General features: G+C 46.6%; 1 long non-coding RNA gene across 3 annotated transcripts; it reads left to right on the top strand.

Moving 5' to 3' along the window:
* The first annotated feature begins 29782 nt into the window (after nt 1–29782).
* Nucleotides 29783–133698, top strand: LOC147104285 (uncharacterized). 3 transcript variants are annotated; one of them, XR_015072306.1, is made up of 3 exons: nt 29783–29885; nt 34699–34862; nt 133491–133698. It is a non-coding gene; the product is annotated as an uncharacterized LOC147104285 (long non-coding RNA). The 3 variants fall into 3 exon arrangements; XR_015072304.1 differs by lacking the exon at nt 29783–29885 and adding an exon at nt 30191–30336; XR_015072305.1 differs by lacking the exons at nt 29783–29885; nt 133491–133698 and adding exons at nt 30191–30336; nt 72185–73119.
* The last annotated feature ends 10481 nt before the right edge of the window (nt 133699–144179 follow it).

Genomic DNA, 144179 nt, shown 5'->3' with positions numbered 1-144179 from the left:
TCCAAAACGTAGAGTTCCGTGCAGAAACAGGTTCAAAGGTCCTGGTCTTGAGGAGACCAGCATGCTGCAAGGATTTCAGTTGGCCCTCACAGGAGTGAGCTCTTCAAATCTTTTGACTTGCTTTTCATGCTTTCTCTGAAAAGTTGATATCAGTGGCCACAACCTCTATTTGCCAGGCTGGGAAATGCCATAATGTTCAAAAGTCCGTAACTACTATCAGCACAATTGCATGGGAGATGTGTTGAGAGGGGGAATAAACCAGTTATTGCCATTTTTCCATCACCTCCCAAACGACATGAAAGATGTGACCATCAGACCAGGGGTCATGTTTCCTATGGCCCTTGGCACCCACCTGTTAGTCCTGTAGTTGTGTCATCTTCAGGAATATGTAGCCAGTATTGATACTTATTTAAGCACGTAGCAAAGCACAGATAAGGAAAAGACCATTCAGCCCACAAAGCTTACTTCTTTCACAGACCATTGCAGACTCCATCCCACCCATTTAGTCTCCTGAAGGAAGGTTTTCCAAAGTTTCAAACTTAGCTTTTCCCATTATAGTACAGCTCTCGATAGTCTTAACCACCATAGGGCTTTTGAGGAATTGCATTAGCTTCTGTGACCTTAACAATAAGCAGGCAGCTCTGACATGACCAATCAGATTGGAGAAATAGCAGTCAGCACAGAATAGTTGGACTTGGGTTTGTGTCTGCTATCCAATCTCAGGGTGCTTGCCTTCAGCTGCCAAGTCCCTAAGCTCTGGAATTCCCTCCCTAAACCTCTCCGCCCTCTACCTCTCTCCTCCTTTAAGACACTCCTTGAAACCTACCTCTTTGACCAAGCTTTTGGTCATCTGCTCTAATATCTCCTTAAGTTGCTCGGTGTCAAATTTTGTTTTATAATGCTTCCGGTAAGCACCGTGGGACGTTTTACTACATTAAAGGCGCTATATAAATGCAGGTTGTTGCTATTGTTGTTGCTTAAGGTGGGATTGTCTTGGGCGGAAGACAAGAGGCAGGAGAAATTGGAGGAACGATCATCACAAGCTCTCAAGTATCTCCTTTCTGGCAGTTCACAAATAGTTTCTTGAATACCTACTGACAGACTCACATGATTCCTCGTGTGCCTCCTTATGGGCTCCTTCTTGCATTCTTATGGAGGCTCAAGTGCCCTCTCCTAGTGGGATCAGAGTGGCATTGTTAGAAGCCTGAGACTGCATTAACCGAGTACATTCTTGGCTTTGCACTGTGCACAACGCAGAGCAAATGCAACAGAAAAAAAGAGAACAGGGATTACAGAGAAGTAAAATTAGCCCTCCCTCCAAAAAAAATAAATAAAACAAACCTAGTTGACAGCTGGGAGTCATGCGCCTGAACTTCAAACAGATAGTTTCACCACCCCGGAGCCTCGTGTCAGCTGAACCTCTCCGCCCCATTGAGAATGTCCTTCAAGCCGTGTTTGTTTGTTTATTTTCACAGGCTGCACAGAGAGCTTAGCTCAAGACCGTATGGGATTCATAAGGCTGCACGACAGTGTGTGGGACACAAACACAAAATGAAATGCTGTTCAGTTACTCGCCTGGGTTGCATGTATTCAATTTAATTAGCAGCAGTGGAGTCACCAAGAGACATTCCTCATCTTCACTAACTAGCCACACTGGGGCCATTTCAGGCAAAGCTGCGGTTAATTCTGACACAGGCCATCTGTAAAAATCACTTTCCCAAGCAATAAGGCTGCTTAATTTGTGTTTTAAGTGGTACAGTATTACAGAATTTAAATAGAGTGCTCAGGGTTAAACACTGACCATTCTTACATGAACTTACTGAACATTTGACAAGTCAGATCTCTCCACCCCTGATTGCACAACAACTCAATATTACTGCACTGTATGTTAATGGAATCAAATTGTAACCAGGAGAACCATACCACTTCCAACCTCGTTAAGCAGAGCATCAATATTCTGATACTTCAGCACTGGCTCTTTTTGTGAAGCATCCTGGCGCATATTAGGTTCATACAATCTGCATGTGTCACCTCACAGCGAAAATCCACTCCATATTCTAGACTAACTACATCAACGTGTCAGTTTGGTTCAGTTGGTAGCATACTTGCCTCTGGGTTAGAAGGTTGCAGTTTCCACTTGCTCCAGAACTGTCGCTTTAGTGCAATATCTGAGGGGGTCCTGTAACATCAGAGCTTCCTTTCTTTGGTAGAGACATTAACTGAGGTCCTGCTGCCTGTTCTAGTGGTTCAGGTGAATTTTAGAGACCATGTCAAAGGCTGCAGAGAGATCAAGGAGGACAAAGAGAGAAATGCACTATGGTCACAGTCACAGATGAAGATGGAGATAGGGTGGTAGTTTGCAACAGCAGAGGGATTGAGGGTGGGTTGTTTGAGGAAGGGGTGATGGTGGAAATTTTGAAAGAGAGGTATACCATTAACAATGTAAGCTAGCATGGCAGCCAATAAGGGAAGTTGAGTGTTTGGCAGTTTTGTGACAATGAGGTCAAAAGAGCAGGAGGTGGGTCTCATGGGCAAAATGAGCTCAGGGAAGGCCTAAGAGGAGGTAGGAGAGAAACTAGAAAGAGACTTGGTTTAGGGCTGGGCCAGCGGAGAAAGGGAGCTGGGGGTTGGGGTGGGGAGTTGGCTTGGTGGCGAGGGGAAGAACAGAAAGCCGCAGATGCAGCTGAACAGATGGTCTCAATCTTAGTGACAAAGAAGACCATCAGCTCCTCAAATGTGTTATTGGAGGTGAGGATGGAGATAGAAGGGGAGAAAGGTTTAAGGAGGTTGCTGGTCGTAGAGAAAGGAAAACAGTGGTTATCTTTGCTCTCTAGGGTGATCTTGGAGTAGTGGGTGGCTTTAGCATAGGAGAGTGAGGCTTGATGTGGTCCAGCCAGATCTGGTGATAAATGGCTAAACTAGTTGAGTGCCAGATACATTCAAGTCTGTGCCCCTTGGACTTGAAGGAGTGAAGATATACCAAGGAGATCGACTGGGAATGGGAGAAATAAAGGTTGTACTGAGGACAATGGCATCAAGGTAAAAGTGAGGGAGTGGGTTAGCAGATTGACAGCTGGAAAAGTGTTATGATGAATGGAAGGGTAAAGGCTAGACAACTGGCAGCTTGAAAGTGCAATTATAATTGAGAGTTCAGTAGCATACGCAGAAAGGAGGGTTGAAAGATGTTAGGGGATGTGGCTGATGGGGCTGCATAGAAGTGGTCAGCAATGGATCAAGACCAAGGGAGTAGGGAGATGGCAAGGTCAAAGGAATAGCCATGATTATGATTAGAAGACTTTATATTAGGAGAGAAGTTCAGGGAAGGCAGTGAAATCAAAAGAGAAAGGGCAAGGTGAGTGGAAATGAAGATTGGAATCATTGAGCAGTTGCTCCGTGCAGAGGCTGAAGAAGGAAAGGAGGGAAGATATCTCAGGGAGAAACTCAGGATGGGGCTTGGGGTGGGGGGTAGAGATTGAGGATTTTAAAAGAGAGGCGAGAGGGCTGGAACACGCTGAGGTGTTATAAAGGAGAAGGTACCAGAGGAACAGAGGGAATGGGCAAGATGAAATTATCTGTACTGTACCTGATCTGCCACTCATTTTCCCTTGGCTGCTTCATCCAGTTCAACAGACCCCTCCTAGTTTTGTATCATCTGCCGATTAGCAGTCTGGGTAAAGCCTCCATCAGGCTGCATGTGACAAGAAGAGTGATGTTCCAAAGCAAATGACACAAACATATGTGACAGGAAGTGAGGCTTATGCTGGCTAATAATGCACATTGTGTGACTATTTTTTTCCTCACGCTTAATTACATACAAGTCTAAAGTCTCCACTTTTCTCCAGTTATTTCTCATGTAAATAGAGCTCACTTACTCACTCATGGACAATTATTTGCATAAACCTTTGCCCTTCAGATGAATTCCTCCCATACCTCTCAACTTGCGGTGTTGTTGAAAGAGTGGGAGTCAGGTCAACCCCTGGGGCAGCAGTGCCATTTTCTGAAAGACCCAGCGAACCAGCTGATTTTTCTGGCTTGATAGTTTTGCGCAGCACTGCTCTTCTTCTCAGTCACTTGAGAAATATGATTCAATATTGTGCTAAAATGAGTCATTGTCCCAGTGATTATGCCGTTTCCTAATTTGTTTTTAGAAACAGGAATGGTAATGTGTGTACTGAGGGAGTGGGGTGGGCACCTCAGCCTGCACACTGGGGCAAAGGGAAAGCAAATCCTATTTTCTAAAAGGCAGATGTATTTGGCCCTGAGGCAAGTTAAATATAAGCACTAGCTACAGTGGCTGTTATGAATTGCTATGCACTGAGCAGGGTTAGGGTTACTCGCTTTACAACTATACAGAGTTGCTAATTATTCAGCAGGGTAAGGATTGCTGACTGCATAACTGTATAGAATTGTTTATTTAGCAGGGTATACGTTACTGACTACAAATGTACAAACTTTTGCTTATTTAACAGGGTAAGGGTTAGCGGCTGTGTAACCATACTCACTGTGTAGCTGTACAGAGTTGTTGTTTATTCAGCAGGGTAAGGGTCACTCACTGTGTAACTGTACAGAGTTGTTGTTTATTCAGCAGGGTAAGGGTTACTCACTGTGTAACTGTACAGAGTTGCTGTTTCTTGTATCTGGTAATTCTTGGGCATCTCCAGGAGGCGATTAGTTGCATTCTGCACCATTAACCAATATTTGAGCCGCAGGCCAGGACTTGGGTGCTGGCGAGGTGTTTTCACCATCATGGAATCATCCCATCATTTCCTCAGGCTGTGGCACAAGCTAATTGGAGCTCTCCAGCAATCACGGAGCAAGAATTTCTATCCTTCCTGTATGTAGACTAATCTATCTGCTCATACTAACACACCCAGACTGCAATAGCTGGGCAGGCACAGATAATCAAAGCTTTTTACAGGCTGGACACAAATAATTTATAAATGATTAAAAAACCAGAATGAATGCTCTTTGTTGGTCGATACTGCTGAGCCATGCAGACTAGTCTGTCACGTGTGAGCTCATTTTCAACCGGGGTAGGGGTACAGATGTTGCAGCTGGCCTCCACTTCCCTGGTCTAGGGATTTGTGTTCCTGATCACTATCCAGCGACACCTGCAGGAAGATGCATGTGCTTGGATGTCGGGTGAGGACAGGATCAGGCTACCGAGGATGTCCCACTGCAGTTGAAGGAGCTGGTTAGACAAATGGACCCTTTCAATGCATGGCCTATCTTATTCCCAAGGTGGTGATAGTTGTATTGATTTCTTTGTGGGTTCAATGACGAGACATTTATGAAAGAGAATGTCTTTTAATCTAAAGTCTGTTCAACTCTTTATACAGCATTACAGGAGACACCATGCTTGTGATCCATCTAGAATGAAACTGAAACTAAACTCAACTGCTTGTCTCTGTCACATGCCCTCTGCTGGTCAGGCATAAGTAATCAATACATGCAAACATGCTGGTAAGGCATCATAATCAAACAGGCAAATGCCATCACTATTTGCTGATATCATTACATCTCCTTTTCTTAAAACAAAAGTATTTTACTTTTAACTAACAACATGTTTTCTTTGTATTAATCTGCATTTTAACTGTAACACTTAATGAACTTACATTATCATTATCATGATCAAGGTTTTTTATCCTTGCTTTGTATGTTCACATGAAATATGTAAATACACTAGAACTTGAAGAAAGAATAAGATAACATTACTTCCTTCTATAACAATAGTCCTTAAATTTGCTCAATGAGTCTCTCAGGAGGCTTCACGTGTCTTGAGGATTTTCTGATTGATTGTCCTTGAATCTGAGTTGTTGCCTCAGATGATGATTTCTCAGCTGTGTGATCAGGTTGTTCAACAGTATCAGTCTTTCGACCTGCTGTGTCTGGTCCCATGAGAAGATCTCGACGATTTCTTCTCAGAACAGCACCCTCATCCGTCTGAATGGTGTATGATCTTGGTTGAACTTCACTCAGGACAGTTCCCTTTTGAGTCCATATGTTTGTTTTGTCTTTGAACCTTACTTGGTCACCAGTGTGGAGTTCAGGTAGGTTTTCTGTTCCTCTGTCATAGTAGTACTTTTGCTTTTCTTTCTGTTGTTCTTTGAACTTCCTCACTTTCTCCCCCTCTTTTGTTTTCAAGAGGTTCTCCGGGATGGGTAGGTTTGACCTTAGCCGACGTCCCATAAGGAGTTGGGCTGGTGACTTACCACACTCGAGCGGCGTTGTGCGGTATACAAGCATGCTCTGGTAGAAGTCAGTTCCATTGTTTTTTGCCTTGTACATCAGTCTTTTCACTGTCTGGACCGATTTTTCCACTAGTCCATTGGACTGTGGATAGTGAGGACTTGACGTTGTGTGGACAAAGTCCCACTCTTTGGCAAAGTGTCGGAAACTTGCATTGTAAAACTGGGGTCCGTTGTCTGTGAAGACCTCGCTTGCCACGCCATGTCTGGAGAATATGGCTTTCATACATCTTATCACAGCATCTGCAGTGGTGGTGTACAGTCTACAAACCTCTGGATACAGGGAGTAATAGTCTGTGACTACAAGATAGTCCTTCCCTTGACATACGAATAGGTCAGCGCCTACCTTCTGGTAAGGTCTGTCTGGCGCTGGGTGTGGCTTTAGTGGTTCTACCGGATTGCTTGCTCGATATTTCAGTCATATTGTGCAGTTTGACACCTCATTTGTCACATCTTGGTTGATTCGTGGCCAGTACATCACCTCTCGTGCTCTTTTCTTACACTTTTCGATTCCCAGATGTCCTCCATGGATCCTTTTTAGCATCTCTTTTCTCAGACTCTTTGGGATAACTATTTTACTTCCTTTGTAGATGATGTCTTCGACCAGTGATAGTTCCGCCCTGCAGTTCCAGTACTCTGCCATGTCAGGTGAGCAGTCTTGCTTCATGTTGGGCCATCCATCCAAGATGCTTTTCCTCAGTCGCCTCATTGTTTCATCTTTGTTTGTCTCAGTCTTTATGAGCTCCATTTTTGCATCTGCTATGGGCAATGCACTTGTGATCATGTCCACGTAGGCGTTCACTTTTTCATCTATTTTGGTGTTTGCGGGCTCACTTGGGTCAACAGCTCTGGACAACGTGTCTGCTGTATACATCAGCTTACCCGGTGTGTACGCAACATTCAGTGTATAGCGTTGCAGCCTGATCATCATTCTTTGTATTCTAAGCGGACAGCTATTTAGTGGCTTTTGGAACAATGCAATCGAGGGCTTATGGTCAGTCTCTACACTGATTGCTTGTCCTGCCACAAACTGGTGAAATCTTTCACAGGCGTATGTGATGCTGAGCAGCTCCTTTTCTATTTGAGCATATCGCGTCTCCGCGTCTGTCATTGAGTGTGATGCATATGCAATAGGTTGCCAGTAGTCATATTTTTGCAGAAGAACGGCACCGAGCCCACTCTGTGATGCATCTGATGATATCTTGATGGGTCTCGCTGGGTCATAAAACCTCAGAACTGGTTCCTCTGTGAGCAGTTTCTTTAGATCGCTCCATGACTTCTCATGCTCATGATTCCATTCCCATTCTATGTTCATTTCAGTTAGTCGTCTCAGTGGCGCCATCTTTTCTGAGAGGTTGGATATGAATTTACCCATGTAGTTGATCATTCCATTAAACCTCTGCACGTCCTTTATGCATTGTGGCTTTGGCATATTCTCAATGGCGGACACCTTTCTGGGATCTGGTCTGATGCCCTCACTGCTAAGGATATCTCCCACGAATGTCAGTTCTGTTACCCCGAGCTGGCATTTCTCTCTATTCAGCTTCAGGTTTGTTTTCCTTGTTGCTTCCAGCACTTTTTTCAGTCTCTCGTCATGCTCAGTTCTCGTGGTTCCCCATACTATGATGTCATCCATTGATGTATCAACTCCCTCCAGGTGCTCATAGATCATATGGATAGTTTTGTGATACACTTCAGGAGCTGAGGCAATGCCAAATGGTAACCTTAGGAATCTGTATCTGCCAAATGGACTGTTGAACGTGCACAGTCTTGAACTTGCCTCGTCCAATTTCATCTGCCAAAATCCTGATGATGCATCTAACTTGCTGAAATACTTTGCATTTGCAAACTGTGCCATGATTTCCTCACGTGTAGGAAGCTTGAAGTGCTCTCTCTTTATTGCTCTGTTTAGATCTCTTGGATCCAGGCAAATTCTGAGCTTTCCATTCTTTTTGTCCACTACGACGAGGGAACTCACCCACTCAGTTGGCTCATCTATCTTCTGAATCACGTTCAGGCTTTCCATCCTGTCCAACTCTGCCTTCAGTTGCTTTTGAAGAGCAAACGGAACTTTTCTGCATGGATGTATGACCGTTGGCATACTTTTATCTACTCTGATCGTGTGTTCTCCTGGAATGCAGCCTAGACCCTTAAATAGGTTGTTGTACTCTTTCATGAGTTCATCATAGACTGTCTCTCCTTCGCTTTCCACAACGAGGACTCTCTTTAGCAGGTTCAGTCTCTCACAGGCTTTTAAACCTAGTATGGCCTGCACATCCTTTGGCACCACGATTAATGCTAGCGTGTGCTCTCTGTCCTTGTGTGTCACTTTGACAATGCATCTTCCTTTCACTGGTATATCAGTACCTGAGTATCCTGTCACTTTCACTTTTATTCCATGTATCTTTGGTCTGGGTCTAATTTTCTTAAAATCAGTCTCTGATATCACATTAACTTGTGCTCCAGTATCCAATTTAAATGGAATGTGTGTGTCATTCACTTTTAGTGTCAACATCCAGTCTCTTTTTTCTTTTTTGTTTTCAGACACAACATCTACATAGAACTCCTCTATCTTGCTTTCATCTACTGCATGGACCTTGCTTTGTTGCGCTTGGTTCTTACAGCAACGGGCATAATGGTTGTTTTTGTTGCAACTATTGCATGTTTTACCATATGCTGGACACTTTTTTGGTGGATGCTGTGTACCGCATCGACTACATGACTTTCGATTGTCCCTTTCATTTTTGTTCGCTGGCCACGCCACTTTTTTCACATTGGCGCTCTTTTTGTTAAACGGTTTGTGTCCGTTCATTCTCACTGCATCCACGTTGCAGCTACTGTCACTGAACAGCTCCTTTGCCTGCAACTTCACAGTCTCTGTAGCCCTACACAGTGCTATAGCTTTTCCCAGGTCTAGATCTTGCTCTCTTAGCAGTCTTTCCCTTAGACCATTATCTGGAATACCACACACCAGTCTGTCTTTTATCAGCGAGTCTGTCAGTCCCCCAAATTCACAGGTTTTGCTTCTGTTTCTCAGTTCAGTCACATACTGATCAATAGTCTCACCCGTTTTCTGTACACATGTGAAAAATCTGTGCCTCTCAAACATCACGTTACGTTTAGGTATGCAGTAGGCCTCAAACTGTTCCATTATTTTATCTAGCTTCATTTTGTCTCCATCAGCAGCGAATGTGAAGTTATTATACACCTCCAGCGCTTCATCACCCACGACATGTAAGAACACTGACGATTTCTTTTTATTACTTTTCTCGTCAGCTCCAATTGCCGCTAAATACAACCCCACACGTTGTTTGAATCTCCTCCAATTTTCAGCCACATTACCTGTCAACTGAAGCTTCGCCGGTGGGTGTAATCCTTCCATTTTTTCACTTCGTTAGCTATTCTCCAAGGTAAGTAACGATTTTCTCTTTTGGCTTGCTAATATGTGGAGAGCTGATTTAACTTCAGATTTTTCCTCTTCATCTCTTTCAATCACTTCTGACACCATGTATTGATTTCTTTGTGGGTTCAATGACGAGACATTTATGAAAGAGAATGTCTTTTAATCTAAAGTCTGTTCAACTCTTTATACAGCATTACAGGAGACACCATGCTTGTGATCCATCTGGAACGAAACTGAAACTAAACTCAACTGCTTATCTCTGTCACATGCCCTCTGCTGGTCAGGCATAAGTAATCAATACATGCAAACATGCTGGTAAGGCATCATAATCAAACAGGCAAATGCCATCACTATTTGCTGATATCATTACAATAGTAAGGGAGCAATCTGCTTTCCCTATCCTTAGGCTGTAATAGGCCTGTAGAACTAGCCGGACTAGTGTCTGTAGGACTAGTGTCAGTTTGGCTCAGTGGTAGCAGTTTTGCTTCTGCATCATAAGGTTGTGGGCTTAGGTCCCATTCCAGGACTTGAGCCCATAATCTAGGCTGGCACATCAGTGCAATACTGAGAGAGTGCTACACTGTCAGAGGTGCTCTCTTTTAAATGAGGTTAAACTATGGCCCTGTCAGCCTGGTTCAGGTGGATGCAAACGATCACATGACACAATTCAAAAATGAGCAGGAGGGTTCTCCCAGTGACCTGACCAACATCCATCCCGGAACTAACACCACCAACATAGATTAACTGGCCATTTATCTCATTACTGTTTGTGGAGCTTTGCTGAGTGTAAATTGACTGCCATGTTCACCTACAGAACAACAGTGACTGCACTTCAAAAGCATTTCATGGGCTGTGAAGCACTTTGAGACATCTTGAGGACATGAAAGGTACGATATAAAATGCAAATTCTTTCTTCTGAGCCAGTTCTGTTAATTGTGAGCTGATCAATAGCCAGAAGAGAACACTAACGGAACTTCCAAGTAACTACCAAAACTTTACCTGCAATGTGTCCCTTTGCTGTCCCTCTGCTCCACCTTCGCTTCGTGCCCTACTTCACTTGTTGCATTTTGGACCAGGATTATCGTAAATGTCATCAGAAAAGTCAACAATCTCACTAGTTTAATCACTATTCATTCAGCTTCTGGTTTATATCGACAAAATTGATAATTTGGGAACAGAGATATCTATTAAGTAACTGTAAATCAGTGTGAGGCGTATGACTGAGCCCCAGCAAGCAAATCTTGATCTCACTCTATTATAGTGACGTTACAATGTTCAGTGCTCTTCTGAACATTCCTCTCTTCCTCCTAAGCTCTAAATATGTGTAACTTGCATTTATATAGTGTCTTTAGCATAGAAAAATGCCCCAAGGAGCTTCACAGGAGTGAAATCTGTTGCAAATGGATGCCAAACCAAAGAAGGTGGTATTAGGAGGGGCCCCTATCCCAACATGCTCTTCCTCCTTGCTGCATCCTCACCGTGTTGAAATCAAGACTCAGTCTCCTACCCCAACTCATTGTTTCCAAGATCCTCAAAGCAGACTGAAAACCTGATATCAGTACTACGTCAGGGTATTTTCCAGAAGATTCCCCAGCACGGTGAATCCAGACAAGACATACTCATGGACATTGGAGCGCAAGGTCTCTACAGCATCAGTTAGTACATTCCCGAGAGTACTCACAATTGCGCTTAAGATCTTTGTAAAGGGAGCCTCTGTTGCAGATGGCCTTGCAGATGATATGTGTTCCAGGGTGGACTGCGCTTCTGTAAAGCGGTCAAATGACACTGCACAGGTACAGCTAATGGTCTCTGTCATACTAGCTGAAACACCTTACAGGATGCTTTGCAAACTCTCAAATGGTTCCCTGAATTTACAGTGCTCGGAAAGCAGCAGCCTTATGTATTCAGATCCTGGATGGCACCAGTCCCAGAATTTAGCAGCTTGAGGGTGGTTCTTCAACTGACTGCTTGACCAGCTACTTCTTGGTTCTCTGCTGCCACCTGCACTTGCTCCTCCTCACTTGTGCTGCATGTTTCAACTGATGATACCCACTCTAGATTTAAATTGCAATCCCCAGGAGTGGATACTCCTGCACTGTTGCTTACTACAGGTGGAGTAAGTGCCGCTACATGCTGTGAGGTGGTAGGTTCAGCGTCCTCCTGGCCTGTAGCTTGCAGTCTTCAGGGACAACTATAGAAACACAAGAGGAACAAATATTACAATGATTTCAGCGACACATTCCTTGTAACAAATGTTCCTTGCCAAATGTGCCATGCTGTGATTTGTAGTGAATGTAAGTTTGTGATTGACTGAGTGCCTGAGTGTGCGTAAGATTAGGGGAGGAAGAAAAAGTGTCAGCCATGATTAATAGCCTGGAAGATGCAGGATGCCCTCTCCATGACCCTCCCCAATTGGCCCCACCAATTCCAAGCCAATGATTTGTGGGATTATTTCCTCACGATGGGTTAGGGTTCCGATTGGAGGATCTTTACTGGATTCTCACCTCTCCCTTATACTATGGGCTTCTTTTTCCTTTGAGAATAAACTGGTTGGTGAAGTGCTGCAAGCTTGACAAGTCCTGACTCTGACAGCAAATGGCCACCATCCCCCGAAAGCATAAGTCAAGGAACGTACAGAATGAAAGTAGTTTCCGACAGACTTCATTTTTTTGAAAAGTGAGCACGCTATTGGAAGGTAAACTTGGAAACTTTGAAGGTGTGCAATGCATGAACGTGGGTGACCTGGCGACTGTGTGAAAAAGCCTATAAAGGTTTGCCAAATGATCATCGCACATCCACAACCAAGATGCAGTTATTGAGACAAAAGTGTGTGCACCTAATTGCGATCCATATGACTTAGGAGAGTGCTTCATACTGACTTTGTATTCCTGAAATTGTATTCCAGCACTAATGTCCCTCACCTCGATCAGCACTAAATTCACAAAGGAGTTTTTAGAAATAGTTTACACGTTGCTACTTATGGCGCGTTTCCAAATGCCATTCTTTGACAGGATTGAAAAGAAGGCATTGCCTTATATGATGCTGAGTGCTGCTGTGATTAATGAGCTGAAAAAATGAAGTTAGGCCTGACCCAGAGCAAGGATCTTCCAATAATTTTAGATAATTTAAGGATGTTCTGCCTTGCTTGATTAGAATTATTGAGGCAGTGTTCTGCACAAAAGATACAATCCCGGCAAGTCTGTTCATAGTGCGCCATTTCACCAGTTCTGTTTTTTGTTGGCAAAGCGTTGCTCTGGACCTTGAAGGGTTAAAGGCACACTGCAGTCCTATGATGATAGATGACAGTATTTATGATAGCTAAGGACGGGGCAAGGACCCTTTAAACAAGCTGGTGATGTAATTCTCACACCAGATTGAGTTGGGCAATTTCAAACAGCTCAGCCTTATTAGCTCAAACCACTTTTATTTACTTAACTATTACCCACCTAGAACAAGGAAAACAGAGCTTGGCGTACTGGAATGTGAGCCCACCTCTGTTGCCAAAGTAAACTATGATAACAAAATAGTTGCAATCATTTTCCGGCATGATAACTACGAGCAAGAACTTCTGGATCATAGCGTTCACTTTGGAGCCAACACTTGCCTAACTGTACAGTGACACCCAATGCAAATAGGGAACTCCATGTAAATAAGACGAATTAATCCCCTAAAGGACAGCAGCCTTATATCACGAGGCCCTGTGCGGTTCTATTAGGCTATCTCTGGGAACCCTACAAAAGCAGTATTACAACAGGGGCATGTTGCAAAGAGGGTGCTTTATAGTAGGGGGGGAGATTTTAAGTTGGCAGCACAGTGATGGGGCCTCCTGGAGTAGTGTGAGCATATCTCACGTCACACATGCGTGGAGTGGACCTGCCGTTATTTTCATGGCACACCTTCCAAATTCCAAGCAAACCTGATGGTAAGTAGAGTCACTCCAGGCTGCATGTTCTTGCAATCTTGTTTCGTGGGGCACAGTGGCCAGTTGCACTGCAATAGCAGGGTTCTTGAAATGGTCAGCACTCCACCAAACTCTATTTTTGCAGAAAAAGAAAGCCCATAACCAAAGGGAAAAGTTATCAAATGACAGTGGCACCCACAACCTGAAGCTCCTAACCCATCTGGGGGAACTAACTTTGGAGACTCCATAGGATCAAATGGAGAGAGTTATGCAGGTGGCTAGCTCACATCTCCAGGCTATTAACCATCATTGCCACTTCTTCTTCCCACTAGAGATTCTGTAAAACTCAGGAGACATCAGAACACATTAGCAGAATGTGTTGGCTAGTGAAATGTGTTACTAGTAGTGTGTTTGAAAGGTGTTACAAGGAGCGTGTTTGAAAGGTGTTATTAGGAATACATTGCTGATATCAATAAATGCTTGCACCTATTGTCTTTCCATAGGTTACGCTGAGGAGCACCAAGTTGCAGTGCCTGAGTATTTGGGACATACACCTCACAACACGCAGCAGCACTCATTCCAACTATAGCAAGCATCAGCCAGGAATATCTACTCCGAGAATTCAGATGTAAAACTAGAGTTAGAGCAGTGAGCACACACAGCATGGTTGAGGAGGAGCTAACAGCCGAGGAACAGGAAGTTGTTGGCCAGAATGGACAGAAAAGCATTCTTAAGGCTCGCTTACAGGTGTGTGATGTTCCCCACCCAACATTCGTCTATTTGCTGCTTACGGCAATCCAGTGCTCACTGGGCAAGGTACAGGAAAATCGGAAGAAACAGAAAGAACAGCAGAGATGAGATAGAGGGAGAGATTTTAGGCAGTTCAGAGAGAGGCAATAATAATGCATGATTTTAACAATCCCAAGATAGACTAGTATAAAGGTAATATTTGTGGTCAAGGTGGGGACATTTTTTAGAATGCCTACAAGCCTGCTTCCCAGATCAGTATATTTCTTGTCCAACAAGGAAAGACGCATTGCTTGATTTAGTTCTTGGAAATGAAGTGGAGCAAGTAACTGATGTGAGGATAGGAGAACAATAGCAACCACAACACGGTTAACTATAGAAAATAGAAAATAGCTCCATAAGAATATAGAAACAATTACTGTAGAGTCAAATATAATGGTGCTGAATTGGAAGAAAGGCGAAGTTCAGTGAGATAAGAAGGAATGTGGCACAAATTAACTGGACAGAAAAGTTAGCAAACAGGATGACAGAGCAGCAGTTTGAAATCTTCAAATATGAGATGGATTGAGTACAAAAAGGCAACAAGGCGATGCGCAAAGGATAGAATTCAGGGATAAATAGAGAGATTAAAATTACTTTGAAACTTAAATGGGAGGCGTATGGTGAAACTACGCATAATAATACTAAAGAAAAACATGAGCGCTAGTAGCAGAACAGAGTGTGGATAAGTCACCTGGTCATGATGAGATGCACCCTAGGCTGTTGAAGAAAATCAAAGGGGAAATAGCAGAAACTCTGACCACAATTATATAATCCTCCTTAGATATACAAATTGTGCCATTGGGCTGGGAGGTAACTGATGTAATACTTCTGTTCAAGAAGGGCTAGAAGGGTAAACCAGATATGTTTGGAGAGTTAGTTTAGCATCAGTTGAGAGGAAACACTTAGAATATGTAATCTGAGATCAAATTAGTGGTATTTAGAGATTCACGGGATAATCAAAGATAGCCAACATGGATTTGTTAAAGAAAAATCATATTTGAAGATGTAACAGAGTGTATCCCAAGAGTTAGTGCAGGGTCCAATTTTGTTCTCGACACACCACACATATATTGGACTTGTTCAGAGGGAGGATGATATTGGCATTTACTGATGATACAAAAGTATGAAGCTTGACAAACAATAGGGGGAACGATAGAAGATTTCAGGAGGACATAGATAGGTTGGCAGAATGGGCAGACAGGTAACAGTTGTAATTTAATGTGGAGAAGTGTGAAATGATGAATTTTGGGTGGAAAACAAGGAATGGCTTGCCACAGGGAATAGCTGAGGCAGATACACCATTACATCTTTTAAGGGAAGAACAAATAAACCTATGAAGCATTTGTATTGCTATCAGTTCACATTAGTAGGATCATAGCCATTAGGCCCCTCGAGCCTGTTCCACCATTCAATTAGATCATGGCTGATTTGTACCTCAACTCTATTTACCTGCTTTTATTCAATATCCCTTGATATCCTTAACTAATAAAAATCTATTGATCTCAGTCTTGAAAATTTCAATTGGCCCACCATCCACAGCCTTTTAGGGAAGTGACTTCCAGATTTGAACTAACCTTTGTATGAAAACATGCTTCCTGATTTCACTTCTAAATGGTCTGGGAGTGATATCAGGAAGCACTTTTTCACACAAAGGTTTATACAGCATTGTGGACACTCTGTAGGTTTCAGACCTCGGGACCCCATAATGTAGGGAGCCAATGCCCAATGGGCAGTAGTAACACTCAATATTACATAATCATTAACATAGTTTATAATAAAACATGTCTCTTATGCCTTTGTTGCTCTTACCCCTCTGTGTCTCATATCCTTCTGTGCCTCTTACACTTCCATTCCTCTGACCCTCCTCTTCTCATGCCTTCTACTTGACTCATCCTCCGACCCTTCTCTTCCTTTTAACCTTCTGTTCCTCATCTTCTCACTCTGCTAGTCTCCTTATCCTCCCTTCCTCTTGCCTTTCTCTACTCCTTTGCTTTATCTTAATTTTCTGTGTCTCTTACCCTTCTGTTCCCCTTACCTTGCTTATCATCTTACTCTTTAGTACCTCTTACCCTTCTGTGTTTCATATGCTTCTCTTCTTCTCACCCTCCTGTGCCTATGTATTTCTGTGTCTGTTAACTGTGTTTCTTTTACCCTCTTGTGCTTCATACTCTTCTTCCATTTGCCCCTTTGTGTCTCTAATCATTCTATGCCACTTCCCCTTCTCTTCCTCTTCCCTTCTCTTGCTCTTATCCTTCTCTTTCTCTTATCCTTCTTTTTCTTATCCATCTGTATATCAGCTTTCTCTGTCTCTTACCCTTTTCTTGTTCTTCTGTCGCTCAAATTTCTGCATCTCTTGCCCTTCTCTTCCTCTTATTCTGTTCCTCTTTCCTGCCTGTACCTCGTAGCCTTGCATATTGATACCCTCCTGTGCTTCTCACCCTTCCATTCCTCTTACTTTGGTGTTCCACTTACACCTCTGCTTCTCTTACACCCGTGCCTCTCTTATCCTTCTATTCCTCTACCCTTCTGTGTCCCTTATTATCTGTCCCTCTTACCCTTCTATTCATCTTGCCTCTCTGTGCCTTACACACAGTTTCCCTTTTACTGATGCATGCCTCTTAACCTCTTTCAATGTTTATTAATCTTCGGTGTCTCTTGCCCCTGTTTTCCTGTTGCACCTCTCTTTCTCTTACCTTTCTGTGTTTGTTACCATTCTGCGGCACACCCTTCCTTTTACACCTCTGTGCCTGTACTTTGCCTTTCTCTTTGCCTTCTGTTCCTCTTACCCTTCTGTGTGTCTGAATCTTCTTTTTCTCTTACTTTCTGTTCATGTACACGTAAACTGCAAACAATCTTGCGTTCCTTTACACACATGAAGTAAAACTCTAAGCCATCAATATAAGGTTTTACCTCACACACATGGATTTCTCTGCAAAAACTGTTGACCTTTTGAGAACTCGCTGCTTCCTGCCCCATCTCTTTGAGTAACTTTCACCTTTCGATTCATTTATCCTTGTCTTTTCACCCTGGAGCCATGCCTCCCTTTTTCTCATTTTGATTCACATTCTCCCCTTCCTGTTCATTTGTCTCGTTGTGTCTACATTTTCTGCAGTCATACATCTACCACAAAGCCAGGAGAAAGATTAACTCTTTCCTCAGATCCTGAAATGATTCATCTGGCACTCTGAGAGACAAGAATAGAGGCAGATTTAGCAAGATGAGAGTGAGACTGATTACAGTTGCAGAGCGCAGCAGCTAATAGCAATAGGTCATAAGAAAAAAAAATACAGATGCAGAAAATCTAAAATAGAAACAGAACATTTGTCACTGGATTAGCAGATGGAAACACTTTGCACAGAACCACAGTATGATTTCTGTTTGCATATCGTTGTCCAAGTACCAGGGCGTCTGTGTTGAGGTTGATAACAATCCTCACAAGAAGAAGGAACACAGCATTGATGAGCAGATTCTGCAGAAACTCCTACTGTTGCCATAAATTAACAAAGCCGTACTTTGAGATTGCGACTTATGTTCAATCTCCATATGTTGGATAGAGAGAGCATTGCAATGCATCTATGACAGTCCAGAATAAGTCTCCATTGGAGGGACTCATGCTCCTACATAAGTGAACTCTGTCACTCGGCTGGATCGTCATCTATTATGAAGGTAGCTGGAATTATATTGCGTCCTAACTATTGCATTTTCCTCTTGTTCCAGCTGACCTGGAGACCAAGGCTAAATGCCTCTTGGTCAAAACTCATAGGCCTAGAAATTCAGTTGTTAGCGCCAGCCGCTAGCGCCTTAGGAGGAGGAGAAGTGGGGCGCTAAGCGGCTAGCGCCCGGGCGTGGCGTGATCTGCGCCTCTCGGGAACTTCACTCAAGATTTAGCGGCGGCGCAACACCGCAGCGCCTGCTCAGCTGCGCGCGCAGATCCTGACGTCATTTCATGGTGCAACGCCCTTGGTGCGCCCCGAACCGGAACTTCAGTGGCGCCGCCCTTCTGTGCGCCTGGCGCCCCCAGCGACTGGTAGAGGGGAATGGTTCCCAGTCGCTGCGGGGCCAGGGGGCGCTATTTAAAGGGGACTCCTCCTGCATTATAAGTGGCAGCCATTTTGTGCCAATCCTTCTGTGTGAGAGACGGATATTTGGAGGGAGACAAAGGGAGAGAGCTTTCTGCTTTGACTCAGCGCTCGCACAGGTACTTCTGGCTTCAGGCCAGAGCTTTGCACTTGGATTTAACTTTCAGTGCCATAGCCTTGAGTCGCCACATATAATGGGGGCTGTAATGGGTGGAAACGTTGGGCTTCTCCATTGCATTCAAAGGGCTCAGAGACGCCGTGAGAGAGTGCCAGTCATGGCCAGACGGAGAAGGGCCAACAGGCATCGGCACAGGAGGCCTTACCCACCCAGGGTATACTGCCAGCAGTTCTCATATCTGAACATGTCTGAGGAGCAGTGTGTTCGGAGGCTGCGATTCAGAAGGGAGGTGGTCACTGAGATCTGCCACCTGCTTCGCAGAGATCTGCAGCCACAGCTGAGGAGCAGGACGTCTCTGTCGGTGGCAGTGAAGGTGACGGTGGCTCTCAACTTCTATGCCACCGGCTCCTTCCAATCCGCTACTGGGGACATTGCCAACATCTCCCAGTTCGCGGTACATTGCTGCATCCGCCAGGTGACCAATGCCCTTTTCAGAAGAAGACATCAGTACATCTCCTTCCCCACGACCCTGGACAAGCAGCAAGAGCGTGCAATGAGATTTGGAAGAATAGCGGCCTTCTCCATGGTCCTGGGCATAGAACTGATGAACCAGCAATGGTCAGGCCTTGCTTCAGGGCTGCAGTCTGCAGGGCGTGCCAGCCAAACAAATCGACCCTCCCCCTTTAAGAGCTGACCGGCGCCAGCGTGTCTGCCTTCAATCAGCTACTCGCCGCACCTGCGCTGCGCCCGCCCTCGGTGTTAGCGCCTCGGCTCGCCAGCTTAGCACCTTATGATAGTCGTGCATCACCTGCTTTAGCGCAGCAGCAACCTCTTGGGGATATGCAACTCAATTTCGGCGAAGGTGGCGCTAAGTTGCGCCGGGCGCTAAATTTAGTGAACACCCGGCTGTAGCCCCCCTACGTGGCGATACTGAATTTCTAGGCCATAGGGTTTTCGTGAGGGTGTCTGACATGAATCAGTCATTCATGAAAGAAAGACTTATGAAATAATACTGAGCAACCTACGGGTGGCGCTGTCCAGGGAGAGTCTAAATACTCAGGCACGGGCCCAGCTTGCGCAGCACATTCTTAACAGGAACTAGTGAAGGACACAACTAGACCTCCATGCTGATTAAAGCTTTGTTTAACGCTTAGACCAAGTGCCTAGTAGTTTCCTTACGTCAGTGTCCATAGTTTGAACCAAGGTCACTGCGTCGTCGGCCAAATTCAGATCTGTACAAATATAGTTATTGCCCAGGCTGGTCCTGCATCCACATCGTTCTGTTGTTGATATCATGATGTAATCAACACCTGGCAAGATTAAGGCTGGAGGTGAGAACACAGCCCTGCTGTACTCCGGTATTAAACTCGAAAGGCTCAGAAAGCTTTCCGTCAATACAGACCCAGCTACTTGCCTGGGCATAAAGCTCCCTGATTAATGATGTAATTTTGGTAGGGATACGTAGAGATTGTAGCAGGAGCCATAGGCACTCTCTATTCGGTGAGTCAAAAGCTTTTTTTCAACGTATAGTAGTTCATTGTATTCACGTCATCTGGAGCCCCCAAAGTGAGCAAATTCTTTAATTAATAAAAAAAAATCTGAGAACAAATCGCCCTCCTTACCAACAAACCAGTTACTCTATTTCCCTCTGAACCTCAGTGTCATGGTATAAGGCGTATTCCTGTGTATCAAGCCTCGTGCTTTTAATAGATCGAACATGTTAGCTAACACCCTGCTGCACCTGCCTTCAGCGGAGAGTCACATAACCAACATACAACCAGGGTCAAAGCCAAAGGTTGTCCCTCAACAAGGCTATTGCCTCCACTCGATTCCAAGCCATCACATACACTTTCTGTTTTCAGTCATTGCTTTGCCTCCTGTTTAAAAATTCTGCTTTCACGCTATTGTGGTCTCCACAATGTTGTGTTTGAGAATTTATGTTTTGTTACATCTATGGAAGCCAAGCGGGTACATTTGGAAATAGGATCCAGATGGAGATGTTATCTGTTGTTGAAAAGTCCTACCTACTTGGCACAATCAGGCTTTTGCTTTCCCAAGCCTTCTAAAACATTTTTTTATGAAGGTATATGACGTAAGAAAACTACTAGGCACTTGGTCTAAGCGTTAAACAAAGCTTTAACCAACTGTTTTACAACATGGAGGTCTAGTTGTGTCCTTCACTAGTTCCTGTTAAGAATGTCCTGCGCAAGCTGGGCCCGTGCCCGAATATTTATACTCTCCCTGGACAGCGCCACCCGTAGGCTGCTCAGTATTATTTCATAAGTCTTTCTTTCATGAATGACTGATTCATGTCAGTATACAACAAGCAACAACAACTTGCATTTATATAGCGCCTTTAATGTAGTAAAACGTCCCAAGGCGCTTCACAGGACCGTTATCAAACAAAATTCGATACCGAGCCACCTAAAGAGCTATTAGGGCAGATGATCAAAAGCTTGGCCAAAGAGATAGGTTTTAAGGAGCGTCTTAAAGAAGAAAAAAGAGGCGGAGATGTTTAGGGAGGGAATTGCAGAGCTTAGGGCCTAGGCAGCTGAAAACACGGCCGCCAATGGTGGAATGACTAAAATCGGGGATATCTCGGAGGGTTGTAGGGCTGGAGGAGATTACAGAGATAGGATGTTCCCAGGATTTGGAAGACACTGCAAGGTACATAATTACCTTGAAACAGAAAACCTTCAAATTTCTTTAGGGTCGTCTCAAACTATGAGCTATGTTTCTCCATTTTCTTTAAAGTATTCTCCCCTTCTCCTTTCCTGCAGATGCTGGCATCTCCCTGTGTGACAGTTTTACTGGTGGTGATCACCCACCAATACCATGCCTAAGTGTCTTTGTGTGAGCCTAGACAGTGAATATTAATGGGCTGTTCCACCATAGAGAGCATCACAGAATATACTGACCGTGCCTTCACTGACAGCCACACACATGCATTTTCCAGCAGGGGCACTGGAGCGAGATCAGGATTGGGAGCCCTAGTCAGAGATGCTCGAGGTAGAGTTTTTGCTTCGGGCGCAATCGGGAAATTGGCCACAAATTGCGCTGGTTAGGTTACAGTTCATGTTTCCGCTAAAATTAATTTGCATAATCACAAACATAAAATCTTCCATGAAGCAGCACAATAGGTCAGTGTAATACAACGTAATTGTTTTTTTTTTTTGCATTAAAAAATATTCATTGATGTATTTAAATGTAGTAACCTGGTGCAGTTTTATTGATACAGCTGATAATGGGTTTATCACAAAAAAATAAGCATTTTTCATAAGATTGTCCAGTCCACCACCTGTGAGTAACTTGATTTTAAATCACTGAAAATTACTTTAAAAACCTATACTGAACCATTTAACAGTTTCTTTGAAGTTTTCTCCCCTTCTCCTTTCCTGAAGATGCTGGCATCTTCCTGTGTGACAGTTTTACTGGTGGTGATCACCTGCCAATATCATGCCTAAGTGTCTTTGTGTGAGCCTAGACAGTGAATATTAATGGGCTGTTCCACCATAGAGAGCATCACAGAATATACTGTAGGCCGCCGTGTCAGTTGTAATGCTCACGTTGTAGTGCCCAACTAAGATTAGCTAACATAACACAGATCAGGGATCAAGTATAGGCTCTTCCTACTCTGTATTGCTAAGTGCTGCATTAGACAATGCATTAGACCTTCTGAAGCATGGGGAGAGTTAGGAGCAGTGAGATTTTAACCTTGTACAATGTTAACAAAACATTTCTATTTTTTGACTATGATTCAGTAGCTGCTGCAATTGTGCATATGGATCTGCCTGGGTGGAGGGGGAGGGCAGAATATGCACAGAAATGTGTTATTGAAGTGTTTATGGAGCAAGACAGGAGGGCCTGTGTTTTAATACCACATTATTGTATAATATGAAACATATTTATGTCACAACTTCTGGCCTAGTCTGGTCTGGATTCACTTTCAATGAGGGAATTACCACAAGACTTCAACCAGGTGAAATAAATACACCAGCACTGCCTGGATGGCATTACAGACTGTTTTCTTTGCTGCTCAAAGTCAGCATGAAACCCAAGTAAAAGCGGAAACAGTAAGCTCCTGAAGAATGTGGCCTACATTGAGCAGCCAGTGCCTGCTAGGCACAGCAGTCTGGCCACCGATTAGTGCGCTAGGTGTAGGGCACTCAGTCCACTCCCCACAGAGGGACTGCCAGGAAAAAAACAGAAGCCGCTGCAGTATTTTGCAATACTATCAATATTTGGAAAACATCTTATTCAATCTCGGCTGATTAGACCTTAAGTATAAGAGAAACACGTGCTTATATAGCATCCCAGAGACACCTCCCAGAGCTACTCTGAAATGCAAACATGGCAACCATTTTACTTCCAGTAAGATCCCATAAACAGAATAATCAGTTGGTTTGTTTCTGGTGGCGTTGGTTTAGGGAGGAACATTGATCACGACATCAGGATATTTTCAGTGAGCTCCTTCAAATAAAGCCATGGTATCTTTAATATTCACCAGAACCAGGACAAGTAGACAGGGCCTCAGTTTAACATCTCACCCAAAGAAATGCACTCTGACAATGCAGCATTCTTTGGTGCTGCACGGAAGTGTCAGCCTTGATTGTGCACTTAAGTGCTGGAGTGAAGCTTGAATGCTGAGCCAAACTGACACTGACTTGTGTTTTACACAAGAGATTTCTTTTTAGACAAATCTTGATTCCGTTCAGGGTGCTATTCCAGCAAGTGTAGGTTTCCCATGAGGAGACACCAGTACTGAGGTTTGTAAGAAGAGCAGTGTTCTGGACCTATCTCTGCTTTGAAAGCTTAGCAGCATTTTTAAAAAGCAACAGGTGACCCCAAATTAGGCTGCACTTCGATTTTTCTCAATCCCTGACTTTTGACCCAATTCTATGCATGAATTTACTTTTCCAAGTATTCCCACTTAGAACCTATAATGGTTTACTACTGGAAGTATGATTGGGTAAGTAGTAGATGTAAAAAGTGAAATTTAGTTTAACTTTTTGATTTTAACCTAGAACTTTAAAAACTGTAGTTAACAGACGCTGCCTGCCAGTGGCAGTTGACTGTCAGTCAGCTGTAAGTGTTTGACTTGAATAGGCGCTAATCACAGGGAGCAGGGGAGCCGAGTCATCACTTGTAAATTGGGTGAGGCTCCTAGAATATAAGAGTGTAAGAGTAAACAGGTCTGCGGAGCACAGAGCGTGATTAAAAGGGAGCGTACTTAAACATGAGTGTTTTATTTGGGAATTTGGAAAGAGGGGGAATTCGGAGAAGAGGGGGACGGAGTTGTTGCTTTCTGACTACACTACTTGTAGTGCTTTGTGTTACAGGTAGATATTTAATTTCAGTAACCATAACTTAATCTAGATCAAGTAAGTAGTCAAGAAATTACACTGTAAACTATGTTACCTAATTACAAATGTAATTATATTTAATTAAATAAAACAAGGTCATAAAGGGGTGGCAGTGCAGGTGGTGTGCGGCAGCTGTAGTATGTGAGAGTTTGTGGAGAGCATTGTGATCCCAGACAACCATGTTTGCAGTAAGTGCCTGCATCTTGAGGAACTTCAGCTCTGAGTTTTTGAGCTGGAGTCTGAGGTGCAGACATTGCGGGGCATCAGGGATGGGGAGAGTTACCTGGACACTTTGATCCAGGAGGCAGTCACACCCCTTAGGTTAGGTAGTGGTACAGGTCTGGTTAGTGGTCAGGGACAGGAGGGTGTGACTGCAACTCAGGCAGGTCTGCAGGAGCCTCAGCCTTTGCCCTTGTCCAACAGGGATGAAGTTCTTGCTGCCTGTGTGGATGAGGGTAAAGCCTGCAGGATGGATCAGCAAGCTTACCATGGCACCATGGTACAGGAGGCCAATCAAGTTGGGGGGAGTGAAAGGGGATATACTTGTGGTAGGGGATAGTATAGTCAGGGGAATAGCAGCCGCAACCGAGAGTTCTGAAGGTTGTGTTGCCTGTCTGGTGCCAGGGTTAAAGACATCTCCTTGCGGCTGGAGGAGAACATGGAGTGGGAGGGGGAGGATCCAGTTGTCGTGGTCCACGTAGGAACCAATGACATAGGTAGAACTAGGAATGAGGTTCTGCTGAGTGAGTTTGAGGAGCTAGGATCCAATTTAAAAAGCAGAACCTCAAAGGTAATAATCTCTGAGCCATGTGTAAATTGGCATAGAGACAAACAGATTAGAGGTTTAAATGTGTGGCTTAAAGAATGGTGCGGGAGGAAGGGGTTTCAGTTCATGGGGCACTGGCACCAGTACTGGGGAAAGAGAGAGCTGTTCCATTGGGACGGGCTCCACTTAAACCGAGCTGGGACCAGTGTCGTGGCAAACCGAATAACTAGGGCAGTAGTCAGGGCTTTAAACTAATGAAGGGAGGGTGGGAGGAGTCAGGAAATTTAAAAGCAACAAGAGAAATGTCAAGGTTCTAGAGCAGAGTTTTGGGTAAAAATAAGCATAGTGGGTCAGGAAGGGACAGAGAGAGTAACAAAGGTAATAAGGCAGCAGTGACTAAGGTGATATCAGGGGAAAATAGAAATAAGTCAAAGCTAAAAGCCCTATACCTGAATGCGCAAAGCATTCGCAACAAAATAGATGAATTAATAGCGCATTTAGAAATTAATAGGTTTGATCTAATAGCCATTATGGAGACGTGGTTGCAAAGTGACCAAGGTTGGAAACTAAATATTCCAGGATACTTAGCTTTTAGAAGAGATAGGTAAAATGGAAAAGGAGGAGGGGTAGCCCTGATCATAAAGGATGGGATAAAGACAGTAGAGAGAAAGGATCTTAGCTCCGAAAATCATGAAGTAGAATCAGTTTGGGTGGGGCTAAGAAACAGCAAGGGGCAGAAAACATTGGTGGGATTTGTTTACAGGCCTCCCAAATAGTAGTTGTAATGTAGGGCAGAGTATAAATCAGGAAATTAGAGGCGCATGTAACAAGGGTAATACAGTAATCATGGGGGACTTTAATCTACATATAGACTGGGCAAACCAAACTTGCAGTAATAGTGTGGAGGACGAGTTCATGGAATGTATACAAGATAGTTTTCTAGATCAGTATGTTGAGGAACCAACTAGGGAACAGGCTATTTTAGATCTAGTATTGTGCAACGAGAAAGGGTTAATTAATAACTTTGTAGTAAAGGGGCCTTTAGGGAAAAGTGACCATAATATGATAGAACTTTATATTGAGTTTGAAAGTGATTTAGTTAAATCTGAAACTAGGGTCTTAAATCTAAACAAAACAAACTACGTAGGTATGAGGGGTGAGCTGGCTAAGGTAGATTGGGAAACAACATTGATGGTAGAGAAGCAATGGCTAGCATTTAAAGAATTAATACATAATTTACAACAAATATACATTCCTTTACGGCACAAAAACCTCACAGGAAAAATGGTCCAACCGTAGCTAACAAGAGAAGTTAAAGATAGTATTAGATCAAAGGAAGAGGCTTATAATGTTGCCAAAAAGAGTAGTAAGCCTGAGGATTGGGAGGATTTTAGAATTCAGCAAAGGAGGACCAAGAAATTGATAAAGAAAGGGAAAATAGAATGAGAGTAAACTAGCGAGAGACATAAAAAAAGACTGTAAAAGCTTCTATAGCTATGTAAAAAAGAAAAGATTAGCAAAAGTAAATGTGGGTCCCTTACAGGCTGAGACAGGAAAAATTATAATGGGGAATAATGAAATGGTAGAGAAATTAAATAAATACTTTGTGTCTGTCTTCACGGAAGAAGACGCAAAAAACTTCCCGGAAATAGTGGAGAACCAAGGGTCCAGCAAGAATGAGGAACTGAAAAAATTGGTATTAGTAAAAAAAGTACTGGAGAAATTAATGGGACTGAAAGCCAATAAATCCCCTGGACCTGATGGCCTACATCCTAGGGGTTTGAAAGAGGTGGCTATAGAGATAATGGATGCATTGTTTGTCATTTTCCAATATTCCATAGATTCTAGAATGGTTCCGGCAGATTGGAAGGTAGCAAATGTAACCCCACTATTTAGAAAAGGAGGGAGAGACTGCGGATGCTGGAAATCTGAAATAAAAGCAGAAAATGCTGGAAATACTCAGCAGGTCAGGCAGCATCTGTGGAGAGAGAAACAGAGTCGATGACATTCTAGTTCTGATGAAAGGTCATTGACCTGACACGTTAACTCTGTTTCTCTCTCCACAGATGCCACTGACCTGCTGAGTAGTTCCAGCATTTTCTGTTTTTATATCCGATATTTAATGATCACCAGAACAATCAGACAGCATCTTAGATTAATATCTTACCTGATGGATAACCTCTAACAATGCAGGATTCCTTGAAAACTACACTGAAGTGCTAACCTAGCATATGTACATAAGTTTTGGAGCAAGACTTGAACCATCAACCTTCTGCCATCAGAGGCAGGAGCACTACCACTGAGCCCAGGCACCAACACACGAGCCAGTAATTAAAAAAAACTGAACTGCTCCAGATCAACACACCTTCAAACCATCGAATACAAGAGTGGGGCCACAGTACACCTACATGCCCTCCACATGACTTACATAGAACTTCATAAAATAAAAACTAGATGGCTTTAAACAGTCTTTTCCTGGAGAGACCACCTTGGATGAATTCAGTTAGTCTAGTGACTGATAATGGTGGGCTGGGGTAGCTGTGTCAATCCCCACAGAGTTCCTGTGTATTCAGCCGGCTACAGATTACGCACTATGTAATTCTGCAACTTAAATATTGGCTAGACATTCTCTTCAGCTCCCACCAAAATTCTACGTCCATTATCCTCCCCAGCTGCTCACTCAGGCTGCTTTTAACCATCTGGAACTTCAGTCTCCCATTCGACTCTGAGCTAAGCTTCAAATCTCATAGTCTATCCATCATCAAGGCTGCTTACTTGTACCTCTATAAGATCACCCACATCAACCTCTGCCCATACCCCACCTTCACCGCTGCTGAAACCCTTATCCATGCCATTTCTATTTACAATCCTGACTTATCAAATGCCTTCTTCATTGGTCCCCTGAACTCCATCTTATGTAACCTGCAAATCACCACCCATATCCTGCCCCACACTAAGTCCTGTTGCCCATCACCTTGTCCTTTTCAAATTCACATGAATTATCGTCCTCCAATGCATTCCGTTCAAAATCCTCATCCTTGTTCACAAATCCCTCCAGGACCTTGGCACAGGCTATCTCTGCAATCTTCCTCAGCCCTATATCCTGGCCCATGGCCTTCGCTATCCTAACTCTGCCCTCCTATTTATCTCATCCCTAACTGCATTCCACTATCAGTGGCAGAGCTTTCAGCTGATGTGGCCCTCATAAGAACATAAGAAATAGGAGCAGGAGTAGGCCATTCGGCCCCTCGAGCCTGCTCCACCATTCAATAAGATCATGGCTGATCTTCTACCTCATCTCCACTTTCCTGCACTATCCCCATATCCCTTGATTCCCTTAATATCCAAAAATCTATCGATCACTGTCTTGAATATATTCAACGACTGAGCCTCCATAGTCCTTTGGGGCAGAGAATTCCAAAGATTCACCACCCTCTGAGTGAAGAAATTTCTCCTCATCTCAGTCCTAAATGGCCGACCCCTTATTCTGAGACTGTTTCTAGACTCCCCAGCCAGGGGAAACATCCTCCCTGCATCTACCCTGTCAAGCCCTGTAAGAATGTTGTATGTTTCAATGAGATCACCTCTCATTCTTCTAAACTCTAGAGAATATAGGCCTAGCCTACTTAGTCTCTCCTCATAGGACAATCCCCCCATCCCAGGAAGCAGTCTGGTGAACCTTCGTTGCACTCCCTCTATGGCAAGTATATCTTACCTTAGGTAAGGAGACCAAAACTGTACACAATACTCCAGGTGTGGTCTCACCAGGACCCTATATAATTGCAGTAAGATGTCTTTACTCTTATACTCAAATCCTCTTGTAATAAAGGCCAACATACCATTTGCTTTCCTAATTGCTTGCTGTACCTGCATGTTAACATTCAGTGATTCGTGTACAAGGACACCCAGGTCCCTCTGAACACCAACATTTCCCAATCTCTCACCATTTAAAATATACTCTGCTTTTCTATTTTCCTACCAAAGTGGATAACTTCACATTTCTCCACATTATATTCCATTTACCATGTTCTTGCCCACTCACTTAGCTTGTCTATATCCCCTTGAAGCCTCTTTGCATCCTCCTCACAACTTACATTCCCACCCAGCTTTGTTTCATCAGCAAACTTGGATATATTGCATAAAAACAGAAAATGCTGGAGACACTCAGCAGGTCAGGCAGCATCTGTGAAGAGAGAAACAGAGTTAACGTGTCAGGTCGATGACCTTTCATCAGAACTAGAATGTCATCGACCTGAAACGTTAACTCTGTTTCTCTCTCCACAGATGCTGCCTGACCTGCTGAGTATTTCCAGCATTTTCTGCTTTTATTTCAGATTTCCAGCATCCGCAGTATTTTGCTTTTATATTAAATACCCGATGTTGAAGACGAGCAGGGATTTCTCTGGGTATCCTGGCCAATATTCATCCCATAACCAACAATGAACAGAATTAAAACAGATTAGCTGGCCATTCATCTCACTGCTGTTTCTGGGAACTGGGTTTACATACTGGCTCTCGTGTTTGTGTACAAAATAACAGTGACTTTAAAAGTACTTCACGGTTGTAAAGCGTTTTGAGACGTGAAAAGTGCTGTGTAAATACAAATTATTTCCTTTTTCTTCTTTTAATTGACAACATGCTATCTGACAGCAGCACAGGAACAACAGTAAGTGGTAGAAAGAGAGGGTTGTGGGATTAGTTAGCATTACAGTAAGTGGCATCACACGATACTGAAATGAAGTCAAAGTTACCACTTACACCAGTCGATGTGAAGCTGTTTGCAACAAAGCTAATCAAATAGTAGGGTACATCTCAAGCATATTTGACTGTAAGTTAAAGGAATTATTCTAACCTCGAGGAAGACTTGCTGTGCGTGTTAAGTATAGCAAAATCGTAAACACGCTTATAGAGATCCTAGCAGACAGAGGAAATCTTCCTCGCTCATACAAATCATTGTTCATTGGCACAACCACTATTCAGGCTGGTCGGGAAATATCTGAGAAACATTCATCACAGGGATTAAAGTGAGGCAGTACGCCATTCCAGTTCTTATATTCTAATGCTACTTATACACAGCTGCCACCGTGCGTGTCTTTCAATACAGGAAAAAAGCCAGCAAGAGAAAGAAACAGGATCTGTGAATACTGGAGGAAAGCTGAGCGCAGTGAAATCAGCTGACTGTGTGTTGGAGCTCAGGAAATTAAGAGCGGGATAGTCGGTACAGGAAAATAAATACAATACAAGGGGCAACAGTTGAAAGGGGAAAAAAATAATGGCAAAGAGAGTGCAGGAGAGTGCGGGGAGAAACACCAGAATGAGTGCAGAGGAGAGGCGTAGAAAGCGAGTGTAACAAAAGCAGAACTGGGACAGGAACACAGCAGGAAATAATGCTTGGGAGAGCCCCGCGTGAAGGAAGTAAAGCAGAGATTCCCGAGTGCCAGAGACCTTCAGCTCTGAGTACAGTGAAGGTGCAGGAAGCCACAGAGGCGGGGGGGGGGGGGGGGAGAAAAAATCCCTGGCAGAGAGCCCTGAATGCCCGGTTACAGAATGTAGAAAGAATGAAGTGAGGCCAAGGAAGCCAGACTGAACAGCCCTTCAGCCCCAGAAAACTGTCGCAGAGGCAAAACAAAGAATCGGTTCAGAAAGAGGAGAAAAGAGAAAAGCAAAAAGTAGGAGAAGAGAAACAAAGGTGGAGGAGAAGGAAACAGTTGAGAAGAAGAAAGAAACAGGAGTGATGGGAAGAGAAAGAAAGAGAGGGAAGTGGGTGAGGCGGTTGTGTGGGTAAGGCGGGTGTGTGGGTAAGGCGGGTGTGTGGGTAAGGCGGGTGTGTGGGTGAGGGAGGTGTGGGTGAGGCGGGTGTGTGGGTGAGGGAGGTGTGGGTGAGGGAGGTGTGGGTGAGGGAGGTGTGGGTGAGGTGGGTGTGTGGGTGAGGCAGGTGTGTGGGTGAGGCGGGTGTGTGAGTGAGGGAGGTGTGGGTGAGGCGGGTGTGTGGGTGAGGGAGGTGTGGGTGAGGCGGGTGTGTGGGTGAGGGAGGTGTGGGTGAGGTGGGTGTGTGGGTGAGGCGGGTGTGTGGGTGAGGCGGGTGTGTGGGTAAGGCGGGTGTGTGGGTGAGGGAGGTGTGGGTGAGGCGGGTGTGTGGGTGAGGCGGGTGTGTGGGTGAGGCGGGTGTGTGGGTGTGTGGGTGAGGGAGGTGTGGGTGAGGTGGGTGTGTGGGTGAGGCGGGTGTGTGGGTGAGGGAGGTGTGGGTGAGGGAGGTGTGGGTGAGGCGGGTGTGTGGGTGAGGCGGGTGTGTGGGTGAGGCGGGTGTGTGGGTGTGTGGGTGAGGGAGGTGTGTGGGTGAGGCGGGTGTGTGGGTGAGGGAGGTGTGGGTGAGGCGGGTGTGTGGGGGAGGCGGGTGTGTGGGTGAGGCGGGTGTGTGGGTGAGGCGGGTGTGTGGGTGAGGGAGGTGTGGGTGAGGCGGGTGTGTGGGTGAGGGAGGTGAGGGAGGTGTGTGGGTGAGGCGGGTGTGTGGGTGAGGGAGGTGTGGGTGAGGCGGGTGTGTGGGGGAGGCGGGTGTGTGGGTGAGGCGGGTGTGTGGGTGAGGCGGGTGTGTGGGTGAGGGAGGTGTGGGTGAGGCGGGTGTGTGGGTGAGGGAGGTGTGGATGAGGCGGGTGTGTGGGTGAGGCGGGTGTGTGGGTGAGGGAGGTGTGTGGGTGAGGGAGGTGTGTGTGGGTGAGGCGGGTGTGTGGATGAGGCAGGTGTGTGGGTGAGGCGGGTGTGTGGGTGAGGCAGGTGTGTGGGTGAGGCGGGTGTGTGGGTGAGGCGGGTGTGTGGGTGAGGCGGGTGTGTGGGGGAGGCGGGTGTGTGGGTGAGGCGGGTGTGTGGGTGAGGGAGGTGTGTGGGTGAGGCGGGTGTGTGGGTGAGGGGGGGGTGTGGGTGAGGGAGGTGTGTGGGTGAGGCGGGTGTATGGGTGAGGGAGGTGTGTGGGTGAGGCGGGTGTGTGGGTGAGGGAGGTGTGTGGGTGAGGCGGGTGTGTGGGTGAGGTGGGTGTGTGGGTGAGGCGGGTGTGTGGGTGAGGTGGGTGTGTGGGTGAGGGAGCTGTGGGTGAGGCGGGTGTGTGGGTGAGGTGGGTGTGTGGGTGAGGGAGGTGTGGGTGAGGTGGGTGTGTGGGTGAGGGAGGTGTGTGGATGAGGTGGGTGTGTGGGTGAGGCAGGTGTGTGGGTGAGGCGGGTGAGTGGGTGAGGGAGGTGTGGGTGAGGCGGGTGTGTGGGTGAGGTGGGTGTGTGGGTGAGGGAGGTGTGTGGGTGAGGGAGGTGTGGGTGAGGTGGGTGTGTGGGTGAGGGAGGTGTGTGGGTGAGGCGGGTGTGTGGGTGAGGTGGGTGTGTGGGTGAGGGAGGTGTGTGGGTGAGGGAGGTGTGGGTGAGGTGGGTGTGTGGGTGAGGGAGGTGTGGGTGAGGTGGGTGTGTGGGTGAGGGAGGTGTGTGGGTGAGGCGGGTGTGTGGGTGAGGTGGGTGTGTGGATGAGGGAGGTGTGTGGGTGAGGCGGGTGTGTGGGTGAGGCGGGTGTGTGGGTGAGGGAGGTGTGTGGGTGAGGCGGGTGTGTGGGTGAGGTGGGTGTGTGGGTGAGGGAGGTGTGTGGGTGAGGCGGGTGCGTGGGTGAGGTGGGTGTGTGGATGAGGTGGGTGTGTGGGTGAGGGAGGTGTGTGGGTGAGGCGGGTGTGTGGGTGAGGGAGGTGTGTGGGTGAGGCAGGTGTGTGGGGGAGGCGGGTGTGTGGGGGAGGCGGGTGTGTGGGTGAGGGAGGTGTGGGTGAGGTGGGTGTGTGGGTGAGGCGGGTGTGTGGGTGAGGCGGGTGTGTGGGTGAGGCGGGTGTGTGGGTGAGGCGGGTGTGTGGGGGAGGCGGGTGTGTGGGTGAGGGAGGTGTGTGGATGAGGTGGGTGTGTGGGTGAGGGAGGTGTGGGTGAGGCGGGTGTGTGGGTGAGGGAGGTGTGTGGGTGAGGCAGGTGTGTGGGGGAGGCGGGTGTGTGGGGGAGGCGGGTGTGTGGGGGAGGTGGGTGTGTGGGTGAGGTGGGTGTGTGGGTGAGGGAGGTGTGTGGATGAGGTGGGTGTGTGGGTGAGGGAGGTGTGGGTGAGGCGGGTGTGTGGGTGAGGGAGGTGTGTGGGTGAGGCAGGTGTGTGGGGGAGGCGGGTGTGTGGGGGAGGTGGGTGTGTGGGGGAGGCGGGTGTGTGGCTGAGGGAGGTGTGGGTGAGGTGGGTGTGTGGGTGAGGTGGGTGTGTGGGTGAGGCAGGTTTGTGGGTGAGGGAGGTGTGGGTGAGGCGGGTGTGTGGGTGAGGGAGGTGTGTGGGTGAGGCAGGTGTGTGGGGGAGGCGGGTGTGTGGGGGAGGCGGGTGTGTGGGGGAGGCGGGTGTGTGGGGAGGCGGGTGTGTGGGTGAGGGAGGTGTGGGTGAGGTGGGTGTGTGGGTGAGGCAGGTTTGTGGGTGAGGGAGGTGTGGGTGAGGCAGGTGTGTGGGGGAGGCGGGTGTGTGGGTGAGGGCGGTGAGTGGGTGAGGCAGGTGTGTGGGGGAGGCGGGTGTGTGGGGGAGGCGGGTGTGTGGGGGAGGCGGGTGTGTGGGGGAGGCAGGTGTGTGGGTGAGGGAGGTGTGGGTGAGGCGGGTGTTTGGGTGAGGGAGGTGTGGGTGAGGTGGGTGTGTGGGTGAGGTGGGTGTGTGGGTGAGGGAGGTGTGGGTGAGGTGGGTGTGTGGGTGAGGTGGGTGTGTGGGTGAGGCAGGTTTGTGGGTGAGGGAGGTGTGGGTGAGGCGGGTGTGTGGGTGAGGGAGGTGTGTGGGTGAGGCAGGTGTGTGGGGGAGGCGGGTGTGTGGGGGAGGCGGGTGTGTGGGGGAGGCGGGTGTGTGGGGGAGGCGGGTGTGTGGGGGAGGCGGGTGTGTGGGTGAGGGAGGTGTGGGTGAGGTGGGTGTGTGGGTGAGGCAGGTTTGTGGGTGAGGGAGGTGTGGGTGAGGCAGGTGTGTGGGGGAGGCGGGTGTGTGGGTGAGGGCGGTGTGTGGGTGAGGCAGGTGTGTGGGGGAGGCGGGTGTGTGGGGGAGGCGGGTGTGTGGGGGAGGCGGGTGTGTGGGGGAGGCGGGTGTGTGGGTGAGGGAGGTGTGAGTGAGGCGGGTGTGTGGGTGAGGGAGGTGTGGGTGAGGTGGGTGTGTGGGTGAGGTGGGTGTGTGGGTGAGGGAGGTGTGGGTGAGGTGGGTGTGTGGGTGAGGTGGGTGTGTGGGTGAGGCAGGTTTGTGGGTGAGGCAGGTGTGTGGGGGAGGCGGGTGTGTGGGTGAGGGAGGTGTGGGTGAGGCGGGTGTGTGGGTGAGGGAGGTGTGGGTGAGGTGGGTGTGTGGGTGAGGGAGGTGTGGGTGAGGTGGGTGTGTGGGTGAGGCAGGTTTGTGGGTGAGGCAGGTGTGTGGGGGAGGCGGGTGTGTGGGTGAGGGAGGTGTGGGTGAGGCAGGTGTGTGGGGGAGGCGGGTGTGTGGGGGAGGCGGGTGTGTGGGGGAGGCGGGTGTGTGGGGGAGGCGGGTGTGTGGGGGAGGCGGGTGTGTGGGGGAGGCGGGTGTGTGGGTGAGGCGGGTGTGTGGGTGAGGTGGGTGTGTGGGTGAGGTGGGTGTGTGGGTGAGGCAGGTGTGTGGGGGGGGCGGGTGTGTGGGGGAGGCGGGTGTGTGGGTGAGGCCGGTTTGTGGGTGAGGTGGGTGTGTGGGTGAGGTGGGTGTGTGGGTGAGGCAGGTTTGTGGGTGAGGCAGATGTGTTGGCAAGACTGGAGATTTGAGCCTGGACATTACTGTTTGTTACATTCAGTTACAACAGCAGAGGAATATCCTATAAACCCGTTAAGTGTTTGTACATTAATGTAATTTCTAGACCTAGAAGAAGATTTCTCTGAGTATAGGATAATGTGTGAAATAAGCTCCTAGCATATATAAAGATGAGTCAATCAGCATTTCAAAAAGTGCTAGACAAATACCTGGTTGGTAATTGGATTGAAGTTTATAATGATCAGTCTAAACTAAGGCGATGAAATAACCCATAGGGCACAGGGCTCCATGTGCTGCTGGAGCCAGGATGCGATGTGCCTGCGGAGGACTAAAGGCCAGGTTGAATAGAGGAGATGTGAGGATGGAGGAATATTCTAGAGTCTTGGTTGATTTCCTTTGGGAAGCAGATACAACTTCCCTTGCGAACAGTCTCATGGAGGTATGTAAAATATTAATTGGAATAGAAATGTCTAATCCTGAGCATGTTAAACCATGACTGCAGCATGAGGGGATATAGGTACCGACTGGTAAATGGTAGGTTTAGGACTTATGCTGGGAAGCACTTCTTCACACAAAGGGATAGATCGTGACTTTGTGTAGTAGTGTAAAGTGGGTGATAGCGAGTCAGCAGCCCGTTTTATATCTCTCCCTATTTTTATTTACGTAAATCGGGCAGCCGATTCACTATCACCCATTTTACACCAACGCACAAAGTCAAGATCTACCCCAAAGAGTTATTAATACCTGTAGAGACAAAACTCTGAAGGCAGTTGAATGTTACGATGAGGGGTCTGTATGTAACTGTGGAAAGGATGAGCTGGATGAGCTGTATGGCCTTCCTTATCGCTGCTACCCTTTGTGATCTTGGTGATTAGATGCGTAGGTAGATTGTACACAACTGTGATAGGACTGAATTTAATGGGGTGAATGGCCTTTTATCAGTTCATGCTTTCTTATGCTTTTACAGCAATGAACAGCCAATGGCAGTGCTCAATTTGTAGAAATATAGATATAGAAACATAGAAAAATAGGCGCAGGAGTCGGCCATTCGGCCCTTCGAGCCTGCTCCGCCATTCAATATGATCATGGCTGATCCTCTATCTCAATACCATATTCCCGCTCTCTCCCCATACCCCTTGATGCCTTTTGTGTCTAGAAATCTATCTATCTTCTTCTTAAATATATTTAGTGACTTGGCCTCCACAGCCTTCTGTGGTAGAGAATTCCACAGGTTCACCACCCTCTGAGTGAAGAAATTTCTCCTCATCTCAGTCATAAATGTCCTATCCCGTATCCTGAGACTGTGACCCCTCGTTCTAGACCCCCCCAGCCAGGGGAAACATCCTCCCTGCATCCAGTCTGTCTAGCCCTGTCAGAAGTTTATATGTTTCAATGAGATCCCCTCTCATTCTTCTAAACTCTAGTGAATACAGGCCTAGTCGACCCAATCTCTCCTCATACGACAATCCTGCCATCCCAGGAATCAGTCTGGTGAACCTTTGCTGCACTCCCCCTATGGCAAATATATCCTTTCTTAGGGAAGGAGACCAAAACTGCACACAGTACTCCAGGTGTGGTCTCACCTAGGCCCTGTATAACTGTAGTAAGACATCCTTGCTCCTGTACTCAAATCCTCTTGCAATGAAGGCCAACATACCATTTGCCTTCCTAACTGCTTGCTGCACCTGCATGTTTGCTTTCAGTGACTGGTGTACAAGAACACCCAGGTCCCTTCGTACATCAACATTTCCCAATCTATCACCATTCAAATAATACTCTGCCTTGCTGTTTTTCCTACCGAAGTGGATAATTTCACATTTAACCACGTTATACTGCATCCACCATGTATTTACCTACTCACTCAACTTGTCTAAATCGCCTTGAAGCCTCTTTGCATCCTCCTCACAACTCACAATTTCACCTAGTTTCGTGTCATCAGCAAACTTGGAAATATTACACTTGATTCCCTCATCCAAATCATTGATTTATATTGTGAATAGCTGGGGCCCAAGCACTGATCCCTGTGGTACCCCACTAGTCACCGCCTGCCACCCCGAAAAATTCCATTTATTCCTACTCTCTGTTTCCTGTCTGTTAAACAATTTTCAATTCATGCCAATATATTACCCCCAATCCCATGTGCTTTAATTTTGCACACTAGCCTCATATGTGGGACTTTATCAAAGGCCTTCTGAAAATCCAAATACACCACATCCACTGGTTCTCCCTTATCTATTCTACCAGTTACATCCTCAAAAAACTCCAGTAAGTTTGTCAAACATGTTTTCCCTTTCATAAATCCATGTTGACTTTGTCTAATCCCATTGATATTTTCTAAGTGTCCTGTTATCGCATCCTTTATAATAGACTCTAGCATTTTCCTTACTACTGATGTTAGGCTAACCGATCTGGAGTTCCCTGTTTTCTCTCTCCCTCCTTTTTTAAATAGTGGGGTTACATTTGCCACCCTCGAATCTGCAGGAACTGTTCCATAATCTATAGAATTTTGGAAGATGACAACCAATGCATCCACTATTTCCATGGCTACCTCTTTTAGTACTCTGGGATGCAGATTATTAGGCCCTGTGGATTTATTGGCTTTCAGTCCCATTAATTTCTCCAGCACTATTTTTTTACTAATACTAATTTCCTTTATTTCTTCCTTCTCACTAGACCCTTGGTTCCCTAGCATTTCTGGGAAGTTATTTGTGTTCTTTTCCGTGAAGACAGAACCAAAGTATTTGTTTAATTGCTCTACCATTTCCTTGTTCCCCATTATAAATTCTCACGTTTCTGACTGTAAGGGACATGCATTTGTCTTCACTAATCTTTTTCTTTTTACATACTTGTAGAAGCTTTTACAATCCGCTTTTATGTTCCTTGCAAGTTTACTCTCATATTCTATTTTTCCCCTCTTAATCAATCCCTTGGTCCTTTTTTGCTGAACACTAAACTGCTCCCAATCCTCAGGCTTGCTACTTTTTCTGGCAACTTTATATGACTCCTCTTTGGATCTAATACTGTCCTTAATTTCTTTTGTTAGCCATGGTTGGGCCACTGTTCCTTTTGTGTTTTGCACCAGAAAGGAATGTATAACTGTTGTAATTCATGCATTCGTTGTAAACCACAGAAGAATTATTTCAAAGAGAAACAGTTACAGGATTGTTCCAGTTTATTCCCTGGCATCGCAATATGGTTATCTATTTGTATTTAGTGTTTCCAAAACATATGAAGCTGTTACAACACAAGAACACCAGAATCGTGACTAGGAGAGTCAAGTTCCAATTGACACTTACCCGAGTTTCACAGATTAGGGTACCTGGGGAAGGGAGTAAAACAGTGCACTCAAACTGGAATTAATATTGTCACCGTGGAACACTGGGTGGTGTAATGAGTCAGACACTTGTCTTTCACATCTGGGACCTGGGTCTGGCTCAGACTGATGGAATGAGCGCCCCCTCTGCCTGCTGGCTGTAACAGTCCTACATGAAATAGATTTGGGCAGGTGAAGCCAGTTCAAAAAACTACTCCAATGCAGTGCTAATTGGCAATCTCACTCAGAGAGATGACAGGATGGCTGGTTTGGGAAATGGAATAAAATGTCACACTGGTGCAATAGGGGGCATTCTTCTGGGGTTTGGACTGATGCTTATTAATAAGGCAGAGTAGAGGGAGATTTGCATTTAATTTGTGCTGCATAAATCTAGGCTGACACTCCAGTGCAGTGCTAAGGGAGTGCTGCACTGTCGGAGGTGCCGTCTTTTGGATGAGACGTTAAACCAAGGCCTCAAGTGGATGTAAAAGATCCCATGGCACTATTTCGAAGAGTAGGGTAGTTATCCCCGGTGTCCTGGCCAATATTTATCCCTCAAACAATATAACAAAAACAGATTATCTGGTCATTATCACATTGCTGTTTGTGGGAGCTTGCTGTGTGCAAATTGGCTGCTGCATTTCCTACATTAAAAAAATGTGGTTACACTTCAAAAGTACTTCACTGGCTGTAAAGTGCTTTGGAACGTCCAGTGGTCATGGAATGGGGCTATATAAATGCAAGCCTTTCTTCCTTTCTTTGATCTAGGGGTGCCTAATGGGACAGTGTTTAGCGGGAGCTTTACTCTCTATCTAACCTGTACTGAACTGATATTAATAATTCAATGCCATGCACACAGGCCTATCAAGTCTTGTAGTGCAGTAGTTGTGAGATCATCTCAGAGTCTCATCCTGGTCTATTGGTCACTGAGAAATATTCCTCAGTTCTGTTAACATTACTGTCAAATCATACCTAATTCATTCACAGGTGATCCAGAGTATTACGTGTTTAAACTATTATTAGTTATTTACATTTTATAATGGGCAAAAATCTGCATGTGTTTTCCAGGGTATAGTTGTCCAAGACAAGTGTGATTTATCCGAGTGCTAAAAGAATTAAGGGAACTAAACTTTCATACAAACGAATGGGGTAAGGGAACATTGGCTTATGACAAAATGACTGCTCTAAGCTGCATGGGTAATCAAGAGTTGAGGGAGTCACTCTATCAGGGGATGGGAGACTCTCTCCAGCAAGAAGAAAAACATTCACTCCAGCAGAGGCCAGGAGCTGGGGAGCTACTGGAGTTGCTGAGCTCATTCTTTAAGAGGTGCCAGGAGACTCACTCAAACAGGAGGAAGGGTAACACACCCTCCACCAAGAACCAGGACGTGGGATTCATCTTCCACCAGGAGCCAGAGAGGGTTTGACCTGCAGCAGGAGGTGGGGGGCGGGGGGGGGGTCACTGGAGCAGCAAATGGGAAACTCAACCTCCACCAGATGTGAAACCAATTTCAGCAGAAGGTGGAGAAGTGTCCATCCACTGGGAGGCAGGGAATTCCCTTGGTAGGAGGAGGTGCAGAGCTCACCCTCCAACAGAAGGCAGGGATATCACCTGATAGCTGTAGGTTAACAAGTTACCCTCCAGGATTTCACCCTGTAGCAGGAGGTTCACAACACACCTTCCAGTAGGAGGCAGGAGAGCCTCACTCCACCAGGAACTGGGGTGGGACCACCGCCAGGTCTCTTCGATAATCTTGACATTCCACTGTCCCGAAACGAATCACAGACCCTTTTTCACTCTCTCACCTTTCCCCATCCATTCCCTCCCGACTTCTCAATTTACCTTGATGCCTCTGCTGCTCCTTTCAATCCTGACGGTATTGACAAACCTACCTTTCTCAGTTAAACAAAAGAGAAGGAGGCTTTACTCCTCATCAGGAAGGGCGGACTCGCTCTGGCAAAAGGCAAGGTATACTTGCAGCGGAGTCAACTGTACTCCTGTGTGCAATAACACCCAGTAGAGTTTAATGCAGCATTTCAAAATGCTGTAGGACAGACACAGTCTGCAGTATGAACACAGAGTATGTTTTGAATCAGTCTAGAATTCCATGGTTAATAGGTTATAGATTTAAGAGGAATCAACTGCATTACAGACCACATGTGTAAAAGTTGGATATAATGATCCAGTTACAGCCTTTCATAAAATAGACATTATCGGAACTGTAGGGGATGATTAACCCTTTAAACGCACATCTGGGAGTTTTCAGAGGAAAGTCAACATTAAACCAGGATTAAGGTTAATCTTTGGTTTCCCACTGGGATGCTTTAGTAAAAGAAGAATGGGAGGCAAAGAATATTATCACACTATGTTTGTTCACCTTCAAGGGTCTCAGTTTCAAATCCAGCCAAGAGAGAGAGAGAGAGAGAAAAATGTAGAGAGAAATGTGTTTACAGAGGCTCGTTCAGGAAGAGACAGGCGGAGTAATGCATAGGGGGATAGAGAGAGAGAGATGTGCCAAGAGACAGTTATGTGCAGAGAGAGAGAGAAATATGTGCAGAGAGAGAGAAACAGGTGCAGAGAGATGTGCACAGAGCGGGTATAGAGAGATCAGCATATACAGGGATAGAGTGAGATACTTGGACAGAGAGGGAGAGACAGGTGGCGAAAGAGGTAAAGATTTACACACCCAAAAGGATGAACAGAAACAAAGTGAAATGGAATAAAACCTCTGATTCCTCTTAAAACTTTCATGAAACATTAGTTCTGACAGTTTCTGTCCATTCCCCATAGAACATCAAATGCACAGCTACTGTCTATCCTATGATTTATCAGGATTGTGAAACTCCACAAATTCCCAGTCGAGTCTCTCACTGGAAAAGGATAGTATGCAGCAAAAGCATTTGAGTTACCTGCAGGTGGCTACGGCAGGTCAGAGGAACTCAGCTTATCTGAAAGATCCATTCGTTAATATGGTTTATTCAAATGCCAAGGTCAAAAGTTAAAGCTCACAAGGTTATGAGTAAGAAGGGAAGTCAGGCAAAACTTTTTCACCCAATAATAGAACTGTGGAATAAGTTACCAGGAAGGCTGTTGGGTGCAAGAATCAAATCGGTGTGTTTTTGAAGAGGGAAGAGATTGGGGGAGAGGGGGGGAGATTGCTGCTGTGTTATTAAATACCTTTACAATTTGACCACACCTAATGCACAGAGGAAGTCTTCTCCCTTGGTAAAAACATGGGTAGGACGGGGCTCATGGCCTTGTCCTGTTCTGTGTCCCTGTCGCCTATTCTGCTATAGAGTCTCTCGTATTACACAAATTCAAACCATACTACCACTCTGTATGAGAGCAGTCTGACCTTCGTGTTCCGCTGCGGGTCAGGCCTAACTTTGAGAGACTTGGTTTGGGAAAGCTAGAGAATGAGACACTCCATTTTTACATTTAGGAGGCGTTGCACTCCTCTGAGGTCAGAAGATGTATGATTGGGGCAAGATGGAGGCAGCCATAGACAATTGAAGAAAGTTGTGCTAGCATAACCTACACACTAACGATCTGTCCAATCGTTCTGGCCAGCAAATACACTGGCAAGAAATCCACTTCGAAACGGAATTTCTGGAGCAGAATAAAAAGATTATAGAGTGACACTTCAAGATTGCAAACTCATGGGCATAACAAAGCAGTAAAACATCTTCTATTGATTCTAACAGACTGTCAGTCAGAACCAGGGCAACATCTGCTAAAAGGATACTCGTGTGTTGATTAGTGTTACAGTTTGGGGGGGTTTTAGTACCATCTTCTCTCTCAATGTTCCGGCAGTGGTTCCTGTAAGCGGGACTTTGTCCCTGCAATCCAGAAGCTATACATTTTCTAAAATCTTCCCTTACCCAATGACCTCACTTGCAGAAATCCAAAGGTAATGTAGCTTAGTGGCAAACTATAAAATTCTCTTTGAAATGGTGGATATTGCCACACAGACCAGTGGTTAAACCAATTAACCATTTTAATTACCAATGAAGTAGTAAAATGAAACACAATAATAAGAAAATGCTACAAATACAATATACGTATAACATAGGTGTAAAGAGAATGGGGTAGAGTCTCTGCTTTGGACGCAATCATTGATCCGGGCGCAAATTGGACTCAAAGTTGCACTACTTTTAAGAAGTGTTTTTTTTCCCCCTCAAGCTTCTGCTCAAACTCATTTACATATCAGCATATGTAAAATCCACCATGCACCAGTGCAATTAGGCAGTGTTTTAAAACATCATTTTAAAAAAAAATTTGCATTAAAAAATATTCCTTGATATATTTAAAAGCGGTAACCTGGTGTAGTTTTATTAATACAGCTGAAAATGGGTTTATCACAAAAAATAGCCCTTTTTAACCGGAGCGTCTAGTTCTCCCCGTGAGTAACCCAATTTTAAATGACTGAAAATGACTTTAAAAAACTATATAGAACCATTTGCTAGTTACATTGGGGTACAGTAGTCAGTTGCTTAGCGAATCAAAAAAAAAAATTCATAGCTTTTAAAATGTGCCAAAAATGTCTTTGCACCTAAAAGAAAGCTTAATTTTAAGAGCCTCCGCAATTAGCGGAAACTCGCATTGGTGTTTAATTCAATCTGGGGGCGTGGCCAGTTTTGTGGGCGCGACCGGCTTTTAGCACGATGTTTGTTAAACCAGCGCAAAAGATCGTGGAAACTCGATTTCCACTGAATGTAATTTGCACTTGGAATTCCTCAATCTATTGTGCTGGGTTGGCTGATTTCAGGAGAATTGCACTGAAAAAAACCAGCGCAATCGAGTGGAAACTCCAGGCCAATGTATTTTGTGGGCTAATTACCTATGATAAGAACAACTTCTTATTTAGTTCATGTCTCTGTGCTTCTGCCATAAAAAACTCCCTGGCCGGGATGTTGCTGGCCGGGATGTTGCTGACCTCGGCGGGTCCGTGGCGGGTGACGTCGGTGGCAGGTCCCGACCCCGCTGCTGGCTCCATCCCGCTCTGTGAAATGAATTTCCCTAGATTGGGCTTGTTAAGCCCTGCCAAGTGTTTCCCGGCCAATTAGAGGAAGCGGGTCTGGTGATGTCATTTGATGACGCGTCATCAGCCGGTTTTCTTAAAGAGACCATGCCCAAATTTATTTTGACATTTGTGCTGTCAGTGTTCTACAGCATTGAGGTGCTGCAAACACTGACAAGCACTGCACAGAGGCATAGGGCTGCGTCCAGGCTCTCCCATGACTTCCACCATATGCAGGGAAGAAGTGGACGGCAGCAGTTCTGGTGGGTTGGTGGGGGGGAAGGAAATCTCAGTAGGCAGTGAGGTGGCAATAGGCCTCACTGCATGAACTTCCCATCATTTTCCATCATGATCTTGCCCAATTTTAGATGGGATCACAGAGGAGAATCTTGGTCATTGTGTTACAAGTTCTACCTGCTTTCAATCCACCTCAAGTCCCTGTACCGAGTATTCATGAGCTGTTCAGACCAGCGAAATTCAGAAGTGTTCCCCTGCTGTCTCAAGGCTCCTGTTTATAACTCCATAGGCATCAAACCCAATGCTTATCAGTATTCTCTGGTGCTCTCTTTCCCAGATAAAGTCATACAGGTTTTTGATTACTATAAGAGATTGCTACAATAAATCAAGTAATAATTTATGCATAAAATTAAATGGAGGAAATATATTTTACCATATACAAAAGGAATGTATGATTCTGTTTGCTGACATGCCTGCCTGTAATGCTGAAGTCCTGTGCTAGCCGCACCCTTCGCTAAGCTGTTCCTGTACAGCCAAAACACTGGCATCTACCTGACAATGCGGAAATATGCTTAGGTACGCACTGTCCACAAATCTAACCCATACAATTGCCGTCCTATCAGCTACTCCCAATCATCAGCAAAGTGATGGACGAAGTCATCAACAGTGCTATCAAGCAGCACTTGCTCACCAATAAATTGCTCAGTTTGGGTTCTGCCAAAACCACTCAGCCCCAGACCTCATTGTAGCCTTGGTCCAAACATGGACACAGAGCTGAATTCCAGAGGTGAGGTGAGAGTGACTGCCCTCGACAGCAAAGCAGCATTTGACTGAGTGTGGCACCAAGGAGCCCCAGTAAAATTCAAGTCAAAGGGGATCAGGGGGGAAACTCTCCACTGGCTGGAGTCATACCTGGTACAAAGGAGTAGTTGTTGGAGGCCAATCATCTCAGCCCCAGGACATTGATGCAGGAGTTGCTAGACCTAGGCTCAGCTATCTTCAGCTGCTTCATCAATGTCCTTCCCTCCATTATAAGGTCAGAAATGGGCTGTTTGCTGATGTTTGTTCAGCTACGTTCACAACTCCTCAGTGAAGCAGTCCGTGACCGCATGCAGCAAGACCTGGATGACATTCAGGCTTGGGGTGATAAGTGGCAATTAACATTCAGGCCACATAAGTGTCAGGCAATGACCATCTCTAACAAGAGAGAGCATAACCACCTCCCTATAACATTTTATGACGTTACCATCACTGAGACCCCCACCATCAACATCTTGGGGGTCACCATTGACCAGAATTGAAACCGGACCATCCACATAAATACCGTGGCTACTAGAGCAGGTCAGAGACTAGGGGCTCAATTTTCATTGTGCCATGGAGTCGGGATTGGAGGCGTGCGGGGGTTTAAAATCCTGAAACCGGGGGTCCCGACCCCATTCCGCACCCAACCCGCCTTCATGCCAGTTTCAAAGGAGGCGGGTACCCGCCCCGCACTGGGATCCGCCTACCCGAGGCGGGAAGGGATTAGTGCCAATTAACTGTCTGTTAACAGGTAGTTAACAGGCAGTTTTTAGCCTAATCCCTATTTTTAAGCTTGAAGTGTGGGATTCCCGACGGCTCCAAACCACGCCAAGTTAGAGGAGACGGGCCGTCGGGTTGAAAGGCTTGGAGGGGTCGAGATGTCAGTGTTCAGGTGAGTGATGTGTGCATGAGTGCATAGGTAAGTGTGTTTGGTGTGTCTAAAGTGATTAAAGAAGTGTAAATTACCTTTACTTATTTTTCAGCCTTCCTTCCTTTAGGTTCGGGGAGTCCCTCATCTCACCGGCACAGAAAGCAGAATGGCTGCGAACTGTCAAAAGTGACAGCCTGCAGCTTTCTGTGCAGGAGAGATTTCTAACTGAGTCTGTGGAGAAGGACTCAGGTTAGAAGTAAGACTGTCAGTGTTTGACAGCTTCAAACAGCTGTGAAACGCTGATATTTCATCTGTCAAAATCTCTTGCCAGATGAAATTTCAGTCTGTGACGTCACCTGTTGCCGGGTGGCCCTTAATTGGCCTGCTGAGCCCGCTGGGCGGGCTCAACAAGGTCAATCAAGTTAAAATCGCGTGGATTGGCTGCATCTTGATGGAGGCGGGACTACAACCCTGAAAGTTGTAGTCCCGCCTCCAACTCGACTCCTGAATGAAAATCCTGCCCTAGGTATTCTGTGGCAAGTAGCTCACCTCCTCATTCCCAAAAACCTCTCTACCACCTACAAGGTACAAGTCAGGAGTGTGATGGAATACTCTCCACTTGCCTCGATGGGTGAAGCTCCAACAACACTCAAAAAAGATGTCACGATCCAGGACAAAGCAGTCCATTTGATCGGTACCCCATCCATTGGCTTAAACAACACTTAGGGCTGGATCTTACCTGAGGAGGCGGGAATGCTGGTTTCTGGGTTCTAGGCCCACCCCCAGCGACGTCTGACGACCTGACGCTATTTTCCCTTGATTGGCCTTGTTAAGACCGCCCTGCGGGCTTGCCGGCCAATTAAGGGAAAGCCGGTGTCAGATGACATCAGTGCATGACGCTTCATCTGCCGGTTTTGTTAAAGTGACAGGCCCCATAATTTTTTGACAGATGATTTGACAGTGTTTGACAACATTGAGGTGCTGTCAAACACTGACAATCACTGTCCAAAGGTGAGCCCTTGAATCCAGGCTCACCAATGACTCCCTCCTTAGTAGATAACAGATGGCAGATGCATGTGAGATTGCAGAAGCCATCTGTCAATTCTGCCGATCAGATGAGACTTCACAGAAACATCAAATTTTGTCACCTGCAGATACATATAAACAGAATAAAAATATTTCTCACTACATTCTCTCACCTGTCATACTTACCTGTGTCCCATTGCACCCATCACACTACCTCTGCAGCTGTCATTTGCACACTTACACTGCAGCAGACCCACAGCTGGCCTCGCTGACCCTAGCGGGGTTTCCTGCCGTCGGGAAGCCCGCATCAGCAGGCTGAAAATGGGGAAAAGCCTCTTAACTGCCTGTTAACAGGCAGTTAATTGACTCTAATCCCCTCCCCGCCGCTATGAGGTGGGTCACTGCGCGACTTGGGGACCCGCCTCCCGGGAAGATGGTTTGGAGGTGGGTTGGGAACGGGGTTGGGACCCGCTCCCAATTTTTCCCATTTTCCCAGCAGTCTTGTCTCCAAACCCGCCTCCTCAGGGCTGGTAAAATCCAGCCCAATGCGTTGGGTCTTGCAAATTAACCTAAATATTGGAACTAACTTTTAGTGCAGAATGGCCTTTTCCTACATCTTCTTGTGTGTATATGATGATATACCACCGGTAGCCTCCAGTGATCTTCAGCTGTAACAATCAGATCACAGTTAGGCACCTTATAGACAACAAGAATAAGGATCCTTGTCTCTGTCTCATGAGGTCCATTAAAACAGCACTGGACTCCTGATCGGAGAGCTTGAAATTGCATTGTGCCCACAGTTGATGTCCCATAACTCTGTGAGGTTTGCAGGGAGGGGGGCTTTCTGAGCTATGCAAGATACCAACCAGAGGAAGAAAGTAAGCCAAAGCAAAACTTTTGGATGTGTCAGAGTGACAGGACAAGTGGACACCAGTTCAGGATTGTGAAGGAAGATTTAGTACAAACGTCAAGAAATATTTCTTTATAGAGGGTGTTCAACAACAACAACAATGACAACTTGTATTTATATAGCGCCTTTAACATAGCAAAACGTCCCAAGGCGCTTCACAGGAGCGTTATAAAACAACATTTGACACCGAGCCACATAAGGCGATATTAGGGCAGATGACCAAAAGCTTGGGCAAAGAGGAAGCTTTTAAGGAATGTCTTAAAGGAGGGAAGAGAGGTAGAGAGGCGGAGCGGTTTAGAGAGGCAATTCCAGAGCTTAGGGCCCTGGTAGCTGATGGCACGGCCACCAATGGTGAAGTGATTGAAATCGGGGATGCTCAAAAGGCCAGAATTAGAGGAACGCAGTTTTATCTTGGAGGGTTGTGGGGCTGGAGGAGATTACAAAGATAGGGAGGGGCGAGGCCATGGAGGGATTTGAAAACAATCGAGGCTTTGCTTAACCGGGAGCCAATGTAGGTCAGTGAGCTGGTCTTGTCTCCAAACCCGCCATAGAAACATAGAAGATAGGAGCAGGAGTAGGCCATTAGGCCCTTCAAGCCTGCTCCGCCATTCAACGAGATCATGGCTGATCATCCAAACCCTAGCACCCGGTCCCTACACCGACAGCCATCCCACCCAAGCCCTATCCCCGTAACCCCGTAACCCCACATATTTAATCCCCCCTAACACTAAGGGCTAATTTTTTTTAATTTTTATCATGGCCAATCAACCTAACCCGCACATCTTTGGACTGTGGGAGGAAACCGGAGCACCCAGAGGAAACCCATGCAAACACGGGGAGAATGTGCAAACTCCACACAGACAGTCACCCGAGGCTGGATTTGAACCCGGGTCCCTGGCGCTGTGAGGCAACAGTGCTAACCACTAACCATGAGTGCAGAGGTAAGTGTGTTTGGTTTGTGTAAAGTGTTTAAAGAAGTTTTACTTACATGTACTTACCTTTACAGCCTTCCTTCCTTCAGGTCTCGGGAGTCCCTCATCTCACCGGCACAGTAAGCAGAATGGCCGCGATCTGTCAAAATCTGCAGCATTCAGATTTCTGTTCCGGAGAGATCTCTAAATCATCCTGAGAGGAAGGAATTAACTTAGAGTACAGATTGTCAGTGTTTGACAGCTTCAAACAGCTGTCAAACGCTGATATTTCATCTGTCAAAATCTCTTGACAGATGAAATGTCAATCTGTGATGTCACCTGTTGCCGGGTGGCCCTTAATTGGCCTGCTGAGCCCGCTGGGCGGGCTCAACAAGGTCAATCAAGTGAAAATCGCATGGGTTGGCCACAACTCGATGGAGGCGGGACTACAGCCCCGAAAGTTGTAGTCCCGCCTCCTACATGCCTCCTCAAAGAAAATCCAGCACTGAGTGTCTCCGCTTCCACCACTTCCATCAGCAGCGAATTCCAGGCCATCACCACTCGCTGTGTAAAAAAGTTTTTCCTCACATCCTCCCTGTATCTCTTGCCAAAAACCTTAAATCTGTGTCCCCTAGTCCTTGTACCATCAACTAGTGGGAACAGCCTTTCCCCATCTAGCCTATCCAAACCCGTCATAATCTTGTACACCTCTATCAAATCACCCCTCAACCTCCTTTGCTCTAATGAAAACAAATCCAGCTTCTACAACCTGCCCTTGTAGCTAAGATCCCCCATCCCCAGAACCGTTCTGATACATCTCCTCTGCACTCTCTCAAGGGCCTTCACATCCTTCCTAAAGTGTGGTGACCAGAACAAGATGCAATACTCCAGTTGTGGCCTAACCAACACTTTATAAAGGTTCAGCATAACTTCTCTACTTTTGTACTTAATGGGCTGGATTTTCATTGAGGAGTCGGGTAGGAGGCGGTACTACAACTTTTGGGGTTGTAGTCCCACCTCCATCGAGTTCTAGCCAACCCACGCGATTTTGGCTTGATTGACCTTGTTGAGCCCACCCAGCGGACTCAGCAGGTCAAATAAGGGCCATCCAGCAACATGTGACATCACAGATGGATATTTCATCTGTCAAGACCTTTTGACAGATGAAATATCAGTGTTTGACAACTGTTTGAAGCTGTCAAACACTGACAATCTGTACTCCAAGTTAGTTCCTTCCTCTCGGGATGATTTAGAGATCTCCCCAGAACAGAAAGCTGAATGCTGGAACTTTTGACAGATCGCGGCCATTCTGCTTTCTGTGCCGGTGAGATGAGGGACTCCCGAGACCTGAGGGAAGGAAGGCAGTAAAGGTAAGTAAATGTAAGTACAACTTCTTCAAACACTTTAAACACACCAAACACATTTACCTCTGCACCCATCACTCACCTGAACACCGGGCATCTCGACCCCTCCAAGCCCTTCATCCCGACGGCCCGCCTCGCTAACTTGGCGTGGTTTGGAGCCGTCGGGAATCCTACATTTCAACAATGAAAATAGGGATTAGGCTAAAAACTGCCCGTTAACTACTGGTTAACAGGCAATTAATTGGCACTAATCCCCTTCCCGCCTCGGGGAGGAGGGTCCCAGTGCGGGTCGGGTACCCGCCTCCTTTGAAACTGGCATGGAGGCGGGTTGGGGGCGGGATGGGTTCGTGCCCCCCGATTTTGGGATTTTAACCCCCCACATGCCTCCAATCCCGCCTCCACGGCCCAATGAAAATCCTGCCCAATACCTCTATTTATGAAGCCCAAGATCCCATATGTCTTGTTAACCACTCTGTCAATATGTCCTGCCACCTTCAGGGACCTATGCACATTAACTCCCAGGTCCCTCTGTCCCTGCACACTCTTTAAAGCTGTGCCATTAAGTGTATATTGCCTCTCCCTGTCCTTCTGCCAAAATGCATCACCTTACACAGTTCTTGTGCTAAATCTCAGGGTGTGGGAATGTGTTAGAAAGACTGCGAGGAAATCGTAGAGTAGCAAATACAGCAGCTGCAGAGCTCACACTTTTGAGCCAGGTACAAAAACAACACCACATTATGTGGAAGTTTTTTTCTGAAATGCGCAAATACATAATTCTGATCTTCATCAGAGCGGTGCGCACAGCACGGCCAGCCAGTGTCTTGAAGGGAGCTCTGCCAATCACCTGTTGATTCCAACTGCAAGAATGTAAAAGTGCCACTCACCCCGGGATGGTAATAAACACCTTCCCCATGTCTGCTGATCAATCCCCAGCATCATTCACAGTACTTAAACCTGCTCAAGGGACTTCTGTAAATCAACTGAAAAAGCTCAAAGGATTCGCTAAACATCAAAATGCATCTAAAGTACTTCCATGTGTTATTTTAATACATATAACATATCACTGGCTTTCATACTGGAAGCCCTGGGTCTGTCCCCTTCTCTTGCTGTTTCTTTCAAGTCGGTGTTCCCACCTCGAAGTCCTGACTGAAAATTAGGAATAATCACCAACAGACCTCTTCCTCGCTCTCCCTCTCTCATGAAACATCTGGTTTACACATCGTATCAGCAGCTTCTGGCCCTTGTCACAACAAGGTTTGCGAGAATGCCAACAATTATTCTGGCAGGCTCACATGGAACCAGCCCAGCAGCCCCGTCATAACAGAAAGCAAACTGGCCGGGAGCAGCTAGACCCTAACCCCCCGCTCCCACCTCCCCCACCGCCCCCCCCGCCAACCTGGTTGTTAGAGCTCGGTGTGCTACAGGCCTGCTTGAAAAGGTTAGGCATAATTCTTTTAATTTTGTGATAAAACGAACAGATGGGCAGGATAAATATTCAGCCCCTTCCGTTATGCCGAGTGTTGGGTCATTCAATCTGCTTTCGCCAGGCATCCCATCTGAGAGGAGCAAATTAGATTCAGGTGAGCGCGGCAGAGGCTGCAACTGAGGTAATGGCTGAGGCACAAGGCAGTTACTGCTTTAACCAGTCGGCTGCCGGAGTCTGGCCACTTCAAAACTTTTGTTCGCTGCACATTTGTGCTCAAACCAGACCAGCCAGGATGGCCACAGGGTCGAGGACCACTCTGTGTCAGCTAGCTCATTTGAGCCAGTGCAGCAGCAGGGCAAATACAGTTAGCATGGTGCTGTGAGAAGGGAAAATCTAGGCAGCTTTCCTGCCACTGATCTGCACCTCTGCTGGAAAGTCGATGTCAGCGTGGAATTGGGTGAGGAGCAAGGTGGAACTGGGCCATGATGCCCGTCCGATCGAATAGTCTGTCAGCACTCACTATCTAGACCCACATATGAAGAATGGACACATCAGCAAGTGATCTGAGGGTAATCGGGGTCTATGGAACTGTACCCCAGCAAGGAGAGGAAGGGGGAAATCTGAGAAAATTAGCATTTGAATTCCTGTACGTACCACGATAATTTGTTTTGAAATGGAAGAACAAGAGATTCCTGCAGATTTAATTAAGAGATACCATGGTATGTTGCATATGGTAATCCTACTGTGTGTGATTCATATCAACTCTGATTTGGACACGGGGGAGAAATTAGGCACTTTAGTGCCTCCCGTTAACGCCTCTGGGGGGCGCTAACGGGGCGCTAAGCACTTACCGATCGGGCGCGGCGAGAAGATCGACTCCCGTTATATTCAGCGGGATGCTTGCGGTGGCGGTATGGTGTTGCACCCCGATCGTGACATCATCACCGTGTGCAGCGCCCCGGTAGCGCCCCGGACCCGAACTTCGGTTCCGCCCCCTGCAGCATCGCCGGGCGAAAACACCGGCAGCAGCAGGAGGCGTTCATCGGGAGGCCGGGCGCTTCAGGGGCGATACTTAAAGGCGAGGTGGCCGAGGTAAGTGAAAGAAAATTCTGAAATGCTCATTATTTTTTTTTTCCATTTCTCTCCATCAGCAATTGATCAGCCTGGCAGTCTGCTGATCGGGCCGAATCGCGGCTGCCGTCGGGCACCAGATAACTTTTCCTCTTGCAGAGCCTGCAGCGATGGCCCTTCCCTTTAAGGGAGGGAAGGAGCCTTCCAACACGGCAGCGCTGCATGGCCCAGTGTGCAGCGCTACTCGCCTACCGCCCCGCCTGCTGCCTGTTGCGATCCAGGAAGGAGCCTGGCGCTAATTTTTTCAACGTTTAAAAGTTAGCGCCCCAAATGTGGCGATACCAAATTTCTCCCCCAGGATCTGCTGAAACACGCAGGGGGGAAATCCAGAGATGTGGACTGTACAATCTGGGGCTGGTGGGAGAGTGGGGAGATCTGCCCTTAATTCAACAAATGTAGGGCAAACCTTGGACATACACCCACCAGAGCACCAGACACTCAGACACACACCTGTTTTTCATTCTTTCCCATAACGTGGACATCGCTGGCAAGGCCGGTATTTATTGCCGATCCTCAGTTGCCCTGAGAATGTGGTGAAATAAACAGCATGATACGTTGGCGTGGGGCTGGAGTCGCATATGGGCCAGACCGAGTAAGGACGGCCGGTTTAGCACCCAAGTAAAGACCAAAATCCCGCCCCGCCGACCCCCAGGGTCTCATACCTCACATGAATGGGCCAGAGAGCAAGGCAAAAGCAGCCATGCAATCAAAACAAATTCTGTCAGGAGAGGAGAAGAGAAAAGGAAAGAGAACTGGGGGAAAGAAGATCTCCTGATGATGCAGAGAACGCACACAAATTAGAAACGCCAGAGAAATAAATTCTTAGCCATTAACAGGTAACTTCATATAATTGCAGCTTCGAGGGTCTTGGGAGTGCCTGTGTCAGCAAGGTTAAATTGTAGAACAGCCATGGTGACTATTCTCCATTCTCAGTGATCACGCAATATCTTTCTCCTTTACGGCAAGCAAAGTGGTAGGTGTGCGCGATTTTGCAATGGGCATATATGAATTCCATTAGCAGTAGCAGACAATAAACACCCTCTCGTAAACCTGTATTAACGACTCGACCACATTCCAAGCAGCTAAATGGCCACAGCGCCGCTGAACATTCCAGGATGTTTGCGTATCCAGCTGTGGAGTGTGTAACTGCTGGCACAACTCAGATGAAGAAGTCCCAAATTTAGCCACAAGCTCCTGCATGTAGTATGAATTCTACTAGGAGTACTAAAAAGATGATTGGGGAGTATATCTGGATCGATGGACTTTGATCTGATGTTGAGTAGATTATTAAGGAAGAGAATATGAGACAAATTGCAAATAAAGGGATTTTTTTTATTTTTAAAGAGACCTTTTTTTATTTTTCATGCTGTGACAACTATGCCAACGCTACATATTCTACTATGCACAGCCTTCAGAGAGTGGAGTCGGAAAAGTCCAATCACTAAGGTTGTGCAGCGTAACGATTTTACAAAAATTGACACTTGTGAAAACACCAATTATTCATTCACATTACTCCGCTAGGATTGTGTAATGATGCCACTTTGGATCAGTCAGTGACCAAAATGGCTCTTTACCCAATCCTGGAGGATTGCGTACTGCCACTGTTGTTGGTCCAGAGGGAGTGGGGCCCATCTTTACTCTAGGATTTGAACACATGACGTATGTAGACACCTACCAGATTTGCACTTTCTACTGGACTTGCATCGTAGTTACCAGCACCTACGTTTTCGCACAGAGGAAAATGTGGCCTTATATGTAATTTTGAGCAATCGACAATCTGTCCTGTAATTAGGGGAAATGTTGGAGTCCCGCCTAAGCTATAGAGTGACCAAGCTCTACCCCTGGGTTTAGTCAGACTAACAGTCCGCCAGTTTTCATTAAATGAAACCATCTGTGTTACATCTTTTCTGGTTGCTGCCATGCAGCCTGCCTGGACCACTCGCTGGAGCAGTGTTGGAGTGCTGCCCCGTGACTCCTCCTAGGCCTGCTTCTATTTTTCTTTCTTCTTCGTTCTGTCAGCTGGGTCCCTGGGGGGTTTGCCATCAAGCCCTTTCACTGCATTTCCCACAACTCCTGCCTCTTCTTCCAGTCATCCTCCTGCCCTCCTTTAACTAGGCGAGTGCTACATTCCTGGAACAGTTTGCCTCCTAGCAACACTTCTCCATATACATCAGAGATCAGCATCTGCTGAGGGACTTCCGACTCGCGTCAGTTTTCTTTTAGAACTTATAGATTTTGCCAACAGTGGGCTATTTGGTTCTTTGTTTTAAACAGGGTGTTTTAAGTGAGATATTTTAAAAATAAGATAAAAACTTTTATCTTAAGATTTACAGAAGTTTAAATTTGGATCATAAGGCGATAGGTAGTCAACGGTAAGAACATAGAATAGAATAGTATGGTTACAGCACAGAAGGAGGCCATTCAGCCCGTCGAGCCCGTGCCGGCTCTCTGCAGGAGCACTTCAGCTAGTCCCACTCCCCCGCCCTTTCTCCATAGCCCTGCAATTTTTTTTCCTTCAGTTACTTATCCAACTCCCTTTTGAAAGCCATGATTGAGTCTGCCTCCACCACCCTTTCAGGCAGTGAATTCCAGATCCTAACCACTCGCTGCATAAAAAAGTTTTCCCTCGTGTCGTCTTTGGTTCTTTTACCAATCACTTTAAATCTGTGTCCTCTGGTTCTCGACCCTTCCACCAATGGAAACAGTTTCTCTCTATCTATTCTGTCTAGACCCCTCATGAGAACACAAGAAAGCCCAAGCCAGAAAATCTCACCCAGCCCATCAGAACAAATTCCATCCAGACTCCATGTGTTTTTGTTCAGTTGAGGACTTCTCTCCTCCTCCTTTTGAACCTGTGGCCTTTTGTGCTACAGTTATGGCTTAGTTGGAAGTAGAGTTTCAGATTTACCGTTTCTGTATTATCTTATAAGCCTCCACAGCTCACCTCTCAGGCACCTCCTTCCAAGACTTAAAATCCCAAGTTTTTCCAGTCTTTCTTCACACCTCAGTCTTTTGGCTCTTCTCTGAAATGCCTTTGGGGCTTTGCTGTCTCCCTTGAGTCTCAATGATCAGAACTGGACACAGGGCTCAAGGTGCCATGACTACATAGAAACATAGAAGATAGGAGCAAGAGTAGGCCATTCGGCCCCTCGAGCCTGCTCCGCCATTCAATGAGATCATGGCTGATCATGGCTGACTATGAACACGACTTCGTCTGGCTCCTCTACTGGTTTAGCTATATAGTTTAGTATACTAATTGCTCAATGATTGCTATTCCATGATGCTGGACATGTTCAACATTGAGTCTACTGAGACGCCTAGATCTCTTTCAATATCAGTAACTTTCTTGAGACCATTTGCGGAATACATGTCACCCATTTTTTTCTTTTAATGTGCTGTACTTTACACTTGCCCGTACTAAATTTAATCTTCCATTGGTCCACCCACTCATATCTTGGCCAAGAAAATCTGCAGGCTTTCTGGTACACTCCTGACAAATTAGGCCAGGATCTAGAAACTCAGGTCCCAGCTTGCAACACTCATTCCTAAGGAGTCTATATGGGGCAGAGCATTCATCCACCTCATCCCCATATCACAGGAAGTATGGCCAGAGGGAGGAACCTTGAAGCTGAGAGTTTTCTTGGCCCCAGCCTGGGTTCCCTTGAGTGACTGTACACTGGGAGAAAGAAGGCCTTCAGACAAGCAGATGTAAGGTTCACACGGGGGCCGAAAGGCTCTTTGAAAATTTGCCATGAGACCAGGGCTACTGGGGGAAGCTGAGCGGCTTCACAGCGTTGCATTACCTGCTTCCTGTTCTGGTGGACACTCTTGGTGGCATGATGCTCACCTGGATTATTTAAAGTAGACAACCTCCCCGATCCCAGATACTCAGACAAGGTCAGCTGGGAGGCTCCTGGAGGGCAGATCCTGGCACTTACACCAGATCAAAATCCTGAACATTTTCAGAGTCAATTGTGTAATTCCTTTTCGAGTTCCTTCTTAGGCAGTCCCTCGGAACCGAGGATGACTTGCTTCCACATTAAAAATGAGTTTGCAGGTGACTGATTAGTCCAATGCTAGTCTCTGTCACTGGTGGGGCAGACGGTGGTTGAAGGGGCGGGTGGGTGGGGTGCTTGGGCTGACGTGCGCTCCTTGCGCTGCCTGCGCTTGGCTTCCGCTTGCTCCCGGCGAAGAGACTCGAGGTGTTTGGCACCTTCCCGGATGCTTCTCCTCCACTTTGTGCGGTCTTGGGCCAGGGATTCCCAGGTGTCGGTGGGGATGTTACACTTTTTCAAGGAGGCTTTGAGGGTGTCCTTGAAGCGTTTCCTCTGCCCACCTGGGGCTCTCTTGCCGTGCCGGAGCACCGAATAGAGCGTTTGTTTTGGGAGTCTCGTATCGGGCATGCGGACAATGTGACACGTCCATCGGAGCTGATCGAGCGTGGTCAAAGCTTCGATGCTGGGGATGTTGGCTTGAGCAAGAACACCGACGTTGGTGCGCCTATCCTGCCAATGGATTTGCAGGATCTTGCGGAGGCAGCATTGGTGGTACTTCTCCAGTGCTTTGAGGTGCCTGCTGTACATGGAGTTCCTTACTTGCCTCCTCACAATTGTTTGCTATCGTCTGCAAATTTGAACTGTTTGCATCATAGTTCTGAATCCAAGTCATTAATGAAAATTAGAAACCATTGGGATCCTTACTACGATCCCTGGGGCACCCCATTCAGCACTTCCCCCACCCCACCTCATCGCAACTTCTCGAACAAATATCCACTGCTTCCTACCTATCAGAAAATTTCTTAGCCATTTCCAGGTTTTACCATGAATCACCACCACTTAACAAGGAGCCCTTTCCATAGAGCTTCATCAAATGATGTTTGGCAGTGTAGGTACAACTCATTGTGGGCCTTCTACAGTCAACATGGGATGTGAGGTCCTCAAAAGTCAAGGATGTTGGTCAGGCAGGATCCTCCCCTCCTGAATCCGTATGGCTGTATTTACTAGATTATTGTTATTTTTTTACCATTATTTTGCCCGATGGGTCTGTAGTTCCAATCTGTTTTGTCACCTTGAACACTGACAAAAGGTTAGCGTATTTTAATCTACTGATACCAGGTGTTCATCGAGTCCCTCACAATGATGTTCAACACCTCACAAATCTTATCCTTTGTCGCTCTTAGTAGTCAGGTATAGATACCATCCATCTGGAAGATTTACTCATTTTGAGCCTTTTTAGCTTGCATAGGGCTTCCATTTTATTTATGTTTATTATATTATTGATCTCCTCCGTCATCCAGCTGGGTGGGATGGCCCTCACCTGGTTCCATTCTTAACTATCCAGTCGTAGCCAGAGAATCACTTGTAATGTCTTCTTTTCCCGCTCCCTCACTGTTACCTCTGGAGTCCCCCAAGGATCGATCCTTGGCTCCCTTTTATTTCTTATCTACATGCTTCCCCTCGCGATACTATCTGAAAACACATCACCAGGTTCCACATGTATGCTGACGGCACTCAGCTCTACCTTACTACCACCTCTCTCAATCCCTCTACTGTCTCTGATTTGTCACACTGCTTGCCTGACGTCCAGTACTGGATGAGCAGAAATTTTGTCCAACTAAATATGGGGAAGATCAAAGCCATTGCCTTTGGTCCCTGCCACAAACTCCATTCCCTAGCCATCAACTCCATCCCTCTCCTGGGCAACTGCCTGAGGCTGAAACAGACCGTTCGCAATCTTGGTGGCAAATTTGACACTGAGATGAGCTTCCGACCACATAACCGCTTCATCAAGACTGATTACATCCACCTCCGTAACATCGCCCAACTCCGCCCTGCCTCAGCTCATCTGTTGCTGAAACCCTCATCCATGCCTTTATTACCTCTAGACTTGACTCTTCCAACGCACTCCTGGCTGGCCTCCCATCTTCCGCCCTATGTAAACTGGAACTCATCCAAAACTCTGCTGCCCGCATCCTAACTCGCACCAAGTCCCATTCACACATCACCCCTGTGCTCGCTGACCTACATTGACTCCCAGTCCAACAACGCCTCCATTTTAAAATTCTCATCCTTGTTTTCAAATCCCTCCATGGCCTAGCCCAATGGTCTCTGTAACCTCCTCCAGCCCTACAAGCCTTAGAGATCTCTGCGCTGCTCCAATTCTGGCCTCTTGCACATCCCCGATTTTAATCGCCTCACAAATGGTGGCCGTGCCTGCAGCTGCCTAGGCCCTTAGCACTGAAATTCCCTCCCTAAACCTCTCCACCTCTCTATCCTCCTTTCAGACATTCCTTAAAACCTACCTCTTTGACCAAGCTTTTGGTCACCTGTCCTGATATCTCCTTATGTGGCTCGGGGTCAAATTTTGTTCTATTAACGCTCTTGTGCAGCGCCTTGGGATGTTTTGCTACATTAAAGGCGCTATATAAATGCACGTTGTTGTTGCTGTTGTTATGTTGAAGTCTTTAATTCTACTTGGAGTGTTGCTATTCAGGAAGGCTATAATGACTATCCAGTGTCTCCTGCTGGAGCGTGCTTCTGTGTGGAGGTCCAATAAAAAAAATGATTATGCTCAGCTGTGATGCCCCTGTGTTTGAAAAGTGCATGAAGGCCCTCTGTCTGGGCTTACACATGAAGTCAGCTGCACACAAGTGCATAGCGCTAACAGTATGAGATCATTTTTTCCAAGTAATCTTGCTGCTGGCACAAACATCAGGAATTGCGAGGCACTGCTGTCAGTGTGGAGACTCACTAGACATGAGCACGGGCCAGAGACTGGGCTACAACATTACAGACCTGAATCTGTGCCCCACACGCATCTCGAAAGGCTCCACCGGGGAGTGGGGCCTTGCAATCTCTTCCTTATCGTGCCGCATCGATGACAGGTCTGCTGTCCACCAGGGACTGTAAAACGTTGCATCGCCAGGGTGCTCTGCAGAGTACTGACAGCACTAGGAACAATAGCTCATGCGTGCAACAAGGTGAGAATAGAAATGAACACTTCTTTCCCTGTTTTACAGTCCCATTGCATTTCTCGCACTCTCCTGTTAAAAGCCATTTTCACCTCATTACAGGTAACTGGGCTGGGTTCCCTGAGCTGTCACTGTCCCATATACACACCTCCCCACAGGTGTGAACAGTTAGTCTCACAGCCACCAAAATGTACAACTCAATCCCTGGGAATTGTCACATCAATCGATAGCAGAGATTGGTAAATCAGACATTATTCCAGCATAGTTGGTGCCACAGGGTAAAGCTGATCAGATCCCAGGTGGTTTCAGGTCCCAATTTTATCTTCTCTAAACGACGCGATTGTGTTCGGTTTTCAACTCAGTTCGAAGGTGGGACCAGGGGACGCAGAGGATTTAGCAAGGCTCATTCTCCAGTGCTCAGGGTTGTCACCTTATACCAATCCTAAACAGGTTAGGGATCGTGCAGGTTGAGGTTTGCTTTGTTGATAGTAAAAATTCATTGCAAAACTGTAAAAATTTCAGTAACTAACACTTCCTAAATTGCGAGGCACAGTAGTAAGCGTAGAAAATGGTCTTTTATTTAAAAAGTGCAAATTTTTGAGGGGAATTTTAGCTCTCCCGCCTAGCGGAAACTGGTCGGTGGGCAGTTAAAATGCCATTCTGTTCCTGCTCCATTCCAATTTTAAAATGCCTGATTTTTCAGGCGTATGAGGTGTCTGCCTGAGTCGAGGGGAACCTCATACATGTAAGCAAACGGGGGTTCTATTATATTACACCAACTTAACCCAGAAGGAAAGTTTAGATCTCCCTTGCCGTGGAGCCCCTCTCCACCAGCACCCCCGGCCCCGGCGAACCTCTGACCACCCCAAAACCCCTGTCTCCCCCGTCCCTAGATTTACCTTGGACCTGACGGGCAGCCTCTGAGCCGCCCGACTTTCCACCCCATCCCACTGACATGCCTCCCATTTTAGGCAGGGCGTTGGCCAGCAGCATGTTAATGAGGGCTAACTGTTGCTCCCAGTCAGGTCGGCCACTTTCTCGGCCACTTTCCCACCTGGGAGATTAAAATTCCCACCTCGGTGTCTGGTTTACAGCTTGGAAATTACTAGATTCCAAAACCCGGATAGCATGGATCCATTCTAGCTGGATGGCATTCTTCCCAATGCTACGTTTATATATTAAGCCACTTTCTGAAGTTGGCCACCAGTACTGGCTGTTGGTCCCATTCCCGTAGCAACTGCCCGATTTATATTGGATTTATATTGTGTGGAGTCTACAACAGACCAATTCACTTTAAAACCAATGTACCTGAGTAAAAAGTGAGTAATTCACTGGTTTAGCATGTCTCCTTTGGTTCAGGAGAGTCTGCACAGACCAAGGACAGCAAAATTCTTTGCTTGTATATTGTCTCTACTCTCACTTAGCCAGTCAATGGTCAAAGCACATGGACACCTCCAACGGGCAAGCGCCATGTTGCATTGGAGGCTAAAACCAGCTCCTCTTGGTGCTCAGTTAACTGATTCAAGCACCCAGTTCCCGCTCAACTCACTTGAGAATTCAACAGGCTTTTTGTTGCAAGCAGTAGAGACTGGGGTATGGCTCTACCAAGTATTGAAGTGTTATGTCAGTATATTATTTAGATATTATATTGAATTGTTAAATACTCTGCATCTTTCTCAACCCATAGCACTATTATGAGATACATGGAGTGAACTGGGTGATGCAGTGCTTTGTCCATTGCTCTTTCACCTCTGGGATATGAGTTCCATTCCAGCTCAGACTGTTGTAAGGGTCTTTTGTGTAATGTGTTTGAAAAGCATCAAACAGTCCCTATTGAGCATAGGGCCACAGCACAAAACTGACTGCAATTCTCCCTAAACTTGCACTAAATTGGCAATCTTACTCAGAGGCCATAGGGATAGTAGATGTAAAAAAAAAACTATCATGCTGGTGCAGTGGGTGGTTCTATTCTAGTATTTAGACTGGTCCATGTTGTTGGGGTGAGGTATAAAGAGCTTTAGTCTGCATCTGACCCATCCGGTAAATGACCTTGGAGTGCTTGATAGTACAACTACATTTTAATCTGAATCTAATCCGTTCTGTACCTGACCTGGAAGTGTTTGATGGGGCAGTGCAGAGGGAGCTTTACTGCTCAGCTGGCTGTGCTATACCTGATCTACTGCTGTTGACGCATGGAGCTTGAAATGGGAAAATGTCCTGTTCTTCAGTACTAGCATCCCTTGCCTTGATGACCATGAAACAAGGTAAAATGCATTCTACAAGATGTCCTGTGTAGGGTGGTGGGCGGGGAATTGAAACGTCCGCACCCCTTAGTATGAAAATCTTCAAACCTTGGACAGTCATTGGCGCCTGCAAATGACAGAACTCCGTGGTGTTGTTCTGAGGCAGTTCAAACAAACAAAAAGCCAACACTATTAGTCACCTAGCCCCAAATGACGTGATTTATGTCAGCAGTCCGTCAGAACACCGAGTCGAGTTGTGTGTGTGCGCTGCATAAGCCAGACAGCTCTGATGTGGTTACTCAGAATAACAACTTCCATGGAGGCAGCACATTGCCATGTTTGCCTTCTGCGTAATCCACTGACAAACCTGTCTGTCAAAATGTGTTGTATGCGTGTCAGGAAACTGGGTGACAACCCACCCCCTCACTCTGTGCAAATTGAACACAGCTTTTCACACAGCACAGCTTTCACGTCATAGAGGACTCTTGCTAACAGAAATCCTGTCTTCTCTAATTTCCTGACTCCTGATGGAGTACAGTTTCTTGGACAGCAGGAACTCACCAATACCTCAGCTTAGACAGTTGGCGCTGGTGGATTATTTAGCCATGCAGTGCATCGTGACCCAGCAGACACACACAGATTCACTTTCTAGCAGTGATTACTGGATGGTTATCGGGAGTGGGGTTCCTGGTTGATTGTTCCTATCGCTAACTCAGGGGTGCTGTGGCCATTTGTAGTCCGACAAGTTTTGCCCCAGCTGAAATGAGCCAACTCAGCAGTTCTGATGATCTCTACACAAAACATAAACTTGTCTTTCTCTTTCAAATGCTGACTGGCCTGCTGTAATATTTCCAGCACTTTCGTTTTTTTATTTGATAAGTCAATCTCTAACCCCTGTGACAGGGTTCTCATTTCTTTGCCCTTTCCCCCTGTAACTTTACAGACGGATAATTGATTCTTATTTGCTGTATTAGTGATAAATACAATAATTATTTTTAGCACATTTACATAATTCTTCAATAATAATAGTTGAGGATAGACCAAATACTTAAAATAAATTTATTGCATCAGACCCAGAAAATACTCAAGACACATTGGCAACATTCTCAAGATTGAATCATTAGCAGAGAAAAAAATACAAGCCCAATTAGAGGAAAATCAGGTCATAGGTTTGGTGGAAAGAATTCAAAATGCCACAGACAATGCAGTTTTCCATGGCCATAGGATGTGGGAGCAGAAGAGAAAGAAATCTCCTGGTCTCGGGAAGATTGCCAAGGTAAGAGTGTCCACACTTTGCCTACTTTTAGTATCTGGCCTTACAATGAATGTCAACAAGAGTTCCCTCTCACTTTGACACTGCTTCACCGAGGCAACAGGCAAAGGCAGCCTTTCCTGCACATAAATATGCCTGCCCATGTTGCTGCAGAGTCCACCTCGTTGCTGGCACAGAAATATTCTTCTAATGTCCCACATAAATCTAGCAAGTTAGGACCAGTAAGCACTGCACTGCAGTAGCATAACTTATAATATCTTGCCATGTAAGTTCCTTTTGAAGAGATGTCTTATTGCCAGCGTTCTAATGTATATTCTTCTGATCTTATAGATGCTTGTGAGGAGGAAGCTGTAGGGGCAATATCTTTCCTGTCCCCAGCATCTCACAGCACCCTATGTCATTCACTCCAACAGTGACAAGCACCAGAACAGGCACATTGACACCTTTTCATCTACAGTCACCAGGATTCTGGCACTGAAATAGTGACACAATAAAAACCAAATCATTATGCGAAGGAAAACAGGTAGACATGGATAGTACAAAAGCAAAATACTGCGGATGCTGGAAATCTGAAATAAAAACAGAAAATGCTGGAAATACTCAGCAGGTCAGGCAGCATCTGTGGAGAGAGAAACAGAGTTAATGTTTCAGATCGATGACCCTTCGTCAGAACTGGAAAAAGCTGGAGATGGAACAGGTTTTTAAGCAAGTGCAGGGGCAGGGAAAGGGGGGAGGGGTGGAAAGAACAAAAGGGAAGGTCTGTGATAGGGTGGAAGGCAGGAGAGAGTAAGAGACATTAAGAGACCTTAAGAGATGGTTCAAGGCAAAAGGAGATGGTAATGGGACAAGACATGGATAGTAGTTGGGGAGTGGGGGGTGATGGGACGGGGTGGAAGACATGCATGGATGACCTGAATCCTCTCTGGCCATGCTTTATCCACACGCTAGCTCCTGGACACAGCTTTTCAATTTGTTTTCAGCCAATGATTCTATATGCAGGTGTTAATGGATATAAGACATATTGCTGAACCATCCAAGAGGAAGCCACAATATCACAAGGGTCTACTGCTTGCTGTATCTGAGAAAAAAGCATTTAACATTGAGACTCAATATGTGATGACCAAGATAATGATCTCTCTAATGGCTATCAGCAGAAATGTAATGAAAATAGAATTAATCCACAAAATATACAAAGTAGGGGTTAAGTACCTACTAGCCTTCTACTGTCTTTCTATTTTGTGATGGACATCACAACCCAAGCCGCCCACTCCTTTCCTCACAAGTACTATGCTCAACACATTGCACATAGGCATTTCCACACCGTCTTCTTTGAGTATTATACATCAACTTGGTGGAGATCAAGCAAAAAGTGAAGCACCTCAAAAATACTGCTGATAAAGGAAGGAACAGTGATGCCACTGCGTTATATGTATGGGTGAGCATGGTGTAGCACTTCAGATTTGCAGGACTGAACATATCCTGCTTTATCATATCATACAGAGAGCACATCCATTCATTCACAACATTTCAAACATAGAAAATCAATGATGGCAGCTGCATGTTTGGCCTAATCAATGTCAGCTTAATATGGACAAATGCAGGGTACTGCACACTGCAAGTAAAAATGGGAGGCACATGGGATAGAACGTGCCAAGCGGTATGTTGAAAGAGTGATCAAGGGCTGTTGGTTGACTCATCACTCGCCATGGCCAACAGTGTGAGATGCCAATTGTTGTGTCTCCTTGTGTTCTTATACTATAAATAATACAGACACTTTTAGCTCATTTTAGTTACTGCTTTTACTTAACTGTATTGCTGCTTTGTTTCTGTGCTGCCGCATGGTGCGGAGTGATAAAAGATGTCCGACGCTGCACTGTGCACTGCCCGTGCACAGTGTGCCACATAGCAATATAGCTACACCATACCAAAGTAGTTCCATACCAAAGTAGTTCCATTTAACAATGTGATACTATAACAATGTAACATCCCTCTTTCTCAAAAAACTAAAACATGAAATTTAACAATTTAAATTAACAAATATTATATCTAAACTATTATTATCAACTACAAAGAATCGTGAGTTTTTTTTTTATTCGCGATATCGCTCAGGTGGTTGGATGTTGTCCCTCCATCTTGTGGATTTGGTGGTGACCATTCCTCTCTGCAGTGTTTTGGTGTGTTCCGCTCTCGTTGTTGTTGTTGCTGTCGCCTTTGGAGTTGGAGTGTGCATGCTGTAAGGTTTTTTTGCTAGGTCTCTCTCTCTCTGGTGAGACCTCTCTCTCTTTTGCACAGTAATTTACCGAGTGGTTCGACCCACTCACCCCTTAGGTTCTGTACACTGGACTTTGAGGCAGGAACTACAATGCAGAGAATACTCTGTAGACCAAGTTTAATGAAACGAAGTGAAATTTTATTGCATAAAGAAAAAATTGAATGTAAGCCAATAAGGTACATGGGAGGGAAAAACAAATCATAATACAGTACTAACCAATATATCCACAGGCATATTATACATTACAAGGTTCACCATGAAATAGGGAAACACACGGAACATCGAGGGACAACAACTCATTGTTAATTATCCCCAAAAATGCCCACCCCCTAAACCTAGCTAGATTAGATTATGAGGGGCCAGAAACATGCTCACCAGTCCCAGTTAGAAAATAGAGGTTTTGAAGTCTGCGTTTTGGTCCTCTTAGGCGTCCTGTCTCCACGTGGTCAGCGGAACGCAGCGGGCTGCGACACACTCTTTTCTCCCTCGAGGTAATGGACACGGGCAGGCTGGATGTTAGCAGGCCTGGACGTCGGCGTGGAGAGAGCCCATCTGTTTGACCATGTTCATGAGTTTTCCTCTTGGAGGGTCGTCATCTTCTCGTCTCGTCAATGGCCCAGGGTTTGTCAATGATCTCCTGATAGCTACCCCGGGTCTGGACGCTGACTCAACCTGAACCACCAAGGGCTACTCTGAGTCTTCAACACGTCTCCGATCCCAATCATCTACCGAATCGTATTCTTCTTCCGAGTCTGAATGGCCTCTCTACCGAACCCGAACTCCTAACCGAACTGCACCTTCTTCGGACCCCCGAACGATCTCTCGAAAATGATCTCTACAATGCTCTTTCTCGATCAACTCTCTCGATCATCTCCTGACAGCTACCCCGGGTCTCCAGTTATACTTCTCATGGAGACCCTTATCTCCCGCCATATCAAGGTTAGTCTTTGTTTAAATTTTGGCGGGCTTGTAGCACAGAGGGGTAGTCATTGTGTTTAAAGTACTTTCGGAATGGCTGGTAACTGCCACCTCTGGTCTGGAATGACCTTGTATTGTCTTTAATGGGTCTTGATGTCCCCCTTTGAACTTGAAGCTGTTCCCCTTTGTCTGGGTAAACATTTTGATGGCCTTTATCTACAGGCCGATCTGATTGGATCTGCATCCAATCTATATGTATGGGGTTCTGTCTGGTTTCGCATTCTCCGAAATTGCATTCCAGAACTTACTGTGGGCTGAATCCACAAAAGCTGTCTGTGGACTGCAGGAACCATTTTAAAATGTCCCAAAAAGCTGGTCACGGGGTCTGGTGGCCATTTTGTGTGCCCCTTTTTCTGGGCTTCTTTTAAAACAGTCTTTAAAATTAAGGCCTTTTCTGCCAATAGACCCTTATAGGACAATGTTCAATTTTGCGAATCCTACAGATCGTGGTTGTTCGATTTGTAGCGCTTGTTTCTGGTGTTGTACTGCTTGTGGTAGCTGGTGTTGTCAATGTTGTTGATGTTGTCTGCTGCTTATCCAGTTCAGGTGAAGGTCTGATGTGGAGTCTGTTCCATCTGTATTGGTTACCAGGTTCAGTCTCTATGAAGTAGGATCTTGGAGTATCAGCTTTTCCAATGACCTTGGCTGGATTCCAGGTTTTCAACACCGGGTCTTGCACATGCACTGATTGTCCATTCAGCAATTCTGGTAGCGTCTTTGCATGTTTATCGTAATGTTTGTTTCCTACGATTTGTGCTTCTGCCAGCTTTTGTCTGAAGTCCTCCTGGTCCTGGGGAGGATGTATTTTTGCTGGTAGTGTAGTCTTAAACTTCCTCCCATTCAGCAATTCCACAGGTGATTTCATGTCTGCTTTCAGTGGTGTTGATCTGAGTGATAGGAGGGCAAGGTCTTGGTCTTCCCCCATCTCACTACTTTTGATGAGAGTTCTCTTGACAGTCTGGATCTGTCTTTCGATGAACCCGTGTCCCCTTGGGAAATGTGGGGATGAGGTTACTATTTTGAACCCATACTTTTCTGCCAGAGCTCTGAATTCACTCGATGTGAACTGGGTTCCATTGTCACAGATTACCTTTTCCGGGATTCCTTGTTCAGCAAACAAGCTCTTTGCAATCCTGGTGGCAGTTGTGGCTCTCAAGTCTTTCATCCTTCTCACAAAAGGAAACTTGGAATAGTAATCTGCCACTATGAGATACCATTCTTGATTGCACATGAAGAGATCTGCCCCAACAGTGTGCCATGGTCTTGACGGTATTTCACTAGGTATCATCTCCGCTTTCTGTTGTGCATTTCTGTATTTCTGGCATATACCACATGCAGAGACCATCTGTTTGATATTTTTGTACATGCCTATCCAGTATACAGCTGATCTGGCTCTCAGCTTGCATTTCTCCATTCCCATGTGGCTTTCATGTATGAGATGGAGAAGTTGTGTCTGCATCGTCTTTGGCACGATGATCCTCGATCCAGCAAGGAGAATACCGTCTTCTGTTGCAATATCGTCTTTAATCGTCCAGTATTGACGAATTGTTGCCTGTACCTGCTGGATTCTCTCCAGCCACCCCTGTATTACTTGTTGTGTGAGTAGTTGCAACTCCTCATCTTTGCTAGTCTCATCTCTGATTTGACTGAGCTTTGTAGGGGTAACATTCACTAGGTGGTGGATTTTTACAGTTAGGCCCTCCACCTCGTGTTTCTCATATGGTGACAATCGAGACAACGCATCTGCTAGCACCATTTCCTTTCCTGGCTTATATTTAAGCGTGAAGTCATAGCTTTGGATCCTTAGAAGTAGTCTTTGCAGTCTTGCAGGCACTTTGCACAGATTCTTCTTATAGATCTGTTCTAGTGGACGATGGTCACTCTCTATTGTAAATCGCCTGCCATATAGGTATGTATGGAATTTCTCGCATCCGTACACTACTGCTAATAGTTCTCTTTCTATGTTGGCGTATCTCATCTTGGCTGACGTCAAGACCTTTGATGCGAAAGCTATCGGCTTTCCTTCCTGCACCAGAGCTGCCCCTAGTCCTCTGGTAGAAGCGTCTACTTGCAGAGTGACTGGTTTTCTTCTGTCTTAATATGACAGACTTGTTTCTTTGCACAACAGTTCTTTAAGTTGTTTGAAATTCCTTTCGTGTGATTCAGACCATTGGTATTCGGCGTCTTCTTTCAATAGCTCTCTGAGATTTGTTGTATGTTCCGACATGTGTGGGATGAAAGAACTCATGTATTGGACCAAGCCGAGGTAACTCCTCAGCTCTTTCTTGTCTTTGGGTGGTTTCATTTCAGCAATCGCCGCAATCTTCTCTGGATTTGGCTTGACTCCCTCTGGTGTATAAATCATACTGAAGAATTGGCATTCCTTGACTTTAACTATGCACTTATCTGCATTTAACTTGATGCCAGCCTTCCTGGTACTCCCCATGGCCTCATGTAGGTGCATGTCATGGTCTCTTTCATCTGCTCCATAGATCTGAATATCATCAGCTATTCCTATAGCTCCTTCACAGCCTCTGTATGTCTCGTCTATTTTCTGTTGAAAGATATCTTGACTGACCTTTAACCCGAATGGTAGCCTCAGGAATTTGTAACGCCCAAATGGTGTGTTGAATGTTGTCAGTGTTGTTGATTCCTCATCCAACTTCACGTTCCAATATCCATTTCTGGCATCTAGTTTTGAGAAAACCTTGGCTCCTGCCAGTGATGGCGTAATCTCCTCTAGCGTTGGGGTGGGATAGTGGTCCCTCTTTATCACCTGGTTTAGATCTTTGGGGTCCAAACATATTCTGAGACGCCCGTTTGGCTTTTCTCGTACCACAATTGAGTTTACCCAGTCTGTGGGTTCAGTGACCTTTACGATCACTCCTTTTTCTTCCACCTCCTTTAGCTCTCTTTCAAGCTTTGTCTTCAGCTCGATGGGTACTTTTCGTGGAGCATGGATAACGGGCTTTACCTCTGGATCGATGGTGATGTGGTATTGGAAATCTCCGAAACATCCCACTGTATCATCGAAACATTCTGGATACATGTCTATCAAGTCTTTTTTACTCTTGATTTGTGGGCGGTTCTCCAGCGGGGTATTGCTGTCTATCTTCAGTGACGTTTCCGTCAGCTCGTGATGCACTGAGATCAATCTCAACTTCTCGCAGCTGTTTAATCCCAGGATCGCTGGCCCCTCAGTGTCGGCGACATAGAACATGCAGTTGATGTTCTTTCTTTTATGTGTCTCTTTGATAAAGGTTATTCCGAGTTGTTTAATCTCACTCCCCCCGTATGCTGTCAGCGTGACATTACTTGCCTTTAAACAACCATTTTTTGGGTAGCCATCTTCTCTCAGGTTTTCGGGAAAGATCTGCTGGTACAGTCTCAATGGGAGAATGTTGCTCTGAGCCCCTGTGTCCAGCTTCAACTTTAAGTTGATGTTTGTGGGCTGACCTTTGACCTTTTTTTGATTTGGATGATGGTGTGCAATTCTCTCCTCGGAGTATTTTCCGCTCTGGACATCTCGTGAAGCTGTATCTTTATGGTTTCAATGTTTAGTGCATTGTCGTGATCATCATCATCATCCTACTCATCCATGGCATGGATATTGTGTTTCTTTCTCTGGATCTGCTGTCCGCCTTTGTTTTTAATGTATGTTCCTTCTTTCTTCGTTCTACACCTCTTTTCCCAGTGGTTTAGTTTGCCACATGCATTGCAGCTTGTTCCATATGCTGGACATTTCCTCTTGTCTGTGTAATCGTGCGGTCTTCCACAGTTTCTGCACATGTTTCCCCCATTGTCATGTGCATGTCTTTGTGTGTTGTACTTTTCTCTCACTGCATCCACTCTGCTGTCCGTCTCAGAAGCCGTCCGCATGTCAGCCGTTTGAGAAATCAACATTTTCATTTGCTGCTTCATGGCTTCATGAGCTCTCGCAGTATCTATAGCCTCTGTTATTCCGAGCTTTTCTTTTCCTATCAGGGCTTTTTGTACCTCTACATGCGCTGACCCCCATATCAGCTGGTCCACAAGCCTTTCCTTCATTTCCTTAAATTTACACTTGCTGGCTTCATTTCTCAGCCTTGTCAGGAAATTGTCAGCTGTTTCACCGGGTTCCTGTCTTAGACTCTAAAATTTGTATCTGTGTATATGGTGATTGGATTTAGGCTCTAGATGGTTGCTGAATTTATCAAAAATTGTCGCAGGGTTTTCTTTTTTCTCTTCAGTATACAAATCTAGGCCTTTTTCTCCTGTCCACAACAGAATGTAACTAACCTTTTCCTCATTGGTAGTACCCTTCAGGAAGCTTTTGAATGTAAGATCACATTTCTGTTTGAACTTGCAGAATGCTTCTACTATATCATCAGCTTCCCAGTTCATGAGGGGTTGCATTTGCACAGTCAGTGCAGCGGCAGCCATCATTTTACTTTCCCGTATGATTCAATCTCAATCACCGCAGACACCGGCACTCACAATCAGCTCATAAAATCACTTTTCGTCTTATTCGTAGTTCGTTTAGCACAATTTGTACTCACTTATACCGCTGCCACCATGTTGTGTCTCCTTGTGTTCTTATACTATAAATAATAGACACTTTTAGCTCATTTTAGTTACTGCTTTTACTTAGCTGTATTGCTGCTTTGTTTCTGTGCTGCCACATGGTGCAGAGTGATACAAGGGCCCAGAAATTCGGGTCGGGGGCTTCCCGCGGGTGCAAGCTCCCGACCTACACTTACATGGTGCGCCGACATTTGAGGCCTGGGCCTGCGTGGATTTCCGGTCTGTGGCCCGGTCCAGCTCCCGGCGCGCTGTGCTTGCGTGATCCAGCGGCGTAGTTAGTTCGATGAGCCGGCTGGGATCACGTGAGCACTGGGCAACCAATCGGAGGTTGCAAAAGTTCATTCATGAGTTTGATAGTAAGAACTGTCAAACTCATGAAAACTCCGGGTGCCCAAAACAGTACTTAAACTTCAAATAAAAGTTTTTAAAAATCCCACTAATTAAATGAACTATTAATAACTTTAAAAAACTATTTTAAACAATTATTCAAATTTCTGAAAATTTTTTTTTTCAAGAAATCGGGTCTAAAAATACACTTACCTTACTGTAAATTCTTTAAAAATAATAAACCTGTGGAAAAAAATTTCTAACTTTAATTATTAGACCACTTACCTTTTAAAATGCAGTCCTTACGCCTGGTTTTTACATTTCTAAAATCTAAAGACTTACCCTCACGGAAAAACCTGTAAAAAAACGGTAAGTTCAAAGCGCACGCGCAGACTCCCGCACGCACGCGTTCGACCTCTGAACCCCTTCGTTCAGAGGTCCGGAAATGCCGGTTTCCCGCACATGCGCTGTGCATGCAAGAAACCGGCACTTCCATCGGGTCCACGCGTGGGTACTCCGTCCGTACTCACGCGTTGGGACCCGAATTACTGGGCCAAGATGTCCGACGCTGCACTGTGCACTGCCCATGCACAGTGTGCCACATAGCAATATAGCTACACCATACCAAAGTAGTTCCATACCAAAGTAGTTCCATTTAACGATGTGATACTATAACAATGTAAGACCAATAAACAAAGCAAATAGGATGTTTTGTTACATTGTCAAATCAGTGGAATTCAAAACCTCAGAGGTCAGGCTGGAGTTGTATTACGTCCCGGTCAGCTGCACCTGGAGTACTGTGTACAGCCCTGGTCATTGCTGCATGAAGAGGCCACGCCAGCCCTAGAGGCAATGCAGAAGAGAGCAACAGAGCTGAATCCTGGCATCAGAAGAAAGAGCATTGAGAAACTACTTGATAAATGAGTGTTCTTCAGCCTCAGAAAAAGACATTTCAGAGGAGACCTTATAGAAGTAAATAAAATACTTAATGGGATAGAGAAAGTAAACGCAAAACGATACCTGCAGATTAGTATTGCACAGGACAAGATGTCATTGGTCCAAGGCTGTAAAGGGCAAGTTTTGAACAGACACCAAGAAATATTTCTTTACACAGGTGATCAGCAATTGCAACAGGTTACCAGGAAGAGCGGTTGAGGTGAGGGCACCAAATTAATTTCAGATACAACTGGACATTGTAATTGAGAGATAGGAAGACTGGTATTGTGGAAAGATAAGATCAAATGCTTTGAAGGGCCTTCTTCGCCCAAATCAATCCTGCGATCCTCTAATATACCGGAGCCGTATCCTGAATATATATTTGAAGCCAGCCCCCTCCAGCACCACCCCCCACCCCAACCCACCCCCCCCCCCACTCCCCCACATATATTTCATGAGACAAGCCTGCTTCCATTGGATGGTGTGTACTTTCATTACAAAAATGCCTTTAAAACAGTTTAAAATCAGAGGTGCTTCCAGTTTGGGGGAGAGGGCTCCACTATGAGTAAATCATTTACACACAAACTTAAGATGTCATACCACATTTGGCTCATGTTGTGGTAACAACAGGATACTTACAAGCAGCTTACCATATATCCTAATCTCTCCTTTTATTCTGCCTATAACTATTAATGTTACCCTACCTTCTTTTGGAGATTGTGCTGAGGACTACATCTTGCCAGGCATGCTGTTGCCTAGTCTTGGTCGTGTTGACCTCTGCAGATCTAAGAGGCTCGCTCTGGCTCCCAAGCACGACGTCAAATAATGTGGACACAGCCCTATCACTGAGATGAGTGCCAAAATTCCACAAAAGCCATTTACACTGCAGTAATGCTGAGAGGGAGGAACTTTCGCTCACCGATAAATTGTGCCATTAGCCCCACCGTTAGCATCTGTTCATTAACATATTGAATGGTGGACCAGGAGAGTGACTCCACTTAACGTAGGAGTGAATCATTGCGGGCGCGGAGGAACGTGTTGCTGTCGCATTTAGAAATCAGCAGTAATTTAAGGTGCAACAGATTTCTGAATGTGCCGCAGGTCAGTGGCATGTGTTCTCTTCCAGCTTCTGTCAGAAAGGTCAATTGCAGTGATTTCTTACCAAAGCATTCCATTGTTAATTTTCAGACTTCATCAAGGCTTCCACTTCACAAACTGGCGGTTCACAAGGAATGCTTCAGGCAAGTGGTGGCAGAAGGATGCAAACCCAGAATTTCTTAGATGCGGACCTATAGATCCTCCTGGATACGATCCACTTGAGGAGAGATCACCTTCTGGGCTCGCAGAGAAGGAGGCCACCGAAAGCAGTCATTAGAACCATGTAGAGGGAGGTGGCAGTGGAACTGAGTGCTAACTCTCTCACCCCCAAGACAGTAGAACAATGCAAGGGAAAGTACAACGACCTGTTGAGTGCTGGCAAAGTCAGAGAATGGCCAAGTTCCCCTTTTCACTTTGGTACCATGGGACCTCCTCCATTGATCACGCTCACTTCTTAAATAGAATGGCAAGTCTTTATTCACAGTGCACTGTGGTTCAATAGCTCTCCAACTCTTCCACCTGGAACTAGTGTTGGGAACTCCCCTGACAAGCTCTTCTTGCATTCAGTCCCTCAACACTCTAACCTCTCATGTTACCGTGCACCTGTAGCATTTGTCCTCCATGTTACATAGAATTACATAGAAATTACAGCACAGAAAAAGAGGGGTGTGAAATTCACCTCCTTTGCGCCCACTGTTAGCGCGTCCGGGGGGGGGCGCTAATGCAGCACAAAGGGGTTATTGCCCGGTGGGGAACGATAATAACGCCTCCTGAGAAATTCGGCGGGGCACTGCTGAGGCGCTAGCTGATAGCGCCCCCCGCCCCAGTAGCGCTCGGGGCCACTGCGGTGCCAGCGATGACATCATCACCAAGCGACATGACCCCTTAGTGCCCTGCCGCTGCACCTCAGTGCTCCGCAGCAGAAATTCGGCTGCGCCCCGCGAGGCTGCCGTGGGCGATGTCAGCGATCGCCTCGTGGGTCGTGAGCCAGGCCAACCTCCGCTCGCGGGGCGATATTTAAAGGGGAGGTCCGGTGCGCCCCACGCCGCCATTTTCTGCCGTTGGCTGACCTCCAGGTCGGTCCCTCGTGGCGGCCCTTGACGTGGTCCATGGCCGCCACTATGCAGCCCGGCACCGCGTCTCAGTGCCGGGCTGCAGCCAAGGTGCCACGCCGTTCTGGTGGGCTAGTGTGGGCCATCGGAGGCCCTGCAGAGCTCGCAGCATCCCTCCCCTTTAACAAAATGGGAGGGGCGGTGGAACGCCTCAGCGCTAAATGGAGCGGCCGCGTAACGCTCCGGTGCTACTGCGCATTGCGCCCCAGGCGCTGTCCCAAAAGGAAGTGGAGCGCCCAAGAAAGCGCTCCGCTTCCTTGCCGGGGCAGTAAGCTCAATTTAACGCCCGGGGTGTAACCGAATTTCTCCCCAAGGCTATTCAGTCTAACTGGTCTATGATGGTGTTTCTGCTCCACAAGCGCCTCCTACCACCCTCCATCTAACACTATCAGCATAACCATCTATTTCTTTCTCCCTCGTGTACTTATCTAGCTTCCCATTAAATGCATCTATGCTATTCGACTCAACTACTCCATGTGGTAGCAAGTTTCACATTCTATCCACTCTCTGGGCAAAGAAATTTCTCCTAAATTCCTTATTGGTAACTAGCTTACATTTATATCCCCTAGTTTTGGATTCCTCCACAAACAGAAACATTTTCTCTACATCTACCCTATCAAACCCCTTCATCATTTTAAAGACCTTTATTAAGTCACCCCTATTACGCCAACTATCCGTTGATACCTTGAAAAAGTGTAACATCCCCACCGACACCTGGGAATCCCTGGCCCAAGACCGTACAAAGTGGAGGAGAAGCATCTGGGAAGGCGCCGAACACCTCGAGTCCCTTCGCCGGGAGCAAGCGGAAGCCAAGCGCAGGCAGCGCAGGGAGCGCACGTCAACCCAAGCACCCCACCCCCCCCACCCCTTCAACCACCATCTGCCCCACCTGTGACAGACACTGTAGGTCCCGCATTGGATTCATCAGTCACCTGAGAACTCATTTTTAATGCGGAAGCAAGTCATCCTCGGTTCCAAGGGACTGCCTAAGAAGATACCTGGGAGTCATACTTGCCTTCATCTAATGCTGTTAACATTGTTCCAGGGGAAGATGGCAGACAATATCTGAGAGATGCAGGGGACCCTAGATATACAGGAGCTCATGGATTTTGAGGAGTGGCCTATTGAGGTTCTGGCGAGGTAAGAGAGATGGAAGAGCTGGAGAAGTTGATGGGCAAGTGGCAGCTGCAGGTGAGTGGTTAAAAGCAGAACCTGTACTTCTACAGCAAGTTACAGAACCAGGCTGCCACTGAACTCAAGAGCTGTCTCTATCTCGTCACCCTCGTTGGGTGCTGCACACCCATGCTTCCTTTATTTCCTTTTATTCCCGCAGGTCCAGCACATCGAATGAGGAGGGGAAAGAAGAAAGACAAATGTTCAGAATGAGCAGGAAGAAGGAGATATCTTTTGGAAGGTTTTCACAATGATGATGAATGATGACCCTTTTATGACCACAGAGTCCCTAACTCTGTCATTTTAAAGTGCAGCTCAGGAGCTCCCCAAAGCAAAAATTTTGAAATATACAGGCAAACTTAAGATATGAGCACAAGTTGTCCAGGCAATAAGCTTCTTTAAATGAATCTCTTCCATCAGTTGGGTCTGGTCCTGACAAGTTCCATTTCATTTATCTGCTCCATAAGTGACACCAAAAATAATGATGTCTAATGGGAACAGAAGTGACAGAAAGTCACTTCATGCCATCCATCTCATTTGCATATGTGCACTGGTGACGGCGCTGATGTAGGAAAAGGACCTTCTCACCAGACCAGAAATTTCACCACAAGGCAAACATGGTGTAACCCCAACGTAAATGTGTCTCACTCTAAAATCCTACCCTTAAAATGGATGTGCACCTACGTTACACCCCTCCATAATCGAGCAGATCAAAGACTTTCGGCCCCGGTATTTTGATCTGAACTGCTCTAAAATAGTTTACTCCACAATGGAGTTAACATCTGAAGTCGATAATTTTAACAGTTAAGAGGCTGTTAAACTACTTGAGAAGTGTGAAACTGAACGAATCAGAGACAAATCGGAGGAATCAGCCAGATCTCTGATGGTAACACCAATGGTAAAGTGGGTAAATATTTCTCCGTCAAAAACAGGGGACCTCACACGAAAAGTGTTAGTGTTAATGAACCCCAAAAATAGATACATTCTGAAAATAACAAAAGCCGAACAGGAATTTAAGACCCTCAGTATAACAACTTTCTCAAATATCCCACATACCGCATTGTAACACTCTCTGATACATTTCACACACCTCACTGTAGCGTTCTTTGATATACCTCATACCTCAATGTAACACTCTCTGATATACCCCACACCTCATTATAATGAATTATGTAATATTTTCTATTATGCCTCACAGTAACACTCTCTGATATACCCCATGCACCTCACTGTAACATTCTCCAATATACCCCACGCTGTAACACTTTCTGATATACCCTACACCCCTGACTGTAGTACCGATGTGCCTCATACCCTCACAGTAGCATTCTCTGATATATCCCACACCCCTCACTGTAATACTGATATATCCCACACCCCTCACTGTAATACTGATGTGCCTCACACCCCTCATTGTAGCACTCACTGGCTGTTCATGCCACCTTTCAGATCCGCCCAACAATGCTCATATTCAACAGAAAAAACCGCACCTCGCGACCATGCTTTTCAATTGCTCGCAGGAAAGCTGCTTCCTTGACAATTCACACTTGTGACTCTTGTGAGAAATAAGTGTGCTGCCTTCCTCGACGAATGAATTGCGCTGACAGAGTTGATGTGTATCCGTGGTGACGCTCTGTCTAGAAACAAGAGACAGAGCAAAAAAGGGAGAAAACCCGGCTTAAAGCCAGCAATACTGATCCCTCCACAACCGAACCAAGACTGTACGGATTCAATCATTTCCATCCCATTTAAATACAACACACATTTTCAGGGTCATGCAGTGATGGGGGTGGGGGTTCGGGGGGTGGGGGTGGGGGGGTGGCAGCGCAGCAGGGGAGGGCAGCCCAATATTTTTTGAAATGAAGCGAACAGTTTTTGTGCTGAGGAGCTCTGTTACTTCAAGCTAAATGAACCTATTTTCTGAAGTGTTGATTTGGTTGAAGATCTTTATTTCTAGACGCACTGGTGCAAAGGAAAGAAAAATAAATGAAGAATTATTCCCGACTTCACCAAGGGAATTCATTCATGAATATGTTTCACCTTTTCCAGACTTATCCCGGCCCCCTCGAAGGACATCTGACCTTTGGTAAAAAATAATGGAAAAGAGAAAGTCCTTAGAGAGGATAATGCAACCTACCCCGGTAATGAGATCTACTGCCTCTAGTTCCCATAGCAACCGCTGCCTTTTTTTGTATTATATAAAATGCGCATTTGTCTATTGACCACTTGAAGCCATTAACCCTATCTAGTGCTGCTCTGCTCCCAGCTATATGGCTATCATTGCGTTCTCTAAGTATTCTGTGGTGGTTTTGCTCTTTCTTGCAGTTGTCTTTCTGGTGTGCTCCTGTGTTACTGGAAACTCATGGCAGATTCTATGGCACTTTAATTGTTTCCACCCTGATTTTTTTCCTCTCCACTGGTTCCACTGATACTGAACACCCTCTGATACCTCACCAAACTGACCATTCTTCATGTGTGAACCCAGATGCTGAACATCAGCAGTAGGCTATTCAACTACCTGTTATTTAATTCCACCCTAACTTGATGCCACACATTTGCAATCAGGGCCGGAAACGTTAGCTAATTTCCTCTTCCCAACCTAAGCTAATTGTAGCATCCTTACTGCTGCTCTGACTGAGGCCAGCTAACTTAGCACAGAATTGAGCCTGGGATCTTCCTGCTCTGTATGACTCAGTACCACACTAAATTTGTGGGGGTGGAGTTCCCTGGAGCACTCTTTACCATTAGCTTGTGTGGGCCTGAGGACGCAATAGGCTGCCATCTTAGAATTCTCAGGACTAAGGAGGCAGCCTTCAAATAGACCAAGTGAGGTTTTACACAGTGAAAGCGTTTTAAGTTTTAGGAAGTATTTTTATGGAAAGGACCATGCTCCCCTGATGGCCCAAAGAGTTTATCGAGTAAGTGTGCTACTGAGCTATACAGAGCAGCACGGTCTCCCTTTCAAAACCTGGTCAGTACTGAGTAAGATGATATCAGCGACAGCAGCAATAGGAATGTTACAATTAGCCTCAATATACAACTACTGCTAAATTCCCGTCCGACAACTCAGTGGCAATGATGGGCCAAAATGTATTCACTCCATTGTTGTCGGTTCAAACTAGCCTTCAGCCATCTGTATCCCTTTCTGTGACAATTTACACTTGACATTGTCGATCCAGTGTCTTCTTGTTCCATGTACCTCTATATACAGTGCCATGAAAGGTAGTTCTAGTTGTTTCCGTTCTTGAAAAGTACCCAAACCATTGCAGTCGTCTTGGGTTTTCTTATTATGTCATTCTTGATTCTTTGCATCCTGGATACTCCCAGTATTCCTCTCAACCAACTTATCTATGCTGTTAGTATCTTTTTTGCTCATCAACTTTTCTCATGTTCCAGCACTCAGAGCCAAATAATAATTTGGGAATAACCATCGCTTCATAAACTCGTACCTCAATATACCTCAGCAGATAACTCTGTGAAAGTTGAGACAGAACAGATCAAGCTTGGTTGTGAGGCACTAGATGTTCAACATTCACTATCTAGGCTCTTAAAAAATGAGTGATCACTTAAATAAGGTACTGGAGGATGGCAGGTTTCCACGGAGCTGTCCAACAGCAAGAGAGGAGGGCGGAAAATTGGTAAGGGGAGAAAACAATTTATTCTTGACTTAAGCTGTGTCCTTCATAACACCAAATCGGTTTTGCTCTCTTATCCGAATTATAGGGTAGGATCAAAAGAGGGAATCTGATTAAAAAAATAGGTTAATGCACTACCATCAAATTCAAAACCCGGAAAACCAAATTTTAATTTGATTTGTTAAGTTTTAGTTGAACTTTTGTTTACAGTCCAATTTGGGTTTTTTTTTGGGTACAAACAAAAGAGTTACCATCAAATTCATGAGTTTTAACTCAGTCGTAACCCTTACCCTGCTGAATATACAGAGGCTGATCTTCCTGTCAGCTTTGCACCCGGGCACAGGATAGGCGCAGCACATCCCAAGTGCACTGCACCTGTCAAGGCCTGCGAACATCCAGAGCTCGGTCGGTCAAGTCATTATCATGGCCCAGTAGATGCCCCAGTGCAGGCCTTCGCTCTAGCAGTGCTTTGCACCAGAAAGTGGGGCAGGAATATTGGTCATTTCTGCAGGCCTTAGAAACCTGCAACAGAGACATTGCCGTGGTTGGAGGTCTTCTGGCTGCTGTTGGAGATCCACAGCCAAAGGCCTCCCGCCAATCCCTGGCCCACTGTTCCTAAAAGAAAACCAAGGAACTTACCTCCAACCATACAGGGGCTTCAGCCAAGATTATAAAGCCTGTTTCTTCTGGCAAAACTATAGGAAAATAAGATGGAATGGGTGGGAACATTTGGCCTGCATCTATTGCAGGCATTTCTCAGGCGTTGATCCCAGGAAAATCGGTCCCAGCAACTCTGTAGCTATACAGTGAGTAATCCTTACCCTGTTCAATAAACAGCAGCTCTCTGTAGTTACACAGTGAATAACTGTTATCCTTTTGAACAAACAGAAATTCTGTAGAATTGCATAAAATGTAACCTTTACACTTCTGAATTCCATTTCACACTTAAATCCCAGGATACAATATATTCAAACTTATTGTCAGCTATACTGGAATTGTGTCCTACACCATAAGCTCCAGACACAGGAACATTAACAGCTTGAGGTATGTGCCAGCATGAGAGATGGTCCACCCATCACCTATATATAAGTAGCAAGATGTGAACCAAAGACAGTTAATTTTCAGTGACAGACACTTTGCATAAGGTATGTTGGTTAGTCAGAAGGAGGGACACAGACAGACAAAAAGTACTGCTCTAGTTTTCTTGTCGTTAGGCAAGTCGGGAAGAACGACAATCGGTCAGTTAGCGAGGAGTGGGGAACTTGTCTCCAGGGCTGTAGGCTGTCTATCTCACAACATCCCAAAACAACAGCATTGTAAATGGATGGTAATGACCCACAAAAGGGAAACTGACTATCATGGTAACACTGGACAACAGTCCTGAAAACAGACTGAAGTTTGTCAGCCAAAGTACAGGAATTCTGGGCTAGTAATTCATTATAGCCCAAGAATGGGCGGTAAAATTAGAAAAGTTGGAGAATTAGCACCAGGCGCTAATGCCTTAGACTGCACGCAAAATTCGTGCTCACTGCTCAAAGAAATGATTGGAGCGCTAATTCAAGTCTTTAAGCCCAAGCTCATTGACGTTACACTCAAAGGGTGGACCAATATCATGTGCCACCTAATCGCAAGTCATGATTGCCACAGGCTTTTTTCAGTTCTTAAAGGGGTGGTTCATTGATGCTGCAGAACTTCATTCTCAACATTGCTGGCTGTGCAGCTGCCTCAGCAAGTAGCAGCAGGTCAAGGAGAAGGAGCCGGAGGACTGAAGCAGCTGTACACATGGCAGGTCCACGCCCCAGGGAGACTGCCTGCAGGTTCTGTGATCAAACATTGGAGGCGTTGGTGATCACTGTGGAGAGATGGAGGGTGGTGCTCTACCCGGCAAGTGGCAGGAGGCCCTCGCCGTAAGTCTTCCGCACCATGTGGAAGGAGGTAGCGCAGCATGACTCAGGCAGCACTGTGGTCCCCAGGACCCACACACAGTGCAGGAAGAAATTTAACGACCTCACTCGGGTGGTCAGGATGAGTCAATGCTTCAACAAATGCTACATACCACCATCTGAACCACAGCCTTCACACACTGCCCAAAGCACCACACCCCCAGCACTCACCCACCAACAATCTCTACCTACCAACACTCACACCCATATCTCACACCTTGCACACAATGACAGCTATTCAACTATGGCAGGCACATCACCCAAACACATTGCTCCACACTCACTCACACTTTCCTTCTCTTGCAAGCAAAGGTGGCTCACAACAGGAGGGAGCAGGAGCGCACAGACGGGTGACAAGCTGGCACCCAAAATAGAAACATAGAAACATAGAAGATAGGAGCAGGAGTAGGCCATTCGACCCCTTGAGCCTGCTCCACCATTCAATGAGATCATGGCTGATCATCCAAGTTCAGTACCCTGTCCCTGCCTTCTCCCCATATCCCTTGATCCCTTTAGCCTTAAGAAATATTTCTAACTCCTTCTTGAATATATTTAATGAATTGGCCTTCACTGCCCTCTGTGGTAGAGAATTCCACAGGTTCACCACTCTCTGGGTGAAGAAATTCCTCCTCATCTCTGTCCTAAATAGCTTACCCCTTATCCTTAGATTGTGACCCCTGGTTCTGGACTCCCCGGCCATCGGGAACATCCTTCCTGCATCTAGTCTGTCTAGTCCTGTTAGAATTTTATAAGTTTCAATGAGATCCCCTCTCATTGTTCTAAACTCCAGCGAGTATAAGCCCAATCGACCCAATCTCTCCTCATATGTCATTCCTGCCATCCCAGGTATCAGTCTGGTGAATCTTCGCTGCACTCCCTCCATGGCAAGAACATCCTTCTTCAGATAAGGCGACCAAAACTGCACACAATACTCAAGGTGTGGTCTCACCAAGGCCCTGTACAACTGCAGCAAGGCATCCTTGTTCCTGTACTCAAACCCTCTCGCTACGAAGGCCAGCATACCATTTGCCTTCTTAACCGCCTGCTGCACCTGCATGCTTACCTTCAGCGACTGGTGCACAAGGACACCCAGGTCTCGTTGCACTTCCCCTTCTCCCAATCTATTGCCGTTCAGATAATAATCTGCCTTCCTGTTTTTGCCACCAAAGTGGATAACCTCGCATCTATCCACATTATACAGCATCTGCCAAGCTTCTGCCCAATCACCCAACCTGTCCAAATCATACTGGAGTTTCTCAGCATCCTCCTCACAGCACACACGCCCACCCAGCTTTGTGTCGTCTGCAAACTTGGAGATATTACATCTAGTTCCCTCGTCTAGATCATTTATATATATATTGTGAAAAGCTGGGGTCCTAGGACCAATCCCTGTGGTACCCCACTAGTCATTGCCTGCCATTCGGAAAAAGACCCGTTTATTCCAACTCTTTGCTTCCTGTCTGCCAACCAGTTCTTTATCCAAGTCAGTACCTTGCCCCCAACCCCATGTGCCTTAACTTTACACGCTAATCTCTTATGCGGGACCTTATCGAAAGCCTTCTGAAAGTCCAAATACACCACATCCACTGGTTCTCCCTTATCTATTCTACCAGTTACATCCTCAAAAAATTCCAGTAGATTAGTCAAGCATGATTTACCTTTTGTAAATCCATGTTGACTTTGTCCGATCCTGTCACTGTTTTCCAAGTGCTCTGCTATTACATCTTTTATAATGGACTCTAGCATTTTACCCACTACCGATGTCAGGCTTACCGGTCTATAATTCCCCGTTTTCTCACTACCACCTTTATTGAACAGTGGAGTAACATTAGTTACCCTCCAATCCATGGGAACTGTTCCAGAGTCTATCGAATTTTGGATGACCAGCAATCCATCTACTATTTCTAGGGCCACTTCCTTAAGTACCCTAGGATGTAGATTATCAGGCCCTGGGGATTTATCGGCCTTCAATCCCGTCAATTTCCCTAACACCATTTCCCTACAAATACTGATTTCTTTCAGTTCCTCCCTCTCATTAGACCCTATGTTCCCCGACATCCCTGGGAGGTTATTTGTGTCCTCCTTTTTGAAGACAGAACCAAAGTATGTATTTAATTGGTCTGCCATTTCTTTGTTCCCCATTATTAAATTCCTCTGATTCTGACTGCAAGGGACCTACGCTTGACTTCACCAATGTTTTTCTCTTCACATATCTATAGAAGTGTTTATAGTCAGTTTTTATGTTCCCTGAAAGCTTACTCTCATACTCTATTTTCCCCCTCTTAATTAATCCCTTTGTCCTCCTTTGCTGAATCCTAAACTGCTCCCAATCCTCAGGTTTACTGCTTTTTCTGGCCAATTTATATGTTCTCTCCTTGGATCTTATGCTATCCCTAATTTCCCTTGTTAGCCACAATTGAGTCACCTTTTTTGTTTTATTTTTATGCCAAACAGGGATGAACAAATTCTATAGTGATCTTTAAATATTTGCCATTGCCTATCCACCGTCAACCCTTTGAATAACATTCCCCAATCAATCCTACCCAACTCGCGCCTCATACCATCGTAGTTTCCTTTATTTAAATTCAGGACCCTAGTCTCTGAGTCAAATACTTCACTCTCCATCTTAATGAAGAATTCTATCATATTATGATCGCTCCGACCCAAGGGGCCTCGCACAACAAGATTGCTAATTAATCCTTTCTCATTACATAATACCCAGTCTAAGATGGCCTGATCTCTAGTTGGTTCCTCGACATATTGGTCCAGGAAACCATCCACTCCAGGAATTCCTCCTCCACAGTATTGTTACTAATTTGGTTAGCCCAATCTATATGTAAATTAAAGTCACCCATGATAACTGCTGTGCCCTTATTGCACGCGTCTCTAATTTCCTGTTTAATGCCATCCCCAACCTCCGCATTACTGTTTGGAGGTCTGTATACCACTCCCACTAACGTTTTCTGCCCCTTGGCATTTCTCAGTTCTACCCACACAGATTCCACATCATCAGAGCTAATATCCTTCCTTTCAATTGTGTTAATCCCCTCTTTAACCAGCAATGCTACCCCACCTCCTTTTCCTTTTCGCCCATCTTTCCTGAATATTGAATACCCCTGGATGTTGAGTTCCCAGCCTTGGTCACCCTGGAGCCATGTTTCCGTAATCCCAATCATATCATATCTGTTTACCACTGTCTGTGCTGGAGAATAGAGTGCTGCAGATTATTGGGTGCCAGGTTTTGGGCGCCGTGGCCACCGGCGACATTGACCCCCTTGTGGACAACAATTGTATATCCCTACTCCTTCTTCTCAGGATCTGCACAGGGTGAGGCACCGGGTATGAGTGGGCTCAGCAAGGCCAGGAGGAAAGGGAAGCTCGGGGCCAGCTCCCCAGAGGCGAGTTTGCACGCAAGTTCTGCTCCACAGGACTCAGATGAGGACCTCGATGGGGAGGCTTTTCGAAGGGTGATGGGCATGCACACGGAGATATTAGGTGCAATGGCAAGGGTGCCCTAGAGCCTCTCTGCATTGGTAAGGAGCGTGGAAGAGTCCGCCTCCAACAAGGCTCTGTGCACTCCAGTCTGCAAAGGATGGTTGATTCCCAGAGAGACTGTCGCGACCCAGACCTGATGCCGCATGTGATGGGTGATCTGGCAGCTTCCATTGCAGCACAGGCGGAAACGACGTAACATCTTAGTGCTGTAATGCAGTCAGTGCTTGGTGGCATCCAATCTCAGACTGCTCTCATGCAGTCTCAGCTTGATGCCGTGCAAGCTCTGACTGCTGCCATCGTGGCTGGGTCTACTACCGTCAACTAGGGCTTTCACGGTGTCGCAGCAGGCCAGCAATCTATGCTCCAACAGATTGCTAGGGATGCTGAGGTGTTGCCCCAGGGGAGTGGCAGTGGGTCAGTGGAGCAGGAACCTGTTGTCCTCTCTCAGGATGACATTCCTGCTCCCACCGCTGCCACTCCACCATTGCCCTTGTCGCTACCTGTCATCCAGCCAGCCCAGACTCCTGCCACCCATGCTGAGGCCTACAGCTGGTCGAGGGTGTTCTGCAAGGCCATCTGAAGTCTCCTGCATGGACACTCAGCAGCCTTCCACCAGCCGTGCTGCAGCCACTGGGCCAACACTTCGTAGGAGCACTAGAGTAGGCAAAGGCACAGTAAAGAGAGGCACTAAGGGATTGCACATGGGTGCATAGTTAATATTTTTGTTTTAAATATGTGTTCACTGATTATTCATACATTTATTAATTCAGTTTGGATTCTTTTGTGGTGTGTCTCATTTCAGCTTTGCGCTGTGATGTGGCCTGCAACAGGGATGGAATGATGGGGATGTGGTGAGCAACAGGGATCTGGGGTTTAATTCATTCAAACCGCAGTCTGATGAGGCAATCACAGACTGCTCTTCCGGAAGGATGATTGAGTTGCTGCCTCCTCTCTCGCTCCTGTTCCTCCTCCTCCTCGTCCTCTTCGTCTTCCTCTTCCTCCTCATCTTTTTCTTCCTTCTCGTCCTCCTGAGGTGGTCCCATAATCCCTGGTGGCAAGGGCTGGGCCTTCTCTGGTAGCCAAGTTGTGGAGCATGCAGCAGACCACGACAAAATGGGACACCCGCTCAGCCGAGTACTGGAGGGCTCCTCCTGGGCAGTCAAGGCAGCGGACCCGTTGCTTCAGCAGGCCGATGGTCTGCTTGATGATGTTCCTGGCAGCTTTGTTCTCATTATATGAGTGCTGGGCAGGAGTGTTGAGGTTGCGGAGGGGAGTCATGAGCCAGGTGGAGAGTGGATAGCCCTTTTCTCCGAGCAGCCAGCCACGAGCTTGACGTGTTGGCTGGAAGAGTGCTGGCACACTGGTCAGGCACAGGATGAAGGCATCATGGCTGCTGCCAGGATAGCGGGCATTGACATTGAGGATTTGCTGGTGTGATCGTACACCAACTGCACATTAAGTGAGCGGTAACCTTTGCGGTTATGGAAGATGTCAGGATTGTTATGCAGTGCCCAAAAAGCCACATGGGTGCAGTCAATGGTGCCCTGCACCATGGGGAATCCCACTATCCTGGCAAAGCTACATGCACGCTCGTCCTGCTTCTCTCTGGTGATGGGGAAGGAAATGTAGTCCCTTCTCCTACTGTAGAGAACCTCTGTGACCTCTCGGATGCAGCAATGGATGGCGAACTGCGAGATTTTAGCTATGTCTCCTGTTGCAGACTGGAAGGATCCGCTGGCAAAAAAATTGAGGGCGACGGTGACCTTGACTGCCACTGAGAGAGCCGTGGTCATCCTGATCTGAGGCTGGAAATCTGGTTGCAAGAAGTGGCAGAGTTCAGTGGCCACCACCTTGGTGAAGCGGAGGCTTCTAATAAACTGCTCCTCGCTTATTTGGAGGTAGGGGAAGTGCTCTCAGAATACCCTTGGAGGGTAAGGCCTTCCTGATGGCCCTCTTCCTCCCTCTGGCCACATGTTCCAGTCTGCCTCTGCTCCCTCCACCCTAGATCCTGGAGGGCGAGGTCGACTGCCAGTACAGCCCCCATTAATGTAACCAAGTGCAGCAGTTTGATTTTTTAAAGAATAAATGTAGCTAATTTTTAGTTGCCACAACACTCCTCATACAAAATAACCTTGAAATTACTGAATTAAACTCTTGCACTATGTGAAACTGACAAGAAACCACTGAAACTCCATTAACCTGACAGCTGCGAGTCATTACTGATGATCCCTTTAAATAACATCCCTGGAACTGCCTTCCTGCTGCTTCACGCCAGCTCTCCCTATCGCTGTTTACTGCAAGCACTAAGGTAGGTTGCGTCAATCAATTTCACAGATCGGGCGGCCAGTGAGCGTTGCACACTCACTGATGTCACGATCCACCTGGCGTTGAAGCTCCCAGCGATAACTGTTAATGACGGAGCTGCGGGGGGGGGGCGCGGTGGGGGCAGGATTTGGCGTGCGGCGTTGCGTTCGTCTCGCTCCGGCGATAATGCTCTAGCCATCTGCTGGCGCTAACAGGAGGGGCAAAGGTACAGAATTTTTCCCCCATAAAATCTTAAAGTATCTGACCTGGAAATCCAATTGCAGAATCAGGATGCTGCTGCACAGTGAAGAAATGGGGCCAATCCTCATTGATGTGGTAATGTACCCAAAAAGAACAACTCTTCACTTACCAGCAAAAGGGCTTCAAATACAACAAAAAAGTCTGTCATTTTTTTTTGAAAAGTCTGTTTTCACCGAATTGTCTACCTTTGAAGGAGTGAGAAATTTTTTAGCTTTCAAAGGACGCCACTCTTCTCTCATTTCACATGAGGGTGTAAGAAACCACAGAGATACAGGTCAAAACTGCTCCTTCCACAAAGCACATGCATATCCTACATTAGGTTCTGTCCCACACTTCTAATCTCCCAAGGGAAAGTTCTGTATAAGTATTTCCTAACCGTAAAAAGTAACCAAACAAAATTACAAGGGAGTAATTTTCCTGAGACCCCTCTACCCCCGCAGTGGACAGGGGCAGTACACCTGACGTGTGCTGAGATTCAGAAGGCACAAGTGTGCTGCTACTTCCTGTCCCAAACCAGTAACATGGCCCACTGGTATTACTGGCACAGACACACCTCCGGCAGGGCTTGCTGTCAGCAGAAGAGCGAGGAAGTTCAAGCACAGCTGCAGGCCTGAGAGGCAAATGGACAAAAATTGTTCATCTTAGATTCTGGGTCCTCTTCACCTTGCTGCCAATCCTCCTCAGATTCTCCAATGTCAGGAGGATTCCCGGAATGAGCTTTGTTGGGTGCCTCTGCACCTGAACACAATGTAGGAAACGGTTCAATGTCCTAAGCAATGGCTTGCACACTATGAATGCCACCTTATAATAGGTTGACTGATACCCTAGCATTGGCAGTTCATCGCCCTGCTGATCTGCAGCAAAGTGCAATCCAGCACATTGCTAGCAGGGACTTACAGCTGAGCCAGGAGCAGGATGATGGTGAAAGGGGACATGGAAGAGAGGTCTCTGCTCAAAACACTTCCACTTCTCACCTGTTGCCCCCCATCCCACAGCTCAGTCAGTACCAAACATGCTGCCTCGTATTCCGATGGCTGAGTCTGACCCTGCACAGGTGCAGGTGGAGCAGTCTTTGGCGGGGCCACCATGGGCTCCAAAACACAGAGGACATCGGCCAAGAGCATCTCAGCTGTTAGGGCAGGGCTCGGAGCAGCCTGCCTCTACCTCTGCTGAAGCCACAGGGGTTGCACCTCTTAGACGTGGTAGGAAAAGATTTGTAGCCGCTCAAGGGTATGCACATGGGTGAGTGACGCATTGTTAGAATATTAAGTTTCTGTTTTATGATATATATGATTGTTTTGCACCACTTCCACATCTTGCCCATTCTCAGTTGCTGGCTGGCAAGTGGCCTTTTTCAGTTGTGTGTTGATGAACGGGAAGACATGAATTGACACCGAGCAACGGAAGGCTGTGAAAGGGAGGCTTGGTTGTTTGCTGGACTGCATTGTGTTATTGACATTGGTGGAGGGAGAGTGGGGGTGGCAAAAGCTGTTTTTGCATGTGGTTGTTAGATGGGTGCCCTGGTGGAATCTAAGTGAACCTCGCAATAATGAGGGAAGCCCAAGCAGCACGGGCAGCAATGTGCACCTCTGGTGGTGCATTGCCCGCATCACCTTCTGCCTCTTCCTCCTCTTCCCCCTCCTCCTCATCTTCCTCCTCCTCCTTGGAATCATCCAAGGAGGCTCTGTGCTCTGCGCCTTGTTCCTCCTGTAGGTCCAAACCTCGCTGTTGCGCAATCTTGTGCAGAGTGCAACACACCGCGACCATTCTGGAGACCCTGGCTGGTGCATACTGAAGGGTGCCTTCAGATCTGTCCAGGCACCTGAAGCGCATCTTCAGCATGCTAATGGCTTGTTCAATGACACATCTGGTGGTCATATGGCATTCATTATATCACTCCTGTGCCTCATTCCTCGGGTTTCTGAAGGTGTCATCAGCCGTGTTTTAAGTGGGTATCCCTTGTCTCCGAGCAGCCAGGCCTGCTTCCAGGTGGGAAGACATTTGGGAGAGTGGACTGCCGCAGGATGAAAGCATCATGGCAGCTGCCCTGGAATCTTGTGCACATCTGCATAAAGTTCTTTTAGTGGTTGCACACCAGCTGCACATTGATGGACTGGAAGCCCTTGCGGTTGACAAACACTCCTGGGTGATCTATGGGTGCCTTATTGCATTGTGTGTGCAGTCGATGACACCCTGCATCTGTGGGAAGCCAGCCAGAGTCGCAAACCCGGGCACCCGCTCATTCTGACTAGCGTCATCACAGGCGAAGTTGACATAATTGCCAGCCCTGGCAAAGAAGCAATGAGTCACCTGTCCTATGCATCTGTGTGCCGCCGACTGTGAGATCCTGCAAATGTCTCCAGATGAGCCCTGGAAGGATCCAAAGGCAAAAAAATTGAGGACAGTGGTGACTTTGACAGCCACTGGTAATGTTCCGACATGTCGAGGAAGCTTATCCTCTGCCTGTAGACCCTGTGTGCCAGGTATGGCCTCCTGCAAGCTGCACCTCTCTGCTGACCCCTCTCTCCTGTGGAGCTGCAGATCTGCCTGCAGCAGGCTGTTGCTGGTGATGCTCTTGCTGCTCCTGGTGCTGTTGGTGCTGCTGGTGGTCATCTTGGTCCTCATCTGAGGTTCAAAGTAACACAGCATAAGCGGCACCCATGCTGATATGATAGATTAGAGCTCCAAAGTGCAGATCAGACCTCCGAAACTCACCTCTAAAGTGTGGAAAGTTACATCTCAGCAGAAGTACTGTGAACAAACCCTTTCACACAAATAGGTAAGAAAGCAGCTGTGAGTGCTCAGTACTTATTGGCAAAGTTCCCTGTCATGGCTTCAACCCCCTCAATTGCCGCTGTCTTCTCGCCTTGCTTTCACTGGCAACTTCCAGGAAGCCCAGGAAACCCGTGGTGCTAAAGTTAAACTCCACAACCCTTGTTAATATTGCTGTAATTGAGAGATTAACATACTGACATTGACAACCAGCCTCTCCCGAAGGGGGCTGCTCGCATGTGGCCTAACCCGCTGCGGTTAATTGCGGAAGTCGGCGGGTTGGAGCCGGCTTCCTGAAGTGCTCGCATTTTTCCGGGACTTCGCCCTCCAAACGCGCTCACCCACGTTAAAATCCCACCCCACCCCCCAGCAATGTTTCCTGCTCTTTTCAATTGGATGGTTTCTGGAAGATTTCACAACATTGACAGAAGCCAATGGTGGAAATGGATGAGTCAATGGGGGAACAGGAGGTTGAATTCAATTGTTTGGGGTGGAGGAAGGGGAAGAGGAGTTTCCAAGGGAATGGGAGGTGCAGCTAGCATGTACATTGTCGTTTTACCTCTTTGTTTGAAATTCAGCCCATCCTGATGGAATGAAGGTCTCCACTCTCCACTGGCTGGAAATAAAATGAGTTTGGGTAGGTTCAATCCAATGCCTCTGGGCACAGCCCCACAACCACAAAGTTGCTTGTGAAGTAACACGTATGGGCACTAAATTGTTGGGATTCCTGCATAGAAACAGAACAGATTGCTGGCGGGGCAGCGATGGAGTCTGACACAATTCTCACTGTAATGATGCTTTGACGGATTGAATTCTGAAATCAACGGAATTACAATGAATCTGAACATTGGCCGGGATTCCGCTGCTGGGGCTAATATCCCTACCCCTTGAAAGTATCCCATGTTTTTTACAATGAAAGAATGAATAAACTTGCATTTATATAGCATATATATATATCCTCAGGCTGTCCCAAAGCACTTCACAGCCAATTAATTGTTTTTGAAGGGTAATCACTGTTATGTAGGCAAACACAGCAGTCAATATATACACAGCAAACTCTCACAAACAGCAAATGAGCTGAGTATCTGTTTTGGTGGTGTTCATTGAGCCATGAATGTTTTCCAGCACACAGGAAGAACTCCCTTACTCTTTTGTACATGATGTCATGGGATATTTTACATCCACTAGAAAAGACAGGCAAGGGCTTTGCTGCGATAATGCAGTATTGCATTAAAATACCAGCCTAGATTATGTGCACAGAGCCTGCAGTGGGGCTAGAACCCACATCCTGCTGACTCAGAAGCAAGAATACTAGCACTGAGACACGCTGACATATTTACAGTCAGTAGGAAAGTGTTCAGGGATTGCTGGTGATGGGCAGGGGGGGGAGGTGCGGGGGGAGGGGGGGGAGGTGCGGGGGCGGAGCAGGGCTGTAGTCCTAACTTATCCAGTCGAAAATGGCAGTGCACAACCAGGAGACTCATGGGAGGCGGAGACTCCATGAACATTCCCATCCTCAACCATGGTGGAGCCCAGCAAATCAGTGCAAGAGTCAAAGCTAAAGATTTTGCAAGCATCTTCAGCCAAAAGCCCCACCGTGATACATACTAGTGAATTCGGTCCACTCCACATGACATTAAGAAGCAGCTGAATGCATTGGACAAGGCAAAGGCTACAGGCCCAGATAATATTCCGGCAGTAGTGCTGAAGGCCTATGTACCAGAGCTAGCCCGTCCCCTAGCCAAGCTGTTGATGTCACTCGCATCTACCCGACAATGCGAAAGATTGCCCAGGCATGTCCTATCCACAAAAAGCAGGGCAAATGTAACCTGGCCAATTACTGCCCGATCAGCCTCCTCCCAATCATCAGTAAAGTGATGGAAGGAGTCGTCAATTGTGCCATGAAGCAACATCTACTCACCGATGCTCAGTTCGGATACCTCCAGGATCATTCAACTCAGGAATTCATCACAGAAATGGATATTACAGCTGAAACATAGAAGATAGGGGTAGGAGTAGGTCATTCGGCCCCTCAAGCCTGTTCTGCCATTTAATGAGATCATGGATGATCATCCAAATTCAGTACCCTGTCCCTGCTTTCTCCCCATATCCCTTGATCCCTTTAGCCTTAAGAAATATATCTAACTCCTTCTTGAATATATTTAATGAATTGGCCTCAACTGCCTTCTGTGGTAGAGAATTCCACAGGTTCACCACTCTCTGGGTGAAGAAATTCCTCCTCATCTCAGTCCTAAATGGCTTACCCCTTATCCATAGACTGTGACCTCTGGTTCTGGACTCACCCGCCATTGGGAACATCCTTCCTGCATCAAGTCTGTCTAGTCCTGTTAGAATTTTATAAGTTTCAATGAGATCTCCTCTCATTCTTCTAAACTCTAGTGAATACAAGCCTAATCGACCCAATCTCTCCTCATACGTCATTCCTGCCATCCCAGGTATCAGTCTGGTGAATCTTTGCTGCACTCTCTCCATGGCAAGAACATCCTTCCTCAGATAAGGTGACCAAAACTGCACACAATACTCAAGGTGTAGTCTCAGCAAGGCCCTGTACAACTGCAGCAAGACATCCTTGCTCCTGTACTCGAATCCTCTCGCTATGAAGGCCAACATACAATTTGCCTTCTTAACTGCCTGCTGCACTTGCAAGCTTACCTTCAGCGACTGGTGCACAAGAACACCCAGGTCTCATTGCACTTCCCCTTTTCCCAATCTATTGCTATTCAGATAATAATCTGTCTTCCTGTTTTTGCCACCGAAGTGGATAACCTCGCATTTATCCACATTATACTGCATTTGCCATGCATCTGCCCAATCACCCAACCGGTCCAAATCATACTGGAGTTTCTCTGCATCCTCCTCACAGCACACATGCCCACCCAGCTTTGTGTCATCTGCAAACTTGGAGATATTACATCTAGTTCCCTCGTCTAGATCATTTATATATATTGTGAATAGCTAGGGTCCTAGCACCGATCCCTGCAGTACCCCACTAGTCACTGCCTGCCACTCGGAAAAAGACCCGTTTATTCCTACTCGTTGCTTCCTGTCTGCCAACCAGTTCTCTATCCAAGATAGTACCTTACCCCCAATCCCGTGTGCTTTAACTTTGCACTTATCTCTTATGCGGGACCTTATCGAAAGCCTTCTGAAAGTCCAAATACACCACATCCACTGGTTCTCCCTTATCTATTCTACCAATTACATCCTCAAAAAATTCCAGCAGATTAGTCAAGCATGATTTACCTTTTGTAAATCCATGTTGACTTTGTCCAATTCTGTCACTGTTTTCCAAGTACTCTGCTATTACATCTTTTATAATGGACTCTAGCATTTTCCCCACTACCGATGTCAGACTTATTGGTCTATAATTCCCTGTTTTCTCTCTACCACCTTTTTTAAATAGTGGGATTACATTAGCTACCCTCCAATCCATGGGAACTGTTCCAGAGTCTATAGAATTTTGGAAGATGACCAGCAATGCATCTACTATTTCTAGAGCCACTTCCTTAAGTACCCTAGGATGTAGATTATCAGGCCCTGGGGATTTATCGGCCTTCAATCCCGTCAACTGAATGCCAGAAGAGAAGTGAAAATAGCTGCCCTTAACATCAAGGCAGCTTTCAACCAAGTATGGCACCAAGGATCCCTAGCAAACTGAAGTCAATGAGATCAAATGGAAAACCCTCCAGTGGTTAGAGTCGGAACTGATGCAAAGGAAGGTGCTTGGGGCTTTCAGAGGCCAATCATCACAGCTCCGGGGCCTCACTGCAGTAGTTCTTCAGGTAAGTGTCCTTGGCCCAACTATCTTCAGCTATTTCATTAATAACCTGTCCTCCATCATATGGTGAGGAGTGGGTCTGTTCCCTGATGATTCTACAGTGTTCAGCTCCATTCACAGCTCCTCCCATAATGAAGCAGCCCATGCCAGCCTACAACAGGACCTGGATAATATCCAGACTTAGGCTGACGTGGCCGGTAACATTTATGCCACACAAGTGCCAGGGGGACCATCTCAAACAAGAGAAAGCCCAGCCGCTTCCCTTGACCTTCAATGGCACCACCATCATCAAGTACCCCACGATCAACATCCTGGGTTTACCATTGATCAGAAGTTGAATCGAATGAGCCATTTCAACATTCCAGCTACAAGAGCAGGACAGAGGCTGGGTATTCTGTGACGACTGGCTCACCTCCTCAAAGCCTCTCCACCATTTACATTGCTCAAGTTATGATTGTGATGGAATATTCACCACTCACCTGGAGGGGTGCAACCACAAAAACACTGAAGAAGCTTGCCACCATCCAGCAGAGAGCTGTCCACTTCATCGCTGTCCCTGCCACTGGACTCAGTATTCACCCCCTCAACCAATGGAACACTGTGGCTGCAATATGTAGGATCTACAGGATGCACTGCAGCAACTCACTAAGTGTGCTTCAACAGCATGTCCTTCGTCTGTGACCTCTACCACCAAGAGGAACATGAGCAGCAGTGTTATGGGAACACCATCATCTCCAAGTTTCCCTGCAAGTCACACACCATCCTGACTTGAACATACATGAGTGTTCCTTCATCGTTGCTGAGTCAGAATCCTGGAATTCTCTCTCAAACAATATTGTGGGAGCACCATCATCACAAGGACTACAGTGGTTTAAGGAGAAGGCCCACCACCACCTTCTAGGAATGGGCAATAAATGCAGCCTTGCCCACGTCGCCCACATCCCAATAACTTTTTTTTTTAAGTCAAGGGCAAGCCCTTGCAGCCAGTGGATAAAGGAAATTGTTTTCCTTAAATACACTACTGACTCCATTACACCTTTAAAGATTGCAGCTTTTTTATACTATCACCCATCCCATCCTATGTCTCCCCTAACCCATCGGTTGGGTCTCCTTTATTCCTCCTGATGGGTTCCTACTAAACCTACCATCCCACCCCCAGGACTTTTCTATTACACCCCTAGTTGTTCCTTATTACACATGCTAGGTCTTCCTTATCTCAGCCTGGATCTCCCCTGTACAAACCCCTGTGTCCAACCTATTCCATCCCAAAGTTTACCTTATCCCAAAGGAAATTCCTTTATTTTAGTCACTGTCTCTGTGATTCCATTTCTTAGATTTCCACAAATACAACCCGTCCCAGATTGAGGTAGGTCAAGTGGAGCAAGTGTCAGTAGGTGAATTTTCAGGGAACAGTGATCATAGTATCATAGGTTTAGATTAGCTATGAAAAAGGACAGGGAGCAATCTAGAGTAAAAATACTTAATTGGAGGAAGACCAATTTCAATGGGATGAGAACGGATCTGGCCCAGGTAAATTGGAATCTAAGATTGGCAGGCAAAACTGTAATTGAACAATGGGCTACCTTTAAAGAGGATATAGTTTGGGTACAGTCGAGGTACATTCCCACTAGGGGGAAATGTAGGGCAATTAAAGTCAGAGCTCCCTGGTTGACAAAAGAGAGAGTAAGATGAAGCAGAAAAAAAGCGCTATGACAGATGTCGGGTCGAGAATACATCTGAGAATTAGGCTAAACATAGAAAGTTCAGAGGAGAAGTGAAAAAGAAAATAAGAGTGGCAAAGAGAGGGTATGAGAATAGAATGGCAGCTAACATAAAAGGGAATCCCAAAGTCTTCTATAGCCATATAAATAGTAAACAGGTAGTAAGAGGAGGGATGGGACTGATTAGGGACCATAAAGGAGACCTAAGCATGAAGGCAGAGGGTGTGGCTGAGGTGCTGAATCAGTACTTTGCATCTGTCTTCACCAAAGAAGAAGATGCTTCCATAGACGTAGTGAAGGAGGAGGTAGAGGAGATACTGGATGGGATAAAATTGAAAAAGAGGAGGTACTAGAAAGGCTGGCTGTACTAAAAGTAGATAAGTCACTGGGACCAGATGGGATGCATCCTAGGACGCTGAGGGAAGTGAAGGAAGAAATCGCGGAGGTACTGGCCATAATCTTCCAATCCTCCTTAGAAATGGGGGTGGTGCCAGAGGACTGGAGAATTACAAATGTTACACCCTTGTTCAAAAAAGGGTGTAAAGATAAACTCAGCAACTACAGAGTATAACCTCGGTAGTAGGGAAGCTTTTAGAAACAATAATTAGGGACAAAATTAACAATCACTTGGGCAAGTGTGGATTAATTAAGGAAAGCCAGCATGGATTTGTTAAAGGCAAATCGTGTTTAATCAACTTGATCGAGTTTTTTGATGAGGTAACAGAGAGGGTTAATGAGGGCAATGCAGTTGACGACATGCATTTCCAAAAGGTGTTCGACAAAGTGCCAGCAAAGTTGAAGCCCATGGAATAAAAGGGACAGTGGCAGCATGGATACGAAATTGGCTAAGTGACAGGAAACAGAGAGTAGTGGTGAACGGTTGTTGTTCCGACTGGAGGAAGGTATACAGTGGTGTTCCCCAGGGATCGGTTCTAAGACCACTACTTTTCTTGATATATATTAATGACTTGGGTGTGGGTGTACAGGGCACAATTTCAAAATTTGCAGATGAAACAAAACTTGGAAGTATAGTGAACAGTGAGGAGGATAGTGATAGACTTCAAAAGGACATAGACAGGCTGGTGGAATGGGCGGACACGTGGCAAATGAAATTTAACGCAGAAAGTGTGAAGTTGTGGCAGAACCACTGAATGACTCTGGCTAACTGTATATAATTCTCTTTAACGATGTTCTAACACCAGCCTAAACCTGTACCATTGTGTTAGGCATTACTGTGTTTTGTATATAGAGTTTGCATGTATGGGGCGTGGCCCCTTTAAGAGCGCAGGAAAACGCGGGCAACGCGATGACGTCACGTCGCAAACCACGGGGCTGCCCAGGCAGTCCTTTTGGCATCTCCATTGAGTAAAGACCTGTTTAGTTGTTCTCTTGTGTCGATCTCCGTTATTCGTTGGAATTCGCTAATTCCTACATTGGTGACCCCGTTTTTGTGAACGTTTTCACATAAGAAGAGCACAGCATGGAAGCAAATGCCGTTTCGCTAAAGCTACCGCAGTTCTGGGAGCAGCAAGCGCCCTCGTGGTTTATTCAGGTCGAGGCCCAGTTCGCCCTGAGGAACATCAATGCGGATCAGACCAAGTACATTTATGTGCTCTCCGCACTCGACAGCTCTACCGCCTCTCGGATCGTCAGCCTCCTCGAAAGCCCCCCAACGGAGCGCAAGTATGAAACCCTCAAAGCACGTTTACTGCAGGTTTTCTGGCTCACAAAATCGGAGTACGCCCGTCGATTACTCGCTATGCCCGGGCTCGGGGACTCCAAGCCTTCAGAGTTGATGAGCCAAATGCTCACACTCCTGGGCTCAGAACGGGAATGTTTCCTATTCCGCGAGATTTTCCTCAGCCAACTGCCTGAAAAGGTACAAGCTGCCCTGGCCAGATCTGAAATTGAAGACTGCGCAATACTCGCTGCGGAGGCTGATAAAATTTTCGCTGTAACTCTGCAGTACTGCGCCGCCACGAGGCACCCATCCCCCGCAGACGCCACCCCAGCTCATCAGCCTGCTGGGCTGTGTTTCTACCACGTGCAGTTCGGCGTGAAGGCGAAGCGTTGCCGCCCTCCCTGCAGTTTTCCCCAAAAAAACAAACAACAACTGACACTGCGACCACCGAGGAACGGGTCTAACGGGCACCCCGCGGCCGCGATGGCGATCGGCAACGCGTGAAAATTGCTGTTCATCACTGATACTCTCTCCGGCCGTCGTTTTCTGTGCAGTGCAGCATTTTACCCGTGTCCGCCCTCGATGTGCAGACGGGGAATCACGGCCCCACCCTTGAAGCGGCCAATGGCGGAACAATTCGGACCTTCGGCAGACGGCGAGTGGAGGTGTGCCTCGGGGGGCAACGTTTTCACTGGGTGTTTGTTACGGCCAGAGTTTCCCAGCCCCTCCTCAGCGCAGATTTCCTGTGCGCCAACAGCCTCCTGGTCGACGTTAGGAACCGGCGGCTGATCAACGCAGCAACTTTTAATTCTCTTCCGTGTTACCGCAGTAACACTACATCACGCACCATCTCCTGTGCATTCCCGACTCCTGATGAGTTCGCTCGCCTGCTCGGCGAATTCCCCGACCTGACAAGACCCACGTTCTCCTCCACAGCCACGAAACATGGTGTGGAACACCACATCACCACCAACGGCCCCCCGGTCTACGCGCGGGCCCGGCGCCTGGAACCTGGCAAGCTGGCGGTCGCAAAAGCGGAGTTCGCAACCATGGAACGGTTAGGGATTATTCGCCGGTCGAATAGTCCCTGGTCTTCACCCCTCCATATCGTCCTGAAGCCTGGCGGCGGATGGCGGCCATGCGGCGACTATCGACGCCTCAACGACGCCACCACTCCTGATCGGTACCCGATCCCCCATATCCAGGATTTCTCTGCCCATTTGGCAGGGAACACCGTGTTCTCAAAAGTCGACCTCATCCGGGGCTACCACCAGGTCCCAGTTCATCCACAAGACGTCCAGAAGACCGCAGTCATCACCCCATTCGGCCTCTTCGAGTTTTTACGAATGCCGCTTGGGTTAAAGAACGCCGCCCAGGCTTTCCAACGCCTGATGGACTCCGTGCTGCGGGACCTCAAGTTCCTCTTCGTCTACCTGGATGATATTCTAATTGCCAGTCCTACTAATGAAGAACATACCTGTCACCTACGCACCCTTTTTCGACGCCTCAGCCAACACGGCCTGATTATCAACCCGGCCAAGTGTCAGTTTGGCCTGCACGAAATTGACTTCCTGGGGCATCGCATCACCTCAGAGGGAGCGGTTCCTTTACCTTCGAAAGTAGAGGCGGTGACATCCTTTCCACGCCCGCAGAACGTAAAGGCCCTGCAGGAATTCCTAGGCATGGTAAATTTTTACCACTGTTTCGTGCCTAAGGCGGCACTACTCATGCAGCCCCTGTACAAGTCCCTCAAGGGCAAGACTGGCAAGAACCCGGTAGACTGGACGGATGACATGGCCCGAGCGTTCGCCGACACCAAAAGCGCCTTAGCCAACGCGACTATGCTGGCGCACCCGCTGCCAGGAGCCACCATTGCCCTCACCACCGACGCGTCGGACTACGCAGTCGGTGCCGTGCAACAGCAGTGGGTGAACGGGACGTGGCAGCCGTTGGCATTCTTCAGCCGTCAACTACAGCAGAACAAGAGAGCATACAGCATGTTCGACCGGGAGTTGCTTGCCCTTTTCGTTGTACTGCACTTGTGCACTAACAATGACAATAAAGTTGATTATGATTATGATTATGATTTTTCTGGCCATCCGCCATTTTTGGTTCCTCCTGGAAGGACGTCCTTTCACCGCCTTTGTGGACCATAAGCCGCTAACCTTTGCAATGGCCAAGACCGCTGAACCGTGGTCAGCCCGACAGCAGCATCAACTGACCTACATATCTGAATTCACCACGGATATACAGCACATGACCAGTAAGGACAACCTGGTGGCAGACTGCCTCTCCCGCGCGATCGTCAATATGGTTCATTTGTAAGAAGTCACACAACACCAGGTTATAGTCCAACAGCTTTATTTGAAATCACAAGCTTTCGGAGTGCTGCTCCTTCTTCAGGTGAAGTGGAGAAATGCATAAAGACACAGCTTATATAGTCAGAGAATCATGTCAGATGTTTACAGGTAACCTTTCCAACTGCCATTTATCACACCTCGGCAGAGAGATAATCACAGCAGTCAAAGGTGTGAATGGTGTCCAAACAGGTCAGTCAGGGAAACATTACATCAAAGAACAATGAGGTGGGGTCACAAGGGGTCAAATATTGCAGATGCTGGGGTCTGTATGAAAAACAAAAAAAACAGGCAAAAAACATTTTTTTTGGCTGGAAATCACAGCAGGTTCTACACAGATGCGGCCGGACCTGCTGTGATTTCCAGCCAAAAAAAATGTTTTTTGCCTGTTTTTTTTGTTTTTCATACAGACCCCAGCATCTGCAATATTTGACCCCTTGTGACCCCACCTCATTGTTCTTTGATGTAATGTTTCCCTGACTGACCTGTTTGGACACCATTCACACCTTTGACTGCTGTGATTATCTCTCTGCCGAGGTGTGATAAATGGCAGTTGGAAAGGTTACCTGTAAACATCTGACATGATTCTCTGACTATATAAGCTGTGTCTTTATGCATTTCTCCACTTCACCTGAAGAAGGAGCAGCGCTCCGAAAGCTTGTGATTTCAAATAAAGCTGTTGGACTATAACCTGGTGTTGTGTGACTTCTTACATTTGTCCACCCCAGTCCAACTCCGGCATCTCCACACCATGGTTCATTTGGGCATCGACTACGCCCTCATGGCAGCAGACCAAGCCTCAGACCCGGAAGTCCAAGCTTACAGAACGGCCATCACTGGCCTCCAGTTGGCCGATGTCAAGTTCCATTCGGCAGGTACCACGCTGTTGTGTGACGTCTCTGTACAGGATACTCGCCCTGTCATGCCGGTCGTCTGGCGCCGCAAAGTGTTCGACGCCATACATGGGTTGTCACACCCAGGAATGAAGGCCTCTCAGAAACTGATGTCAGCAAAATTTGTATGGCATGGCATGCATAAAGATGTCCGCGACTGGGCCAACACCTGTGTGGTCTGCCAAAAGGCCAAGGTACAGCGCCACATCAAAGCTCCGTTGGCCACCTTCACAGTTCTGGAGCGATGTTTTGACCATGTCAACGTGGACCTGGTAGGACCACTCCCACCCTCCCATGGTTTTTCACACATCCTGACCATGGTTGACCGGACCACCAGATGGCCGGAGGTGGTCCCCCTGTCATCCACTACTTCGGCGAACGTGGCCAGGGCGTACATTTCCTCCTGGATCGCCCGTTTCGGAGTGCCCGCAGATATTTCGTCAGACAGGGGACCGCAGTTTTCCTCCGAACTCTGGAATGCAGTGGCCCAAGGACTCGGTGTCAAATTACACCGCACCACAGCCTACCACCCACAGGCGAATGGCCTCTGCGAACGCTTCCACCGGTCAATGAAAGCCACCCTGAGGGCCAGCCTCCAGGACGCTGGATGGGCAGACAAGCTACCGTGGGTCCTGTTGGGCCTTCGCACGGCCCCCAAAGAAGACCTTCACTCTTCATCAGCGGAGCTTGTGTATGGTCAGCCACTGCGAGTCCCAGGGGACTTCCTACCAACATTGACGGAGCCATGGTCTGCGTCTGCCCAGCTTGCTAGTCACCAAGAGGCAGCCAGATGTTTTGCACCGGTGCCCACTTCGCACCACGGGCTGCAGAGGTCACACGTTCCCACGGAGCTTCACAAGGCTGAATACGTTTTTATTCGCCATGACGCACATAGGGATCCGCTCAAGGCCCCATATACCGGTCCCTTCTGCGTGTTGGAAGCAGGGGACAAAACCTTCACGGTAGATGTCAGTGGTAAACCGGACCACATTTCGGTCGACCGCTTAAAGCCAGCACATTAAGACCTCGACCGCCCCGTCGAGACAGCACAACCGCCGAGACGGGTCAGCCACTCATCGTCGTTACGGCAGACCAAGTGCGACCGCCCGCCAGACCACCAGCCGACCAGCAGCCTCCGCCTCGAGAGTACAGGAGTCATTCTGACAGGCTCATCAGACCCCCTCACCGTTTGACTTTGTCTGTTAAAGCGAATTCTCGGGGGGCGCATGTGGTAGAACCACTGAATGACTCTGGCTAACTGTATATAATTCTCTTTAACAATGTTCTAACACCAGCCTAAACCTGTACCATTGTGTTAGGCATTACTGTGTTTTGTATATAGAGTTTGCATGTACGGGGTGTGGCACCTTTAAGAGCGCGGGAAAATGCGGGCAAATGCGATGATGTCACGTCGCAAACCACGGGGCTGCCCAGGCAGTCCTTTTGGCTTCTCCGTTGAGTAAAGACCTGTTTAGTTGTTCTCTTGTGTCGATCTCCATTATTTGTTGGAATTCGTTAATTCCTACAAAGTGATACATTTTGGTAGAAAGAATGAAGAGAGGAAATATAAACTAAAGGGTACAATCCTAAAGGGGGTGCATGAACAAAGAGACCTAGGGGTATATGTGCACAAATCGTTGAAGGTGGCAGGGCAGGTTGAGAAAGCAGTTAGAAACGCTTACGGAATCCTGGGCTTCATGAATAGAGGTATAGAGTACAAAAGCATGGAAATTATGATGAACCTGTATAAAACACTGGCTCAGCTTCAACTGGAGTATTGTGTCAAATTCTGGGCACCGCACTTTAGGAAGGATGTGAAGGCCTTAGAGGAGGTGCAGAAAAGATTTATGAGAATGATTCCAGGGCTGAGGGACTTCAGTTACATGGATAGACTGGAGAAGCTGGGGTTGTTCTCCTTGGAGCAGAGATGATTAAGAGGAGATTTGACAGAGGTGTTCAAAATCATGAGAGTTCCCATTGGCAGAAGGGTCAAAAACCAGAGGACACTGATTTAAGGTGATTGGCAGAAGAACCAAAGACGACAGGAGGAAAAACTTTTTTACTCAGCGAGTGGTTAGGATCTGGAATGCGCTGCCTGAAAGGGTGATGGAGACAGACTCAATGATGGCTTTCAAAAGGGAGTTGGCTAAGTACCTGAAAGAATTTTTTTTGCAGGGCTACAGGGAAAGGGCGGGGGGAGTGGGACTGGCTGAAGTGCTCTTGCAGAGAGCGGGCACAGGTTCGACGGGCCAAATGGCCTTCTTCCGTGCTGTAACCATTCTATGATTCTACCCCTTCCCACCCACTGACTGTACTAGTGCAGGGTCTCTCCGATCCCTCCCATGTCACTGGTGCAGCTGACTGGCTCAAAGAATAATAGTTTGAGGTCACCGAGAGTGGAATTCAGCAATCCCGCCCGATCTGAGATGTGGAGTCGGAAATGCAGATGTGATAAAGCAGCCCTCTCCTGCTCCTTGTAAGGCACAGGCAATGCTCTTGTTCTAGGAGCAGTAGATTTTGTTGGATAAACATTACCACCATGCTAACTCAACAGTGCCCTTCCACCCACCTCTTGAAACACTTCCAAAGTCTTATTCTTTCACCATGAAGTTCCCGAACTATCCATGACATTTATACAGCCGACAAGCATCAGGCTTTCAATCACGTGCACTCAACTGCCCAACCACCAAAGCCCGCCTCAGTGAGTAGCTGAGAGGTGAGGAGAGTCGTCAGCGACCCAGGATTCAAAACATCCACCAAACTGTTGTCAGGTCAATACCCATCACACATACTGTCCACAGAATTAGCTGTCTGGCTTCTCCTGTCAAATAAAAACTTATTGTGGGGGTAATACACGTTACCCTGTTTAAAACATACATTACACGCATGTTACTCTGTTATCAGTGCATGTTACACACATTACAGTCTTTATAACCTACATCAATAACAGCAACAACTTGTATTTATATCACGCCTTTAATGTAGTAAAACGTCCCAAGGCACTTTACAGGAGCGACTATCAAACACAATTTGACACCCAGCCACATATTAGGACAATACTTGGTCAAAAGGTAGGTTTTAAGGACCGTTTTAAAGGAGAGAGGGGTAGAGAGGGAATTCCAAAGCTTAGGGCCTTGGCAGCTAAAGGTACGGCCACCAATGGTGCAGCAATTAAAACCGGGGATGCTCAAGGGGTCACACAAATGTAACCCTGTTTACAGCCCAGATTACATGTTGCTGGGTTTACGATCTACATGATATGTGGTACTCTATTAGTAGCTCTGATTACACTTCAGTGTTTACAGTGTATGATACACATTTGACACTGTTTACAGCCCAGATTAGAAACATTTTACAGTGGTTACTATCTGCATTACATGCGGATTAACTTGTTTACAGCCTGGATTACACGTGTATTACTATGCTTACTACATTACGTTATGCATGCTACTTATTCATAGTCCAGATTACACATGGGTTACCATGTTTCTTACCGAATTGCATGAGCTACTTTATTTACAACATGTGTTACCTATTTAAAGTCCAGATTAACACCTGTCACAGTGCTTACAACCTACATTATACTTGTTAGCCCGTTTACAGCCAGATCACACTCATTCCTTCACTGTGTCATTTGCCAGAGTACAGCCACTAAACATTTCACTTTGAGCGGTTAATGAGCAAAGAAATTGTCTGGAAAAGTGATCATTAATGTTGGGAAGCTGTGCCGTTATTATGTTCCCGACCACCTGACCCTCTGGCCTTCAGTACCAGCTTTACCAGAACCGTTTTTCAACCGCATAATCGACTGTGCGTCCGGTATCAAATAGATTGTGAAGATCACAGACATTAGAGAGGGAAGGAAAGAAATGAGTGATTCGGCTCAGTGAAGAAGTAGGTGGCTGTGATTTAGGGGAGAACAGGGGGGAGGGAGGCAGAGGAAAAATGCAGAGAGACAGCTTAATAAAAAAAATGTAATTTTTACGTGCTCAGAAGTGAGGTCGTTGGAAAGCTATGTTGAGAAAATTTGATTTTTCGAGAAATGTTTTATTTGTGACAGCTCTGAAACTGAGTCTAGACAGGCAGAGGAAAAAGGGCGATTTTTGTCTCTTTAACCAAAACTGCAAGAGAGACTTCATTTTTCTTTGAGGAGAAGCAGCATGTTGCCAAGGTTTTAATAAATGACACATTTAGACTGGGCACTGCATCCGTGTTTGTTTAAATAAAGGGTTTCCAACTATGTAAAGGAGCTCGGTTGCTACAACAAATCCAAATATTTCTAAACAGCGCCGTTATACATATATAAAAAAAATTAATAATAAAAGATTTTGATGGTATTAACCTATTGAGAGCCAGCAGGAATAGCTTTAGGAGCTACGAGGGGTTTGCTTTCAGACTGTCAGGCTTCACGCTGAGGAGAGTACACGCCATGTTTGGATCCACCAAGTTTTAACAACAAGGAAAGAAGGTCAATTTGACCTACAGAAACGACGAGGGTGATTTTAAACTCACCCACCTGGTGGAACCCGGGCGGGTAGGCCATTAAAATTGCCCAGGTCACTCACCCGCCCTGGAGTCGCCGAGAACTGACGTGCCGCTATTTTGTCCTGCTCCATTGAGCAGGCAGCAAGGATACCAGCTCAATGCTGCCGGCGTCTGTTTTAACATAGGCATGCCTGCATATGGGTGTCTGCATAATCGTGTCTTTGGCAGGTGTGCTTCTTCAAGCTCTCGGTCAGACGGGGCCACATACAAGTCAATAAGCTGCTTTATTTCACAGTAAGGTGACAATAGTGATGATCGAGTCAATCAGAACAGTCAATGTCCCTTTGTAACTTGCTGTTCTCATCTACACAGCTTACTATGCCTCTTAACTTAGTGTCATCTGCAAACTTGGATATACAACTCTTTATTCCTTCATCCGAGTGACATTTGCAATTTTCCAATCCAAATTTCCGAAAGTAGACACAGATCTGTGACCAATCACTCCATGGTGCTGTGTGTTTCCCTATTCTATGATAGTGGCAGAATGGTTGGAAGTGTGACCATTGGCAAAAGGTTAAAGAAAGAATTGTCCAAAGTGTTTCACAGCCAATTCATTTCTTTTGCAGTGTAGCCACTGTTACTTTGTAGACAAATGCAACAGCTAATCTGTAAATTCCGCAGGGTCAGCACTTGTGGACACCAGCGGGCATGATCCCGACATAACTGCTGTGATCACAGGCCGAGGAAATTCAGGCTCAGTCTGTTTTAATAATGCTTGAGAATATTGGCCATGACTCCCCGCTCGTAGTCCCATTGGATCTTTTTGCCCACCTGAACAGGTAGGCAGGACTTTGATTTAACATTTCATCCAAAAGTTGGCACCTCTGACAATGCCACACTCCACTGAAGTGTCAGTCTCGATTATGTGTTTAAGGCCTGCAACCTCTTTACATTACAACAGTGATTATGCTTCAAAAGTACTTCATTGGCTGTGAAGCGTTTTGGGATGTCCTGATGTCATGAAAGGCGCTATATAAATGCAAGTCCCTTCTTTCTTTCTTCCTATCTCGGAGATGAGAGGAGGGTTCTACCACTAAGTCAAGCTGATACTCAGCCCAGTGATGGCCCTCTTGTACACACGTTGTTCCTGAGTAACACAGTTCTAGACAACCTCCTTTATGAAATCTCTATCTGCAGTCCTGTGTGTTTCTAATGGCACGGTGTCTTTCTGTCCAAACCCTGTTGGTGCTCATGCTCCATATTTTGACTTTCTTTGGTTTAATTGCAAGATACATGACAGAACACTCAAAAAAGACAGTTTTACTACAAAGCACTAATTCTGATAATTATTCTGGGAATTATCCCATTTTATTAATTTAGGAATTCTATTACTTGCAATGGAACAATTTAAAGATGGAAATTGGAGCACTTAGATTCCATGTTGAAAGCAGTGCAGCTACTCAGATCTGAGGCTGTCCATTTTATGGGCTCTCTGTCCATTTTATGGGTTCTCTGTCCATTTTATGGGCTCTCTGTCCATTTTATGGGTTCTCTGTCCATTTTATGGGTTCTCTGTCCATTTTCCCTCTGGTTTCCGCGACGAGTCCTATAAATCTGTTATCCTGGCTTTCATCCAAGCTGCAGTTCACCATTATTCCTTTAACGCAGTATATACTGTACAAGTACAGGAGCTGACACTGAGAGGCACACGACCCACACAGTACCAGACAGGCGTGAATCATTCCCTTTTGCGCTGTGTGTACTGTACCTGGTGCCTTTGCATGTAACAGAAACGGAAAGTGAGACACACACACAAGTTGTGCACTACTGGATGGGGGTCACTCGTTCCTTAAACCGAGAAGTATAAAGGGTTGACATAATTCTCTTGCTTGATACCAAAGGAAAGACATGTCTAGTATCAGGAGAGTGGTTTAATACAAGCAAGCATTGGGCCAATGGCATTCAGCTCTAGTCACAGAATGAAAGTGGCATTTTGCTGGAATGCGGAATAAGAACATCCCCAGCTGCTGTATCCATTAGCACTCCTTGCTCATCCTCAATCCACACACAGCCACCAGGACCCAAGCCCTCAGCTATGTCAGCCCAATCCCCTAAGTAAATAAACATTCATCTCCTAAGAGCCAAACTGCCAAACTTGGAAATGATTCTGTCTTGCAAAGTTAGACCTTGCCGGTACCATGACTCACTGCTGGTGACAATACAGGCCCGAGAAGTAATAGGGCTGCCGACTCCAGTTTTTCCAGGGGCGATGTGTGATTCATTGCTTTCAGAGAGGGTAGTGCTGTGTGTAGCAGCCACAGTGTTTCACGCTCCAGTCTGTTCAAGCTACATTTCAAGCCAAATGACAAACAGTATTATCAAGATGTTGCCCAAGTCTTCCTGGATCTACATTATCTCGGCCCCAATCCATCCAAAGATGGGTGAAGCAACGGCTCATTGCGAATAATGAGTGCTGTCTGAAAGTCTGACGACATTTATGGATTAAATATGGTACAAACCAAAAAGATAATGCTGGTTAATTGGTAGTACATGAGCTATGAGCCAATGTCAACCAGCCCTGCATATGCATGGAAATGAGGGTGCACTCTTTCTCTCGTCCATTCATCTCTCCTCCCAGTTGACACAAAAACAGATGATAGGTGACTGAAATGAGGAAGGGTGCAAGAAAAGAAAGGTCCTGTTTTGCAGTGTCCATCAACAGCACCGTTGAAAAAGATAACTGCACAGAGGATAGACAAGCAAATGCCAGTGAATGCTCCCTAAAACAAATCCGCTACAGGCAAATTATTATTTCCACTCAAAATGGCTGCCCCTATAGATGAGTGTCCTTTCTTTGTGATTAAAGCAATTTTGGGGCCGGTGCCCACCGGTAGCACGGGCGGGCTTGGCTGGTGTTGGCGAGGGTTGGCTTCACTAGATATTGCAATACTCAACCCCTCCTTCTAATTCTAACAGACTTCCTGCACTTGAAAAATGAGTGCAGGGATCTTAGCCAGCAGCTCAATTGGCTGGGGAAGGGAGGCAGGAAATCTGGCAAGGCTGCAGGTTGTTAGCATTAAAGGGGTGGGGATTTTTTTTGCTACGCTATAAGTTGTATTTCCACTACAAAAACAGCGAGTAGCCTAGAGACTGAATGCAGTTGGACCTATGAGCAAATGAGGAAGAAGTTTTCTGGTAACTGGGGGATTACCAAAGGTTACCTTTGCACACATGACTACTCCTGGGACATAGCATGAATGGCAGGAACAAGACCCTGTGAGCTGTAGCACCCTCAAACCCTATCGTTGTGGCAACGTTGTCGAGCCATTTTTTGTGGGGTGCACAAAGAGTTTGCACTGTGACACGGCAATGTTGAAAGCGGTGCTCCGAACCAACATGGCCGCCAGCAACTATGGGGTTAATTTTTGCAAGACTGCGAGCCGCCGGCAGGGCCTCACGCGGGCGCACCCACCATTTTGCAAATGCGCTGGCTGTGCGCGAGGCCCCACCGGTGGAGCAGGCCCTCGTCGAAATCGCCACCGACATCGACACACTCACACAAGGAGGGCTGTAGCTTGTCTGGGGGCAGCAGTGGATGCCTGTGCGCTTCTGGCAATTTCGAACATCTGGATGTGCTTCAAGGAGAAGGCTGCGTATAATTACAGGGAGCAGCACATGCACTGGCAGGGGAGCGGCACATTTGAAGGAGCTGTCCCGATTTGAGGAGGTGGCAATTGCCATTTTTGAATCAGAGTCTGTGGGAGGAGAGTTTGGAGACAGGATACTTTGTAATACTGGCTCAAGCATTGTATGGTGCACAGTATAGGGGAGATTTACCTGGGTCTGCAGCCGTGGGCACTGGATCGCCTGCGGGCAGTGAATATCGGAAAATTGGTTAGGTCGGAGCAAACTCCTATAAAGGAATCTGCCTGATTTTCCTTCCATTAATGATAATATAAGGAATGGCGCTACATAAATGCAACTTCTTTCTTTTCTTAGAAAGCATTGCATGCTGATACCATTGTAATGAATCTTCCTTTTCACTTCACAAAGGGTCTTCACAAGCGGAAGCACCATCAACTAGTGGCACCCAGGGCCTAAGCACATCACAGCAGGCCGCATGTCACACATCACCTCACATAAGCACCAGTGCCGTGCCAAGCTCCCCGGGACATTTAAATAGTGAGTTTAAGGAGGAAGCATCACGTGACACCTCTTTCACGAGTGAGGAGGAGCAAGTAATAGAGGCAGCCAAGGAACAGGAAGCAGTTGCCCAGGGTTCTAACCCAAGCTGTTACTCTACAGCAGGGGCCAGGGATTGGTACGCTACTCGGCCTGCCTTTGGAAGGCAGTTGAACTTATAGTCAAAGGTCTTCATGGCACCTCTCAAGATAGTGCGCCTCTGGCCACTCTGCTGCAACGGGTGATGGATTTGCATAGCTGCAGGGCAGCATGGCACACAGGGCAGCATGGTGCACAGGGCAGCATGGCGCACAGGGCAGCATGGCACACAGGGCAACATGGTGCACAGGGCAGCATGGCACACAAGGCAGCATGGCGCACAGGGCAGCATGGCACACAGGGCAGCATGGCACACAGGGCAGCATGGCGCACAGGGCAGCATGGCGCACAGGGCAGCATGGCGCACAGGGCAACATGGCGCACAGGGCAGCATGGCGCACAGGGCAGCATGGCGCACAGGGCAGCATGGCACACAAGGCAGCATGGCACACAGGGCAGCATGGCACACAGGGCAGCATGGCGCACAGGGCAGCATGGCGCACAGGGCAGCATGGCGCACAGGGCAGCATGGCGCACAGGGCAACATGGTGCACAGGGCAGCATGGCACACAGGGCAGCATGGCGCACAGGGCAGCATGGCGCACAGGGCAGCATGGCACACAGGGCAGCATGGCACACAAGGCAGCATGGCGCACAGGGCAGCATGGTGCACAGGGCACCTTCAGAGTCATCTGCAGGGGAGCACTGAGGATAGAACGAGTAAGCCCAGACATCACTTTCAGCGGAGACATGTGCTTTGTTGCATTGGCTTTCCACTCCTGTTCAGGGGGTTTTCATTGGGGTCATCGAATCTCATTGAAACGTATAAAATTCTGACAGGGCTAGGCAGACTGGATGCAGGGAGGATGTTTCCCCTGGCTGGGGGGTCTAGAATGAGGGGTCACAGTCTCAGGATACGGGGTAGGACATTTAGGACTGAGATGAGGAGAAATTTCTTCACTCAGAGGGTGGTGAATCTGTGGAATTCTCTACCACAGAAGGCTGTGGAGGCCAAGTCACTGAATATATTTAAGGAGATAGATAAATTTCTAGACACAAAAGGCATCAAGGGGTATGGTGAGAGCGGGAATATGGTATTGAGATAGAGGATCAGCCATGATTGTATTGAATGGCGGAGCAGGCTTGAAGGGCCGAATGGCCTACTCCTGCTCCTATTTGTCTATGTTTCTATGTCATCAGTCAAGGTTGCAGAAGTTATCAATGGTCTCCTAGCAGCGATCCATCCAGTCTATCTGGGCTTTCACATAATGTGGGTACCTTAGACTGGTGCACAATAAAACTATTATAGGTACTCCCAGAATAATAAGAACAACTTGCATCTATATTGCACTTTTAAAGTAGTAAAGCATCCCATCGCGCTTCACAGAAGAGAAAATGGGGAGAACTATTAAATGGAAGGAGAACGATTAGGGACTGTGGTCAAAAAAGCAAGAGGTACGTTTTGAGAAGACTTTGGAAAGCAAGGTAGAGGGATTTAGTATAGCATTTCAGTGTGTGCAACCCAAACAGCTGAAGGATAATGGGATAACACATTTTCTTGACATCATCTCAACATTAATAGAATGGAAGTTGATATAGGTAATTGGGGTTATGTCAGGATCCCTGATGCCAACATTGGGTACCACCTGTACTCTTGAAAAGACTGCCACCCAGTAAATCTGTTCAGGTGAAGCTTCCTTCACACAGAGAAAGTGATGAAGTTGTTGCTCCGACATCTGTCACTTGCTTGATACATCTATGGACAGCTAACTGACTGATTAGGCAGATATACTCTGCAGTGGCATAAAAACTTAATGCTGCTGTATCCTTCATAGCTATGGATTTGTCTGCAAATGGCATAGCTCTGTGAAGCAAAGGCGCTGAAGACAGGTCTCCAATAATATGTCCATGTAGGACTTCTTGGATCTGTAAGTGCAGGTCCGAAGGTGACAACAAGCATGGGCATGTCGCCTCAGGCCTCACTGTGCCCTGATTAACTCTTCTTCCTTATGGAACATTATAGGAACGCCCAAAGGGCCTCTCGTCCTCAGCACTTTGCTGCAAAAAAGTAATGTTAATAAAATTCTTAGAAAGCAAAAACTCCACCTTCACCAGCAACAGAAACTATTGCAGGAAGCAAAATGCAACTAAGTATAAGTAGTTCTTGAAACAAAAATAATTTTCGTTACAACTTTTCACAAAGTGATTGCCAACTTTAAGAATCCTGCTTCTGCAGATTAAGCCAATGGATTAGTCATGCAGCCATTTTATATGGGCAAGGTGAGTGCCAGGGGCGACCAGAACAAAATGAGATTTGCATGATTTTGCATAATTCACCTAATTAAAAAGGGCTCGTGCTGGAGGCCACTACAGCCCTCTTGTGACCGTCTCGTTTATTTATTGCACAATGTGGCGCAAAGCAAAGAGGGAACGTGGGCCCGTTTGTCCTGATTTCCCCACCTACCTTCACTGGTACTGAGGCTGTGTTGCCGGCGGAGCCTCACAAAATCAGGGAAGCACGTGCTATCGGGTTGACAAGGAAGTAGAGCAGCAGAAAAATAACTCCGTATAAAAAATACCCCAATTCAGCAATTTGAAGATCGGCTTACCAACTTCTTGGCCAAGTCCAAAACCAGAGAAAGGGCAGGAGAGAGGCAGAGCGGCGAGTGGGACCTGATGTTTGTTTTGCTACTAATGAAAATTTATCAATAACCTTACTAGCCTTGATAACTGATGCCTCCGCATTACAAGGCACGCCAAGAATTGCAATTATTTCTGGGTTAATTTCCTCTGTTCCCTATTTTTGTGCACAGGCATACATTTATTCAAAACACACGAACAGGTGCACACGGAATTATACGTTCTTCCTCGTGGAATGTTCCCAGATAGCCAGCTCAAGAACCAGAATGGCCGGTTCTAAACCAGAAGGGTGACCACCCGAGTTGCAATGACTGCTTATCAGGATAAATTATATAACTACTTCATGTGAGCTCGAGTGTACCTGCCTGTCGTAACCTTTGATTATAACTAACAGACACTCTGACGGAGGTATATTAAACGCCAGGGGACTGCCGCTCCTGCAGCTTTATATCAGCAGCACCACTAATAGCTGAAAACCTCAATATTAGAGACCCGTGCTCTGACTTGCCAGAGGCAGTAAAAAACACTTCATAAAAAGGGTCATATATAAAAGCCTGCAAGCGCGCTGCGCTATTACAGTAACTGGAATGGTACCTTAGACCCTGCGAAATGTTATCAGCTCACAGCACTCCATAAACCTGCCTCTTATCAATCAATCACACGGGGCGGGATCAATATTCTCCTCTAACAGTTATCTGCCTTGTTTTGTGGTGCTGGGAACACACAGCCTCTCCTGGTAATGAACTACTCGAAACCCATCTTTCATTTTTTTTATTTACTTGTGGTCTTGACGTGCTAAAAATAACAACTGCAGTCGGCTTGTGGTGGGCCAGGGGCACGGTCCCTGGCCTTTATTTAAAGAGACTGGAGTCCATTTTATTCATTCTCCCAACAATGTGATCTCAAATTTTGATGCGTGATTCCCATGAGCAGTAATGAATAAAGAGAGGCAGCATTATATCATTGTTTCCACCCCGCCCACCCCCAGCTTTATATCACCATTTGATGGAGGGCAGAACGCATGTCTTCAGAATCCATCATTGCCATTTAAATTGAATGTATAGTTGTTGCGGACTCTTTTTTTAACTGCAAGAAACCCTGGCTGATCTCCCATTTCCCCAGCTCAGGGACGCGGAGCCCGATTGCAGCGCTCCTGCCATCTCCCAGCTGAAATCAGCGAACTCGACACACACGCGAGGTTTGAACCTTGGGACCTACATAGTTTTAGTGGCTTAGTACCACATCAGGGGCTGCATTTATCCACTGGGTTGGAGTGAAATTTAATTACAATTTTTAGATTTCCTTCCTGTTCCTGTCTGAGGCTCCGTGTTCCTCACAGTGCAGAATAAACGAAAGGCTAAGGGGGTAGAGCAAAAACACACACACACACATCTAGTACAGCTTTTAACCTAAACCTAAATGCTTATTTATTTATTTTTCTTAGTGCTCTCCGCCGTTTCTTTGCCAGGAAGTTCCTCTACTTCACGCGTTTCCCTCAGGACAAGCGTCCATGGCAATGCCAATGGACAGACAAAATACGCAATGGGGTGTTTAGCCAACAGAATCTTCTTGATGTTGACAAGGGCACATTGTCAACTTCTTCTTGCCCAAGGTAGATGCTTTATTTCACAGCACTCAGAATCGGAGCTTAAGTGACCGAGGTGGGAATAAATGACTGCTGGCGATGAAAAATAATGGAGTGTGTGAAAGTTAATATGAATACAAAAATCCGCTTTGTGAGCTGTAATGCTAAGCCACACAAAGTAGCGGTTCCATTTCTGGTTGGTGCTGAGTTATATGATCTAAGCCAGTTTTGGCCCAACTGCAATTGACTTGGGTGGGGTAATAAGTGGAGGGGGCGGAATTCAACCAAGGTTCCCACTCCTGGGCCCTGAAAATCTGTAGGCGGTTCCACAGGGATCATTGAGGGTGGTTCCACAGGGATCATTGAGGGTGGTTCCACGGGGATCATTGAGGGTGGTTCCACGGGGATCATTGAGGGTGGGTCCACGGGGATCATTGAGGGTGGTTCCACGGGGATCATTGAGGGTGGTTCCACAGGGATCATTGAGGGTGGTTCCACAGGGATCATTGTGGGTGGTTCCACAGGGATCATTGAGGGTGGTTCCACAGGGATCATTGAGGGTGGTTCCACAGGGATCATTGAGGGTGGTTCCACAGGGATCATTGAGAGTGGTTCCACAGGGATCATTGAGGGTGGGTCCGCAGGGATCATTGAGGGTGGTTCCACAGGGATCATTGAGGGTGGTTCCACAGGGATCATTGAGGGTGGTTCCACAGGGATCATTGAGGGTGGTTCCACAGGGATCATTGAGGGTGGTTCCACAGGGATCATTGAGGGTGGTTCCACAGGGATCATTGAGGGTGGTTCCACAGGGATCATTGAGGGTGGTTCCACAGGGATCATTGAGGGTGGTTCCACAGGGATCATTGAGGGTGGTTCCACAGGGATCATTGAGGGTGGTTCCACAGGGATCATGCCTTGCTGGTTCCCTCCTGCGCTGGGGTTTCCGTGGTCAGCACAAGCTGCCAGCGCAAGCACAATCCCCAGTGCCCGCCTGCCCTGTGCATTTGGAGAATCCAGCAACTGTGCACGTTTCGGAGGTTGCCCACCCCCCTCTCCAAGCTCCTTTGTGTAAGGGGGCCGATCTCGATGCATTCTTCAGAGTTCCCTGTCCGAGCCCACAACCGCAACCGCTCCCTTTTCTCCTTCATGCCTCATCACCAATGTGTGCTTCTGACACTTGAGGCTTCCCGATAGAAACATCGAAACATAGAAACATAGAAACATCGAAGATAGGAGCAGGAGTAGGCCATTCGGCCCCTCGAGCCTGCTCCGCCATTCAATGCAATTATGGCTAATCATCCAAACTCAGTACCCTGTCCCTGCCTTCTCCCCATACTCCTTGATCCCTTTAGCCTTAAGAAATATATCTAACTCCTTCTTGAATATATTTAATGAATTGGCCTTAACTGCCTTCTGTGGTAGAGAATTCCACAGATTCACCACTCTCTGGGTGAAGAAATTCCTCCTCATCTCTGTCCTAAATGGCTTGCCCCTTATCTTTAGGCTGTGACCCCTGGTTCTGGACTCCCCCGCCATCAGGAACATCCTTCCTGTATCTAGTCTGTCTAGTCCTGTTAGAATGTTATAAGTTTCAATGAGATCCCCTCTCATTCTTCTAAACTCCAGAGAGTAATAAGCCCAATCGACCCAATCTCTCCTCATACGTCATTCCTGCCATCTCAGGTATCAGTCTGGTGAATCTTCACTGCACTCCCTCCATGGCAAGAACATCCTTCCTCAGATAAGGTGACCAAAACTGCACACAATACTCAAGGTGCGGTCTCACCAAGGCCCTGTACAACTGCAGCAAAACATCCTTGTTCCTGTACTTGAATCCTCTCGCTATGAAGGCCAACATACCATTTGCCTTCTTAACCGCCTGCTGCACCTGCACGCTTAGCTTCAGCGACTGGTGCACAAGGACACCCAGGTCTCGTTGCACTTCCCCTTCTCCCAATCTATTGCCGTTCAGATAATAATCTGCTGATGAGAGCACAAAGTCATAAAGTCATCCCTCAAGAGTTCAAATCTACTAACTAGTTTCACAAAGAAGCAGCTGATGGATTTATTAGCCAATTGCCAGATTCTGAAATCCTTGAGAGAGCTATATGGTTCTGTACCATTTCCTTTAATGAACCTAATGACTACTTAGGCAAAGTCGATCTCAACAATCTTGTTCTATTCATTCTACCATGGCGGACAGGCTGTGTGCCATATCAGGGGTCTGATTAACCAAAACAAAAACTTACATTTATATAGCACCTTATTATATTTCTCAGAACTGCCTCAAAGTGAATTACTTTGAAGTGCAATAACTATTTTTATACAGGCAAAAATGAGGTGAAAAGCAATGAGGTGAATGAAGAGTTTACCTGTTTTTGGTGGTGTTGGTTGACATTTGGTTGACCAGAACATTGGGAGAACTCCTTGCTCTTCTTCAAATAATACCATGGGATCCACCTAAACTGCAGAAACAGGCAGATTGGACCTCGGGTTAGCATCTCATCCAAAGAACAACATCTCCAGCAATGTAGCACTGCCTCAGCACTGCACTGGAGTATCAGGCTAGAATACAAGCTCACATTTACCAGATAGAGGATTGTAGTTGCATCTATAAGCCTGGGTTCAAATCCTCCAGTGCAAACTAAGGATTTGCCCAAACACATTTCAATTATAACATTCTCATGCAGTCCAACTCCCAGTAAGCATCAATCCGAAGCATGAACCTGGCTTAAGCAGCACCAGCTCAAAATGCCACAGTCTTCCTGCTCTTGGTCTCTCCAGGAACAATTATCTTTTGCCTATTAGGAACTCATATTGTTTTCAAAAAACAATATCTGCCCGATGTATCTAGTGACGATCAGGGCCACCTTCCCCCACCCATCCCCAACACTGTCTTCCCTAACCCATGGACCTTCGCTGTTGGTGAAGTGTCTCGGAGGGAGGCAATGGCACGCAAGGACATTTCGAGATTTGTCTTAACCGCAATTCCATAAAGCTACAAGGAAACTTGAAGCACAACGGGGAAAAACAGCTTCAGCCGGGGCAAGTTTACAATTGCAATCGAGACACATGCAAACCATTAGGACTCTCAGTGTTCAGCATTCCAGTACTGTCCCAGGAGGTAGGCGGCCTCGCTCTATGTTTACACTACAGAGCATTACAATACCATAAGTTAACTCAGTTTCCTACACAGCTCCTGGGCGATTTAAAGCTCAACCACTTGAGAAGCTGATTTTTTACAGTTCTGCAGATTTCACACCATTGCAATCGGAGAGCTGACCTCATTCCCTTGGAATGTGCAGGCTGTAATCTCCGGAGAGCATCCACACTTCAGCTTCAAGAAGATCTTCGAGACCCAAGACATCTGCATGGCTGGCATGAATGCGGCTCTGTGTTAGCTAACATACGCCATATGTTATAGGAAGGATTGGGATGGGATTCCAAGGGGATGGGTGCCACCTGATGAGGTAGAGGTCTCTACAAATATAAGATGCTCCACGTAGCAATTTTTCACCATTACTGGTAACCAAGTTCAGATGACTGTTAAAGCAAAGATCTACAGCTGGGAGACTACTAGGGGTAGATTTTGACTGGTGATCGAAAATCGGCAGCCCGTTTTACATCTCACACGATTTTTATTTCCACTGAAATCAAGAGAACTAAATATCAGGAGAAATATAAAATAGGCTGCCAATTCACTATCACCCATTTTACACTACTGCACAATGTCAAAATCTACCCATCAGAGTTACAAAGCTCCTCTCAACACAAACAAAAGTGTTTTAAATATATTGTCGTTCTTGCCGAGCCACCAGCTAAGATTTGTTTTTTTGTATTTCATGTCAGTGAGATGCACAAGGCCCGTGACAGGAAAATGTGCAGCTTGGATCATAACCATTGAGTATCAAAAGGCCTGTACACATTGTGCTGTAAAAATTTCACTTGATTAAAGTTAATTTCTCTCAGAGAAGGAGCACCACCAGCAGGACTGCTGCCAAAAGTCAAAAAAGCGACGAGCAACCTTAATTCAGTTTGAAATGCTTCAATTTATTTCCATGAATTTCTGCTCAGTTTTCAGAATGTTTTTGTTGAAACACTTGTGTGGCAATGAGAACATCAAATCATCGGGAACAGAGGAGTCACTGAGTCTGCGAGTGTGAGGTAGGAATCTCTGAGTCTGAGAATGTAAGGGAGAAGTCACTGGGGTCGGAATTCATTCACGCCTGAAACCGGGCGCGATTCGCGTGGCGTGCAGCCAAGGCGCGTCAGAACGGAGAAGTCCGAGGACTGTCGGCCCCACATCAGCAAAATACCAGGCGCTAATCGGGCGCCCTGACTCAGCTCACCAATCAGGGCCCGACCATTGTTGGCTGGCTCAAATGTCGGCCGAGGCCCACAGGTGAGTCCGAGGTTGGGGCGGGGAGGCAATCGGGAGGGGTCGAGCAGCCCCTACTCATAGAGTCATACAGCACAGAAAGGGGCCCTTCGGCCCATCGTGTCCGCGCTGGCCATCAAGCCCTGTCTATTCTAATCCCATTTTCCAGCACTTGGTTCGTAGCCTTGTATGCTATGGCGTTTCAAGTGCTCATCTAAATGCTTCTTGAATGTTGTGAGGGTTCCTGCCTCTACCTCCCTTTCAGGCAGTGAGTTCCAGATTCCAACCACCCTCTGGGTGGAAAAGCTTTTACTCAAATCCCCTCTAAACCTCCTGCCCCTTACCTTGAAACTATGCCCCCTGGTTATTGACCCCACTACTAAGGGGAAAAGTTCCTTTCCATCTACCCTATCGTTTTAATGTGGAGGCTGATTGGAGCGATTTTCATGTCCGTTTTCAAGCAGAAATGAAGCATTAGCTGCTCCAAGATTTGAAAAACAGCTGCGCAGGTTTCCTATCCTGGTAGCTGTCATGGCGCCTTTGTCCTGCGCCAAGTCTCCATTCCCAATCTATGACCTGGCTTGCTGGCACCAGGGTGGGCATTGGTTGAGGGATGTGGGGTGGACAGCAAGCATCCTGTCATCTTGCGAGAGGGCAACCTATGCCATTCCAATTATGCCACTGACAATCTTGTGGGGCTGCAGTAGAGGAGGTTGTAGGAGGTCAATGGCGCCCCTATCCATTTACTCTCCCAGACTGTCCAAAGTGGAGATAGTCGAGCCAGGAGCCTGCATGGCACCAGTGTAAACTTTCCTGAGAGATGCTATAACTGGTGCCTTCATCCCCTGCATGGAGGTGTAGTGTCCAATGAGGTGATCGAATGGATGACTACAAAGTACCGATGTCATGCAGCAAAATCCTTACAAGTTAATGGTGGACTCCTCCACACTCTCTGACATGCTGTGGAAGCTCCCTAGTAGGGAGAATTGGTGGTGCACTTCAATCATCCTTTGTTTAAAGGCTGCGCCCCTGACGTATTCATCGCTAGGTCATGGGCTGACCCCCTGGGAAACTGTTTGCTGGGCCATCATTCCCACCTGCACTTGCTCCTGCTCACTCATGTTCAGTGATTAGAAACATAGAAAAATAGGTGCAGGAGTAGGCCATTCGGCCCTTCGAGCCTGCTCCGTCATTTAATATGATCATGGCTGATCCTCTATCTCAATACAGGAAACTCTTTGGTATCCGGCACCGACGGGACTGGGATGGCGCCGGTTGATTAAAAATTCCGGATGACGGAGAGGGTTATCTACCGAGACTATTTTTAACAAACAAAAATTTAAAAAATCAAGAAATGTGTAGTATAATTGGGTACTCACCTACAAAATGTTGTGTTGAATGGATGGTGGAAGATGCTTGATTAAGTACAGTACTGCCAGTTGAGGGTAATCCATAACTCTTAATTAAAAATGGCGGATCGGAAGAGACTACCGGCAGCGCAGGAGAGTCAGACTCCTGTTATTGAGGTGTTCGGACTTCCGACAGCGCCAAGAAGCCAAGCAGTGGCAGTTTGGAGAACTACCCCCACTGACTAACTCGGCCACCGCGGGAGACTCGGACTCGGTAACATTTCCGGTTATTGAGGTGTTGTTTTCGGAGTATGAATTTTGCCGGTCAATAGAGAATATTTAGCTGCCATTTAAACGAGAGTTTCCTGTACCATATTCCCGCTCTCTCCCCATACCCCTTGATGCCTTTTGTGTCTAGAAATCTATCTACGTATCTCCTTCTTAAATATATTCAGTGACTTAGCCTCCACAGCCTTCTGTGGTAGAGAATTCCACAGGTTCACCACCCTCTGAGTGAAGAAATTTCTCCTCATCTCAGTCATAAATGTCCTACCCCGTATCCTGAGACTGTGACCCCTCGTTCTAGACCCCCCCCCCCCCCCAGGCCAGGGGAAACATCCTCCCTGCATCCAGTCTGTCTAGCCCTGTCAGAATTTTATACGTTTCAATGAGATCCCCTCTCATTCTTCTAAACTCTAGTGAATACAGGCCTAGTTGACCCAATCTCTCCTCATATGACAGACCTGCCATCCCAGGATTCACTCAGTGCAGACCCCTCTAATTCACTATTTACTGTACACGGGGTGCTAATTTCTGAGCTATCTTATAAGGGTGAGAGCAAGTGATGGTGCAAATTCGGGAAGGTTCTCCTCCTCAGCATCCACTGCACCCTTACCCAGGACATCTGATGCGCCTGAAAAGAGAGGAGAGGGACAGTTGGATGGCAATGCAATGCATCACCAGATTGTCATGCAGAGTGTGTAAAAGAGAGAGTTTAGTATCTGGAGAGAAGGAAGGAAAGATGGGCAGACTCCCTACTATGTGAGTCCTCCAGCTTCACCACCTACAACACTACGTGCCCTCCCTCTGCTAATGATATCAATGGTGGTCTCCTCCATTGGTCTGAGCACTTGCATTGATGCCAGCCCTCCTCCTGATCCTGACATCTCCCTCCTATTGTGTGCCACCTTGTCCAGCAGGAAGAGTGGGAGTGGGTTAGTGTGTGCCCTGTTGAAGGGTTCCAAATATGGGTGAGTCAGCATAGTGTGCATGCCAAGGGGAAAAACAGTAGGTGAGGGGAGGAGTGTGAACTCATTGCGAAGGTAGTAGCAGGTCCTGAGTGAGCAAGTGAAACAGGAGAAAGTGCAGTGAAGTGTCTTCTTGTGATTAGGACAAACATGGGGAGCGGGGGAGGGAAGGATTGGTAGGATCGTGCAGGGCTGAGCAGATAGTAAGAGAGATATGAAGGGGAGTTTTACCTTAATGGCTCTGGTGAGATCATTAAACCTTTTCTGGCATTGCTTCCAGGTCCGGGGAGCAATGCTCGTAGCATTGACATCTCTCCACTGCTGCTGTGTTATTTGTCTGGGCACCCAGAATTCGTCACTTGGGAAGATGACCTCCATCCTGCTGCTGACCTGCTTTACAAGCACTTCCATGATACAATCCTCAAACCTGGGGTTCTTGCCTGTAGTTACCTTCTCCGCACAGTTTGAAATACGAGGTCCAATCATAGAATCATAGAAATTTACAGCACAGAAGGAGGCTATTCGGCCCATCATGCCTGGGCCGGTCAAAAAAGAGCTATGCAGCCTAATCCAACTTTCCAGCTCTTGGTCTGTAGCCTTGCAGTTTATGGGACTTCAAGTGCATATCCAGTGTTCCCCTTTAAGAGGTGCAGGTTGTCTTTAGGCAAATAGCACTGGCAGCTCGCCCTGAATATTAAAATGTGGTCCGACCATGAAAATGGGCCAGCGAGGCAGACTCCCTGCCCACGACTGCCTGCCTGTTTTGCACAAAACTCAAAAATCACCTCCATTAAGTCTGAGAGCATGAGGGAAGAGTCATTGAATCATGAATTCTAATAATTCATTAGAAAAAGGTGTAGAGCCAGAGGACTGATGTATAGCTAACATAATACCTAATAACAACAGAAAATGCTGGAAAAGCTCAGCAGGCCAGGCAACATCCATGGAGAGAACAACAGAAAATGCTGGAAAAACTAACATAATGCTGGAAAAGGTAACATATTACCTATATTTAAGAAGGGAGCTAGAACATGTCCAGGGAACTACAGACCAGTCAACTTAACATCGGTGGTAGGAAAAATAATTGAATCCCTACTAAAGGAGAAAATAGAAGAACATCTAGAAGCCAAAAATATAATAATGAAAGTCAGCATGGATTTCAAAAGGGAAAGTCTTGCTTGACCAACCTTATTGAATTTTTTGAAGAGTTAACAGAGAGAATAGACAATGGTAATGCTGTAGATGTAATTTATCTAGATTTTCAAAAGGCCTTCAATAAGGTACCCCATAATAGACTGATGAACAAGGTCAGAGAATGCAGAGTCAGGGGACAAGTAGCAGAATGGATAGCTAGCTGGCTTCAAGACAGAATGCAGAGAGTAGGGGTAAAGGCACTATTCATAGTGGCAGAAGGTGGGTAGTGGTGTTCCACAAGGATCAGTGCTGGGACCACTGTTGTTCACAATTTATATTAACGATTTAGACTTTGGAATCAAAAACACAATTTCTAAATTTACGGATGATACCAAATTGGGGGGGATAGTCAATATTGAGGAAAACTGCAACAAATTACAAGACGACATTAATAAACTTGCAGATTAGGCAAATAATTGGCAAATGAAATTCAACACAGATAAATGTGAGATATTACATTTTGGTAGGAAGAATAGGGAGATCACTTATTACTTGGAGGGTGCGAGTCTGGGTAGGGTAGAGGAACAAAGGGATCTTGGAGTACAAATACACAAATCACTAACTATAAGTATCGACACAGGTTAACAAGGCCATAAAGAAAGCAAACCAAGCACTAGGGTTTATTTCCAGAGGGATAGAATTGAAAAGTAGTGAAGTTATGCTAAACTTGTATCGAACCTTGGTTAGACCACACTTGGAGTACTGTGTGCAATTCTGGTCGCCATATTATAAAACGGATATAGAGGCACTGGACAGGGTGCAGAGAAGATTTACAAGGATGATACCAGAAATGCGAGGGTACACCTATTAGGAAAGGATAAACAGGCTAGTTCACTTTTCGCTTGAAAAGAGAAGGCTGAGAGGTGACATAATTGAGGTTTTTAAAGTTATGAATGGTTTTGACAGAGTAGACACAGAGGGCTGGAGTTTGTCAGTGTGGGCGGGCTGGGGCCTGTCAGGTGGAAATCGTGTCAGGACCCCAACTCCTAAGTGAAGTGTTGAAAAAGTGCGATTTTCCTCTAATTGGCCAATTGATTTCCTGCATGTGGGAACCACTGGCCCAATTAGTCTTTTCATACCGAAAGTCGCCTCCGATGATGTCATCAATGCTGTTAGATTTAAGGCCTGTAAACAGCCTTGATTCTTCTGGAGACTGCAAAGGCTCTGCAATTTATATGAAGGAGTTGAATTGTGGAAAATGTCAACGATCAAGCAAATGTGTGCTCTTCGGTTTGATGAGCCCTCCCTCCAAGCTCTGGTGTACGGAGCCAGCTGTAATAAGGAAGTGCTGTTCCCTTCCTCAGGGAGAAAAAAGCCACCCCAGCAGACAAAAGCTGTGTGGCTACAAGTGACCCAGGTTGTCAACTCCATTTCAATGAGCCGCAGAACCTGGCTGCAATGCAGGAAGAGGTTTCATGACCTTCTCCGCACCGGAAAAGTGAATATAACTTTCTCATCACCCTCAATCTGATACGAGCATAAGAACATAAGAAGTAGAAGCAGGAGTCGGCCATACGGCCCCTTGGGCCTGCTCCGCCATTCAATAGGATCATGGCTGATCCGAACCTAGACTCACGTCCACTTCCCTGCCTGCTCCCCGCAACCCCTAATTCCCTTATCAGCTAGGAAACTGTCTATCTCCGTTTTAAATTTATTTAATGTCACAGCTTCCACAGCTCTCTTGGGGTAGCAAATTCCATAGATTTACTACCCTCTGAGTGAAGAAGTTTCTCCTCATCTCAGTTTTGAAAGGGCAGCCCCTCATTCTAAGATTATGCCCCCTAGTTCTAGTCTCACCCATCAGTGGAAACATCCTCCCCGCATCCACCCGATCAAGCCCCTTCACAATGTTATATGTTTCGATAAGATCACCTCTCATTCTTCTGAATTCCAATGAGTAGAGGCCCAACCTACTCAACCTTTCCTCAAAAGTCAACCCCCTCATCTCCGGAATCAACCAAGTGAACCTTCTCTGAATTGCCTCGAGAGCAAGTATATCTTTTCTTAAATATGGAAACCAAAACTGTACGCAGTATTCCAGGTGTGGCCTCACCAGTACTCTGTATAACTGAAGCAAGACTTCCCTGCTTTTATACTCCATCCCCCTTGCAATAAAAGCCAAGATTCCATTGGCCTTCCTGATCACCTGCTGTACCTGCATACTAACCTTCTGTGTTTCATGCACCAGGACCCCCAGATCCCTTTGTACTGTAGCACTTTGCAGTTTCTCTCCATTTAGATAATAACTTGCTCTTTGATTTTTTCTGCCAAAGTGCATAACCTCACACTTTCCAACATTATATTCCATCTGCCAAATTTCTGCCCACTCACTTAGCCTGTCTATGTCCTTTTGCAGGTTTTTTATGTCCTCCTCACTCACTGCTTTCCCTCCCATCTTTGTATCATCGGCAAACTTGGATATGTTGCACTTGGTCCCCTCCTCCAAATCGTTAATATAGATTGTAAAGAGTTGGGGTCCCAGCACTGACCCCTGCGGAACACCACTAGTTACTGATTGCCAACCCGAGAATGAACCATTTATCCCAACTCTCTGTTTTCTGTTAGATAGCCAATCTTCCACCCATGCCAGTATATTACCCCCAATCCCGTGATTTTTTATCTTGTGCAGTAATCTTTTGTGTGGCACCTTGTCAAATGTCTTTTGGAAGTCCAAATACACCACATCCACTGGTTCCCCTTTATCCACCCTGTTGTTATGTCCTCAAAGAATTCGAGCAAATTTGTCAAACATGACTTCCCCTTCATAAAACCATGCTGACTCTGTCCGATTAAATTATGCTTATCCAAATGTCCTGTTACTGCTTCCTTAATAATCGACTCCAACATTTTACCAACCACAGATGTTAGGCTAACTGGTCTATAGTTTCCAGTCTTTTGTCTACCTCCCTTTTTAAATAAGGGCATTACATTAGCAGTTTTCCAATCTGCTGGGACCTTTCCTGAATCCAGGGAGTTTTGGAAAATTACCATCAATGCATCCGCAATCCCTACCGCTACTTCTCTCAAGACCCTAGGATGTAAGCCATCAGGTCCAGGGGATTTATCCGCCTTAAGTCCCATTATCTTACCGAGTACCAGCTCCTTAGTGATTTTAATCGTGTTTAGCTCCTCCCCCCCATAGCCCCCTGTTTGTCCAGTGTTGGGATATTTTTAGTGTCCTCTACTGTAAAGACTGATACAAAATATTTGTTCAGCGTTTTTGCCATCTCCATGTTCCCCACTACTAATTTCCCGGTCTCGTCCTCTAAGGGACCAACATTCACTTTAGCCACTCTTTTTTTATATAACTGTAGAAACTCTTGCTATCTGTTTTTATATTTTTTGCTCGTTTACTTTCATAATCTATCTTCCCTTTCTTAATTCATCTTTTAGTTATTCTTTGCTGGCTTTTAAATGCTTCCCAATCTTCTATCCTCCCACTAGATTTGGCTACTTTATATGCCCTTGTTTTCAGTCGGATACTATCCTTTATTACTTTACTTAGCCACGGATGGCTGTCTTTTCTTTTACGCCCCTTTTTCCTCAGTGGAATATATATTGATCCCCATCAACTCTCCTCACCAGCACTCTGCTTTGCCAACCTCTTCCTCCACATCCCACTTGACACTTACATCCCTGTGCCCTTACCCATTCTCTCTCTCGCTATGGTCACATTCACTTAACTATTCGACCATGCAGCCCTCACACTTCCTATCACTGTGATGCCATGACAACAACTACTTACAACACACAGGGAGGGTCCTTTGTATCCTTCTAAGCATCTTTGCTATGCATTCACTACACTCACTCCTTCCATGGACCATGGAGGAGCTTAGTTGCAAGGGTATTGAAAACATGGTAATTGTTCAGAATAGAATGACATCTCTTGAGGAGCGATGGTCAGCTATTGGGCAAACAAAGCAGACCTTCATGCAAGTCCTCTGGAGTAGGACTTCCAGTGCAGAAATGGGTCCCCCTGGCCCCCCTGCAGTGCAGCAAGGTGCTGTCTAGCCACTTGCTAGCTCTGAAGTGGGGCTGACCCATGAGAGGGATGTTGGTGGCAGACAACAAGGAAGTGGGGGCTCCTCTCCAAGCTCACACAACCATGCCACAGCAAAGCCCTCGGTCAGAGCCCCACCAGAGTCCTCACCCAAATGAGATGGGCGTCTCAGCCCCTGCACAGCCATAGGAGTAGCAGACTGTTGGTGAGCCCGCGCAGGTTCGCCACCCCAGAAGATGCCCGCCAAAGGCATCGAGACAGGAGCAGCAAGAGAGCAAGCAAGGGGCCTCCACATCTGCTGAAGCCACAGGGGAAGCACCACGTAGGAGCACGCATAAGAGGAAGATAAAGCACAAGTAGTCACAAGGGTAGTCACTTGGGTGCTGTGTTGTTTTGTTTTTGGACCAGCCATCATTGTGATTATATTATAAAGTGTTTTGATGGCAAATTGTTGAAGTTGTGGCCTGTGTCATTTCGCAAATGGGACTTTCACATTGAGGGCTTAGGGCGCCTTGCGATTATCAGAATGGTGGTCAGAGTGATAGGATTCCGTAGGTTCTTCTCCATTGTCGATGATCTGGTAAGAAGGAGCGAGACTAAAGTGTTTGATTGTGCAGGCTAAGCAAATCTGGCCAGGATGGGTGCATCCCTTGCATCCCGGGCAGCAATATGGTGGCGCTCTGGCGCCTTCTGGCCTGTGCATCTTCAGGTGGATGACTAGCAGCTTGGCGCTCCTGTTGATGTTCCTGCTGTTGGTACTGCTGTTGCTCATGGTTCTGCTGCTGCTGCGGCTGGTCTTCATCCGAATCTGATGTCCAGGAGGAAAGAAATTAAATGGTCGCCATGCTTCTGGTATATGCCTCAGTTGAAGAAGTGCTTAGTCAAGGTGGGGAGAGGGGTTTCCAAGGTGGTCACACTGGAGATGGGTGTCAGGCTCCAAACTTCCACAACACTGAGTATGCCTGCTAAAAGTTCCCCCAGACCTGAAACAACAAAGTTCTGCCACCTGCAAATGATCATCGGTGAAAACTCCTTTGTAATGGTGGAGCTGCAGCTGTTCGTAAGCAATCCACTAGTGAGGCCACCAGGATTACCTGGCGTGTTCCAGAGGAGGTGTGTAGGATGGGGGGAAATGTGTTAAAATTGGAAAGGCCTCTCAAAATGGGATGAAAGAGGCAATTAAGTGGTTGTTAAGGGCCTTAAGGGCCTATCCCGCCTCTTGGAGGTGGGATGGAAAGCGGGTCAGAAAACACGCACTTGGGAAAATTGCTCGGAGGCGGGATGGAGGCGGGAATGGGCCCGCCCGCCAGTTTTGGTGATTTTAACAACTCGCACGCCTCCAAACCCGCCTCCTCGGGGCTGGGAAAATCGAGCCCAAAGAGTGTTTCCACTTGCGGGGAAGAGCATAACTAGAGGCCAGCAATATAAGATAGTCACCAAGAAATCAAATAGGGAATTCAGAAGAAACTTCTTTACCCAGAGAGTGGTGAGAATGTTGAACTCTACCACAAGGAGTGGTTGAAGCGAATAGTATAGATGCATTTAAGATAACCATATGAGGGAGAAAGGAATAGAGGGTTATGCTGATAGAGTTAGATGAGGAAAGATGGGAGGAGGCTCGAGTGAAGCATAAACACCGGCATAGACTGGTTGGGCCGAATGCCCTGTTTCTGAGTCGTATATCCTATGTAATCCTATGTAATCTGACAGCATGAGGGAAGAGTCACAATCTGAGAGCATGAGAGAAGAGTGACTGGAGCTGAGAGTCATCCAACATGTGAGAGGAGTCATGGAGCTGGATTTTACCTGCCGAGATGAGTTGGGGGCGGGACTGCTGCCTTCCGAGTTCTAGTCCCGCCCCCAATGACGGCTGACGCACAGATGCTATTTTCCCCTGATTGGCCTTGTTAAGCCCGCTCTGCGGGCTTGCTGGCCAATTAAGGGAAAGTCGGTGTCAGATGACGTCAGTTGATGATGCTTCATCTGCCGGTTTTCTTAAAGGGACATGTAGCATTTATTTTTGACAGATGATTTGTCTGTGTTTGACAACATTGAGGCATTGTCAAACACTGACAATCACTGTACAAAGGTTAGCCCTTGCCCTCAGGCTCTCCAATGACTCTCTCCTTAGGATAAAACAGATGGTAGTTGCAGGTGAGGTTACAGAAGCAATCTGTCACTTCTCCCAATGTGGTGAGGCCACACAAACACTTCAAAGCTTGTCACCTGCAGAAAAATCTAAACACATTAAAAATGACTTTCCCAACATCTCCTTACCTCTGATACTCACCAGTGTCCCATTGGATCCTTCACACCACTTCTGCAGCTGTCATCTATACACAAACATTACAACAGACCCACAGCACGCCTCACTTACCCTGGCGGGGTTCCCCGACATCGGGAAGCCGGCAGCAGAAGTCTCAAAATGGGAAAAAGCCTCTTAACTGCCTGATAACTTTTTCATTTTGCCTGCAGTCCCGCCTCCTCAGGGCTGGTAAAATCCAGCCCATGGGGTCTGACAGATTAGGAACGGGTTCCTAGAAAAGGTGGGAATTTGGGAGGAACACCATTCAACCATCTGTCCGCACCTATCGGGCCATGTTTAAAAATTCCGACAGGGGTGGGGGGGTGTGGGGGGGGGGGGGAGCACGTGCTTCTTTGGGCCTCCAGGTCATGATGTCAAACTATGAGGCAGGACTGATGAAGTGACATCGCTGCTGGAAATCCCTCTGATTCCACCGAGCATACAGCCAACACACTGCACGTGCAGGCATACTTGCTTTTCTTTGTTTGAAGACTTGATCCAGGACTGTAACTGCTGAGAGGAATAGGTAATGGAAACATAATGGGGTTAATTTACACAAACTGTGAGCACAGAACTAGAGGGCAAAATCAACAACAGAAAACAAGAATTAGGAGGAATTTATTTTTGTTACAGAATAGTGGATATGTGAAAATGACTCCTAACAAAAGTGGTTAATATATGTTCTTCCAATGCTGAAAACGGAGATAGGGTGGGAGCTCGGCAGTGGTTCAGTCAGTTTATTCAGTGGGTAGCTGAGTCACACACCAGGAAGATTCCTAGGTTCAAATCCTGCTTTGTGCTTTAATTGACCGCAGTTGACCTCAGTGATCTTGGGTTAGGAACATGAAGAAGGGGGAAAACACTCAAATAATAGAAGTGGTTGAGCACAGGACTGGAGGTTGTAAGGGTAAGTGTCAAACTCTATGGGACATTGGTCCCAGTCATCGGAATATCAGTAATGGACTGTTACTGGTCAAGACTGAGCAGCACTAACCCTTACTCTGCTACTTAGAGATTTCTTGTGTGTATTCAAATGGTTTGCAGATTTAAGAGTTGTTTCAACATAAGACCGATATCCTGGACATTCATTCCATTAACTTCTGGAGGTGGAGAAACTTCATTAAGTTTCCCCTTTTCCCTGTGACTTTTCACCTTCCTCAAGACTTTTGACTAACTTTACAGACTGGGGTTGGAATTGCGTTGTGTGCTACGTTGGGTTAGTTTTATTAGCACACAGAGTAATCGGTCACAAATGCATTAATCAGCATGCTAAAAATAGGAATTTGATACAAACACGTTAACCAGCACACTAAAGAAATGTGAACAACAGACCGCTTACAACAGCACAAACCGCACAGCATGTGTTGGAAGCAGCAAAATCGCCGAAAGATCAGAAAGAAGGGAACAAGAAAAGGGCACTGGGCTCTGTAAACGCACTTCTTCCACAGATCATGTACAACCTACTCTATCATAAATACTCTCTGATCCCAAGATATAATCACACAGAACTTCAGAGTGTGCACTTCCATAAGGAGAGAGTGAGGGGGAAATGGTGTGTGATCCATCCTCTACTCATCCCCCTTTCCATCCTGGCCATTATTTTAAATTGGGTTAACAATCATGTTAAAACAGTGCATAAAGAAATTTTACATAAGTGTGTTAAGCAGTGCACTAACAGGGGAAATTAAACCCCTATTCATTAAATGGTATGCACAATTTATTAAACTGAAATGAACTTTTTTATTACAAAATATGCATTTCTCATTCAGAGCCAAGATTCAACTAATAATTAAAATCTTTTAAGGTATCCAAGATTGAGAAAGCAAACAAAAGAATTTGCTGTGCAAAGAACCGCCTATCAGATTCCGTCTCGAATATTTCAAAATCGTTCTTTGGGGCCTTCAGGAAACTCAGCCCTCAGGCGAACCCAATAAGTCTTTCACCGAGACTGAAGGCTCCCTACTTTTCCTTTACTAAATGTCATTGATGTTGGGCTGTTTGATTAGTCTTTGCTGCACCTACTCTGCCTTCTGTCGAGGTCGCTCTCAGCCCAGGCTGTGCCTCTGCTTATCCCAGCACTTTCAGGGGCTCGAGAGGTGCTTGAAAGCTGGATTGAGGCCCAGACTGTCTGGACGCGGCCAGCACTGGAAGGGCCCATTGTTTTCTTTGGCAAGCATTTCTGTATTTTTCCCTTTGCTCTCAGAGAAAAAAAAGCCTTCACCAATTTGCAGCCGCTGACCTAGGGAGGGGGAGGAAGGGCCAGACTTGCTTTCCACCCTTTTCCCCTACACTAATCTGACTCTGTCTGCCGGGTTCTCCTATCTCTACTCTGACTCAAAGAAGGCGGTTTCAGCTTTATAGAAAGAAAATAAAAATGTTTTCCCTCAACCTCTTCTTGTGTTTAACTCTTTAGCTGATGGCGGGTTTCCCCGTGCTGTGCTAATACTAAGATTGATTAAGTGCTGCCTTGTTTGTCCCAGTCACTCCTTCACTGGAACTCATGGTGGCAGACAGGTTCTTCCCGAGCGGTCAAAATGGAGAACCTGCCCAAAGGTTCTTGTTTCACTTATTATTTGAAGAGATTTTCTCAAACGTGTAGGTACAAAGATATAACTGGACAGTGAGGGTAGACAAGGCACAGAGACCAAAGCTGCTAAAGGGTAATGGGGTGATTGTCCTGTCCCAGAGCTGAAACACAGTAACCTACCAGCCTGACCGGACCTTTTGGTAAGAGCTCACTGTCAGGGTTTAGCACTTAGCTGTGGCCCCTAAAGACTGCGGCGGCTATTTAAGGGGGCTGCCATTTGTTGCTGGACAGAAAACTAGCAATTTCAGGCAAACAGCGCAAAGCACCTCCATTTCCTGTTTCTGCTTCGGACGTGTTTCTGCAGGAAGTACAGAGGGCTGCCTGTTTGGGACCCCAGGGCAGCATTCCCACAGGAGCAACATAGAGTCCACTTAGCAGGAGGTGGTGGATACAGTAAATGCTCTGTCTAACAGCTAAAGGGTGTAGTATTTCACTATACTAAGTAGATACCAAGTTTCCTCACACCTTGCCAAACTATGACTGAAGCTGCATCCTAAGCCTTCACAAAGTAGCTCTTTCTGAGCTTCACATGCATGCTAATACTGCAGCAAGGCACATTTTATTACTGCCTCTTCAAACTGGAACTGTTGTCGCATTATTATTTGGAAAGGTGGCACCCCAAACTACAACCTACCTGCCTGATTTGTGGTCATTTACTTACACACAAACTGGGATGCCATGTGGTCACTATCTGCTCTTCAAACTTCCAATATCTCAACACTACTTTTCAGTTTCAAGGATAAGACAACACATAAGAGACGGAAGCAAACCCCAACAGGCGGAGGGCCCCCTAATTTTCAGTTTGAACGGGCTATGCTCGACATCTTGGAACCTAAGAAGATGGAGGGGGTTCTGCAGGCTTTAACTGGTGGCTTTCCTAAAGCTCAGGCTAGTACCATTCTTCCCCTGTTATTCTTTCTCCGATCACTGATTCATTCAGTCAGACACATTCTAGCACACCACCCAAAAGGGCTCTGTTTGAAAGGGTGCTGTGCAGCCAGCATTCTAGAATATGTCCTTCTTCTGTTTCTGTAGCCGAGCCTCAAAAAAAAGTCACAGGCCCCAGTGGCACCCAAGGAGGCAGCACCCTGATTCACTCACTCCTTCCATAGCAAACACCAATGTAGGTACGTCCACCCCCGTGAGGATTAAGTGGTCAGTTTGTGGAGAGCGTATCAGGTCAAATAGAGCACAAGTGAGTAGGCAGTAGTGGGAGAGCAGGAGCAGGAACCCGATGATTGGAGGACCAGCTTGTGTTCTTACTCAGCTGCAAAGCAAAGAGATTCTGGCCTCACGGGGCCTGCATTTAAAAGAAGGATGCTTTCTGAGCACCAACGTTCCTTTCTATCATTACAGGGTGTGCCATGAATCCTGCATGGTTTGGTAGCATCTGTGAAGGAGTGCACTGCCCAATCTGTGCAGTCATGTTTGACTGTTTAACAGAACTGCATTGAGCATGTGGCAATACAAGGGCCAATTACAACAGTGCCCCAAGCACCAAGGTCCTAAGCTCAGAGTATTGCTTGTGAATGTTCAGGCTGCTGCTATTGAGGGCTTGGACTCCAATCTATAACAGCTGTCTTGTCTGGCTTCAGCATGCTGGAGGTTTGGATGAAAAGGCTATTAGCTAACTTCAAAGCTTTGAGGATTCAGGGAAAACCTTGGGAATGGTTAAGAAAGTGATTGAATTTTAGGAAACAATGGGCAGGATTTTCATTGGGCCGTGGAGTCGGGATTGGAGGCATGCGGGGAGTTAAAATCCCAAAATCAGGGGTCCCGACCCCATCCCGCACCCAAACCCGCCTCCATGCCAGTTTTAAAGGAGGTGGGTACCCGCCCCGCACTGGGACCCGCCTACCTGAGGCGGGAAGGGATTAGTGCCAATTAACTGCCTGTTAACAGGTAGTTAACAGGCAGTTTTTAGCCTAATCCCTATTTTTAAGGTGAAAGTGTGGGATTCCCGACGGCTCCAAACCACGCCAAGTTAGAGGAGTCGGGCCGTCGGGTTGAAGGACTTGGAGGGGTCGAGATGTCGGTGTTCAGGTGAGTGATGTGTGCATGAGTGCAAAGTTAAGTGTGTTTGGTGTGTCTAAAGTGATTAAATAAGTTTTACATACCTTTTCTTACCTTTTCAGCCTTCCTTCCTTTAGATCTCGGGAGTCACTCATCTCACCGGCACAGAAAGCAGAATGGCTGCGAACTGTCAAAAGTGACAGCCTGCAGCTTTCTGTGCAGGAGAGATTTCTAACTGAGTCTGTGGTGAAGGACTCATGTTAGAAGTAAGACTGTCAGTGTTTGACAGCTTCAAACAGCTGTGAAACGCTGATAATTCATCTGTCAAAAACTCTTGACAGATGAAATTTCAGTCTTTGACGTCACCTGTTGTCGGGTGGCCCTTAATTGGCCTGCTGAGCCCGCTGGGTGGGCTCAACAAGGTCAATCAAGTTAAAATCATGTGGATTGGCCACATCTCGATGGAGGCAGGACTACAACTCCGAAAGTTGTAGTCCCGCCTCCAACCCGACTCCTGAATGAAAATCCTGCCCAATGAGTACTTGTAAAGGGACTTATGTTGGAGTGGGGAGAAGGACTGAGTGGGGTGCCTCAGGGCATGGTGTTAGGACCACTACCATTTCTAATTTACATAAATGACCCTGATTCAGAAACTCAATGCAAAATGGTCACATTTGCAAATGGTACCAAACGAGGAGGAGCAATAGAATCAGAAGCAGCAGCTCTGAAACCACAAAATGAATTGGACTAAATATGTAAGTGGACAAAACAATGGCAGATGAAATTTAATGTAGACGAGTGCAAAGCGTTACACATAGGAAAGAGAATCAAACGACGCGAGTATTCCATGAATAGTGTGGAAATCGCAGAGGATGAAGTTGAAAGAGACCCAAAGAGTCTTAGTAAACTCAACAGTAAATGGGGCAGCGATTGATTATGGTCTGTTTTTGGGTGTATAACCAATGGCATGCCATTAGTGCACACCCAATCCGGGAGGTCTAAGACTGGCCCAAAATTGGGCGTCGGGCCTCATTTAGATTATTTGGGCAAGCTGTCAGTGCCTGTCCCACCTCCACAGGTAGCTCTCCCATTTTAAGTAGATGTATTTTGAGCCACTTCCCTCACCGGCAGCGACCCTAAGGTAAGGCGGCAACATGGAGGGAGTGAAGGGTGAGTGCGTGCGTGCATTGTGGATTTGGCGGGGGGGGGGGGCACTCCTGCACTGTTTTTTAAAAAGCGCATCTTTTGGTGGCGGTCACCACTTAGGCCACAACGACCCACTGAAAAATCCTGAACGGAGCAGGACCATCGAAATCCAGTTTAGCAGAGGGGTCCTAAAACAGGCAGTAAGGCCCTCATTTTCATATGTAAGGGTGAAGGGAAAATTACTAGTCCTAGCCCTTTTCGGGCTACCCCAGATCAGACGTATTCCCCAGACGTTCACCTTCAACTAAAGTTAAAGATAGCCGAATTCAATAAGACGCTTAATTGGGTCTAAAGGTTCAGACTATCTCTTCCTAAAGGAAAGGAACGACGTGAAGATGTTACCGTCCTCCAGATAGCACTTTTAATAAGTTTAACTAGACTGTAACCTTCTGGATATTATGAGGGTCCGGAATACCCCCCAGAATTCTGCAACTCCTCACAAAAGAGTGTACAGAAATTGAGTTTGTGAGTTTGATACAGAAATACTACCTGAGACAATTCTAAAAATATATAGATTTATTTAAGAGCCAACATACAGTCAATCACAACATTAACAGTTGAAAAACAAATTGCTTACATTTCTTATCCTCAGAGATCCTTATTCTCAAATCTTAACTTCGCACATTTTTACATTTCTTATTCTTAACTCTAATCCAGAATATCCACCAAAATCAAATTAAAAGTACCTTTGATCCCCGAGACTCAGAGTTAAAAACTTACAGAGCGTGCCTCTGAAGTTGAGAGAATCGCTTTGCCCCTTTCCAGCGACTTCTGACTGTCTATCTGAAAAGCTCTATTTTTATACCTTTTTTTAGTGGTTTATCCTTTGAAGTTTTCTGTTGATGTAAGCTAATTATCTCTAGTCATCTTCCTGTTGACTTTTTTCTATTCTTACTGTCAATTTAGCTGCTGCATGCATAATTATGTCTCTACCTTTAAGTGTTCCAAAAACTTATCATATAAAATTGTTATTACAGATTTATCTCTTTGATGCCATTCTTATTGAAGGACTTCCATTCAATTCTATAACCACAACCACAGTCTCCTGTCTCCGTGGTGTTCCAAGTTCAATACAAAAACCATGTGATTGCTTGGTACATCTACTGAAGTCATACCTTCAAAGTGTTCTGTTGGTATCATATTTATAACATGTAAATTAAAGACACTTCAGCTAGGGTGTTTGTTTTCCTAGCCATCTTAGTTGGTTATATTATATCGTGGCCTAGAAATTCAGTTGTTAGCGCCTTAGGAGGAGGAGAAGTGGGGCGCTAAGTGGCTAGCGCCTGGGCGCGGCATGATCTGCACCTCTCGCGAACTTCACTCAAGATTTAGCGGCGGCGCAAAACCGCAGCGCCCGCTCAGCTGCGCGCGCAGATCATGACATCATTTCATGGTGCAACGCCCTTGGTGCGCCCCGAACCGGAACTTCAGTGGCGCCGCCTTTCTGTGCGCCTGGCGCCCCCAGCGACTGGTAGAGGGGAATGGTTCCCAGTCACTGCAGGGCGCGGGGGGCGCTATTTAAAGGGGACTCCTGCATTATAAGTGGCAGCCATTTTGTGCCAATCCTTCTGTGTGAGAGACGGATATTTGGAGAGAGACAAAGGGAGAGAGCTTTCTGCTTTGACTCAGCGCTGGCACAGGTACTTCTGGCTTCAGGCCAGAGCTTTGCACTTGGATTTAACTTTCAGTGCCATAGCCTTGAGTCGCCACATATAATGGGGGCTGCAATGGGTGGAAACGTTGGCTTTCTGCATTGCATTCAAAGGGCTCAGAGATGCCATGAGAGAGTGCCAGTTATGGCCAGATGGAGAAGGGCCAACAGGCGTCGGCACAGGAGGCCTTACCCACCCAGGGTATACCGCCAGCAGTTCTCATATCTGAACATGTCTGAGGAGCAGTGTGTTCGGAGGCTGTGATTCAGAAGGGAGGTGGTCACTGAGATCTGCCACCTGCTTCGCAGAGATCTGCAGCCACAGCTGAGGAGCAGGACGTCTCTGTCGGTGGCAGTGAAGGTGATGGTGGCTCCCAACTTATATGCCACCGGCTCCTTCCAATCTGCTACTGGGGACATTGCCAACATCTCCCAGTTCGCAGTACATTGCTGCATCCGCCAGGTGACCAATGCCTTTTTCAGAAGGAATCGTCAGTACATCTTCCCCATGACCCTGGACAAGCAGCAAGAGTGTGCAATGAGATTTGGAAGAATAGCGGGCTTCCCCATGGTGCAGGGCGCCATTGACTGCACGCATGTGGCTTTGCGGGCGCCTCTAGAGAATGCCAAGGATTACCGCAACCGGAAGGGCTACCATTCGCTCAACGTCCAGTTGGTGTGTGACCACAGGCAGCTCATACTAGCTGTCAATGCCCGCTTTCCAGGCAGCAGCCACGATGCCTTCATCCTGCGCCAGACTTCTGTGGCAGACATTTTCGAAGCCCAGGCTCACCCAGGAGGATGGCTTCTCAGGGACAAAGGCTATCCTTTGTGCACCTGGCTGATGACCCCACTCCGTGCGCCCAGCACCCCTGCTGAAGAGCGATACAATGACAGCCATCAAGCTACCAGGAACATCATTGAGCACACAATCGGCGTGCTCAAGCAACAGTTCCGCTGTCTGGATCATTCCGGAGGAGCCATACGGTACTGTGCAAACTCTGTGCCCTTCCCGCATGACAAACTAATTCAGATAAACCCCCCAAAAAACAGTCAGAGACATAACTGGCTCTCACAACCTTCAGAAAAAGAAAAAAACAGTAAAACAAAAATGACCATGATCTTCGGCCTTCATATAAAAAACAAACACCACATACCCGGCCCTCATATAAAAAACAAACATAACAGTCTCGGCCTTCATATATAAAAAAAACATTCTTGGCCTTCATATATAAACACAACATTTGGCCACACCTTCTACTTTTTACCCTGCGAGGGTGATCCACCTCGCTTCCGCGAATGGCCCCTTCCCGCCCTGCAGCTCCTCCTCAATGGGACCCCAGTGGCTGCAGCAAGGCTGGGGGAAGGCTGCTGAGGGTCAGATGGTGAGACGGCAGATGCCCTTGGGGGATGGCCTGGACCAGCTCTGGGCCTGGAGGGCCCGGCTGCTGACTGCTCCAACTCTGCTTGGGCGGCAGCAGTCTGTCCTACGGGTGGTGGCAGCTGCAGTGGAGGAGTGACAGTGTTGGCAGCAGGAATGCTGCCAACCTGACAGAGCACAGGCACTCCCTAGTCGGCTGATACACTGGCACTCGCATGGGCCAGCACTGCAGCATGCACAGCAATCTGCTGAAGCACAGACTGCTGGGCTGCTGCGGCACGGCGAGGGCCCCGACGATGCCTGGCCGATCCAGCGAGGGTGGCAGCAGTAAGTGCCCGTGTGGCCCTGATCTGTGTCTGCATCAGGCCAGCCAGTGAATGCACGGCACGACTGAGCACTTGGCTGGAAGCCGCCTGTGATGCAGTGAAGTCCTGCTGACTCCTAGCCTGTGCTGCCGCAAAGTCCTGCAGACTCTTGGCCTGTGCTGCCCCGAATTCCTGAACACTCCTTGCCAGTGACTCTATGGAGTCAGGCATCCTTGCCACTGCAGCCATGAGCTCAGTGTGCCTGCGCTCAGCCTGGGCACCCATTTCACCAAGGAGCCGCACCTCCTCTGCGCTCACCGTAGCAGGACTGGAGGCCGCACTCACCCTCCGGGGAGAAGGCCGCCGAGCTTCCCCACCCCTCCCGCGTTGCTGCAGCCTGCTGGGCCCCGGTGCTTCACTCTCCTCAGACCCTTCCCCCCTGCTCCCCTCCAGGGAAGACGTGTCCCCATCATGGCCATGGGCTGCCTCGGCTGAGGGTGGCACTGATGGGCCGGCTTCCTCTTCCTCCTCCTCGAATTCAGAATCACTGACAGTGGCAGCTTGAGGGCCCGCCTCCTCACCTGGCAAATCAGCATCTGAAAGCAGGGAGGCACAAGAGTTGCTTTAGAGTGAGGACAGGGCAGCAGCGAGGGAGGCATGAGTGCTGCTATGCACTGCATTGGTTCGATAGTGGCAAAGGATGCTGGTGTGAGGCACAAGTGGAAAGAGAGAGGTCAAAAAGGTGATAACCTTACCATTGCTGTCCAGAACAGGGTCGGAATCTCCACTGGCAATGGGGCCAATCAGCCGGCCTGCCATAATGCGCTCCACACGCTGCTCCAGGTCGCTGAGCTCTTTCAGGTCAGGACAGCCTCCCCCGGTCCGTAGCTGCTGCCTGCGATTGTGGGTCAGCTTGCCCTGCAAGAGAAAGGACAGCCTCTAAGTACAATGTCAAGCCCTGATCTTGCCTGCACTGCCTCCCATGGCGGAATAGCCCTGACAGTGTCAAGCCCCAATCTTGCCTGCACTGCCTCCCATGGTGGAATAGCCCTGACAGTGTCAAGCCCTCATCTTGCCTGCACTGAGCGAAAAGAATATTTCCAGTTATATTCAATTCAATTCAATTCAATTTTATTTGCCATATGTAACCAGTACAAGTACAATTATAATGGAATGCTTACTCCCCGTAGGGACACATCAGCTATTCATACAGTGCCGCGTTCAGAAAGTCAATACAATGGCTTCCAGTGGCAGTGGGAGCACGATGTCCCTCAGCCGCTCCGTCCTCCTCGTCACCGCGGCCTCCTCCTCACTGTTGCCGGCTCCAAGTGGTGGCCTGCTTTCCCACTCACGATCCGACCTCTGGCCGCCATGCTCGGCTCCTCTCCTCCCAGTCGGACTGCGAGCTTCCCGCCATGGAGCTATCGGCCGACGTGCTGCAGCGGGTAATCGTGGCTGCTGCTGCTGCTCGTTGCGCTGCGCTGCCTCCGCCCGACTCGCTGAACACATCGTCGGGATGTGAATGCTCCGGTCGCCACGGCCTCCTCCTCACCATCGCCGGCTCCACGGTCCGACGGCCCGGGGCCTGCTTCTCCCTCTCACGGTTCGGCCTCTGGCCGCCATGCTCGGCTCCCCTCCTCCCAGTCGGAATTATATATGGAAAGTTACTAGTTAGCGTTTGAGAAGTCATGGACTACTGCCATCTCCTGGAGCTCATTTGATTGACTTGGGGAGTCAGAGAGGAATTTATCAGAGTTTTTCCTGAATTGGCCACAATTCTCTGTATTTTTGCCCCACCTAGGAAATGACATAGTTCAGGGGTGGGTGAGTGGTGTATGCAGTTGTACTATGTTTGGTTTGATAGGCTCCATGGTCTTTTTTTGCCTTTCTTCTATGTTTGCATATAAGGAGGTACAAGGTTGCCTTAATTGCAAAAGGCACCCACTAAATCCCAGCAGCCTCACTTACCCCTGCCACAGGAGAACCACAAGGCCAAAGCATGCCAGGTATAGACACTAAGCACTTTTAGGGAATTAAATTTGGTTTCACTTCATTTTAGCTGTGCTCAGAGAGTTTTCTTTTGCGGTTGTAAAATAAAGTGTGAACAGATCAAAGGACTGGCATCCGTGGTGGCTGAGTTAATACAAGCTGAGTTAAATAAAATGCCAACAAAAAAACAACACTTGATAATTCAGCTTCTGCATCAATTCAAATCTCCTTCCACAGATACTTCAAATAAACGACTCCACCCTTAAACAGTGACTTCCTCAACCCAGAATGTGCTGACCTTGATTGCCTTTTAAATAGGGGGTCTGATCTTACAACGCATTTTCCACTAGAAAATTGAAGAGTCATGCCTGCAATGGTTTCAATACCATAGGCATTCAATTTTATATTAAAATTGAGGCCCTTTGCCATTTTGAGAGAGACCTCATAAGGTGATCTCTACCTGATGCCCCAACCCCTAAATAAATGTCTGTTTCACTACGGAGTCACCAGTGACAGCAATTGGAAAATCAGTCCCTAAGAGCAAAGTATGGGCAGCTATCACACGTTCAACCATTGGTGGCCGTGCCTTCTGTTGCCTAGGCCCTAAGCTCTGGAATTTCCTGCCTAAACCTCTCCGCCTCTCTACCTCTCTCTCCTCCTTTAAGAAACCTAACTCTTTGACCAAGCTTTTGATCACCTGCCCTAATTTATCCTTATGTGGCTCGGTGTCAGATTTTGTGTCTTAAAATACTCATGTGAAGTGGCTCGGGACATTTTACTACGTTAAAGGCACTATATAAATACAAGTTATTGTTGTTGTATCGGTATACACAGGCAGGCATACCCACACACAATAAACGCATGCACACACACACACACACACACAAAACAAACACGTACACACAACAAACACACACAAACAACACAACCGCCCATGCAAACTGCACTGCCACACACCCACACAAACAAGCACACAGGGTGCAATCTGCACTTCGGACAGATTCTGTAAGGAGCAGCCCGCCTGAGAGCTGACTATATGAATCACCAGTGTGGAGTGTGTGGGAGGTTGAACAGGTCGAAATGGTTGAGAGTTGACCCCAATCTGTAGATGTCTCAACAATTTAACAACTAATAATATGTAGACCAACAACTGCAAATCTATTTCCCTCTGGGGGGTAAAATGAAACGGGAAAGTAGATGCGTGTAAACAGATGAGCAAAACCAGTAAATGGAAACAACTCAAAAAATCCCTTTCTACAGCTATTCTGTGCCTTTCATCATAAAAGAGCCAAACATCAATTAAGAAAACAAAAATCATGCCTGCCAAGGGTTGTTAAGGACCTCGGGCCTTGTTAAAAACCAATCATGATAAATCAGACAGTTTGAAAGGGGAAAATTAAAAACAAAGCTCAGAAGTTCAACTCGGAACAAGGGTTAGTCATACAAAAGAAGCTCATGTTTTGGACGCATCAGCACTGCTAGTACTTAAAGTGCTGGATTTAGGACTGAGGGTTGTAGCTGTATCTTGCTTAGTAATCCAACTCCTGCTAGAAGCCCTGACTGAACCAACCATGCCAGGTAACCTAACCTGCCTTTCGCAGACAGTCCTGAACTGACCCCAATCCCACACCCACTGGTGGCCTCAACGTGACTCGAGGTCTACTGGTATTCCTGACCTGACTCTTCCTGCAGGCCTGAACTGACCTGAATCCCACCAGAGGCCCTAAACATGCCTAACTCTTGCTGCCAACCCTGGAGTGATCTGACCCATCTCCCACTGACAGGCCCGTCCTCATCTGATCTGATCCAACTCATGCTTGGATTTTTTTTAAAGCTACGCTACGAATGGCACAAAGAAAATACTCAACACTGAATAAATAACGACTCGTAACTTAATCACCTATATATGTTCGCCTTCTCCATATTAAAAGTGACTGACTTACTAACTCTAAGTTCATTTATTTCAATATTATTAAATGGCCCCGATTTTAACTCCAGGTGGATTCCCCGCTCAGGCCTGAGTTAAAATTACAGTCGGGTCTCAATGATGTCATCGGGTTGCCACATGCATATGTAAAGAAGGACCCCGTTGACTCTGGGTGCATGTCCTTGCTGCCTGCTCAGGAGCAGGTTAAAATTGCAGATGTTGTGATCATGGCGGCTTTCGGACAGGTAAGAGCCAGGGCGCTTTTTAACTGCCCACCCGTCACGTTTCTGCTGAGCGAGTAGGGTTAAAATCGTCCCGAATGGGCTCAGGTCATGGCTGACTGGGTGAGTCGGTGCTCCCAGCTCACTGTGGCGACTGACTCCTATTCACATTGCAGGGCTGTAAGCAGGAGCCGAATTTAGGCGGCACACATTTCAGTCACGCTGCCTAATGGGACCTTTGTCTGTAAAATACACTTTATGAAATCTTCACTGGACCATTTCAACTAAATGTCACACAATCCACAGCTGGATGAATGAACTATTCCATATTTATACTGATTACAAGCCAATTTAGTTCTTTAGAATTGCAAAATGAACACTATTAAAGGGAAATTGCAATTGGCTCGTTTTCTGTCATTGCCGCTTTTTAAATTATTGTTGGATGAAACCAGCCAATGAGTTCACTCATTATTTTGACTGCTGACTGTTAAACACAACCAAAATGAGTGACGAACATTTTTTGAGCAAAACAGAAAAATACACCAATGAATATTGTACTACTGGTGAATATTTTGTGCTCATCAAGTGAAAGGCAACTATATTCCACTTTTGTCATCTAGTATCAACATCAAGCACTCACGGGCAGGTATATAATGAGTTAATTGCAGAATAAAGCTCTATACATTGTTCCATCAAACACTCTGAGGTCAGTTAAAGTACAGGTTAGATTCAGAGAAAAGGTTCTTCTAACAGGCCTTAATCCCAGCCTCGGAAAAGGGCCCTGCCTTGCTAAACTTGTGCTGCACTATTTCTGGCACCACTATCACATGAGAGACACTTACAACTATGTCCCTTTCTCCTCTACATTGTGAGAGGCTCTCTAGCAGCCATCATGGAAAGGTTCTGGGACAGGCTGCTCACCCCTGCCCAAACTTAAAGTTTCCTGGCACCCAAGCCCCGTTTAATTGATCACCATCAATGGAAAGCTGGAAGTAGTAAGTTTTGTCTGGAATTCTTAACAGGGAAAACAACAACAAGAACAACAACTTGTATTTCTATAGCACCTCTAACGTAGTAAAATGTCCCAAGGCGCTGCACAGGAGTATTATAAGACAAAAAATTTGACACTGATCCACATAAGGATAAATTAGGGCAGGTGACCAAAAGCTTGGTCAAAGAGGTAGGTTTTAAGGAGCGTCTTAAAGGAGGAAAGAGAGACAGAGAGGTGGCGAGGTTTAGGCAGGGAATTCCCAGAGCTTAGGGCCTAGGCAACAGAAGGCACGGCCACCAATGGTTGAGCGATTATAATCAGGGATGCTCAAGAGGGCAGAATTAGAGGAGCGCGGATATCTCGGGGGGTTGTGGGGCTGAAGAAGATTACAGAGATAGGAAGGGGCGAGGCCACAGAGAGATTTGAAAACAAGGATGAGAATTTTGAAATCGAGACGCTGCTTAACCGGGAGCCAATGGAGGTCAGCGAGCACAGGGGTGATGGGTGAACGGGACTTGGTGCAAGTTAGGAGAATGGGAAAAAAAGGATGCTGGGCAAGGAAAACGATCCAATCTGGGGTTTACAGCTCTAATCCAATAATAATACAACAGAATTCACTAGAGGGTGAGGGAAAGGTCAGATTATTTCTGAGGAAGGAAGATGAGCATCTGAACACACAATTATATTACCGCAGTGTGGGCAACAAGGAAGGAGGTATTTGTTATCTCTTCCTGGACCTAGTGTGCCAACATATTTTAATGACATGCATTTATACAGAGACTTTAAAGAAAGAAAGACTTGCATTTATATGGCGCCTTTCACAACCACCATACATCTCAAAACGCTTTACAGTCAATTAAGTACCTTTGGAGTGTAGTCACTGTTGTAATGTGGGACACACGGCAGCCAATTTGCACACAGCAAGCTCCCACAAACAGCAATGTGATAATGACTAAATAATCTGTTTTTGTTATGTTGGTTGAGGAATACATATTGGCCAGGACACCGGGGATAACTCCCCTGCTCTTCTTCAAAATAGTGCCATGGGATCTTTTACGTCCACCTGAGAGAGCAGACGGAGCCTCGGGTTAACGTCTCATCTGAAAGACAGCACTTCCGACAGTGCAGCACTCCCTCAGTATTGCACTGGAGTGTCAGCCTAGCTTTATGTGTTCAAGTCTCAGGAGCGAGACTTGAACCCACAACCTTCTGATTCAGAGGCGAGTGTGCTACCAACTGAGCCACATAGAAGATTAGCCCAACCACTTGAGAGAAGCGTAATCAGGCAAAATTTGATGCCGAGCCAAAGAAGGAGATGTTAGATGGGGTGCCTAAAAGCATGGTTAAAGCTGTGGGATTTTAAGAGAGTCTTAAAGGAAGAAATGAAGGTGGAGAGGTCTAGGGAGGGAATTCAAGAGAGTAAGCCCTGACGGCTGAAGTTACCAATGATGGAGTGAAGGGAGTCGGAGTACACAGGAGGGCAGAGTTGGAGGAATGCAGAGTTCTTAGAGGTTTATAGGGCTGAAAAAGTTAAGAGAGATAGGAGGGGTGAGGACATGAAGTGATTTAAACCTGAAGGTGGCAAAGGCCTGAATTACAGTTTCTGCAGCAGATGGGCTGAGGCAAGGGTGGAGGCGGGCAATATTACGGAGGTGGAAGTAGGTGGTCTTTGTGAAGGAGAGGAATTGAGGTTGGAACTTCAACTTGGCCTGAAATAGGACACCAATATTGTGAAAAGTCTGGTTCAACCTGAGACAGTGTTCGGGGAGAGGCATGGAGTCGATGGCGGGAGTACAACGTTTTTTGCAGAGGCCAAAGGTGATGGCTTTGGTCTTCCCAATGTTTAACTGGAGTAAATTGCGATTCATTTCAGGTCTGGATGACGGACAAGCAGTCTGACAATGCAAAAGCAATGGAGGGGTTGACAGAGATGGTGGGGAGGCAGAGCTGGGTGTGGTCAGCATACATATGGAACCTGACCTTGTTTTTAGATGATGTCGACGAGGGGCAGCATGGAAATGAGAAAGAGAAGCAAGGAGAGATCACTGGGGGACTCCAGACGGGAGCAGAAAGATTTCTCAGATTGCTGCACAATAAGGAAAAGGGCACCAAGCATAGGGAAAGGGAAGGGACTGGATGGAGAGGAATGGCACGGTTCAACAAAAGTATTTTGAGGATGTTTTTGAAAGCAGGGAGGGTAGTGGCATGGCAGAGGGACCTGAGTAAAGTATTACAGAGGTCAGCCTCTCAGAGTAACTGTGGATAGGAAAATAACTGGCTTTTCCTGTGTTGCCCATATCCCGAGAATCAACAACATTTATTAATCACCCCACTCTCAGAGCAAAGCCAAATAATATGGAGAACACACCAAATAGCACAGCTGCCAATTGCAGTACCCAATGTGGTACTAAACCAAACAGTGTAATTAAGTCCCTGTTCCATCATTGGTCTGTGCTGAGTTGGCTGATCTTTAGCATGGTGGTAGCGAGGGTATTATAACTGTCCTGAGCACTTCTGAGCTAGGGAGATAGCAAGAGCTCCCACTCAAGTTTGTTATCCATTGACCACAGCTGAAAAGTATGTGATTGTGGACATTGGGTTTGACGCAACTGTGTTTACAATTGTGGTGGAGTCATTTCTACAAGTGGACAAGATAAATTGTTCGACTAGAGGGCAATAAAGCTCACTCACTTTATCCTCTATTGGCTGGGAAGATTCTTCCTTTTGTTTTGAATTACCTGCCTCAAGTTCACAATAATAGTCTGATAAAAATCTGTCTGAGATAGGAATTTGTCCAGAATAGCAATGATTCATGTCCCACAACATAGACTTTACTCAAAGGATTTATAAATGTTAACATATTGGGCCAGTAATTCCTGTCCCAACGCGTGAGTACGGACGGGGTACTCACGCGTGGGCCCGGAGGAATTGCCGGTTTTCAGCATGCACAGTGCATGCGGGGAAAACCGGCATTTCCTCTCCTCTGACCCAAGGGGTTAAGAGGCGGAACGCGTGCGAGGTTTCAGGTAGCGCGTGCGCGCTGAACTTCCCTTTTTTTTGAAGAGTTGCCCGTGGGGAAAAGACTCCGGTTTTTACGTGTGAAAAAAGCAGCCGTAAGTACTTACTTTTAACAGGTAAGTGGTCTATTAAGTAAAATTAGAAAATGTTTCCACAGGTTCATTATTTTTGAAGACTTTACAG

The sequence above is a fragment of the Somniosus microcephalus genome, chromosome 19, assembly GCF_052327205.1.
Source record: "Somniosus microcephalus isolate GS21.2 chromosome 19, FLI_Smic_1.0, whole genome shotgun sequence".
Taxonomy (NCBI): domain Eukaryota; kingdom Metazoa; phylum Chordata; class Chondrichthyes; order Squaliformes; family Somniosidae; genus Somniosus; species Somniosus microcephalus.
The sequence above is the reverse complement of the archived record's forward strand: the minus strand, read 5'-3'. Positions and strand labels throughout refer to the sequence as shown.